Raw genomic sequence first — 144,179 nt, forward strand, 5'->3', positions numbered from 1 at the left:
CATGAGAAGAAGCCAACTAGATTCTTTTTCAGTGTAGTCAGGACTAGCTTTTGCATTTCCACACCATGATGAATTTATTATTCATCTGGTACCTTCCTACTAAACTTTGTCTTTAGCCTGTGAACCTGTCTTTCAGCTTCCAAGAAAGGATTTTATTTCTTTAGGAATTGAGGTGTGTCTAAGTTTTTACCTGGGAGCAAAAGTGATGCAAGCATTTCTGGTGAGACCAATCCTTGGTTTAGGGTGGGGAGGAACCACATAACAGGCCATGCCTAGACTCCTGAAGAACAGCGGCGCCGCTGCAGAAGGGCTTCTCTTAGACACCATATGCAGACGCTTGGAAGGACTGAAGCAGAAATTCCCTTAAATCTGTTCACCAGGGAAATCACAGACAATGACTTGGCTCCTTTTCAGAACCACAGGGGCTCTGGCCATTTTAATGGTAAGTCTTATTTTTTTCCTAATAATTGCCAACTTTCCCTGTTTCTTTTGTTATTAGAAAATAGTATATTTGATTGCCAAATCCCTATTACAAATACTAAAAAGTGCAGTGGAAATAAAAATTTTAAAATGAAATTGGAAAGAATACCAATTTCTTCCTTTTGTTGTTTTTTTAATGTTGTATTTCACATTAAAAAAATAAGCCAGAGAGAATTGAATTTGAAAGTCATCATTGAGCATTTCTTTAGTTAACGAATTAAATAATCCTATCTCAGATCTATCTTCCACAGTATCTTCACTTTTTTCAAAGTAATGCTTTTATTTACCTTTCTAATACACAAACTAAAACACATAAAAGGCAACCAGCTCTCTTTTCCAAGGTTACATATCTGTTAAGCACATGGCTAAGAACTATACACGCTGAATCTTGATACCTGACGTGTTTTTAAATAGTCAAAGACTGTTGAACTAAAATCAAAGCAATGTTCGACTCTGGAGAAGTTGGGAGGGTTATTAAGAAAACAGTGTTTATGTGTAACCATTATGTACAAAAAATATCTAGACTTTGGGGTGAAAAACAAGATGTACAACATTTTACGAGCCATTTTTTCAGGAGAGTAATACTTGTGTTGTCTGGGAAAGTTTTATATATTATCTGCAAAAGAAGTGGAATCTGGAGAGCACAGCACTAGCCTGGATGTTAGACTAGTTTGTTCCTTAACTGTGTTATTTTAGTGAAGAAAAAAATATGTCCCAATATTATCAGTTAACGTGAAGATATCAAAATAGTGACATATACCATAAAGGAACATCAAAAAAATTCCTAATACTAATTCCCCACTTTATCAATAATAAGCCCGGTTGGCCTTGGCATCAGTTTCCCTCACCTCCTCATATAAAAAATCAAGATAGTTGGACTTCAAGAAGTTACAGGGAGCTAGGTCTCAGGAAAGAATTTGTTAAAAATTAAAGATGTCAATGGGGCCAGCCCAGTGGCAGAGCACTTAAGTTAGTGCACTCTGCTTCGGTGGCCCAGGGTTTGTGGGTTTGGATCCCAGGTGCGGACCTACGCACTGCTCATCAAGCCATGCTGTGGCAGCATCCCACATACAAAATAGAGGAAGATGGGCACAGATGTTAGCTCAGGGACAATCTTCCTCAAGCAAAAAGAGGAAGATTGGCAACAGATGTTAGCTCAGGGCCAATCCTCCTCACCAAAAAAAAAATATATATATATATATATATTAAAGATGTCTAAAATTAGAATAGGCTGCCTTGTGAGACAAACTTTCCCAGCTTTCCCCCTCAGGACAATGTTCAAGCAGAAAATTTGTATCATCCCTTCTGTTAGAGCCTGTTTCTATTACGACAATGTAACCAATTGTTTTGGTTCTCTAATGAATGTATTTGACCCAAGGACATTGTAAAGAGAAATGTGACAGTTGTATGACTTTCCCACTTTTCCATATGGTTGTTTCTGGACTAACCTGCAGGTAGCCTGATAACCCATGTGTCCAAGCCAATAACCAGCTCAGGAGCTAGAAATGGGGCAGCGGATGTCAGAATAGAGTCTTCATAACGACATAGAATTTGGACCACCGCAAGCTCAGGGGAGCTCCTTTCCCTGCTTTGACTTAGAGACCACTCTCAATTACCGCTCTGGTTATACAGTGACTGTGTGTTCTTTATGCTGAGGGCTATTTTATTCATCTTCGTATCCCCAGTGCCTACCATAGTATCATTCTTACAGTGGACACACATTGTTTGAGGAATGGATAAATGCATGATTGAAGGAGGCCTCTCTAAACTATAGCCCCCACTGCCACCCACACACAGAGTGCCTCTATAATGCTAGTCACAGAGGAAACTGTGAAATACAAGACATTTTCCTCCCCTCAGGAAAATTTTATGAACACACACACACACGCACAAGCTATTTAAACAATATAACTTCACACGTAATTGTTAAACTGAGTGGTCTAGACCTGCTCTGTCCAATATGGTAGCCACTAGCCACATGTGGCTATTAACTACTTGAAATGTGGTTGCTCTGAATTGAGATGTGCTGTTAAGTGTAAAATATACAACATATTTTGAGGACTTTGTATGAAATAATGTAAAATATGTCACTAATAATTTTTATGTTGATTATATATTGAAATGATAGTATTTTGGATATATTGGATAAAAAATGTACAGTTAAAATTAATTTTACATTCTTAACCATTTTTAATATGAAGATTAGAAAATTTAAAATTATATATGTGGCTCATATTTGTGGTTCTCATTATATTTCTATTGGATAGTGCTGGCCTACTGTTATATTATTAGTGGAAGGCAGTGTCAGTCAGGAGTGAGGTAGGCAAACAAAGCTTCATGGACTAGGTGAGATTTGAGCTGCTTTTTGATAAGTATAGATGAGCCAAAGGGAGATATCTTTGATTTTCAGACCAGCATGAGCAAATGCAGGAGCCATTACAGCATTTACGTGGGGGCAGTGGACACACTGGTTTGTCTGGAATGACAGCTTGCGTTGGAAAATGTGGACATGAGTTGGACAGGCAGATGAGGGTCAGATTGAAAAGCGCATTCTGTGAAGACTAAGGGAATCCTTTTGGAAGTGGGGAGCCACCCAGAGTTTTGAAATAATGTGGTGATGGGAAAAAAAAGCAATGTTTTTAAAAGCATTGTCAAGTGAGAATGCACATCTTTTGTTGTTAAAGGTGGGGTCTGAAAGTTGGATGATGTGTTTGGTGGTTTGGAATTAATTCCATCATCCTATGACCACACACAGGTTGCCTATAGAGGTGAGATGTAATCGCAAGGTCATAGACTTCAATTTATGCCTGTGCCACTGACTCACCCCAAGCCTTGATTCCTCCACTGTCAAATAAGAATAATCATAGGCCCCCTGCCTAATTAGAATCGCCACAGTGAGAATAGAGCAGCAATGTGTGCAAAAAGTGCTTTGAAAAATATAAAGTGCTTTGTATTTTTAAAACACAAAGACTAATTCTCATCATTTGTAATATGTGAGTAACAGGGATGATTCTTAATAACTTCTTAATATTCTGCCTTACTATTTTAAATAATCACCAACACCAGTTTTAACAAGTCAAGAAAGGGACTACATTTTTCTTGAACAAAAGAGTATGTCAAAAACCATCATGAGAATCATTTTTTGAAAACTGACAGAAAGAACAAAAGCTATATTTTAAATGAATATAATAGTGGGTGTGGAAAAATATATTTTCAAACTTGGACCTTTACTCAAAATTTCAACTGTTCAGTCTTCTAGATTAAGGAGGGGAAGGCATGGGGAACACTTACCTATTGTTGAAGAAAAATGTAATATTTAGCAGTTTCCTGTGCTTGTTTGATCCATTTGGCACAATATAAAATAAACATTTTGGGGAAAGGATTTATGATTGAAAAATGCTTATTTTCAGAGATTTAACGTTTGAAAACAATGTTTGTCTTCAAAGGAGACCATTGTTCAGTATTTTACACTCCTGGACAATAAGCTATTTAATTTCATGTTACTACATTACCTAAAAATTTACTCATTACAAACCTAACAGAGACATTTGAAATCCACCGAGTTTTAAAGCACATTGTTATAAAGAAAGAAGTATTAGTAGTGCTGGAAAAAGAGAAAGAACTAGTTTAAATATCAAATTTTGAGTGAGAACATGTTCTAAATATAGCAGAACTATCTTCAACCACCTTCTTCCATAGAACAACCAAAAAGCAAATTTTTAGGAAAAGAATTATAGGCTAAATGGCCCAAATTTTTAAAAGGAAAATCTTTAAGGTATCTTTTCTTCTCCTGATGATGAAACAATCCAGTTTCCAGTGCTAATAAGTATATGAAAATAAATTTCCTTCTGATCCTCTCCAGGAGAATCCTCTGATTCCAAAATCAGAATAACCTTGTCAAGTAATTCTGGCCAGACCTGCCCGAGTTGGGCAGAAGTCAGGAAAGATGTAATTACTTCAACCAATGACCACTCCCACTTACTCAATACCTGAAACTGGTTTTCATTTGGAGCCAGAACATCAATGCCCATGAGGTTTCCCATAAACCTCTTAGTTTTTGTCTCTTCCTTTCCAGTTAAGAGTCAATCTGGATAGCCTAAGGTGAGGACTTGATTTGGGAAATTCATCACAAGAAAATTATACAGGAAATTAGTTACTACTCATAATTATACTATGCATAATTGAATCTGTCTAATATGCATATGTTTCTTGCATGGCCACTGTGCAGTTGGCCAGGCTGTATACTGCACAACTCCAGGAGGTTCATTCACATAGACTGCAATGTGAACAGCGCCCCCTGGAGTTGTGCAAGAAGCAACCTACACAATTGTACAGTGGAGGACTGGTTCTAATCTCTTTCTGATGCTCAAGAAAGAGAAAGCTCTTATGTGCATTGACATGAATAATAATAAGAGGTCACTTCATATCAAAGTGGCTTACACCTTTTTTTTAAGTTTGATGACAGAGTGATTAACATTTGTTAAGCACTTACTGTGGGCTAGGGCTCATCTATGTGCTTTAGACCTATTAATTCTTTAATTCTCACAACAAACCTATAAGGTAAGTAGAATTATTACTCCTATTTTTTTTTTTTTTTTGGTGAGGAGGTCAGCCCTGTGCTAACATCTGCCAATCCTCCTCTTTTTCTTTTTTTGCTGAGGAAGACCGGCCCTGGGCTAACATCCGTGCCCATCTTCCTCCACTTTATATGGGACACCGCCACAGCATGGCCCGCCAAGCAGTGCGTCGGTGCACACCCGGGATCCAAACCGGCGAACCCCGGGCTGCTGCAGCAGAGCACGCGCACCTAACCGCTTGTGCTGCCAGGCCAGCCCATGTTATCTCTATTTTATAGATGTGGAAACTGAAAGATTAAGTAACACTACCAAGTTATACAGCTGGCGCATGGGGGGACTGAGATTTAAATTCAGGATCCAGTGTCCAATTTTGTATTACTACACTTGACTGCATTCTACATAGCATTTAAAATGAGCATTTGAGAATACTCACAGGTATTTATTTTTCTTAGCATCTCTATCTATCATAATACAAGGCTTAATTTTCTAAATTAATTGAGTTCACTCCAAAAATCAGTTAGTGAAAATTGAATTGTCCCAAATTAAATAATAATTTCCATGTAATTAAACACATATCATTTTCGTTCAATTAAGGAATTTGCTTTGATGAATACAAAGTCTATTAGAATGTTTTGGGGTTTTTAAATTTAAATTTTAAAAAGTATATATACATAGAGAGAGAGAAAAAGCTATGAGATATCATAAAAGATAAATCACTCATTTCTTCTGAATTGTACATACATAAGTTACTCAAATATGTACTGAATGACTTCTATGATCTGACACATTAATAATCACCATATCTAACCAATTATAAAAATGATATTACCAACCTATACATATTTCAAGACTTCTTTTCCAAAAATAATTAATAAACATAAAATCATATTTGAAACTTTAACAATTTCTTTGAATTACCTAACTCATTCTACAAATTCCCCAGAGGGTAGTGGGTGCAATCCACTCTTCTCCCATTCTAGAGTTGAGAAAAGTGGCCACGCCCTAGGCCGGTGGGACCAGCTCCCTGGATCTAATGCATAGTCTGTCCCTCCCCACATTAAAGCTTGAGGTAACTCTAAACAAAATCTTGGCCAAACTAACTAAAATAGCAGCTGTTATCACAAGTGGTTTTTAAAAATCTAGTCACCCACATCCTCACAATTTGTTTATTGTGTATCTACCATATTCAATACAAATCTTAATGATATAACGATATATATTTTAATTAGCAAACAGGGCATATGGATATCAAATTAGTTTATTTTGCATGCTGTATTACTAATTTAATAATCTGATTTGCTTTCAATACAATATTTCTAATTCTTATCTATACCAAGGTATTTATGCCACATTAATGCTTTAAAAATCATATAATCAAAATAACCAGGAAACAGGAGAAAGAGAGAAAAGTATAGGAATTCTCAAGATAAGGAGTGCTTTGTTTGCCTTGGTATTTCTAACACAGGCCTACTAAAAGAGACAATTTAGTTGATTTATATTGTCAAGAAACTATTGGAATATTTACTAAATATTCAAAGTAATTAATTATATTAGCAAATTAACTAACCAAATTAAGTAGCCACATATAAGTATTAATTAACTAAAATAAGTTTTTAAAAAACACTATCCTAAATAATGTAAGGCTATGATTATATTTCTAAATATCTAAAGAGATTGCAACATGCAGAAGTGTTTCTTACTAACTATGCCATATTCCTAGAAGCACCAAAAAAATCACATTTTCACAATATTCCCTAAAATTAGGGAACATTCTTGGTCGTCCAACTTCAAAAGAGAGGATGGGAAAGAGTAAAGTTTTAGACTGAATAACTCCTTCAAGAGCTCTGATTCTACAAAAAGATTGAACAAACAAGAAAACAACTGTGTGCCATGTCCATTCTCCATAATTTAGGGTTTGTTCTCCCTTTGCTTCCCAGGAAAACAGAAATTGTGCCTCCACCTCTGCTAGAAGAATCATTCTCTGTGGGACTAGTACCAACATGATTCATATTTTCTGGATGACTCTCCCCAGTTTTCCTGTAAAGGGGAGCGTGCCTGGTCCATCCCTCCCTTCACGTGTGGCTGAGTCGTTCTTAAGAACTAAGAAGGGCGTAGCCCAATTGTTAGATTGCTCTGGTCTTCTCTTCCAAGTAACTCATGATATTGTTTAATAAAGAGCAGCAAAGCTGTAAAATCATTTTGAGACCTGTTAAAATCACACGTAATGGTTCTTTTTCATGACAATTTGAACACACACCCTTTGAAATAAGGATTCCAGTGAAATTTTTAGAATGGAGGAGTCCTGGCTTCCTACGTCTGATATAGTTACTGCTTGGTTCAGATTCGGATTTGCCCCTTTATTGTAACCTTCCAAAATAAACAGTGTAATAAATCTACAGTATTTCAGAAGTAACCTCAGCCTTCGGCCAGGTAGAAATCTAAATTGACTTTTATCATATAACTTTCTTGCTACCACTAGTTTTTCTCTATTTATTGATGCCAGCTTTGGTTGGAATCTAGTGTAGTGGTGATGCACACGCTTTGGAGTCAGGCTGACGAGGTTCAAACCCTTGGCTCTCCTAGGGCTGTTAGCTGGGGCATAGTATCCACTCTCTCATGTCTCCATTGCTTCATCCATAACATAGGGATTATAATAACAGAATCTCCTTCAGATGGCTGCTCTGAGTATTAAACGATATAATGAGTATAAAGTTGTGTAAATAGCAACTGACAAAAAAACCATAATGAACGTTAGCTACTGTTATTACTGTAATTTTTTTTTTTCTGATTTATTTTTCTCAATCTTTTCCCTACCAGATTCTCTTTAGATCAGATAATCAGTGGGTCAGCAAATAGATGTTAAACATCTGCTGGGGACAGGTATTGCAAGGGTTGCAAAAAAAATAACAATATAGAAGCACTGATTTGGAAAGTTTACAATTCTCTTGGCTTAACACCATAATGCACATAAAACAATAAGAAATAATAAATCATGGAAAACCATTATGGGCTAAATTGCATGGTACAGAATATGTGTTGTACAAACTCAGAAAAGGAGATATCAGTAAAGACAGTTTCATGGATATTGTTGGAACTTGAATTGATCTTAAAGGATGAGTAATACTTACCTGGGTGAAGGGGAAGGAAGAATGAATTCCAGGCAGAAAACAAGGTGGAAAATGACACAGATGAAGGTCCCGTATGCTCTTGAGAAAGCAAAGACTCTAACCTGCCTGACTTCACTCTATCCTCATTTAATTTCTTCAGATCAGTATGAAAATTAAGCTCAATATTTAAATTGAACTAATAGGGCAGAGATGAGCAGATCCATGTCCCAAAGCAAATAGTATTTATGAGTGGAATGGCATATCCACATCTTTTATGTTCCATTCTTTAAACCAGACTAGTTCCGTTCCATTCTCTCCACTCTTGTACAGCTAAGAAAATGCCTTACCCAGTAATTGCAGCAAGCTAATACAAGATTGCCTTTGTACAAGTCAGTTGAGTAGGTCATGGTTTTAAATAATCCTCTATGATCCTTTCTGAAGCTTATCACAATGATGCTCGCCTTTGTTTCCCAAAGCAATAGCTTCCACAGCTCCTGGGAACTGTTTATAGAACAGCTAGGTAAGAAAGATCTGGTTGCTTCAACCAGCTGTTAGGTAGAGTTTTGCAAAGTTCAATAGATTCTTCTGTATATCATTAAAATTCTGCGGTCAGATGAAAGAACTGGGAGAAGTTGTTTATATTCAGAGCATTTTCTTTTTCCTAAGGGGATTTTACCCTTTGAATACTGTTTCTCCAAATCTACTTCTTTTGAAATAGAAACAAACTACAATATGAACAGCAGAATGTAAAAATCAGAATTATTATTTTACGTAATTACTTATTTGAAGAATTCACGTATAATTTGACTTTATTTAAATGTCTACAGGTGGTCCTATTGGTTCATGGAGAATTGCGAATAGAGGTGAAGTATGAAAAGTTTTTTATAATTAAAATAATTGTTTAGTTAAAAAAATTAAAATTGTGTTCAGGAAAAATAAATATTTATTTAATGTTTTAAATTATTTAATAATTTAATTGTGGAAATAAAATTAAAATTCTAACAACTAACCCAATAATATTTAAATACCAGCAATGTATAAATGTCACTATTGTAATTTATCACATGCATTCCTTCTTCTTATCTTAAACAAATCAACAGATTTTCATTAAACAGGTCATACATGCCCAGAATAGTTAGATATTGTGGAATATATAAAAGAAATAAAAATATGATTAAGTGCTAATATTAAAAATCATATAGCTATGTAATTGTTTTACTTATTTAATGTTTCTTCTTTGCTTGACAAAGTGGGAGGGAGAGCAAATTAGACATCTAACAGTCTTAGATATCCTGAAACATAGGAGGCTCCTAAACCTACGTGTCTATAATCAATACTCAAAGCAAAATTTCCAACAGTACGCTTAATAAAATGGAATCCCCTTTTATATTAGACAAAAGGGCAACGCGAAGAAGATGAGACAGCAGTAAAAGCCAAAAGGAGATATAAACGAGAATGGGTGAAATTTGCAAGACCCTGCAGAGAAGGAGAAGACAACTCAAAAAGAAACCCAATTGCCAAAGTAAGTCATATGAGCAGGGGTAATGTGAGTTTTTAGAATAAATGTATTAGATGTAAATTTTAAAAAATAAGGCAATTCCAATTAACAAAATGCAGATTGAGGAGTCCACAGAACAAATAACCTGGTAACTTCAACAAAAAATACAATAATAATAATAATAACAATAATAATAATAATAATAGAGAGAGAGAAATGAAGGAACTATGGCCTCTAGAGTTATAAAAAATAACTAAAAGACATATGGACCAATTTCAATGGATAAGCCGTATTTAGATCCGGATTCTAGCAAACAAATAGAAAAAAACATATAGATAAGACAATTAGAAAAATGGTTGGGAGTCAACATGGGGTTGGCCTTGTATTGATAATTGTTGAAACTGCGTGATGAGATATATCAGGTTCATTATCCTATTCTAACTTTATATATATTAGAAATTTTCCATATTAAAAGCTTAAAAATTATAATAAAAAGCATATAATAAAAATAAAATTTCACTTTAATATATATTTTTAACACTTACTATACAATCTTTTGCACTTTTTTTCTCTCCAGCTCCTTATTTAAACTAAAATAAATGTCTTTTTTCTTTTTTAATGTTATCTGTTAAGAAAGGGAGCATCAGGAAGTAGCCTTGTCAATATCAAGTATCCCCGAGTTTCTCTCAACCTTTTAACGTCCACCATGGTGGCCACAATCTGAACAAATGTTCTAAAGCCAAAATGGTTAAGCATATTGGTTCATGCTGGTCAACAGAAGCAACAATTTGAATTTATTTTACATTCCTAGTATCTATCAAGGCCAAAAGTAAACAGCACAGTGTCAGAAAGAGTGAATAGAATGAACAGATGACTTAAGACTATAGAGGTGGAGGAGAGGAGGGGAAGGAAAAGGCCTGAGTGATGATCGTCTTCACATATTGGGTGTTTTTGGCTGCAGATTACTTCAGACTTCCAAGCAACCCAGAAAATTACCTACCGAATTTCTGGAATAGGAATTGATCAGCCCCCTTTTGGAATCTTTGTTGTTGACAGAAACACTGGAGAAATTAACATAACTGCCATAGTTGATCGTGAGGAAACCCCAAGCTTCCAGGTAAGTCTGTCCTCAACACTGGCCACCCTTCCCTTCGTGCACCGTGGCTTTAGAAGGTGATACTTCTACAGGTTCATTTAGAGGAGAGATCAGCGCATGAATCAATCCACCAACAAATAACAATGTTAGTCCCTCTATAAAGAGCCTCCAGTTATGGTTGTGCCCCGAAGGAATACACCAGCAGGGTACATGAGTGGACGCTGAACTCCAGCATGCAGCTTGCCAGGAGCTACGCCCTGACATAAGACAGTATCAGCCTGGAGGAAGGGCAACTTACCCAACTGGTCTGCCCAGAGTGGGCACTTTTTCCTACTTTGTCTACTCTTTGGGGAAATATTTTTCTTCTTTGCACAAAACTTCTGTACACGCCAGTAGAGGCCTTATTTCTACAAGTTTTCATCTTATGCAAACTAAGTTTATAGAGTGAAAATTAACATTTTCCCTCTTTTTCTAGATCACGTGTTATGCTCTAAATGCCCTAGGACAAGATGTAGAGAAACCACTTATACTAACGGTCAAAATTTTAGACATCAATGACAATCCTCCAATATTTTCACGAAGTGTATTCATGGGTGAAATTGAAGAAAATAGTGCTTCAAGTAAGTTTTTTACAGTCCTTGCCACCTCTTTTTATTTTTTTTTAATATAAGTATCACTATAGTACATCATTTTTATAAGCTAATTTATAGTCTTAGTTTCATCAGTAGTTTTGCAGAAAAACTCATCAAGATAACCTGGGTCTTCCTTTCTAATATTTGTAGTTGAGCTAATTATCCACTGACATGTATTTCTAGGTTGTGGTCCTGTTATCAAGTCAACAGTATCTTATTCTATATATACAATTCATATGAGTACCTGGCAGTCACAAAGCTGAAGAGGTGGCCTTAGGTAGCCTGGATGTAACAGGTGGGCTTTCTTAGGTTATGAGGGACAAAGACACACTCACATTACTTGGATAATTTGGGGAAAAAGAAGAGTTATAAGGCCATCCATCAAGGGAGGAAATAAAGAGAAAATAGTCTCTAGCCCCACACAGCCAAGGCTTAAGGAGAACTGGAGGATTTTTATGGAAGACATCACAGTTCTACCTGATTAAGAGAGACAGTAAGAGATATTGCAAGTGACGTGTAATTTTTTTTGAGCACATAGTTTTAAGATCTTAAAAAAACAAAGATCAATTTGAAATTGTGTTGAATATTTAATGTGAACATAATATCAGTCTTTACACATTCTTTAACAAACTTCTGTATTCCTAGACTCACTGGTGATGATACTAAATGCCACAGATGCAGATGAACCAAACCATTTGAACTCTAAAATTGCCTTCAAAATCGTCTCTCAGGAACCTGCAGGCACCCCCATGTTCCTCCTAAGCAGACACACTGGGGAAGTCCGTACTTTGACCAATTCTCTTGATCGAGAGGTAAAGCAAGGCACTTAGGAGTATTCAATGATAAAGGATTTGACTTTAAGAAAGCCAAGAGAAGTGACTCCATTTTACCTGAGAATGAAAGGACAAAGGAAAAGAGGTTCCCAGTACTCAGTTGGGCCAATCTAGGGAAATGGTTTGCATTCAAGTATAGCTGGGACCTGCACAATCAATTGTACCCTAAACAAACAAGAATCAGCGTGCCAGTGGTAGTTAAAGTGGGGGAGTAAAAGAAGACATTGGCATATATGGACAAATATTGAACTGTGACTAATTCCTCATCTGATAGAGGAAAAGGAAATTTCTTAGATGAAGGGAGAAATTTCTATCTGGAATAAAGCCTTCTCTGATGTCACACTTTTCCTCTGACTTCTTTTAATTTTACTCCCTGCTTCCAGAACACTAAAGAATCCTCTTCCTCTCTCTTCCCCATTGTCCTACCGCCACAACTACCATCACCACCACTACCATCTCCATCACCATTCGCAACCCCATCAGACTCCATATTACTTTTATACAAATGATTTTCCAGATAGACCAACAGGAAAGCTCTATAAGTGAGCTTCCCTCAGATAAGCAACCCACCATCCTCATTGCCCATTTTTGCTCTAAGTGTACTTTCTTGCCCTAAGAAGTTCACAAAAGAGAAAACCTGTTCTAGCCCCAGAAACCATCCAGAGCCCCACACACCTCCTCTATGATAGACAGTGAACAACGCACGTGATCCTTCTAGAGAATGAACCACTAACTTGAATATTTTCTCCTCCTTACCCATAGGAAGCAAGTAGTTGCCATTAGTATTCTCGGCACTGGAGATTAATTATTTTTCTTTATTCTTTTTTCCAAATTTAGCAAGTTAGCAGCTATCGTCTGGTTGTGAGTGGTGCAGACAAAGACGGAGATGGACTGTCAACTCAATGTGAATGCAGTATTAAAGTGAAAGACGTCAATGATAATTTCCCAACATTCCGAGAATCTCAGGTACACTTTCCACTCCTTGAAGAATAATTTTTATATATATTTTATTTTATACTTTGCCATCCTAATTCAGCATTTGCCTGTTTGCTGGCTTTTATTTAAGTTCTCTGCACTTTTCTTAAAAAATAAGCTTTTGTAAAATATAAGAATGCAGTAACTGGCAAGAAGGCAATACATAATTTGACAATTAATGATTAATACCACTCAGAATAAATATGGTCCCTTTAGATAAAACCTGACATTGAGTCTTACATTCTGCTTCTCTCCTTTTCAGTATTCAGCACGTATTGAGGAAAATACTTTAAGTTCTGAGTTGCTTCGATTTCAAGTAATAGATCTGGACGAAGAGTTCACAGATAATTGGCTTGCTGTGTATTTCTTTACCTCTGGAAATGAAGGGAATTGGTTTGAAATACAAACTGATACCAGAACTAACGAAGGCATCCTGAAGGTGATTAAGGTAAGGACTGATTTCCTTTCCTTGGGAAAAATATTCTATATTAACCAAAACTATCATTTCTACAAATAAACTTTATTCATTTATGACTAAAAATACCACTTATTTATAGAAAACACATAAAAGTAGATAGAATAAAAAATGCACACATCCATAGCCCTATTACATAAGGAGAACCTTTCTTAATATGTTGACTTATTTCCTTCCATGCTACCATACTTTCTATAGTACATACAAATACACTAATATACATATATTTACAGGTGTGCCTGCTTTAAGCACAAGAAAGTAAAACACATTTCTTGACTTAATCTCATTTACTCTGTACAACTGAAGTTAGGAAGAGATAAGAATACATGGAATTGTCGCTTGTGAATTTGTCAACTTGTTTTAAATGGATTAGCTACAGTCATCAGAAGGAAAAAATGCAACTTTATCTAGAAAATGGGAATGTATAACTGAATCTACAAGATAAAAAAACAAATAATTAAATAAAGCTTCTGTTTAACATGTTTGGCTACAGCAGACCCCCCAAGTGGAATAACGTGAAGATATTTCTGCCTGGATATTGTATAGACTAGAAAAAATAACCACTATTTGGGGACATTTCTTGGCTTGGGACATTGAACTATGTGGGAGCTGCTTTCTGTAATTCCTTGAGTCCAGTAGAGTCACAGGCCCATAATATTCCTTTAAAAAGGAGATTGCTAGAATCCTGGATTGCTGGAATCTGTGCAAGCAGTTCCTGTTACTCTGCTTTTCAGAGAGAGGGCTGTAGCTATCCTCACTTGCAAGGGTTTTGTTACAAACTCCCAGCAATGCCTGGGAATGAGATATTCCCTGTCTCCTGTATTGGTGTCATACAGTTTCCCAAACTAGAAACCTAGGCCTTATCCTTCCATCATGGCATTTCCTCACAACATACAGCCAATCATCAAATTCTGCCCTCAAAACCGTCCTTCAAGTCTGGCCCTGGTCTTCCTTCTTATGGTCTGTGTTCTCCCTCAGCCTTGCCTCCCCTCCTTGAGATGACAGGAGTCCCTCCTGATAGATGTCCCTACCTCATGTGTCTCTTCCTTTCACTCTCCTACTGCCACCAGTCCATCGCCATGTTTTTCTTAAAACCAATTTGGATCAGTTACTCTCCTCTTTAAAAGCTTTCCTTGGTGCCGGCCCCATGGCTTAGCGGTTAAGTGCACACGCTCCGCTACTGGTGGCCCGGGTTCGGATTCTGGGCGTGCACCAACACACCACTTCTCCACCATGCTGAGGCCGCGTCCCACATACAGCAACTAGAAGGATGTGCAACTATGACATACAACTATCTACTGGGGCTTTGGGGAAAAAAAGAGAAAAAAAGGAGGAGGATTGGCAATAGATGTTAGCTCAGGGCCAGTCTTCCTCAGCAAAAAGAGGAGGATTGGCATGGATGTTAGCTCAGGGCTGCTCTTCCTCACAAAAAAAAAAAAAAAAAAAGCTTTCCTTGTTCTCCATTGGCTATGAAAGTGACCCTCAACCCTGATCGCCCATTTGAATCACCTGCAACTTTTCCTAGCCAGTGGGAATGTAGGAACTATCAGATCAGGGGGTCTGTAGGGAAACCCAGGCAGCAGCAGGTCTTAAAGTCTCCTCAGGTGACTCTAATACGCAGCCAGGGTTGATGACCACCTGCTGGCCTTAGAGATGACTTTCAGCCTCCTTGGAATTGTATACAAAGCCTCTCACCATCCGCAGCCTGCCAACTCCCTGTCGTCTGTAACTCTGGGCATCTGCAAGTGCTTTCACCCCTGCCTGAATAACTCCTCCACATCCTTCAACACCCAGCTCACATGAGACCTCTCAGAAGCCTTTCCTAACTCTCCCAAGTAGAAGTATTCACTCGCTTTCACACAGACTCTATAACCTCTCTTGTTAGCCCTCGTATTACAATTACCTGTTTATACATGTTTCTCTTCCATTCCACTGAGAAATGCTTGAGCTCACAAAACCAGACTGAAAAGCTAAAACTCATCCAGATCTCCTACCTTAATTATTTTCAGTAATATACTAATGTAACCAAAATGAGCATTTCTTTATCTCATTATCCTCAGAAAATTTACTAGTGAATGGAAAAAGCTACCCTGGGATTCCTCAGGCCTTGATTTGGGCCACCTCAGGAAGAAAGTCAAACAAATAGTTATCATGCAAGACTTTCTAAGAAGGTTCTATGAAGAGTTGATAGGATACTCACTCACTGCTTTGCAGAGGCCTATTTGCCAACCAAGTTTATTAAGATAGTTTGCCTTTGCCATCTAAGAATTTTTAAAGTCACAGATTCATTGCATGTGAATCCAATGACTATCCTGTGAATGGCCATAGCTGCCATTTATAGGAATGCATTATGGGCTTTAATTTGTTCAGTCCTCACAACAATCTGACGAGGTAATGGTTTTTTTCCACAAGTGGAAAGTTGGGGATCAGAGATATTATATATTGTGCCCTAACTCACACAGTTATTAAATAGCAAAATCAGGATTCAGACGTGCCACCATAGCAAATTTGAGATTCTTTCCACTGCGCCACACAGCCTAAATAAACTCTAATGGGGCTGGCCATGTGGCATAGTTGTTAAGTTCAACATGCTCTGCTTCAGCTGCCCGGGTTCGCAGGTTCAGATCCCGGGAGCGGACCTATACCACTTGTCAGCCATGCTGACATACATCCCACATACAAACTAGAGGAAGACTGGCACACATGTTAGCTCAGGGCTAATCTTCCTCAAGCAAAAAAGAAAAAAGAAACTCTAATGATGTTTTGCTAATCTAAAAACAGGTATCCCACTTCATAAGTATAAGTTACCAAACTGAGGTCTTGAGTTAAGAATTCTAAAGGTTTCTTTATCTCAACGTTACAATGATCTCCGAAACTGTTTTGCTATATAGAAATAAAAGGATCTATTCACGGTATGCAACATAGAATTCCTTTGTCCTCTTCTGGGTTTACTGGATCATATTTTTGTGACACTTCTTCCCTTCTCATTTTATTTTGACTGTAGCCCCTAGATTATGAACAACTACAAAATGTGCAATTCAGTATTGCCGTCAAAAACAAAGCTGAATTTCACCAATCAATAATCTCTCAATATCAAGTCCAGTCAACCCCAGTCATAATTCAAGTAGTAAATGTGAGAGAAGGAATTTCATTCCGTCCTCCTTCCAAGACATTTACTGTCCAGAAAGGCATAAGTAGTAGAAAATTGATCAATTATGTCCTGGGAATGTACCAAGCCATTGATGAAGACACTGGCAAAGCTGCCTCAAATGTCAGGTAAGATTATTTTTACAACATTTTATTATTCCTTGACGTAGTTTTAACCTGTAAACTATTACCAAATAACACCTAAACTATTATACACGAAGAATACAAAGGTGGCCAACTCAATGAACTAGATAACTCAAGAAGAGACATGTAGCTAAATCATTAGAACATACTCTGCTATGAGCAAAGATAACATAAGCATAAGTTAAAGTGGAAACTAAGAGAAGGATGCCTTAGCCTGTCTAGAGAGATCAGGAAAAAGTTTCATAGAAACCTTCAGCTGAGTCATTAGAAAGAGTAAAATTTCACCAGAAGACCATGGTGCGATCAGATAGAACAGCACATACAAAGACATACGTGCCTAAAATATAAGCACACCGTGCAAAGTAGTTGCTGTAGTATAAAGAGCAAGGACATAGTTATTTTATTGCACAAAGCAGAAAATTGAAAACCCAGGCTAACACTTAAGGATTATGAAATACTGCTTGTCCACGCTAATATGTTAATCTTTTGCTGCTTTTTATAAAAGCATATTTCAATGTCTATATTAAGCATAAATACATTAAACATAAAATGAGTCACTTTCATTAAATAGGTAACATTCCATATTTGAAAGAAAACTATTATTTTTTTCCATTATATAACAGATATGTTATGGGACGTAACGATGGTGGTTTGCTAATTATTGATTCAAAAACTGCTCAAATCAAATTTGCCAAAAACATCGATCGGGATTCTACTTTCATAATTAACAAGACAATCACAGCTGAGGTTCTGGCCATAGATGGTAAGAAAAACATTTCAATCATTTTTAGAGAAATGTTACTCCAACTGGCATTTTTTTATGAATAGAGGATTATGGCTATTTAACATATTGCCTTTATCACTAGATAAAGTTAATTATCTTGGGGGCCTTGGGTCTCAAGTCTGAGGCAGCTGAGTCCAGGAGAAGATTGAGCATTCCAACTTCTCAGTGTAGTTTGCAGTACTAGTGAATTCTGTGTTCAGTCCCTGTGGTTTGCCGTGGTTGTGGCAGGAATTTTTAGATCCAGAGGAATTTCTGAGTTCAAGAGGGTGGATAAACATTGGTACAGAAAGCCTATTAGGGAAGCTCAACTCAAATATGAAGTGACTTTGTGAGTTACCTATAGAGTGAGTTACTTATAAAGACCTCATATGCTTACATCATTGAACAATAAAATCTTCTGGAATGTTTTAAAAATAATATTCATTGAGTGTGTGTCTTTCCCCAAGTATAAAATTAATTTATGCTCAAGGCAATAAGCAAACATAAAAATAAAACAAAAGAATAAACACCAAATACATATCACCAGAGAAAACAGCAAAAAACACTAAGGGAAACAATAAAAATGATTCATAATCCTTCCACTGAGAGATTTTTATTTTATTGTTTTTGATTGTCAACATTTTAAAATTTTTGTTCAATAAACTTTTATATCATGGGTAATAAAAATAAATAATTGTTTATTCTAAATACTTTGGCTCAAGTTTTAGAAGCAAAAATCTTTCACACGGTCCTGGGCTCATGCAGTAGGATACATTTAAGAAAACTATTATTTTTATGTTGATTTCATTTGTAATCAGTGAATTCACCACCTTACAGCTCTTGGTTCCAACTATATCAAATTAATAGCCAATGCTACAAATTAGAGACACAAGCCAAGTTGATAAATTTAAATTTGCTTTTTACAAGAGGTGGAAATTGGATGACATCTTTTTACTTGTAAGAAAAACATAATTTCTCTTGCGAAGACACACTAACTTGCCTGCATGCAAGAGAAATTTAAGAGGTTTATTTATTTTTTTTGTACAACTTTTTGTGTATATTTCTTTAACTCTAAAATTTTATTCCTACAGGAGACACAGGTAAAACTTCTACAGGCACCATATATGTTAAAGTACCTGATTTTAATGAAAATTGCCCAACAATTGTCCTTGAAAAGGAAACAATTTGTAGTTCATCACCTTCCGTGGTTGTCTCAGCTAGAATACTGGACAATGATAAATATACTGGCCCCTACACATTTTCACTGGAGGAGCAACCTGCAAAATTACCAACTGTGTGGAGTATCACAACACTCAACGGTGAGTAACAGTAAAGTTGCTTCCATAAATGAAAGCTGCTTCTTCTTTATATTTCCAGAAGGATAAGAGAATCATTTGGGAGCAGGTCCTTTCCAAGAGTAATTGAAAAAATTCTTTGCAGTGAAGATGTAGTCCTAGCCTTGTGAATTTCTTCCCTCTTCAGAAGAGAAGAAGAATATGATATAATGTTAGCACTATTTTATACTTTCTGTTTTTCATGTGGACTCCAACTGTTTTCTATTTTCCTATTTTTAATATTTATTTCTATCTCCACAGCACATCAAAATAAAGATTAGAATCAAGCACCTATTTTATTGCAGCACTGTTTAAATTTCTAAATACATAAACTTTTCCTAACTGGCCAGGCTGTGAAGAGACATGAAGCACTGGAGGGGTCCCTGCTCAAGGCTCACAGGAAGTACTACTTAGTCTGTCACTAGTCAGGAATCTTGAGAGTATGGTAGACTGAAATTCATAAACTCATTAGCCGATGAGAAAGAGCTAATCCATCCTTCCTTCTCTCCTACCATTATCATGCTAATTTTACATTTCTTGTGTTTTCCAGGAGTCTCATAGAAACTCCTAAGTTAAGTCTAAGACATTAGATTTAATAAGAAGCATGTCCTTTCTGGATTTTACAATGACCAGCAGGCCACTTCAAATCCTTTGGAAATGAACTCACTTTTCTCTAACTTTTCTGAACCAATCTTGCCTGCTTTCATGAATGTGTTCCATGGTATCAACCATTGCTAGAGTCACCAAAGGGATCTTGTTCTCCATGGCCTTCTTCCCTGGGGGCCCACTAATCCTGGTGTAAGGCTCTAGCTCCAAAATGTGCATGTAGCATTTGGCTCCAAATGGGTTTATCAGGCACATGGCCAACGAAGAGGCTGCAAAGGAAACAAGAGAGAGAGACAGGACCTGGCACTAGACATATCTGTTCTGGGGAGGCTGGGCAAGGCGACAGCGATTGGACTGGGTGGACTAACCACAATGTCAAAGGGCATGGTGGGGTCAAGAATGATTCAATCAACACAACTCTGCAGCTTATAAGAGCTGCCGCTAGAACCCACTTAGATAGGAACAACATAGCAATGGAGAATGGAGAACGATCAATGCTCAAGAGTCAGAGAGGCAACAGGCCTTCACCACAGGGAATTTCATACAACCAGCATTGGGCTCATAGGATGAGGACTGTCAGGACGAGTTGAGGTAGCAGCAGCCGAAGCAGAAACTCAGTCTTGATAAGTCAGGCACAAAAACACAGACTTAGGGGGAAGGCAAACATTCAGAGCGCCACACAAGAGTCCCGGGGTTGGTGCAGACACACAGGAGAGTGCTTAAGCCCCAGGAGAGGGGACCTGATATTTAAATGATGCCCACCTCCCATCTTCTTTGGGCGGAAAATCAGGGTAGGACTGAGTCGTCATGGAGGAGAATAATGGGCACATCTGGGGCAGAGAGAAGGGCAAGGAGGGAGTGCAGACAGACTTACCCAACTGAACGCCTTATAGCCCTCATAACTGCTCAAACCTCACCCTACCATCAGCCCGCTATTTGTGACAGTGATGTTTATGGCAACTCTGGCTCTGTTAACAAAGATAAGTAGTTTTAAGAGCAAAAGACACCTTGTCCTATTGTTGATTTGTATGATTGTTTCTCTGCAGCTACCTCTGCCCTCCTAAGAGTCCATCAGCAGATTTCTCCGGGAGAACACAGAGTCTCTCTCGTAGTTACGGACAGTCAGGACAGGCGGTGCGAGACACCAGAGAGCTTGATTCTAACAGTCTGTCAGTGTGACAGCAGGGACATCTGTGGAACTCCTGTGACCAGACATGGAACGTCATTGGGGAGGCTAGGGCCTGCCGCCATCGGCCTGATACTCCTCGGTCTTTTGCTGCTGCTGTGTGAGTATGCCAAAGCTTCTTTCTATTTTTGATGGGGTGTTAGCATTTGCAGAGGCCTTCACGCTGGACAGGCAATGCAGCTTTGCCGTACAGAATTATTCCCTAATTGTTTTATAGGCAAAGTTGGGAGGAAATGGCATTTTTAGTAAGAATCTGAAATGTTTAAACTTAACATGTCACTTGCCAACAATCTATTTCATGATACAGCAAAGCAAGTCATATTTGTTAGACATTTAGAAAAAGCACAAGAGAATCAAGAGGAAAAAGTAAAGCATGAACACTTCCTACACACTAACAGTAATGTTCATGGTCAAAATAGTGGCTTTATCTGTGAGTGTGGCACTTTCTAAAATGTCTTCTCCATATTCAAGTCTCGTGAGATTCTAAAATAAAAAGAGAATCCTGGCCAAATAAATTTAGGGAAAATATATATAAGATATCATAGGCTTTAAGCTTTACAACGAACATTAATATATCATAGACTCTGAGAAGTTATTGCTTAATCCAGCATTTCCTCAAAATAATTTACCACCTGAATATGCATACCCTTTTAAGGCTTTCACACTTAATATTATTAAGTTTATTGAACACATTTAGGGAAACTACATACATGTATTATTTTTCAATAAAAGTAAAATTCGTTTTATTCAATAGATAAGTTTTTGAAAAGTTGCATTTCAATCAAAATCTTGTGAATCAAATAGTACTTTGAATGTAATGGGTTTCTATTTAAAAGAACTTTATGAAAAATTCTTGTATATATAAGAGAAATCCTTGATAAATTCACAATCACTTCTCTTATTATAGAATCATATAGACTTTTAGAGTTAAAATGATTTTTCATGATAAAGTCCACTTCAACATATTCATGTAATTTTTTTAAATTTATGAAATATTTTTAAATCACAAAAAAGTACAGAAAATTACATGATGAGCACACATATAGCCATCACTCAGACTTAACAGTTACTAATATTTGCCACATTTGTTCAGATCTCTTTTTTAAAAAGAGAAAGCAATCACTATAGATACATCTAGTAGCCTGCCACACACGTCATATATTCCCCTTCCTCCTTCCCCAAAAGTGTTTACTATCTGAAGTTATCATGCATCATTTAGTTTAATAAATAAATGAAATTGATGCTCAGAGTTTCAGTTGTTCAATATCATATTAGTCAATTTCAAAAACAAAGATTTTTCAAATACCTCTGTGAGTCTTTATGCTAACTTCCAGCGTAAAGGAAACTTGATCCTGCTTTTCATGCACGTCGTAGATTTTTGCATGTCTAACTAAGTGGAAAAGAACTATACCATGATAAAACTATGATAGAAGTGAATACAAAGGAGTATTGCAGGGCCGGCCCCGTGGCTTAGCGGTTAAGTGCGCGTGCTCCGCTACTGGCGGCCCGGGGCTCAGATGCCGGGCGCGCACTGACGCACCGCTTGTCTGGCCATGCTGAGGCTGCGTCCCACATACAGCAACTAGAACGATGTGCAACAGCGACATACAACTATCTACTGGGGCTTTGGGGAGAAAAAGGAGGAGGATTGGCAGTAGATGTTAGCTTGGAGCCGGTCTTCCTCAGCAAAAAGAGGAAGATTAGCATGGATGTTAGCTCAGGGCTGATCTTCCTCACAAAAAAAAATAATAAAAAATAAATAAATAAATAAATAATAAAGTGGTGAAGTCTAATGTATCAATTAAAAAAAAAAAAGGAGTATTGCAGAGGCTTCACAGAATAGGAGAATCATCGATTTGAACCTTGGAAAATGAGTAGGATGCAGTAAGTATGAAAAGAGGGAAAAAGGTATTTCCAAAGGGTAACAGCATGAACCAAAGCCAGAAAATGCTTAGCATGTTTTAGGAATCACACAGTCTTGGGAGGCTAAAGCATGGGGAAATTGTGCAGAGGGAAAGAGGTGAAACCGGAGGATGCATTGGGACTAATTTGAAAGGGCTTACATACACATGTTATAGAGTTTGTACTTTAAGTTCTGAGAAATGAGACTTGTGGAAAGTACCTGAATAAAAGACTAACATGATCATATTTGTATTTAAGAAAGGTAACTCTGGAAGCAGTGTGTACAGTAAATTAGAAAGGAAAGAACAGTTAGGAGGTTATTGTAATAGTTCAGAAGAAACGATGGAGGACAGATATAGAGGCATAGCATGAGACTGGAAAGGATAGGTGTGCAAGGTATTATGGGAGTAAGTGGAGAGAACTTGGAGACTAATGGATAGGAAGATTGGATAAGAAGTCCAGATGAAACATGGAATTCAGTTGCTCCTGAAACCATTAAATGAAATTGAAAATATCAGAGGAAGCACAGATATGTAGGGTGGCAATGATGAATTTGATTGTGAAATGTTGAATTTTGAGCCGCGTAGGCCATTGTACATTTGAGATTGTGGCTCAAGATGGCAGTCAGAGGAAATATACTGTGTTATTCCCACAATCATATTTGTGGGATCTTACCATTTGCCAAATGCCATGTTTTGAATTTTGTGCAAGACAGAACATACGTTTTTCAGTATGTAGAAATATAGTCTACACTTTGAAAAACATTTTTCTGGATACGTATATAAAAGCCAAATACACACTGTGCATACAATGATAAATAAGATTTCTAAAAAACTGTTATATAAGCCCACCTAAAAATACTGACCATACAGGTGTACATTCATTACCCTTCAAAACTAATGTGTCAACTCACAATATTCAATTCTTCTTACACATTTGAAATTGAGGATGGCAATAAATAAAGCAAGCCTTTAGAAGTATCATTTATATGAACATTATATTAAATTTTGAGAAAGCATATTATGTCCAGCCTATTTGATTTTATACACTTGGCCTAATATTTTTCATACTATATCTAGGAATGAACTAATCTGCGTAATTGATGTAGCCCATCCTAACAATACTAGCAAATCCTCGCAGCATTCACTACTGTCCCTTACCTGTACTAACTCATTTAATCCTCATTACAATCTGTGATGTAGATACTATACATTCTTCCTTTTTATGGATGAGTTAACTGAGGCAAATAAAGATGGCATACATAACTTGCTAGCTGGTGAGTGGTGGAGCCAAAATTCAAACTCTAGAAGTCTGACTCCAGAGACTGCTCTTAAACCCCTCACTAAGCTCCTCTAAGTGGACAGAGTTCAAACGTCAGGCATCTTGGCAGGCCAGAGGTGGAGGTGGGGTCACTGATTACCTAGCGGGAAGCACTTTCTTTCAAGAAAGACTATTGCTCTCTTGGACCATTAGCATGAGAATGATGTTAATCTTTATTGCCAAGATGTGACTGGCAGGCAGGCCCCTCTAAGCTAGGGATTCTTAAGTCACAATTAAGAGTGTATTGATATTAGATCATCACTCCAGTTGCTGAGGGCGTTTGCTGGTTGATTGCTGTTTACTAAGAGATCATTACAAACCAGATTACTAAAACATTATCATGCCCACCTAAAATTTTGACCATCCAGGTGTTTATTCACCTGACATGGTATACATAGCCTCAACATGTACAAATAAATGCAATAACAATAAAAATATATTATGGAGAGCCAGCCCCAATGGCCTAGTCGTTAAAGTCTGGCAATCACCACTTTGGTGGCCTGAGTTCACTTCCCCGTCGAGGAACCACACCACCTGTCTGTCAGTTGCCATGCTGTGGCAGCGGCTCACATAGAAGAACTAGAAGGACTTACAACAAAGGTATACAACTATGTACTGGGGCTTTGGAGAGGATTAAAAACAAAGAGGAAGATTGGCAACAGATGTTAGCTCAGGGTGAATCTTGCCCTGCAAATAAATAAATAAATAAATAAAATAGAAAAAGAACTGAGGAACCGAATATCATTCAGCAAACAGTGCCTATTTTAAGACAACAATACACATAACTCAAGAATGATTAGAACTGTCTTCTTCAGTTTCATAATCATGAAATTTTAGTATGCTTAATTTACCAAATTTTATTGTATTTATTTTTTTGTGTGTGCAGAAGATCAGTGCTGAGCTAACATCCTATGCCAATCCTCCTCTTTTTTTTTTTTTTGCTAAGGAAGATTGGCCCTGAGCTAACATCTGTGCCCATCTTCCTCTACTTTATATGGGATGCTGCCGCAGCATGACTTGACAAGCAGTGCGTCGATGCACGCCCAGGATCTGAACCTGTGAACTCCAGGCCGCCGCAGTGCAGCGTGCACACTTAACCACTTGCACCACCGTGCCAGCCCCCTTATTTTGTAGAAACTAATTTTGCTTTCTATTAGGAATTTTCTATAAGTATTGAAAATATTGTATTTTCTTTCTAACATTTCTGACAATTGTCGCATCAAATCATTTCCAAGTGATTCAAATGTTCTGATATTTTGTTTTGCTTTTTACTAGTGGCCCCCCTTCTGCTGCTGACCTGTGACTGTGGGACAGGTCCTATTGGGGGAGTGACACGTGGATTCATTCCAGTTCCTGGTAGTTCAGAAGGAACAATGCATGAGTGGGGAATCGAAGGAGCCCAACCTGAAGACAAGGTGAGGATCCAGTTTGTAAAACATTTATTTCAATCATATGGAGCAAAATTCAATTTATATTGAGATAGGAAATGGGGTATAAAAATAAGAGACTCCTTGACCTTCAGTTTGAGAGTTAGTGCTGAAATGAATAAAGACTTCCAGGATTTTACCTCTTCAGATGTCAAATCATAAAAATGGCTACTCCTGCAAGAATTTAGGCTTCTCGTAATGTCACCACTTGCAAAGGACCACATTTTACCTATATTGCTATGAAATCTGATTTGTTTTTAAATGTATTTATTTTTTGAACACCATTTGCAGGAAATCTCAAATATTTGTGTGCCCCCTATAACAGCCCATGGAGCCGATTTCATGGAAAATTCTGGTAAGTGAACATTGAATTTACTTTGGAAAGCCAAAGTGGGTTAAATAAGAAACACAGAAAAATAAGAAGGGTTCAAAATTCTTTTCTTAATAATTTGCATATATGTGCACAAGCTGGGATATTTTACCACTGAAATAGGGAAAAGCTGGTTTACTATTAGTATATTAGTTAATTTCATGACTATTAATATATTAAGTCAATTCCATTAGTCAATTAGGTGTAGCTTCATTAAGTTAATTTGTCCACTGATATCACTGTTTTTAATATCTGAAGATTTGTCACACTTTTTCCAAACTTTAATAAACTGAAGTATAGCTCTCAGGCAGCCGATTACTAACTTTTTAATTAGGAAAGATTTCACACATATAGAAAAATGTAAAGGAAAATAAGACAAACACTATGTACCCACCACCCAACTTTGACTATTCTTAAATGGTCATATTTGCAGTTAAAGCTTCATGTGTGCACATCCTCAATCTTGTTGCCCTACTTCCCTCCCCAGAAGTAACAGTATCCTGATTTGAGTTCAGTTACAATTCTTATATTCAATCATAATGGGACAAGATCACTTATGTTGTCATATACATGAAACTGTTTATTTCTTTGGGTTACCAAATGACTATTTTACTGATATTATCTCAATGCCACAACTAGAGCATAAACTAGAGGAACAATAAGATCTGATGCCTAATATGAAAATTTTTCTTAATTCCATACTTAGCAATAGATTGTCTATAAATGTCCAGCCTGCAAAATTGCATGAAATCTCCCCCAAAATGTAACTGTCTGCCTTTACCAGCTACCCCAATCCTCACTTGCTTCTCTCATTATAATTACATAGCAAAAACTATATTCAGAATTCTCTAGAAAAAATAACATTCCATAAAAGCTGAATGTACAGATAACAGGCAGAATAGACATAATTCATTAAATTTTCATTAGGTACCAAGATACCAAATTAGCATCTGCAAATTTGCATGATTATATTATGTATACTTCCTCTTTGGTTTCCATATTGAGCCAATATGACTGCTTCATTGTAATTTATTTTTTTCATGAAAACAAACAAGCATTACATTAGAAGCTTTCTGTAGCTGTGTACTGAATATTCTGTTTTCACTTTTCCCATTTCTGGCTGCTGTCACTGAAAATCTATTTCTTTTGTAATTTTTTAATTAGTATGTTTTCAGAGCTCCTTCATCTGCTAATATCGCCTCCTCTGGTACTCTCACATAGCAGACTGTGGGATGTTCTTATCACCTCTAGTCATATAATTTTATTTTCGCCTACTTATTTGCTTTATTTGGTGACTGACTGTTCATAGATATCAAAGACCAGTAAAAAAAAAAAATGTTTTTTTAATCACAGCATGAGATATTACACAATTTTCTCCTGTTTTTAGAAGTGTGTGCAAATATAAATGCTGGAGGGACGGTGGTGGAAGGAGTTTCGGGGATGGAACTGATCACCAACCTTGGAGCAGGTACGGGGTCCGCAGCCGCAGCGGGATTTGGAGCAACCACTGGACTTGGCATCTGTTCTGCAGGACAGTCTGGAACAATGAGAACAAGGCATTCCACTGGAGGAACCAATAGGGACTATGGTGAGGGGGCAGTGAACATGAATTTCCTGGACTCCTACTTTTCTCAGGTAATTTGGTGGAAAACTTTGTTATCTTATTTACATTACAGACTTATTTACATTACAGGCATTACACAACTTGACTATATTTCAGTTTTGCAGTTTGTTTTTTTACAGCTTATTAAAATATGAGAAAAAAAATAGGGGTTCTTGGCCAAAATAATACAGATAACCTAAGGTGGCTGCCAAAATTGGGCTCCTGGTCAAAAGGAAGGATGGGTAGATTGACACAAAGTGAGAGAATATAGCAAGTGGCCCCTCATCCCTCCAACTGGAATAACAATGGAGATCAAAATCTTTTGCATTTCAGGATCAGCAGCATCCTCTTTAGGAATACAAAGCAGCTTATTTTGTATTTCTAATACCATAATGGACGTCGGAATATATGTGTATATATTTTTCTGAGAGAGGGTTATAGAATTCTTTATGTTTTTCAAAGGAGTCCATGTCCAAAAACGTTGAAGAATCATTGAATTAATGACCCAAAAATAAAAGGGGGAAAAAGAGATGTGATTGAAGACCAGATGAAGTGTCAGGAAGCATAGAACCGAAAAGGGACAACGGTGCCAGAACAGAGAGGACTTTGGGAGGCGGGTGGCTTGCCTCTTGGTTGCTGCATCGTTAGAATGGATCTCACATATAGTTTTGGTGTCAGAATTGGTAAGTGCCAGGATTTGGCCTAGTGTCCAAGCAGATGAAGGCAGACGCTGTTTCAGGAGAGACTGGCAGGGAGAGCTTGTTTGGGATGAGAATTCTTGGGATATTCTGAGGTGTGGTGTGGACCCTAGTTAGGGGTCAGGCTCCCACAAGGGTTTCGAAGTCTAGTCAAAAGTCCCAGTCTGGGGCTGGCCCGGGGGCGTAGCAGTTACGTTCACATGCTCCACTTCTGCAGCCTGGAGTTTGCAGGTTCAGATCCCAGGAGCGGACATACTCACCACTTATCAAGCCATGCTGTGGCAGAGTCCCACATATAAAGTAGAGGAAGATGGGCACGGATGTTAGCCCAGGGCCAATCTTCCTCAGCAAAAAAGAAAAGGATTGGCAACAGATGTCAGCTCAGGGCTAATCTTCCTCAAAAAAAAAAAAAGAAAACAAAGTCCCAGTCTGGGTGAGAGCTGCCTCAGAAAGTGCACAGGGATGCCCACTCCCCACCCAGAACACAAAGACGTGCATTAACAACAGACACACACAGAGACCCTCATCCTTGGCCCAGTGAATAACCTCCAGGTGTCATACACATTTGCTTGGTAGACCTAAATCCATGTAAGTGCCTTCAAAATCAAGAAATAAAACGTGAACCTAGGCCAGACTCAATTGAGGAAACGTCACCTACAGCATTCTCCAAACACCAGATAATTTCTGCCACAGGATTGCTGATATAAAGAATATGCCTTTACTTCTATGGATTACCTAAATTACGCATTCATCATCAAACTTTGAGTTCTATGAACAGTGTTATATTCTTCAGTTGAATCTCTTTTAAAATTCATTTTTTCCACTTTTCTCCACCTTTAGAAAGCATTCGCCTGTGCAGAGGAAGACGATGGCCAGGAAGCAAAAGACTGTTTGCTGATCTATGATAACGAAGGAGTGGGTGTCCCCGGTTCTCCCGTGGGCTCCCTGGGTTGTTGCAGTTTTATTGCTGATGAGCTCGATGACAGCTTCTTGGACTCACTGGGCCCCAAGTTTAAAAAACTTGCAGAGATAAGCCTCGGGGTTGATGATGAAGCCAAACAATCTCAGCCACCCACCAAAGACAGCGGTTCTGGGGTTGAATGCTCTGGCTGTTCCGTAGAAGTCCAGCAGTCCGAATCTGCTAGGTGCCAGACTTTGCTAGGCAGTCACGGAGCTTCCACTTTGTCTGCTTCTGGCTCTGTCCTCCAACCAGCCATTTCCATCCCTGACCCTCTGCAGCATGGTAGCTATGTGGTAACGGAGACTTACTCGGCTTCTGGTTCTCTCCTGCAATCTTCCACTGCAGTCGTTGATCCACTTCTCACGCAAAATGTAACGGTGACAGAAAGAGTGATTTGTCCCATTTCCAAGGTTCCTGGCAACCTACACGGTCCAATGGAACTACGAGGGTCACGTAACACGATCTGTACAGAAGATCCGTGTGCCCGTCTGATATGACCAGAATGAACTGGAATAACGTATTGGCTGAATATGGATATTTGGACCAAATTATTCAAAATAGCATAGCAAAGTTCACAGTATTGGTCTAATTTGGCACTTATTTGCTACTCTCATAAACTGATTATGATTACAGTTTAAATTTTCTAGTTCATACCCCAAAACTGGATATGTTGTGACTCTTACTTCTCAAATACTATTCAAGTGGTAGTGAATCTTAATGTTTTTCAAAAAAATCTTAAGATCATATTCAGCAGGAAAATTTCCTAAGAATTTTTAAACTTCTATTTCTGCAGTGCCAAAGAAGGGTGTTTATCACTTTAAAATGCCATGTGTTTTAGTGGATTAAGCACTTGGAGTGAAGAGCCCCAGTTCTCGTCTGTGTCACCTTTTCTTATATCATTAATAATGGAAGAGTCCTAAGGTCTTTGCTAAAGCATTTGAGCTGCTTGGAAAAAAGGAAGTAGTTGCAGTTGAGTTTTTCGCCATCTTCTCGGTGCTGGGAGACCCTACGTGCGTCTTTTGCTCAAACTAAGGGCTACTGGCTTATGCTTTATACTTGCTAACTCTATATTCCTCATATTCTCACAATAAGACAATTTTGAAACAGAAATATCATAGAACTTTTAGGAAAGTTTAGTATGGTGTAAATATTTTGTATTTTTTGTAAATCACTTTGAAAGGAGCTATCCAAAGAAAATATTTTCATTGAGGGCCGGCCCCGTGGCTTAGTGGTTAAGTGAGCGCGCTCCACTGCTAGCGACCCGGGTTTGGATCCCGGGCTCGCACCGACACGCTGCTTCTCTGGCCATGCTGAGGCCGCATCCCACATACAGCAACTAGAAGGATGTGCAGCTATGACACACAACTATTTACTGGGGCTTTGGAGGGAAAAAATAAATAAATAAAATCTTTAAAAAAAAAAAAGAAAAGAAAATATTTTCATTGAACTCCCTTCCTACACACTTCTCAGTAACAAATCCTGCCTTAACAGTCTTTGAAAATTACTATTTATTTTTTAAATGTCAGTAGGTAGATGCAACTTACATATGACATATAGTGATGTTTATTATGTTAACAGTATCTACAGACTTGTGGGAATACAAAACATGGCTTTTCTCATAAGTAAAAGAGGCCTCTGACTAGAATAACACATGGTGAAATTTGTGAATATGTATTATAAGCAGCATGTTGGGTCAAAAAGTGATACGGAAAGGGATTATTAGTAACCTCTATTTTATTAAAACTCATTCCTTTTAAATTAAACAGCTACAGCAATTTAATTCTTGAGCATACCAATGTTAGGTTAGTGAAGGTTTAGAATATATTATTTCATGCATGTTTCCATCATGGCAATGCAGTTCTTCAAATCATTTCTGGTCATTCAAGACCTTCAGCCTTGGGGCCGGCCTGGTGGCGCAAGCAGTTAAGTGCACGCATTCTGCTGCAGCAGCCCAGGGTTCGCCAGTTCGAATCCCGGGCGCTCACCGATGCACCACTTGGCAAGCCATGCTGTGGTGGCGTCCCATATAAAGTGGAGGAAGATGGGCACGGATGTTAGCCCAGGGCCAGTCTTCCTCAGCAAAAAAAGAGGAGAATTGGCAGATGTTAGCACAGGGCTGATCTTCCTCACAAAAAAAAAAAAAAAAGATCTTCAGCCTTTAGCCCATAGAGAGCACCCTACCTGCTTATCGACATAATTGTCTTAGCTGAGTCTTTACAAGGTCATTATCCAGCTTCATTATCTGTAATTGTATATAAAATACTCCTTTCTGGTTTATGCCATATTCAAAACCTATATTTGTTTTTCCAGATGGAATGCAAAGTAATAACGTGTGTGTGTTTTAACCCAGAAGGGTGCAGTCCTGAGGATACCAGGGGGAAAGAGAACCCCTAAATGTCCCTATGTTTAGCATTCTCCCGTCTCCCTAGTGCCAGGACTACCAGGAAGGCATGTGCTAGGATAGCCCAAGAAGCACAGGCAGCCTGTTCTTCCAAGACAAGGCTGCTGCTGCTGCAATAAGGTCTGCACTGTGCCCATCCTGAGGTGAAGGGAACTAGACTCTATTGAGCAGCCTGCTGAGTCCTCAGGAAGTCACCTGGCTATACCCATTCCATCCCCTGGGGTCTCTTCTCAACAGAAGCTCACTCTGGGCTCTAGAGCACACACAGTTGATTTGCACCTTTATTTATGCATGAGAATTAAATTAATAATTATAATAACCCTTATTCCAAGTTCAAAAGTGTTTTCAGGATCCTCATTCCAAGTTCAAAAGTGTTTTCAGGATCCTCAAAGTATTTTAAGGTTGCCTCTTAAAACCCAACTTATCATGAAATGGAAATTTTGCTGCCTTGTCAAACTACAGAGGAAATCATGCCATAGTAGTAAAGGCTGTCTAAGGGAAAAATTGAAATTAAATGTTTTAAAATAAAAATAGATTGATCCTGTCCAGGAGGACCTAAAATTGATTTGCCGTGTAAAATTAAATTCAAAGCAAAAATGTATCTGTATTTTTTCACCAAAAATAAAAATCGTTTTAAGCAGAAACATTTTCTAAAAATTGTCTTTTTACTCGATGTATTATAAATTTTAAACAGTATATATTAAAACTTTAACAGTGTAACATTGTTATAATAAAACTGTTTGGCAACAAATTTATGAGTCCTTCCTTAACCATTTAGTAAAAGCTGAACTGCTCTCTATAACTAATAGTTATTAAGAAATATGATGTAAGAAAGTGACTAACATATGTATTTTTATCAGTATTTTTCCTTTTTTCCTGGCTGATACCTTTTCTGCATTCTCCCAGACAGGAAGGAAGTACCAAGGGACTCAGGATCTCTTCTTCGGGTAGAAATTGTGCTGCATGAGGTGCTGGAGGAGGTCAGGGAAGACTTTTATTAACTAGATGATTTAACTCGTTTATTATTTGTTTGATAATTTGGAATGGTCTCTCAGGCAAAAGTTTTGACATTCTATGGTGACTCAGAGAGAAAAGCTGCAGTAAAGAGAAGGTAAGGTTTCCAGCCTAATATGATGAAAAAAGGTACTGTGACTCTAGTGACAGCATCAGCCCAGCGATGGGTTTGTCTCCCAGTAAATGCCTATTATTTTTATGTCTTCCTTTAAAGAGATGCCCCAAAATAAGTCCCTTTAGAACTTTGGATCTTTCTTTGGCTGACCTTCCTCATTCTTAAATGCAGACAATTCGACTTGGACCTGGGGTGTGGGGAGCAGAAACTGGATTGGAGTGGATGTTGAGTGAAGAAAAGGGGATGGTTTCACTCAGGTGTTCCAAATCAATCCCAGGAAAATGAAAGCCATGAAGGTAAGTTCCAAAAATATCACCAGTTCCTCCTATCCACAGAAAGTTTGAGGAATAAAAATGGCAAGATCAGTTTATCTTATCTTACCTTTCTAATATCAGATAAGAATGTAAAAGGAACACATTCAACTGACTAGCTTCAATGCAACTAACAATTAAGAAACAAGTCAATTCTTGTTATTGGCAATTTAGCATTTTGTCAACTCCTTTACTGGGTCTACAAAGAGTAATTCTGAATCTGAGATTGTATGATTTAACGCTTGTGCAACAACATAGTCTGAGGTCATTTTTACGTAAGGGGGATAATTGATAAGAAAAGAAGATAATCATTTAAGTTCCAGGTGCCAGAAACCGATGCGTTTTCCACAACGAATACTGAGATTCCTTCTGCTTTGCCTGACCCAGAGTGCACTTCGATTCCCTCCATGACAAGACAGGCCATTCTAGGTTGGTGTCTTTACTTTCTTTTTCTTTTATACATTGACTTTTTTTTTTTTTTTTTTTTTACAAATACAAAACAAATAAATCTAACCACAACGCAGATGTAGTTAAAACTCAAGAGAATGAAGGTCTAAGAGAACAAGTGCAAATGGAGGCAGGCACCAGAGCAGGAAGAAAAGAGACCCTGGTGAGGGCTACCAGGTGGCCAGGAGAGTTACATACTCTAATTTAATTCTTGCAGTAACCTTGAGATTACAATCATGAAAACAAAGACTCGGAAGCAAAGTAACTCCCTCAAGGTCATACGATCAAGTGACACAGATGTAAAAGTTTATCTATAGTTATTCAGCAATAATAATAATTATTACTCTCAGAATAATCTGTTTACTTTCAGTCTAAGACTTGAGTAGAACATGAAAAATTGGAAAGAAAACACAATGCAAATTATTAAAAGATTAGAGATCTAGGGGCCGGCCCCATGGCATAGTGGTTGGTTAAGTGCACGCGCTCCACTGCTGGCGGCCTGGGTTCAGATCCCGGCGCGCACCAACACACCGCTTGTCAGGCCATGCTGTGGCGGTGTTCCACATAAAGTGGAGGAAGATGGGCACGGGTGTTATCTCAGGGCCAGTCTTCCTCAGCAAAAAGAGGACGATTGGCACGGATGTTAGCTCAGGGCTGATCTTCCTCACACACACACACACTAAATAAATAAATTAAAAAAAAAAAAGATTAGAAATCTAGATATAATTCTAAAGATTAAAGAACCAGTACAATGTAGGCAAATAAATATAGAGAGAGAGTGAGAGAGATCTATATATCTCCATACATAGAAAAAGAGGTAGAGATAGAGAGATAGATAGAAAGAATACAAATACATAATTTTCTGTTATTTTGAAATATATATGACGTTATTTTTCAGGGCACAATGATCAGTTTTCCCCCACATTTAATAACAGAAACAAGCTACCTGGAAGTCATGGAATCTCTTCTTTGGTAAACCCCTTAAGAATTACTTTGATGGCACACTATTTAGAAGAGGTTATGTGACATGTCTAAGTATAAAAACAACTTTATATATTTTTTAATTTTTTGATTCAAAATTTGTATACATTGTGAAACGATCACCACAATAAGTCCAGTTAACATCCATCACCATACATAGTTACAAAAAAAATTTTTTTCTCGGGATGAGAACTTTTAAGATCTATTCTCTTAGCAATTTTCAAATAGGCAGTTCAGTATTATTAGCTATAGTCACCATGCTGTACATCACATCCTCATCACTTTTTTTTTTTTTGAGAAAGATCAGCCATGAGCTAACATCCATGCCAATCTTTCTCTTTTTGCTGAGGAAGAACGGCCCTGAGCTAACATCTATTGCCAATCCTCCTCCTTTTTTTCCCCTTTTCTCCCCAAAGCCCCAGTAGATAGTTGTACGTCAGTTGCACATCCATCTAGTTGCTGTATGTGGGACACCGCCTCAGCATGGCCAGACAAGCGGTGCGTTGGTGCACACCCGGGATCCGAACCGGGGCCGCCAGTATCGGAGTGCACGCACTTAACCGCTAAGCCACTGGACTGGCCCCTCATGACTTATTTATTTTATAACTGGAAGTTTGTACCTTTTGATTCCCTTCATCCATTTTGTCCACTCCCCATCCCCCATCTCTGGCTACCACCAACCTGTTCTCTGTATCTATGAGCTTGGTTTTTGTTTTGTTTTGTTTTGTTTTGTCTTTTAAAAATGATAACTTTAAATGGGTCCTTCCACCTCACAGTTTTCATGATTTGTGGAAAACAACACATTTTAACAACTACAACTATTTTACTCCTTAAAGCCATCTCCACTTCTACCTTTATTCCTATAAAGTACAGAGACCATTGTATTTTTAATTTTGTGCCTCGGAACATCTCTGATGTTTTCTGTGTCCTGAATTTGCCATTATAAAAGTAGCAAACAGTAAATTTTGTGTGACAACAACATCAAATCATGATAATATAAACAAAACATTGATATTGAAAGAATATGTACGTCCTCATTTCCTGAGAAGGCAGAGGAAGGACTTATATTCTTTCATAATCAAGAGGGGATTGCAAGGAACTTTCTTAATTATAAAGCAGTACAGAATCAGGTAATCTTGTGTTTATTTAAAGCGCATAATGACATGGTTTCCACTCCTGCAAGAAGGCATTGTTACTAAGCCAAAAATGAGTATTTCAATACAAAACATGAGATTAACTTCAGTCATGTCTTCCCATGTCCAACTGACTAGTATTGATAATAAGATTTATATGGTCCTAACTAGGAGGTAAACACACACACTCACACACACGTGCACACTCATGCACATATATTTGCCTCAGGTAACCACGTAGCCTGGGGTAGATGAAGCAGTCTCTTTCCATCATCAGTCTCATGGACCAGACACTAACACTTAGTGTCTGTTGCAGATACAAAGTTTCTGCATGCAAGGAGGCTGCTCTGTAGATTTACTATTAAAAAGAAAAAAATCACCTAGATTTTCTGCCTAACTTTTTTTAAGTAAGGCACATTGAAGAGGCCTTGTTTGACCAAACTTTTAGTCATTCTCATCCAAGGCTGACATCCACAACTTTTGATTAGTAAAAAAATGTGTAATAGGAAACGGAGGTATTAGTCAAGGGGTACAAAGTTTTGGTGATACAAGATGAATAAGTTACACTTAAAATTTTGCTAAGAGGGTAAATCTTATATTAAGTGTTCTTGTCACCAAAAAAACAATAAATAAGAGAGTGGGAGGAAACTTTTGGAGGTGATGGATAGGTTTATGGCACAGATTGTGGTGATGATTTCATGGGTGTATACTTATCTCTAAACCCATCAAGCTGTATATATTAATTACGTACAACTTCTATGTCAAAAAATATTTAATGTATAATAAACCCTTAGTCTAATAAGTTCTGACAATATTTTTTTTTTTGGCTTCTTTCTTCGATTCAGCTGTGATAAAGTGCTACAGATTTTTCCTCAGAAGATATTTTATGGCTGCTGAAATCTAAGTTGATTTTCTAACTCCACTCTTTCTCTACACACTTTCTTGGACCCTGGAACTGTCCTCTTTTGTGCCAGTCTTTGAATATTCTTTCAAAGATGCAAACCAATAACAAAGGCATATGCTGCCAAGATGACAGAAGACCTTCTACTCTTTGCAACAAAGACTTTCCCAGGGCCTCCAGAACAAGCCAATGCATGCTACTGCTACCTTTGCCAACTCTGGCTAGAAAAGGATGTCTTCACTGAAAGAACAAGTCAGGAGATGTTGCTGAATATTTTGATGGGAAACTCTGAGTTGTCGGGCAAAGAAAACCTGCGAAAGTTTGCAAAAAATCAAAACTACTACTGGAGGACCTAAGAGAAAATGTTGAAATCTCATTCCAACATAACTGTATGTTACATCTTCATTATTAACAAAAGATAAACCTGAAAGGTTTTTGTTTTGTTTTTTAATTTTGTGTTTTAAGTGAACGGTTAAGAGTTCAGGCTTTGGAGACAAACTACCTGAGTTCAAATCCCACCTTCACCACTTAACTAGCTCTGTGTCTTCGGGCAAGGTGCTGAACCTCTCCGCACCTCTGTGGACTATTGTTATGGAGTTAATAACAGACCTGGCCTCATGAGGTTTCTGTAAAGAAGTTACAAGAATGCACTTAAGACACAGTAAGTGATTATGAAGATTTGCTATTTCTGTTGTTTTTATTATTATAATTTAAATCTTAAAAATTAACTCAAATCAAGTTAAAAGTGCTGACATGCAAACTACTGGAACCATACAAACTCAAGACATCTATATTATCTGATCCAAAGTCTTGTTTGACAAATGCTCAAACAGGCTGAAAAATAACTTGATCAAAGGTGGAGTTAGGAATTGACTGGACAAATTCTCTTTCTGCGACTCCAAACTGCCACCGTAAAATTTCATTTTTTACTAATACTCTGCCTTAGCCACAAAGCTTGTCCTGTCTAGTCTACTCTGCATGGGAAATTCCTCTGAATACACAAGCAAATAGAAATTAGTTCATTCATATCAAATTGTTAGCTTGTATAGCCAAACTGATGAGAATCACTCGATGATTGCAATTTTTCAGTTGAGCTTCCTTGGAAAAGGGCAGAATGGGAGGCTTTTTTCCCTAAGAGTTCTAATTATGTCATTTCCACCAAGTAGAATAGGGCACAGCCAGGTGGCTTTGGGCAAAAAAAAATAGTCACTTGAAAATTAGCATGAAAGGAATGATGTTATTGACCCAACCTCCAGTAGGATGCATATGTTAGGCAATGCTAGTGGAATAGCAATTAGTGCATGAAAAAATGACCACATTTGACATTCAGTTTCTAAGTGATTTATGGTGCTAAGCTGCTGGCCAAGTGAAAAAGAGTTTCATTTGCAAAAGCTAGTTGACTCACTATAAGATGGAAGGGAGTGAAATTTGTCTTTACCTTTGCGTGGATTTTTACCTCATTTCTAGAACATGATATGCCTAATGTTTTCATAATCATCACTACCTCCTTCTTCCTTTAAAAATCTGACCATAACTAGCTGATGTTTTTTAATTGTTTCATAAATTAATTCACAGTAAAGTATAAATCACAGAGAGCACGTTGTTACTCCTCCTTGGAGTATATACCTTTAATACTTAGAATATCTGTTGACTCAGAAAACAAAGTGAAATTTCATTATTATTAGGTCATAGGGCAGGAGGTGTAGTGCTTTGTGTAGACACTTTCCAGTGTCCCTCAAATCACATGTTTGGCATCTGTCCATGCAGGCCACAGAGCACACCTGGGACTCAGGTTTCACATTATGACCAGTTGACCTAACGCATCTAGTTTCTAAGAAATAAAAGTAAACACAATGTTCTATAGAAGTCCCATCATCTTGTTATTCCTGAAAGCACAGAAGGCACAATCTTCTTCTGATTTTTTTTTTCGGTTTTAGATGACTTATTCATACTTCTAAAGTGAAAATCCAAGGTATAAATAACAATAAACCATGCTCTATGGACTTAAGATTCCAATTATTGAAAATTCTGAGGTATAGACTGATTCTTCCGCAGCCAAAAAGTGGAAACTCACAGTGGCACTTTTATGAACGGTAAAGCAACTTTTCATGCGGATTTTACTTCGCTCAGCTCTAAGTCTTTCCTGTAATACTTCTCTGCTTGACTTGCTGAGTTGTCATCAAATTTACTGACTACTGCAGATGAATGTTCTAATCCTAAAGTTAAGAAAGAAGTACAATGACACACTCTCTTCCTCTCTTATACCCATGGGGGAATTAGTCATAAGAAGTCTTTGTTGACTGACTTACCTTTATTGTAGCTGATTATGCGTAAAATGGGTGTGACTCTCTCCAAAGGTATAACATCATCTAGATATTGTTTCAGTAGAAGAGAGGTCCACCTGAAAAAAAAAAGTATAGTAAATTAACAGACAATTGCCTAGTAAAATAAGAAGTCTGCTTTCAAGGTGTATAGTAATGTTCATAATGAGCATTATGATTTAAAAAAAATCTTTAACCACAAATATCCTCAGACAAGCTGGTAAGGATCACTGTGATGGTTAAAACTAAATTATCAAGAGCAATTTTTTTTCCCATTTCCTTCTTTGTATCAAAGTTTTATTTAACTGCTTTGCTTAATGTTTGAACATGTTTCTGTCTAATAAAATCTCTACTTTAAGTGAAAACTAGAGGAGGTGATGAAATTCAAACTAGATCCAGTGCAAAAAAAAAAAAAAAAATTCACAGTTCAAACAAAACAGGTTTAAACACAAACATTTTCCTAAAATGCTCAGACACTAGAGACATTTTGATTCTCTTCTCTTATGATATCTGAAAGACTGCTTCAACTCTCAATTTCCTAGGTATGTATAGATGTAACTGAGTTCATTAAATTATTATTTATCATATTAAGAGATTTTCAATTACTTTTGTTACAGAAGTAAAGTTACTACATAGAAATAATTTGCCATTCGTAATATTTAATTTGGGATTCACGAATAATAATATAACTTTTTGGTCAGCATAGCTCATGCACGTGTGTCCTCCACAGTAGTGATTCCTAATATTTTTTCTGCATGACACATGTGACAAACGATATTCACAAGCTCACGCCCTCTGATCCATTCTCCTTCCTGGTTGGAATCAACCCTCTTTCTCCACCAGAGGGGGATGTCAAAATGCAGGAAAGTAACATCGTTATTGAATAACTTGAAATGTGCTCTAATCATTTTAACAAGTAAATCATTCACAAATTTTAGAACTTGATCATTAACAAATTACTACATCGACTGGTATGTACTGAAAAAACCATCACCGACAAGATTAATTTTGAAAATAAATTATAAGGAGTAATTTAATTTCTTTGAATCCTTGTTTTTTCTTTAAAATAGAAATTGCTTTTTTTTTTTGAGATTCTGCTTGTCTCTACTAAAGTATTTATAATCATCATTCTGGACCATTTTGAAAAGATCTTTAAAGCCAACATATTACTTCCACGTTTGCTCTCCAAAGCTATTGCATTGCCTCTATTTGATTTTCTCGTTATATGTAAGAATGTCACTTGTCTACGTGCAAATGAATGAAGTAACTGCCAAGAAACCAGTATTCTTTTCTGTCTTCTAAGGGCTTTTTTTGTGTACCTCCCTGGGCTCATTAGTCACGTTGGGTCAGCGTGATGGTTTCTGTCTGACACTCTCAGTAAACACTCCTGGGCATGCCCGTAAGCACTGCAGGTCCTGTCACGCAGGTGATGGATTCCAGCCCAAGGCTGCTGTTAGCAACCAAACACTGTCCTCCTCTCTCACAGCCACTACTGTTTCCCTTATCTTTCCCAAGAATTCCCATAAACAAATCCTAGGGTGAAACCAAAGCCAGAGATTTGTTCCAAATTTTTTTTTTTTTCCAGAAAATGCAGTTTGGTAGATAAAATCAACATTCCCAAGTGTCACACTCCTGTGATGAATGCTGTCTTGTTCATCTCCAGAGGGAAAAGCGATTCTCCATATTGTTTATGGTTTCGCACTTCATTCCCCCAGTAAGGAAGGGAGTCTTTAGGGAGAGGAAGAACACAGAAATGTTCCCCATTGGCCTCCGAACTGAATTTCTCCAACTTCACACTGCTCAGCCAGCCTTAGCAGGGCCCATCCTTGACAAAACTGTGAGGTAGGGGGATTTTGTCCACAGTGAGCCAGGCCTCCCAGCACATCCCCACCTCAGTTTGGTGACACTTACTCACATCCTTCCAGGAATATAACGGTCTCTTGCTCTTTTACCCTCATTTTACACACACACACACACACACACACAACCCATCCTCCAAAATAACCTTGAAAATATATTCACTTATTTACTCATTCACACATTCAACTCATATTTACTGAAGACCTACAATGGGTAGATACTGTTTTAGATGCTGGATACGTAGCGGTTCACAGAGAAAAAGCCCAGCCTTCATGAAGTCTACACTCTAATGAATATGGCAACAGACAATAAATTAACAGATGCCCAGTCTTTTAGATTATGATGTGCCAAGAAGAAAAACGAAACAGGGGAGGAGGATGGAAAGCTCTGGGGGGTGCGAGTAATTGTAATTTTTAAATGAGTGGTCAGAGAAGGCCTCACTGATAAGGTAACATCTGAGGGGAAAAAATAGTGAAGAGTGAGGGAGTAAACCTTGTACATGTCTGGAGCAGAATCATCCAGGGAAAAGGAACAGAGAGTGCAAAGGCTCTGAGGTGAAGCATGCCTGGTGTATTTGTGGTATCACGTAAACAACTGATAAGAGATAAACATGCCACCCTCCCAGTAACGTGCATGTAACATAAAGGGAGCCTTCAGCTCAAGGATTTCAGACGTTAGTCAGTAGGAGGGAGAGGCATTCTGATAGAACATCAAGGCCTTGCTGAGGTTTCCTAGACAACTGTTGCTTTGTACACACCTCAATCCAGCATTATTATAGTCTTATCACATTAAGATAACTTAAAACCAGTAGGGTTTATTTTGAAAAAAACCTCTTAAGACGTGTTCAGAACTCTACTTAGAACCAAGAATAGACTTTTCACTGCTGAGCCGAATCCTATTTTGCAACTGTAGCGTCTTCCCCTAATTCTCCTCTGCCCCATGAACAATGCAGACACTTTCCTTGGGCCGTTTTGGTTCAGGGACTTTGCTTCCTAGTAACCAGTCCTCATACACTGACTCACCAGGAGGAGCCTGTGGGGAACAGCTCAGTTAGATACCGTGACTCACTCGGCTGCGCTCTCTCACTCTCTCGGGGTGTTGGCATCTGCGGCTGTGTTCTCAGGGCTCACGGCTGCTGTCCCCAAAGTACACTGACCATTCATTAAGGATGTGCTGGCTTCTCTGTACTAGACCCTGTGGCTTGCAGTCTGCTAGGCTTTGACTATTACTCTGTAAATTCTAACTCAGAAAGGCACCTTTTCCCACCCTCTTATTAGAGGCCTTCCCCCACTCCCAAATTGGCCAAAGCTCCTCTCTCACTGCGTAAGGTGGAGGCAGCTCTTGGTCCCTCTAAGTAGAAAGGCCATGAGAACTTCAACATCTTGACACCTAGTGTCTGTGAGGTGACTCATGCCTTAGCTTCTGTGGAAAAGGACCATGGCTCCTTCTCCAGGATTAAGGAGAAGGACAATCTTCTCCCATTTCTCCACACCCAATGTAATACACTCTCTTCTCCACTGGCCCCTGAACTCCTCCAGCTTCACCTTGTCCATCCCCCTCCTGCCACCCTCAACTCCATGGATATGCCAGACACTCATACCTCTGAACGATCACCCAGGCCACTCTGTAACCCTGACTCACACGCACCATTTGCTATTCTTCTCTTGCTCCTGAGCTGCAGTGGTGTTGGGGAAAACACACATACACAAACCAACACATGTGTGTGTGTGTGTGCATGCACGTACTCACCGTCATGACACATACACATACAATCCCAGACCAACATTTTCTTACCAGATCCACTATTAACTCATCCACAGTAGATGTTTCAAACACCTTCCTCTACAATACTCCTTTGTCACTTGTAATTAGTTCCTTCCAGTATGTGGGCTTGATTCAACAACCCTTTATCGATCATCTAATATGTGCTGGATACAAGGGGCTACACCCGCTGCGAATATGATAGGGCCTCTGCTCTCAAAGAAGTAACAATCTTGAGAAAGAGGAGTGGGTGGAGTAGCAGACAAGGATGAAATAACCATAAACCACAATGTGAGTGCTGCTATGCAGGTTGTATGAATCATTTTGAACAGGGCCACAGAGAATGGAGGGAAAGGTAAATAATTGGATGTGGAGAGTATGGAAAAAGGAGAATTGAGGATGACTCTCAGGTCCCTGGCTTGGGTGGCCAAGTTGACAAAGCATATGAGGGAGTAGCAAGCTTGAGCTGGAGAGGTGTGGAGGGATGGGGAAATCTTTTTTGTCGGTATGCTGAGTTTGATATCCCTACAAAATTACTATGGTAGTTTGAGGTCCCTGTGAAACATCCAAATGGTAATGTCCCATGTTTGAAGCTTAGGAGAGAAAGCTGAAATGGATTTGCACATTGGGAGTGGCTACAGAATCATGCTTGGTACCAAGTAAGAAGGAAAGAACTCAAAAAACATAAGCATTTAACAGGTAGGCAGAGAGTAAGAAATGGATTGATAGAAAATTAGGTGACTGTTTCTGCCTCCTAAATCTACCTGCAATTGTGTTTTCCTTCTCATTTCAAACTATTTGCTAGACTTTTCTAATCGGATATTGCTCTAATATCTCAAATTCAATTTTCACACACACACAAAAAAGTTTTTGCTTCTGACTTCCCTGTTTGTGTCCATGTGGTGTAAAGAATGCTTTCTTCACAGATAAATCTGAAGCCCCTGACCCTTCACTGATGGCATCTATGCTTTGAGTTACTCTGTCCCGGCAGGTTCAACGTCTCCTCCACAATTATTCTTCCTTTAAGAATCAGCTCCCCACGCTCCCCACCCCCGCTCTCTCAAGAAGCCTTCTCTAATCTCATCGTCCAAAGTGTAAGTTAGAGCTGCTCCTCACTACTCACATTGTTATATCCTGCACGTAGTTCTACCCCTGAATTTATAATAGTTTATAAGTAGTTATATTATTTCATAAGTATCTATTTTTGTATCTTTGGATGAAGGAACACTTATTTATCTTTGCATCCCCAATAAAAAGCAAATTAAATGTTTGTTGAACAGGGACAAACTAAATGTTGAATAAATGAATGAGTGGAGCTGAACCAGAAAACAGATTCCTCCTTTTATTGCCCTTCTCACATTACCTAGAGGTATTTCATATTTTTTCCTGTATCCACATACTCTTTATAATCAATGTTCTATGAATAAGCCTCCCAATCACGACAACGATTTTTTATATTGTAACAGCCACACATTTCTGTAATTTGCCTCTAGGGCATTTCGTAGGATAGCAACCAGATGTAGCTCTCATCTCTTTGACATTAATTCTAATACATATACTCATTGAGATTTTCAGTGGAATTAAAGGGTCAGCCGTCTATCAAACCATTAGCCAAGAACTGTCGATTTATAAAATTATTTTTTTTTTTTGCTGAAGAAGATTCACCCTGAACTAACATCTGTGCCAATCCTCCTCTGTTTTGCATGTGGGTCGCCACCACAGCATGGCTGACAGTAGTGTAGGTCCGTGCCCAGGATCTGAACCCGAGCTGCCAAAGCAGAGCATGCTGAACTTAACCACTATGCCATGGGACCGGTCCCTATAAAATGATTTTTAATGCTGAAATGTGTTGGGAGTAATGAGGTGGTGACAGTAGAAAAGGGACACATTAATTTTTGTTGGTCTCTGTGAAACCTTTTTTTTTTACAAAATTGTTGTTTTAAATAATATTGAGATGATTCCAATAAGCTAATCACCTGAAGTATATTCTCACCTGCATCTATGTATGAAGCAAAGTATTCTGGGAAACATAACTCAGGTAGGTATTTTGAATATATCTAGATGTTAAAGCTAATTATTTACACAAAGTTATTTTAAACAGATACATTATAAGTACATGTCTTAAGAAAAGTACATTTACCATAATGTTCAACTAATTTAGGAGGAAAAAACCTGTACGTTAAATCTTTCACATCTTGTCAACACTTCAATTTATTTTGAAACAATCAGTGCTTCATTGGTAATGGCATTTGTTCTTGTGAACAGAGGGTTATGAAACAGATTTACTCTCATGCCAGTAGAGAGAAGTTAGGAGCTAGACAACTAGCTGTGTATCATTTGACTGTTAACAAGTCCCTTCAACTCACTGAGTCATAAATTTCAGAATTTTTAAAGAGGAACTAATTTAAGAATGACCTACTATGGCACTGCATAGTGCACGGTTTGACACCTTCTCTCACAGCCTTGGAATAAATGTCTTATAGAGGAATACTATCCTGAAACTGACTTTGACAGCTTCCAGGGGAGACTGAATAATCCAACGGAAATCAAATTTGCATCAGCTGTTTCTCATTCTGGAAGCTACAATTATCTTCACTACTAAACAGAAAACAAAATCTTGATAATGAGGCGTAAATACTTGCCTGTAGGACTCAGTTGCAAGAGCACTAATTTTAGGTAGGATTAATATATGGTTTCCAGGAATGATTTGGAAAGGGTTTTGGTAAATCCTGCCTTGTTTAACTAGTTTTCCCAGTGTGATGGGGAATGAGAATCATCACCAAAGTGTGCTACCATCCAAAGCTAGCTCAAGAGAAAGGAGTGGAACCTACAAGACGTATTTCCCTCCTGAGTCAACCACGCAACCAATGTTTATTGAGAGTCTCCCATGGTATTCAGTCCTGTTCTAGGCACTGGAAACAGAGTGGTAAACTCAGCAGACACTCTTCCTAGATACTTAGTTCTCAGCTAACTTAACCACCGACACTTAAATAATGCTATGAGAAAAGTCACTCAGCAGTTAAGCCATAAACAAATAGAGGAGAATGTGGTTCTCTCAGCTCAAAGAGCAGGTGGCCCTTGGTGGCTGGTGAACAAAGGGACTAAGGAGGAGATGGCAGTTGTACTGGATCTGGAAAAGTGGCAAGATCAGAACTGAGGAGAGAAGGGCAGGAGATACTGGGGCAGGGAGGGGAAGGCCCTTTTGACCACAGAAGGAACTCTGCTCTTTTGACCAAATGTAATGCCGAATTTCTCTTTCTTGGAGCAAATCAATCCTTTATATTTTTATAGGCTCTCCTAATACTTCAACATCAATAGTTACCCTTTCTTAGAAGCTTCCTAATCTGGTGCTGATTCTAGTGTTTCCATTTTTCAAGAAGAGTTCAACTGAACATTTACATTTGCAATAATAATTATACTAGTTATAACAAGTACCATTTATTGAACCCTTATGTGCTAGACACTACAGAAAGCTTCACATAGATTTTCTGAGTTAATCTTCACAACAGTCCTGTGTTGGGAGCTATTAATCCTATTTAACAGATCTGGAAACTGAGGCACAGAGAGGTTGTCCAGGTCACACAACTAGTAACTAAAGGAGCAAGGATTCTGATCTCTAGTCACGCTGTGTCTAAGATATTTTGTAAATCATATCAGAGTATATCTTTCCCTTAACACCCCTAGAGTTTTCTCCTAGTCGAGTCTAGTTAACAATGAGTCAAAGAATTGTCCGTTTGGATCATCTGTAATTCTTCTGTTTCTCCCTGAGCCAGATAAGCTGCAAACCTGTTGGAAGCAGTGAAGGGGCCGTAGGGAAGAGGCGAGAAGCCTTCGCGAGGACAGCCACCTGAGATCCTGATCCAGAACCTGCGCTCCCCGAGAGCCGGCCCCACTCCCTGAAAGGGAGGCCGCGGGTCCCCGGGTCACTCGTCGTTCTTCTCGGCGCCTCCCGAGCCCTGGGCCCCACGCACACTCACAAAGCGCTGGAGCTTTAGGTGGCCTCGGGCGGCCGGGCGCCGCCGCAGCCGCAGCCCGGCTGGCCGGCTGGCTGAACACCGCGGGGCTCGGCGGCAGAGAGCACGGTTTGCCCGTGGGCCGAGGTTCAGGGCCCGCGCTGTCCACGCCGGGCCCCGCCGGGGGGCCCAGAGGCTCCCGGCCCCTCTCCTGGGAGGAGGGGATCGGGAAGGGGAGGACGGCGGGGCGGGGCCTGCCACCCAAAGTCCCCAACCCGGGGACGTCACGGTCCCAGGTGCGCTTGGGACGGGGGGCGGGCGTCTAGCGTGCGCCTCCCTCCTCGGCGGAATCCCCCACCGCGGCGGCAGCGGCTCGGGCGGGCTCCGGGGTTGGTTTTCTGCGGCGGCCACACCTGGAACCGCGCCTCGGGGCAGGGCAGCGCGGCCGCCGCGGGGGAGGCGGCGCCGGGGGCGGGGCGGGGCGGGGGGCGCGGGGAGGAGCCGCGGGCGCGCTCGCTGGGACCCCGGGCAGCGGCGGCGCGGAGCTGTGCCAACCGCCGGGGGCGAGGCCAGGGCGCGATGGCGCGGAGCGCGGAGGCCGTCGTGCTGCTTCTCCTGGTAAGTGCCCGGGCGGGCCAGGGCACCGCCGGGCGCCGCATCGCCCCGACCTGCCCGCCTCCGCCTGAGAGGTGCCCGCCCGGCCGGCGCTCCCGCTTTGTGCCCCGAGGAGGGACGGGGCCGGGCAGGCTGCGGCGAGCTCCGAGCCTGGGGCTTCGGGAAAACGCGGCTGGCGCTGAGCGCGCTGGCTTGGAACCTGTGTGAAGCTCTGGTTTTCTTGCCGCCACACCTAAGCCCTTGCGCCTTTTTCTGTCTGGGATCTGTGGGTGTCGTGAGCCCTGGAGCGGGGAGCACCTTTCCTGGAGATCGGGGCTTTGTTTGGAGTCTCTCCGACGGGCAACATGGAGGCAGTAGAGGCAACAGCTAGCCGTGCCTTTTTCCAAGTTCTCCAAAGTTCTCTGCGGTTCCCCAGGTGCTCCAGCCGCCGGTACACGTCAGTGAACCGGGGAAACCAGGGAAATACCTGCATTCTTAGACTGCAAAAAAAGGGGTAAAAACGGTGTTTTAAAAAGATGTATTTTACAAAGCTTAATTTTCTTTTTTACTGTTAAAATCATCCCCCCACACATAAAGATAGTTTTAACTTAAAGCTCACAAAGTTGGTGTTTTAAAACAATTTCCTGGTATTAAAAATAATGAACATATGTGATAGTTTTAGGATTCTTTCATTTTAGAAGGTTACAGAAAATCGAAGAGTAGAGCCACAGTCAAATGGGGTTTTCAGAGGTTATTCTTAAGGAAAAGGGCTTCAGCCGCTGGAAAACAATGTTCAGTCTCTGGATCTACATTTCTTATGCTTGGGTTCTATGTTCCATTTGGAATTTAAACTATATTTGTTTTCTGTTTGTTAAAGGAAAAGGAATTGCACATAATTAAGAAATGTATCTGGCTTAGGTGGCTTTGCTAAATGGGTTTGATAAACTGATTATATATAAAACAGGAAACAACATGACTACTCTAGTCCAGGGATTTGAGTGAACTCGCACTTGAAATAGCATGATAATTAGGACCTCCAGACCTTTGGCACACCAGTTCATTCGCATGCTCTATTTATCCATTTCATTTTGCCCAAGTCATTGAGGTAATTTTCAATTCAAGTCCATTTTGTTAATTAACTTTTCTAAGATGTAATTTTTGGGTTTTGCTTTTGGCCTCCAGAATAACAGAGCAACTAATTCCCTCATCGTACTACTCGCTGGCTAAGGAGAATACCAAGCTAACATGGCACCTGGTTCCCTTTGAGAGTTAAATATTAAATTCCTTTCATATAAGAAAAGAAATTACCTTTACCCTCAAATGGTATAACAAGCAGGCCAATTCAAGTACATTTACAGAGAGAGAGGTGAATAATTTAGGCATATTCTTGATTTTGGCAATTCAATATTTTTACTGGGCAATAATTAATTGCTCCTTTAAAAAGTGATTATAACTAACTGAACTGAAACAGATTCTTGGAGAACTCTCTGTATTTTCTATTATACTTTTTGTGATAAAAATTTGAGTATGTTTATTTTTGGTCAGAGAACAGCAGGCAGTTCAACATTTTGCCCCCCGTGTGTTTGAATTGAAGTTGGAAGTATACTCTTTGGAAAAAAATAAAAAACAATCCGTCTGCCAGAAGTAGTTCTTGAGGAAACAGGTCTTTTATAGAAGGGCATATAAATTGTAGTTTGTGTGGGTCAGAGTTCAGTTGCAGATAACAGAATTCACTCTAGCTGGTTAAGCAAGAGCTTTATTTCGGGGCATTAAGGTAATTGCACGAGTATAGGGAGGACTGAGGAAACAGACTCTAGTGTGAGCTCTCAGTAATGGCTTCAAAGCCACACAGCAGAACCCACGCACTTAGGGAGCTGCTGCCTCTGCTGTGATCAGGAGGCGTACTGCCATTCCCACAGTGTGGAATCTGCCACGATCGGGATACTACTTTTGCTGCCAGCTCCAGAATCATGCCACATTTGCTGGGATGCATACCCACTAAATGTACAGTACCCTGCCTTTTGGCACTCACGAGTCTAGTGACGGACACTAGAGCCATAATAAGATCACTGGAAAAAACCAGCTATGTCCACACCTATGCTTGCCAGCAAGAACAGTAGACACAGCTTCTGCTGTACTTCCTTCTTTCAGATCTCATGTAAATGCTGATTGGTTGAACCTACCTCACATTCAGAACCTTAACTGCAAGGGAAACTGTGTGATATGTGGTCTTTAGTTTTCCTCTGCAGTTCAGGGAGAAGCATTAGAGGTGAGGTGTTGAGTGGCACCCACGTAGCTATCACACAGTCGTTTCAGCCAACTCTATCAAAATAGAAAATAGAGACAATTTTTTTGTGTGTGTGTGAGGAGGACCAGCCCTGAACTAACATCCAGTGCCAATCTTCCTCTTTTTTTTTTTTTTGCTGAGGAAGACTGGCCCTGAGCTAACATCCGTGCCCATCTTCCTCTACTTTATATGGAATGCTGCCACAGCGTGGCTTGACAAGCAGTGCGTCGGTGGGCGCCCAGGATCCGAAACGGTGAACCCCGGGCCGCTGCAGCGGAGTCCGTGCCCTTAAGCGCTTGTGCCACCGGGCTGGCCCCGAAAATAGAGACGATTTTGTGAATAAAGCCAGAGAATCTTTCCTCGTCAAGAGTTCTTTACCTGTTCTTTACCACTGACTCCCAAATGGTCCATAGATAGAATTCAGAGGGTTCTTAGACATGGCTGGGAATTGTTAGATTCTATTTTCAGTAATCTCTAACTGAAATTTGGCATTTCTTTAAACTACGAGTATAGAAAAGACACTGCAATAGCATTAGCAGTACCTGTGACTTTGTCACAATAGAAGTCACAAATATTTTCACATTATGCTATAGTTATCTCAAAATACCATTTATTCTCATCACTAATAGACTTTCTACTAGATCTTATTATTTAATGTGTTGATAACAAAGTGCATGATATTATTGTATCACAAATTGGTGGGTTTTTTTAATTCTGATAACTATTTCAATATAATTGGGTTCATTCATAATGCAATATTTTTTATTTTATAGATTTTAAACATTATTCTGAGAAGAGGTCCATAGGCTTCACCAGATTGCTAAAGAGGGCATTTGAGGGAAAGATTTTCTGGGGGTTGCCTCAATTTTACCTTTGACTAATTAAGCTTGTCCTTCAAAATAAGCTACATTTTAAGGATTCAGCAATAGCAAATTGTACTGTGAACAGTTATATCTACTAGTATATTAGTTTGCTAGGGCTTCTGTAACAAAGTACCAAACACTGGGTGGCTTAAAACAGCAGAAATTTATTGTCTCACGGTTCTAGATGCGAGATGTCCGAAGTCAAGGTGTCGGCAGGGCCATGCTCCCTCTGAAACCTGTAGGGGAATCCTTCCTTGTCTCTTCTTAGCATTCGGTGGTTTGCCAGCAATCTCTGGCATTCTTTGCCTCGTGAATGCATCACTCCAGTCCTCCGTCTTCACATGGCATTCTCCTATGTCTCTTCATATCATCTTTCCTCTGTGCATGTCTGTGTCTGCGTCCAAATTTCCCCTTTTTATAAAGACACTAGTCATATTGGATTAGAGCTCACACTAGGACCTGAATTTGGTTAAATTGGCAAAGACCTGTTTCCAAATAAGGTCACATTCTGAGGTACTGGAGGTTAGGACTTCAACATATCTTCTTTGGAGAGACAGTTCAACCCATAACAAGTACGTTCAACCATTTATAAATTGTCAATAACATTGGAGTTATGCTTAATGTTCTAATATGTAACTGGATAACAGATTTTAGAATACATTTAAGTATAAATTAGATGGTAAATATTGAAGCCTATAAGAATAACCAGTCATCATATTTAGGGATTTCAGAAATGTATGATTTCACATTTGTTTTTTGTTTTTTTTCTTATATAATTTTTTTTTTTTTTTTTGTGAGGAGGACTAGCCCTGAGCTAACATCTGATGCCAATCCTCCCCTTTTTTCTTGAGGAAGATTGGCCCTGAGCTAACATCCGTGGCCATCCACCTCTACTTTATATGGGATGCCACCACAGCATGGCTTAACAAGCGGTGCCGTCGGTGCGCGCCCGGGATCTGAACCTGCGAACCCCGGGCCGCCGCAGCGGAGCGCGCGCACTTAACCGCTTGCGCCACTGGGCCAGCCCCTGTTTTTGTTTCTAAAAATTAATAGGTAATGGGAAAATGGCAACTCTTAACGAAGTTTCTTTAATTATACACTTAGGGGAAAGTACTTTACAAAAAGATATGAGCATTCATTTGGTCTAAATTATCTCTAATCATTAGAAATACCTAATGAGCTAAATGAAAATCCCAAGGCTGAGGTCCAGATATATGTTTGATTTGTGAAAAACTTCTCAGTTAATCTAATTATCAGACAGGTGTAAGAGTGAGAATTACCAGTCTAAATTTTGCAAAATAGTTTATTCATGAATGAAGCATACAAATATTTATATGGAAAAAAATTACACATTGAATAGGGATTGGTATTTTTAAAACTGCCAAATTGTAGTAAAATTCAGAAACCTTAACTGAAATCATAAATGAGCTTTAGATCAATTTGAGCATTTCTTTTTTTTTTTTTTTAAAGATTTTATTTATTTATTTTTTCCCCCCAAAGCCCCAGTAGATAGTTGTATATCATAGCTGCACATCCTTCTAGTTGCTGTGTGTGGGACTCGGCCTCAGGATGGACGGAGAAGTGGTGCCTCGGTGCACGCCCAGGATCCGAACCCGGGCCACCAGCATCGGAGCGCGCGCACTTAACCACCAAGCCACGGGGCCGGCCCAATTTGAGCATTTCTTAATCACAGCTTTCTTTTTCTATCTTTCAATGTGCCACAGATTTTAACAGATGAAAACACTTTTCAAACATACAGTCCATATATGATGAAAGATTGTTTTCTCGGTTAAGTTTATTTGAAAGTATCAGATGTATACCACATATGACATCACACTATTTTTGTTTATTTCACATTATTAAAAAATTTTATTGAGGGGCGGGCCCGGTGGCGCAAGCGGTTAAGTGCGCGCGCTCCGCTGCGGCGGCCCGGGGTTCGCTGGTTCGGATCCCGGGCGCGCACCGATGCACTGCTTGGTAAGCCATGCTGTGGCGGCATCCCATATAAAGTGGAGGAAGATAGGCACAGATGTTAGCCCAGGGCCGTCTTCCTCAGCAAAAAAAGAGGAGGATTGGCGGATGTTAGCTCAGGGCTGATCTCCTCACCAAAAAAAAAAAAAATTTTTATTGAGATTTTTATCATATGCAAAGCTTGGTGATTAGGGTGAAGAAGGCTGGAACAACAGGATTTATACCGTAGTCTAATGGTAAGATGAGTAATGCCCACAAGATAAGCAACTGTAAAAACTAACCACCCAGGACCACTGTTTAGTGACTCCCTGCGCGATTCTAGGCAGTGTACTAGACATTGGGAGACTGTGAAAAAGCCAGACATGTTCTGTCCTCATGGTGCTTACAGTCTAGTAAACAAATAAATGGCTAATTTCCAAATGGGTGATGGTGAGAAGAGGACTGATAACAGAACACATAGTACTGTGGAGCCTACAGAAGGAGCTCTAGCGCTGAGCATCCCAGCCAACATCTGAGAATAATTATAAATTAGTGAGATGATATGAGAGAAAGAGGGAGAAGAATGTTCTAGGTAGAGAGAAGAGCGTATGCAAAGGCCTGAAGACAGGGTGTGTGGTTCCCTGGAAGAATTGAAAGAGTTCATTGTAGCTGGAACATAGACTGTATGGCAGAACAACATGCAGAAAGATGAATGTAGCCTTCCTGATACCAAAGGAAGCCACAAAATAATAGACAAAGGAGTGTTGTTAGGGAGGTGTTCAAATCATTAAGAAAATGAAAATGCATATTTTGGTTGAGTTGGTCAGGAAAGGGTAGAGAAGGAAGAGATGGTAGTTGACTGATTGGGTACAATTTTGCCTCATTATTTTAAAAAAGGGAGGCGTTCCAGAACTTGGGGTGTCGTGATCAAAGACAGGCAGAAAAGCACGGAGAGAACGTTGGAGGGAGGGTGCAGCCTGGCAGGAGGGTTGGTTTGGGAGCAAAGGTTCTTGAAGTGTCAGGAGGCAGAGTGTAGAGGGGCATTTTGGTTGTCAAAAGGCTTGGGATGCTACTGGTGTTTAGTACTCCAAATCCAGGGATGCTAAACCTCCAGCAATCTGCAGAACCTTCAAGAAGAATTAGCTATTCATGAAAATTTTTCCTATCAGAAATGCCAGTAGCATCCCCATTGAGAATGGTGATAGGTGAGAGGTTCTAATTAGGAATTCAACTTTCTCATCTCTGTCCTCTTTTTAAAATGCAAATATCTCTCCGGGTTGATTAAGCCTTGATACATTCATTCATTCAACGAATATTATTGAGCACCTACTCTGTACCAAATCGTTTTCTAGGTCTTACATCAAAATCACACCTTCATGGGAATTCGTTTCATCAGTCAAGCAGGTGCTGCCTGGCTGATTGGGAATGAGAGGGCAGATTTGGATGGAAATGAGAAATGAGAAGAGAGAGTTCAAATTGCCCCTGTTCTAAAATACCTCCATTCCACTAGTCTTTCAAGTTCTCGACAATTATAAACTAAAAGAAAATAAAATTAAAAATCGTGCATACCCACTGCATCATCTTAGAGAGACAATTTCCACAGACCCCAAAAGTGCTCATGGAGAAATCAGGCAAGGGGCCTAGCTCAGTCATCATCTTCTTAACACTATCAATCGTCTTTTCTTTCAAATATCTCCTTCCATTGCTTCCGCAGTACTCTGCTGGGGGTCCTTTCACCTCTTGGAAGCTGCAATTGTTCTCGCCTCCTTTTCCAACCCAGCACGGTAGAGGGATATGCTGTACACGCATCATCAGGAGACATAGATATGGGTGGGAGGCAGGGGAGGTGAGAGTGGGTGACACAGCAGTGTCTGAGTAGGTGCTGCCCTTAGGATGGTGTGTGTGTCACCCCTGCCTACCTTTGAGCTGCAGTGCCCTACTTGTTATTGTCTAGTATCTCTCATGCCTATTCAAAAGATTTCCCCAGGATGTAAGCTGAACATTTCTACAATCTGTGCTCTGAGAATCTCATCCTTCTATCCACTCAGACTTAAAATTTTGGCCCCCTCTGACCCCTTACCCTATCCTCCGCTCATGGGGCATTGCCAAGGACTAGTTGTGTCCCCATAAAGACTCTTGCCTCCACCCGTCCATCCCAATGCCATTACCCTATTGCCGGTCCTCATTACATCTTTAATCCTCAGACTGTCTCCTGTATTTCATCTTGCACAGTACTGCCAAAAATCTGAAGCTCTAGTGTCCTAGTCTCCCTAATCAGAAGCTGTCAATGGCTCCCACTTAAGAGTGGGAAAAGAGTTAAAGTATCTTTCTATGTTTGGAAAAAGCCAGGATAATAATCTGAATTTCATTTGTTTAGAAGAAATATTTAATGCCCAAGTAGGTTGAGTGGTAAATTCTTGTTTGACTTGAACACATTCAACAATCACTACTGTGCTTCTACTATATGCAAACAGTCTGCTAGATGCTTGTGAACTGTCCAGGATCATGGAGCTTGCAGTGAGGGAAATGGAGGTGTAGGGAAGAGAAGTTGACATTTTTTGAGCACCCACTGTGTACTAGTCACTGGATCTAGTGAATGTTACTAATGGGTGAAGCCAGATAGAACCCAAGTCCCCTGACACCATATGCTTCTTGTCACTCCAAGGGCATCACTGTCACCTCCTTTACAGCAGTTTTCTACAGTTAGTCATCAATGGGGCCTGAACTTCTGGACTAGATAATTGGTTTAGTTTCATTACAAGTTAGAATCATTCTAGAAAAGAAAAAAAGGGGAAGGAATGTAAATTAAGATTTGTCTAGTTTCACAGATAATAGTCCTGCAAAAGTATTCATACAACTTGCGAAAAGCTGTTGATTTTCACTGTTTTCAATTTAGCCAGTCCACGTATTTGAAGCCAATTGAAAATGCCTGTTTTCCTCTTTGGGCTTTGGAGTCAATTGTTGGTCAATTACTGGTAGTTCCTGAAGTTTGCCTTGCTGACATACCAGTGCCATCTAATGGTGAAAAAGGACAATCTCAAGCTCTTGGTTTTCCTAAACTTTGGGGGAGGAGGGGTGGGAATCTAGTTTTCTTTATTCTATTATTTAGTGTAATTTTCAGAAATATATTGCAGCAAAAAGGTGGAAACAGCCCATCATATTTGTCTATGAAATTATGTAAGATATATTATACAGATTTACTTATATTTTGCCTGATTCCAAAAGCAGGTCTAGAAACATATACCAATGTGTTTACCTATGTAACAGGTATAGAAAACACATACCAATAAAATGGTAAAATATTTCAAAAATAACAAATGCTCAAGATTAGTAAAACTTAAGCTAGAAGAAGAGGTGTAAACCAGGAGAAAACACTATTTAAAGTAATCCTATTGTAGTTGATTATTACTTGTAAAGTGGGAAATCTACTGAATTTCCTGACTTGGGATCTATCGTCTCACACATCTCTGTGAGTAAGGGCTCATTATCCAGTCTATGAGTTAACCAGGCTTTCTTCTCTTTTCCTTGCTATTCTGTGGTTTTTTCCAAAAGTATGATCCCCACATCAGCAACATCAGCATTACCAGGAAACTTGTTAGAAATACAGATTTGTATACTCCACCCCAGATGTACTGAATCAGAAACTCTTGGGTGGGGCCCAGAAATCTCTGTTTTAACAAGATGATTCTGATGCCACTCAAGTTTGAGATCCGCTGTTAATATCCCTATTACAAAATAATTGGGAGTAGAAAGAAGATTAAATATTAAAAAGCCTAATTTTAGCTATTTGTTAGCAACTCTGACTTTTAAAAAAATGTTTTTTGGGGCCAAGGAAATTGACACTAAATAAAACAACGTTGACTTCTCTGGATCTTAAGTTTATTTGCCTATAACGAGTTAAAAATAGGAGCTGGCCGAGATTACACGAAAGTTAACTTGAAATAACAGTTCACAATATGATGTAACAACTCAAGTGTAGCACAGCATTGCTAAATTCGTATTTTGAAATTCTTTGAGTCACTAAGTGTTTTTAAGGAAAATGTCTTCCTCTTTGAAGCTAACTTCAATATGACTCACCCGAAATCATATTCATCACACTAAGATTAGCCCAAATATCTGAAGAGCAGGCAAAAGGTTATCATAAATTGTATAATTTATTACAGTCAGACTTAAAGTATGTAATTTTACTATCTAAAATTCAAATTCAGAGTTGAAAAATTAAAGTTCAAAATATTGCTTTTCTTGTTTCTGTTGAGTTTTTTAGATTAGCAACTGTGAAAAGAAATATAATTGTATATTTAAATTGGCTGTTGAAGCATTATTCACAATAGCCAAGACTTGGAAGCAACCTAAGTGCCCATCAGCAGAAGAATAGATAAAGATGTGTGTATATATACAATGGAATACTACTCGGCCATAAAAAAAGATGAAATCTTGCCATTTGCAACAACATAGATGGACCTTGAGGGTATTAGGCTAAGCAAGATAAGTCACATGGAGATACTGTATGATTTCACTCATATGTGGAAGATAAACAAACAAGCATATAGATACAGAGAACAGATGGATGGTTATCAGAGGGGAAGGAGGATGGGGGGAAGGTGAAAGGGGTAAAGGGTCACGTGTATGGTGATGGATGGCAACTAGACTTTTAGTGGTGAACGCGATGCAGTCTATACAGGAGTCGAAATATGATGTACACCTGAAATTTATATAATGTTATAAACCAAAGTTAGCTCAATAAAAAAATAAATAAATAAATTAGCTATTGAATAAGGCTGCTATAGGAATTGTACTTATGTAAGAGTCATTTATAAGTTGGATTTTTTTTTTTTTGCCAAGGAAGATTCGCCCTGAGCTAATACCTGTTGCCGGTCTTCCTCTTTTTTTTGCTTGAGGAGGATTAGCCCTGAGCTAACATCTGTGCCAGTCCTTGTCTATTTTGTATGTGGGTCACCACCACAGCACGGCTGATGAGTGGAGTAGCTCTGCGCTCAGGATCTGAACCTGGGCTGCTGAAGCAGACTGAGTATGCGGAACTTTAACCACTGGGCCGTGGAGCCAGCTGCTAAGTTGGATTTTTAAGTTGGGATTTTCTAAGTTATAATGTTTAGCTATAAAATAAGAAGTTTTTTAAAGACTACCTCTCCTCCTCCCTCAAAAAACAGAAGATTAAGAGGAAAAGAGTATGGTAGGTGAAATTCTAACATAAATCTGAACTATGTCAGGTTTATCAGAGGTACTCACCAAAATCACTGGTCCACCCTTACTGCACTGGGTCGCTTGAACTCTTCTGAATGTGTAAGTTTCTGCCATTACAGAGGTCCTGCCAAGACCTTCTTGGAGCTACAAAGGCTACTAAGGACCAGACCTTCAGTTCTGTCTATACAAATAGAAAAATCAGGATGTGTGATCTGAGGAAATAAATAAGTAACATGCATGGCCCTTATCTCATTTTATTTCCTTTAGATCATTTCAGCCGAAGCTGAAAATATTTAAGAATGGATTGGTGGTGAGGCCAGGACCCTCAGGACGGTTTCTGATTTTACCTTCTGCACAGTAAAAGAGAGAAACAAAGAATTTTAAAACATTCTGCCTGGTTGGAAGGGTGGGTAAGAAAAGGAAATAACACAGGCATTTCTGTGATTGTCCAGGGGTGGGCATGAGTTTAAAGAACAAGAGGCACATGCTAGGTCATCTGTATCTGAGTCCCAAAGATCGTCCACTGACCGCATAATGACCTTCTCTATAAAGTTCTTTCTGGCTGAGTGGAAATGATAAGCCATTATAATGCCTCAAAGGTGAAACAATATTTTAAACTATCTTGTATCCCTCTACATCTCATCCTTAAAAGATATCTATGAGTCTGAGATATTAAAGTTTAAGGGGTCACCTCACTGTAGACTCATAGAAGCACAGAAGAAAACTTCAGGATCATCTACTGCAAATGGAGAACCTGTCAGCCTGGAGGAGCTGTCTTTCAGTGACTCATAGGCCTCCTGGATTCTGCTTATTACACTCATCAAGGTGACTTCAGAACAGAAAGTCTTTTCCAAAAGTGCCAACCTTGAGAACAAAGAGTACATTGATTATATTTTGCAGTGATGTTTGACCTTCTCTCATGCCTCTGCCAAAATGAATTATTTTCCTGCCAGTTACCAAGAAGGCCAGTTTCTACAAGATGCATAGAATCCAACAGCAGAAATTTAAAAAAAAATTTTTTTTAACTTTAGTAAATTGGGAAAACTTTTGAAAGATTTTTCTGATTCATCTAAAAACACTACTTCTTTGAATACAGGGACTAGAAGCTTTTTTTTTTTTTTTTTTTATTTTTCCTCTTCAGCCTTGAAGTCATGCCACACATGTACTTTTCTATCACCAAGTTCCTTGTGGGGAAAAAAAGAGCTCCAGATTTCATAGTTGGGAGAAACCGTTATGGTCATCTTTTCCAGCCATCCTTCCAGTCCGTGAAACCCTTTACAACATCCCCACAGGAGGTCATTCAGATTTACAGAGCTGGAAATGTTCACAGCATAGTGGGAAGGGCATGGGAATGGAGGACAGAAGACAGTGTCAGTTATTCCATTTATATTGCCTGCAATATCCTCCTGATTTGGAAATTTACATAAATCCATGGTTCTCTGGAACTTCTACAACCTTCTTTACCCTGGTTATTACAGTATCTTCCAATCAGAGAAATGTGATCTATATCAGGGTTTCTCAATGTTGGTACTTTGCCATTTGGAACCAGATAATGCTTTGGAGGGGTGGGGGGCTGTCCTGTGCATTGTAGGATGTTGAGCAGCATCTCTGGTCTCTACCCACTAGATGCCAGTAGCACTCACCTCCCCCCACCCCCACGCCTGGTTTGACAACCAAAAATGTCTCCAGACATTACCAAATATCCCAGGTGGCCCCAGAGAGGAGAGGGGGAGTGTGTGCAAAATGTCCCCCAGATGAGAACCACTATTCTAAATTAAGAATGCGTTCTGTGATATACAGAGTCCCAAGGAAACTCCAGATTATTTACTTTTTAGAGAGGGTTAGTTCGGATCATAATTATTTCCTTAATCAAGTAAAAAAATAGTTCCACAATTGACAAAATGTTGGTATAAATCTCTTGGGTTTTTTGTACAATGAGTGTGGAGCAAATATTTTCATCTATCACGCCTTACTGAGTGTCTGTGAAAACAGACTATTGCAATAGGTGTGATAAAAATGCAAATAGCAGAACTGTTACGAAGATCCCAAAACACCCTTAGCTTTAAGATGCACATTAATTTTTGTAACTTTTTAGTGTAACACATACAGAAAAGCACACATATCACAAGTGTACTGAATTTTCACAAACTGAACACACCATGTAACTAGCAACCAGATCAAGAAACAGATTACCAGCACCCCAAAAGCCCTGACATCATCCCTGCTTACTCACTCCCCTCTTGCAGGACCTTGATCATGCCGATATTGTTCCCACCCCATGGCCTGGCTGTTCCCTTCGCAGGGCTCTGCCCGACCTGCTCCCTCATTCCATTGTGGTCTCTATGCAGATAGAACCCTTTCTGAGAGCCTCCCCGCAGTCCTGAATCACTCTCTACCACCTTGTCTCTGCTTTAATTTTCTTTACAGCTCTTATCACAACCTATTTTTGTCTATCTCCTCAACATGTAAGAATCCAAGAGGGTAAGAGCATTCTATTACTTAGCGTATTGTAGGAACTTCAGAAATTGAAGGCATGAATAAATCCAAATTTAGAAATTTTAAGATGAGGAAAATGCAAGTCTTAGAATTGAGGAAATGACATCGTAATTCTATTTACTGAGTGCCTGCTATGTGCCAATCTTTGCAATAAGCACATTTATGTTTTATTTCTTTTAATTTGCATAATAACCCTGCAAAATGAGTGTATCAGTTAGGTTGCTCTCAGATGTAGGGAACAAAACCCAACTAAAGGCAGATTAAATGAAAAGAATATGTAATATCTCATAAGAAATGGTTCAGGGATGAGTGGCTCCAGAGTTGACTCAAAGATATTATGGTTTCAGTTTGGCTTCTCTGCCATTTTATTGGCTTTCTACTTATGGTCACCGATGGCTATTGCCATTCATTCCAAATATCATATCCTTGCTCAACAATCTCCAGAAGTAGGTGAAAAGAGAGATTGTACGTATGTTTCTCTTCTTATCAGCAAGGGTGATCTTTTCCAGACTCTCCTAATATCTCATTGGCCAAAATTCTCTTACACATTGTTATGGACTGAATATTTGTGTCCCCCCAGAATTCTTGTATGGAAGCCCTGAGTCCCAATGTGATAATTCTTGGAAGTAAGGCCTTTGGGAGGTAATTAGGTGTAGGTTGTGAGGGTGAAGCCTCCATGCTGGGATTAATGCCCCTATAAGGAGAGATGCCGGAAGACTTTCTCTCCACCCCCAACCCCATCCCATGTGAGGACATAGTGAAGGGAGCCCTCACTGGGGAACTGAATCAGCTGGCTCCTTGATCTTGGACTTTCCAGCCTCCAGAACTGTGAGTAATAAATTCTTGTTGTTTAAGGCACCCAGCCTCTGGTTATTTTGTTATGGCAGCCTGAGCTGACTAATACATTTATGCCTATACTAGTCACCATCAAAATGAATGAGGCTCTCACGCTTGAGCATTTTACTGATCATTATTCAGCTCCATGAGCTGAGCAGGGTCTATCTGATACCTGGACAAAATACAGCTCAGTGAACACTGCAGATGAGAGGAAATGGCAATTAGCTATAAAATCAAAAATGTCTGCCACAGAAGTATTATTAATTCTCATGTTACAAATAAGGAAACTCAGATTAAAGCAGTTTATTTGGCAGAATCAGGATTTTAATCTAGGTATGACTATTTCCAAAGTCATACACTTTCCACTGAATGATACTGCTACTCAAAAATAATTAAAACAGAGTCCCTGATAATAAAGTTAAGAAAAGCTCTATCTTGACGACCTCTCCTGAAAAAGTGGCTGAGGAGACTGGAAATAATTTTATAACGTATGTGCTATGCCCACACCCAGAGCTTGGCTAAATACTATTCTCCAATATGAGAAATCAGAACTCCTTGGAGAAATGGCTCTTTCTCAACTGAGACAGGGAAAATACAAGATGAGCCTGGAGTATCCTGTGATGCTAGGAAGAGCTTAAAAAACAAAAAGATGGGGACATGTGAAAAGGACACAGGATCTAACCTTAAAGATCTTCCAATGGCCAAATGGAACTGTTTGAACAACAAAATAAATAAAATAGTATTGGATTATAACCCACAGAATAAAATAAATATGCATGAGTCCATGCTGATATAAATGATTGAATAGATAAGGAAGGAAGAAGACACAAATCCTTCTCACCAAAGAATTACAAATAATATGTATAGATGCCCCACTCAAAGGAAGTGAAACTTAATTGCTCTCCTCCCCCTAGTCCTCACCCGAAAGGTGAGCTAGACTTAGTGACTCACTTCCAAGGAACAGAGTAGAGAAAGGGAAAAGTAGTAACTTTATAGTGGAGAAACCTACAAAGGCCGCCTTAACCAATAATGTCGTGTGGCTATGTACCCCTGATAGGATGTGATGAAAGGGACACTTCACCCCAACTCTGTGGTGTTCTTTCCAAAAACACATAACCTTGCACTAACCATGAGAAAAACGACAGATAAACCCAAATTGGAGGATATTCTGCAAGATACTTGGCCAGTACTCCTCAAAACTGTCAAGATCATAAACAAGGAAAGAATGAGAAACTATTACAAACCAGAGGAGGCTAAGGAGACATGAAGACTACATGCAATGTGGGATCCTAGATTGGATGACTGCCAGAACAGAAAAGGGACATTGATGGAGAAAATGGTAAAATCTGAATAAATTATGGAATTTAGTTAACTGTGCATTATCTAAATGTACAATGTTAATCTCTTAGTTTTGACAAATTACCATCGTTATTTAAGATCTTAACATTAGGGGAAAATGGGTAAAGGAACCTCTGCACCATTCGCAACATTGTGTAAATCTAAAATTATTACTAAATCAAAAATTTATTTAAAAAGAAGTATGTGCTAGATAATTGAAACTGAGTATTAGCTATGTTGACGCAAATAACCAATAACCATTGTATAGGTAAGAGAGATAGGTGAGTTTTGCTTGAGCCAAACTGAGGATTATAACCCAGGAAGGCCTTTTCCAGAAAGGAAGAAAGCATTCCAGAGAAGCATGGTTTTCAGTACAGTCTTATCTCTTTTTAGAACAAAGCACATAACGTTAAACATGCCCAGGATACGTATTCATCAAAGTTTCAAAGAGGTATTCAGTTGCAAATTAGCAGGTCAACTTGACCCTGATATCCAGAAAGACTAACCCCAGCATTACCAATAGGGCATAGGAGGGGAAGTATGCATTCTCATTTTAAGAGAGTGATTCTTTACTTTAATAGTTAAGCAGATGTTTAATGTATGTTTGATAGGCCATAGGTCAGGCTTTTTAGTTCAAGCTGAATCAGTTTTGAACCCAAATAGTTACCCACATACCTCAATATGTGAAAATCTCTTGTCAGTCTGTGGTTGTTCATCGTACTATTCACTTTTTTTGTATATATTTGCAATTAAAATTTTTTTGTGCTATTAAAAATAAGTAAATTCATGAAATAAAATATAAGATTCTCAGACAAACAGTGCATGATTTCACTCATGTGGAAGATAAACCAACACACGGACAGATAGAACTGTTTGGTGGTTACCAGGGGCTAGGGGGGTGGGAGGTGGGCACAAGGGGTGGAGGGATGCACTTATATGGTGACTGACAAACAATAATGTACAACAAAAATTTCACAATAAAAAAAAATATATATAAGGTTCTCTGCTTTCAAGATATTGCAATCAAGAGTAACAAAGTTTCTTGTGTTAACTACTGAGACAGTAATGAGTAAGTCAGACTGCACTGTCTTTATCCGTAAACGAACAATTGATATTCCATATCATGTTCTACAACCTTGCTCCTCAAGAACCTGTAACTTCAGCATCATTTAAGCTCTAGTTAGAAATGCAAAGTGTAAGGCTGAACTCCAGACCTACTGAATTGAAATCTTCATTTTAACAAGATCCCCAGTGAACAAAATACACATTTAAGTTTAAGAAGCACTGTTTGTAACCATGTGATTTTCTGTGTTTCTTAAATAACAGCTAGCAAGTACATTCCAATAAAAAAGTCAATACAAATACTCTTATGAAGGGTTTACCTTTGACTAAAGGACTATAAATTGCTCCCTTTTATTTACATCCTGGTAAAACACATTATATTTGGTCAGAATGATAACATTTACTTAAAATAACACATAATTATTATACTTTTGCTAGGCCTGATAAAATTCTAGGGAAGAATAAAAGTGGTAAATATTAGATCCAGCCAACCCCTTAATATGGCCTGTACAAAGAGGAGAGACAATGGTTAGGAGGCTGGGAATGTCTCCTGATGATGTGACACTGAGGAATCTTAGATCTAGTCCCTAGACTTGCCTTTCCAAAATTCCCACCAGAGAAACATGCAGAGAAGTGATCCATCTCAGCCTTGCTTTTATTTGTTTTTCATACCATGCCACCTCTGAAAATATATAAATTTAGGGAGGACAACTTTGGTTAGCGATATCTCTGGCCATTGCTAGCTGGGTAAACTAGTAATATAGAGGATGAAGGAGACATAATAATATCTGACCATAAAATAGAAAATTAGCCATGATGGTTCATCTGCTCCAGAGGGGCTCATACTACAGGCTGAACATCTACTGTCCTTGAGTTTGTCTGCGGAAGGATAGAGGCAAGAACATGTATTGACAAGATAGAGGAAAGAAAGGAAGCTGAAGGATCCACATGTAGTACAGATCCCACAAGAAGCCTTCAAAGGGAGGTGAATAAGTGAAAGAGACTTGGAAATTTTAGAGAAAGCCTTGTTTTCCATGTAGTTCTCTGTTTTCCTGTAGTTCCATTTACCAACTAGGCTTCATGAATCCATGTGACCTGAGATGCAGGTGGGAAAAGGCAAACAAGACTGAGAAAATCCAAATTAAGACAGATTATAATGAATTAATGCATACATGGCAGTTGGAGAAGTAAAGGCAATAAATATAGACAATTATTTCAGTTTGGAATTATAATAAAAGAAAGACATGGAGCAGTAGATTAAATGTTAGCAGAAACAAGGGCAGAGTTTTTTTTTTGAATTTTTTCAATTGATGTTTTAATAGTTTATAACATTGTGAAATTTTTGGTTGTACATTTTTGTTTGTCCGTCACCGTATATATGTCTCCCTTCACCCCTTGTGCCCATCCTCCCTACCCCCATTGCCCCTGGTAACCACAATACAGTTTTCTCTGTCCATGTGTTGGTTTATATTCCGCATGTGAGTGAGATCATACAGTGTTTGTCTTTCTCTTTCTGGCTTATTTCACTTAACATAATATCCTCCAGCCCCATCCATGTTGTTGCAAATGGGACAATTTTGTCTTTTTTTATGGCTGAGTAGTATTCCATTGTGTATATATATACCACATCTTCTTGATCCAATCATCAGTCAAGGGACAGTTGGGTTGCTTCCACTTCTTGGCTATGGTGAATAATGCTGCAATGAACACAGGGGTGCATAAGCCCATAAGCCTCTTTGGATTGTTGATTTCAGGTTCGTTGGATAGATTCCCAGTAGTGGGATGGCTGGATCATAGGGCATCTCTATTTTTAATTCTTTGAGGAATCTCCATACCGTTTTCCATAGAGGCTACACCAGTTTGCATTCCCACCAGCTGTGTATGAGGGTTCCTGTTTCTCCACATCCTCTCCAACACTTGTTGTTTTTTGTCTTGCTGATTATAGCCATTCTAACGGGTGTGAGGTGGTATCTTAGTGTTGTTTTGATTTGCATTTCCCTGATGATTAGTGATGTTGAACATCTTTTCATGTGCCTATTGGCCATCTGTGTATCTCCTTTGGAGAAGTGTCTGTTCATTTCCTCTGCCCATTTTTTGACCGGATTGTTTGTTTTTTTGTTGTTCAGTTGTGTGAGTTCTTTATATATTATGGAGATTAACCCCTTGTCAGATGTATGTTTTGCAAATATTTTCTCCCAGCTGGTGGGTTGTCTGTTCATCTTGATTCTGGTTTCGTTTGTCTTTTAGAAGCTCTTTAATCTGATAAAGTCCCACTTGCTTATTTTTTCTTTAGTTTCCCTAGGCTGGGTAGGCATGTCATCCGAAAAGATTCCTTTATGACCAATGTCAAATAGTGTGTTGCCTATATTTTCTTGTATGAGTTTTATAGTTTCAGGTCTCACCTTCAGGTCTTTGATCCATTTTGAGTTAATTTTTGTAAATGGTGGTAGCAAATGGTCCACTTTCATTCTTTTGCATGTGGCTGTCCAGTTTTCCCAACACCATTTATTGAAGAGATTTCCTTTCTCTATTATATGTTCTTAGCTCCTTTTTCGAAAATTAGCTGTCCGTATATGTGTGGTTTTATTTCTGGGCTTTCAATTCTGTTCCATTGATCTGTGTGTCTGTTTTTGTACCAGTACCATGTTTTGATTACTATTGATTTGTAGTATGTTTTGAAGTCAGGGATTGTGATGCCTCCAGCTTTGTTCTTTTTTCTTAGGATTGCTTTAGCTATTCGGGGTCTTTTGTTGCCCCATATGAATTTTAGTATTCTTTTTTCTATTTCCGTGAAGAATGTCATTGGGATTCTGATTGGGATTGCATTGAATCTGTAGATTGCTTTAGGTAATATAGACATTTTAGGTATGTTTATTCTTCCAATCCGTGTGCATGGGATGTCTTTCCATTTCTTTATGTCATCATCGATTTCTTTCAATAATGTCTTGTAGTTTTCATTGTATAGGTCTTTCACCTCTTTGGTAAGATTTATTCCTAGATATTTTATTCTTTTTGATGCAATTGTAAATGGTATTATCTTTTTGAGCTCTCTTTCTGTTAGTTTGTTATTAGCACACAGAAATGCAACTGATTTTTGCAAGTTGATTTTGTACCCTGCAACTTTGCTGTACTTGTTGGTTATTTCTAATAGTTTTCCAATGGATTCTTTAGGGTTTTCTAGATATAAAATCATGTCGTCTGCAAATAGTGAGAGTTTCAGTTCTTCGTTGCCTATTTGGATTCCTTTTATTCCTTTTTCTTGCCTAATTGCTCTGGCCAAAACCTCTAGTACTATGTTGGATAAGAGTGGTGAGAGTGGGCAGCCTTGTCTCGTTCCTGTTCTCAGAGGAATGGCTTTCAGCCTTTCCCTGTTGAGTATGATGTTGGCTGTGGGTTTGTCATAAATAGCCTTTATTATGTTGAGGTACCTTCCTTCTGTACCCATTTTGTTGAGAGTTTTTATCATAAATGGATGTTGTATCTTGTCAAATGCCTTCTCTGCGTCTATTGAGATGACCATGTGGTTTTTATTCTTTGTTTTGTTGATGTGGCGTATCACGTTGATTGATTTGCGGATGTTGAACCATCCCTGAGTCCCTGGTATAAATCCCACTTGATCATGGTGTATGATCCTTTTAATGTATTGTTGTATTTGGCTTGCCAATATTTTGTTGAGGATTTTTGCATCTATGTTCATCAGGGATATTGGCCTGTAATTTTCCTTCTTTGTGTTGTCTTTGTCTGGCTTTGGTATCAGGGTGATGTTGGCCTCGTAGAATGAGTTCGGAAGTGTTCCATCTTCCTCTATTTTTTGGAATTGTTTGAGAAGGATAGGTATTAAATCTTCTTTGAATGTTTGGTAAAGTTTACCAGAGAAGCCATCTGGTCCTTGACTTTTATTTTTTGGGAGGTTTTTGATTACTATTTCAATCTCTTTACTTGTGATTGGTCTATTCAGATTCTCCATTTCTTCTTGGTTCACTTTTGGGAGGTTGTATGAGTCTAAGAATTTATGCATTTCTTCTAGATTGTCCAGTTTGTTGGCATATAATTTCTCATAGTATTCTCTTATAATCCTTTGTATTTCTGTGGTATCCGTTGTAATTTCTCCTCTTTCATGTCTAATTTTATTTATTTGAGCCTTTTCTCTTTTTTTCTTAGTAAGTCTGGCTAAGGGTTTGTCAATTTTGTTTATCTTCTCAAAGAACCAACTCTTTGTTTCATTAATCCTTTCTACTGTTTTTTTGGTCTCAATTTCATTTATTTCTGCTCTGATTTTTATTATTTTTCTCCTTCTGCTGACTTTGGGCTTTGTTTGTTCTTCTTTTTCTAATTCTGTTAGGTGTAATTTAAGGTTGCTTATTTGGGCTTTTTCTTGTTTGCTAAGGTGGGCTTGTATCACTATGAGTTTCCCTCTCAGGACCGCTTTTGCTACATCCCATATGATTTGGTATGGCATATTTTCATTTTTGTTTGTTTCTAGATATTTTTTCATTTCTCCTTTAATTTCATCAATGATCCATTGGTTGTTCAGTAGCATGTTATTTAATCTCCCCATTTTTGTCACTTTCCCAGTTTTTTTCTCATGGTTGATTTCCAGTTTCATAGCTTTATGGTTGGAAAAAATGCTTGTTATGATTTCAATCTTCTTAAATTTATTGAGGCTTGCTTTGTTTCCCAACATATGGTTTATCCTTGAGAATGTTCCATGCACACTTGAGAAGAATGTGTAGTCAGCTGTTTTTGGATGGAGTGCTCTGTATATGTCCACTAGGTCCATCTCATCCACTTTTTCATTTAAGTCCACTGTTTCTTTATTGACTTTTTGTCTGGATGATCTATCCATTGGTGTAAGTGGGGTGTTAAGATCCCCTACTATTATTGCATTGTTGTTAATGTCTCCTTTTAGGTTTGTCAATAGTTGCTTTACGTACTTTGGTGCTCCTATGTTGGGTGCATATATATTTATAAATGATATGTCTTCTTGGTGGAGTGTCCCTTTTATCATTATATATTGCCCTTCTTTGTCTCTCTTAACCTGTCTTATCTTGAAATCTACTTTGTCTGATATGAGTATGGCAACCTGCTTTCTTTTGTTTGCCATTAGCTTGGAGTATTGTCTTCCATCCTTTCACTCTGTGCCTGTGCTTGTCTTTAGAGCTGAGATGTGTTTCCTGGAGGCAGCATATTTTTGGGTCTTGCTTTTTACTCCATCCTGCCACTCTGTATCTTTTGATTGGAGAGTTCAATCCATTTACGTTTAAGGTAATTATTGATATATGAGGGCTTAATGTTGCTGTTTTGTCACTTATTTTCCAGTTCTTTTGCATTTCCTTTGTTTCTTGTCCCATTTGTTTCGGACTGCCAATTCAGTTTGGTTGTTCTGTCTTATGACTCTTCTAGTTTTCTCTTTGTTTATCATATGTGATTTTGTTTTCATTATTTGTTTAATGGTTACCTTGAGGTATATATAAAAAATATTGTGTATGAGATAGTCCATTATCTGATGGCCTCTTATTTCCTTATGCTAAGTCAATTCAGTCTCTTTCCTCTTCCCCTTCTAAGTTGTTCTTGTTATACCTTATTCTTTTTTTTTTTTAAGATTTTATTTATTTATTTTTTTCCCCCAAAGCCCCAGTAGATAGTTGTATGTCATAGCTGCACATCCTTCTAGTTGCTGTATGTGGGATGCGGCCTCAGCATGGCCGGAGAAGCGGTGCGTCAGTGCGCGCCCGGGATCTGAACCCGGGCCACCAGCAGCGGAGTGCGCGCACTTAACCGCTAAGCCACGGGGCTGGCCCTGTTATACCTTATTCTATCTTGTGTTGTGGCTGTGTGTTTACAGTGATGAGGTTATATTTATTTTTGGTGATTTCCTTCCTTTGGTCTTTGATTTTGGTATTTAAGTGGTTGCTAACCTATTCTGGTAAAGATCTACTATTTTTGTGATTTTGTCTGCCTATTTTTCTCCTTGCTCCAAGCTTTGTATTCCCTTTCTCTTCTTTTTTTCGGGCCTGAGGACCTTCTTCAGTATTTCTTATAGTGGGGGTCTCGTGGCCATGACCTCCCTTAGCTTTTTTTTATCTGGGAAAGTTACTATTTCTCCATCATATTTGAAGGATATTTTTGCTGGATAGAGTGTTCTTGGCTGAAAGATTTTGTCTTTCAGTATTTTGAATATATCATTCCAGCCTCTCCTAGCCTGTAAAGTTTCTGTTGAGAAATCCGCTGAGCCTGATGGGAGTTCCTTTGTACGTTATTTTTTGTTTTTGTCTAGCTGCCCTTAATATTGTTTCTTTGTCATTGACTTTAGCCAGCCTTACCACTATATGTCGTGGAGTGGGCCTTTGCCTGTTGCCGTATTTAGGCGACCTATTGGCTTCTCTTACTGGTATTTCCTGCTCCTTCCCCAGATTTGGGAAGTTCTCAGCTATTATTTCCTTCAATAGGCTCTCTGTTCCTCTTTCCCTTTCTTCTCCCTCAGGAATACCTATAATTCTTATGTTACATTTCCTAATAGAGTCAGATATTTCTCGGAGACTTTCTTCATTTCTTTTTAGTCTTAGTTCTCTCTCCTCTTCCATCTGGAGCATATCTGTATTCCTATCCTTTATAATGCTACTTCTTTCCTCCATATTGTCAGCTCTGTTCTTTAAAGATTCCAGATTCTCCTTTATCTCCTCCATTGTATTCTTCATCTCCATGAGTACTGATTGGTTTTTCTTTGTGATTTCAATCTCTTTTGTGAAGAAACTCTTTATCTCATTGTGAATTGTTTGTCTGTGTTATCTTGTATTTCGCTGAGTTTTTTTATAATAGCTATTTTGAAATCTCTGTCGTTTAAGTTATGGATTTCTGTGCCTTCAGGGTTGGTTTCTTGGTGCTTGTCATTTTCCTTCTGGTCTGGTGATTTCATGTACTTTTGCATTGTGGTTCCTGTATTCGCCTTATTTTTCCTCATCCTGGAAATATCTGGTTGCAATTTCCACCCACCACCACTGTGTGGGTTCAGGGCTGTGTAATCTGAGCCCCCTGCACTCTGCCCCAGCTGCTCCCTGTGATCAGCCAGCCGCTCGGTCTGGTCTGGTTGGCTGAGCTTCAGTGTCAGGCATGTGGGGAGGGGGGCTCTCTCTTTTGCCCACTGGGTCCCTGGTGTGGGGGGTTTCTCGCTCGCCCCTCATTATCGACTCTCCTGGGGTGCTCAGATGTTGATGGCACCCCTGCAGCAGTTCTGAGTCCTCTGGGTGGGAGTTTCCCACTGGCTGAGAGAGCCCAAAGAGCTACGGTTTCCCCACAGAAGGCCGCCCCTCCCCACTCGCTGGGAGCCACTCGGACCCAGATCGCTGATGTGATGGGGAGGGAGAGGATTTCTCCTGACCTCTCCCCATTTCCTCCCCCCCCCAGCAAGTCCACTCTCAGATGTGCGGCAGTTTGGATCTTTCCGATCTTCCTTTTTGCTGTCTAGGAGTCCATTGTTATTCTGTGACTGTTCCTTTTGTTGTATCTTATAGGGGGAAGAGTTTACGGGAAAGCTCACTCCGCCATGATGCTGACGTCACTCACTGAGTTTATTTATTTTTAAGATAGGGAAGATCTAAATATGTTTGGTTGCCAATGGGAAGGAAATAAACCTGTTTGATTAGCCAGTGGTGAAAGAAGATAAAAGTTAGTGGAAGGAACAGGGTTCTTGGAAGATAAATGTGGGAGAACAAGCAGAAGAGTTGAAAATAAAGAACATAGAGGGTGGTTAACCTTGGAAAGGAATCAGGACACCTCTTCCTTGTAGAAACAAGGGAAGGAAAAGGTGATTAAAGATACAATCTCAGTCAAAGAAAACGTGGGGTCATCTCCTAAGAGTGAGTGGGTTCAGGGGTGTGGTCAGTGTAATTGGTGTATTCTCCCGAAGTTTGGAATGGTATGATAGGGCTACAATAAGAGAGAGACAAAGATAACGTAGGTTATGGTCTGAATGAGCACACTTTTGAGAACAAAAGGGTTGCTAACAGGTGGGATGCCTGCACAATAGGTGTCAGCTGGAGTCTCCTGGGCAAACAAATATATGGTCACCCTAGAAACGAGCACTACCCCTATGGAGGGAGCAGCTATTAGTGTGGATGTGTGACGGATCCATTCAGCCACTGCAGCTCTCTCTAGCAGCATTGCCAGTACAGGGTCAGAATCAAAGAGAGTAATAGGCTTACAGAGCTGGGAAAAAAGCAATGCAGGCATATTACAAGGTCAAAAGAATGAGGGATCCTTGACTTATTAACAACATCTTTGGAATGGCTGGCAGTAATCGACTAGCATTGTCCAATAGCGTTGTCTACAATGGTGGAAATTTCCTCTAGCCACTTGCCTTGCAGCTGTTGAGCAAATTAATTATTAATTTCAAATAATTTTAGTTTAAGTCTAAATAGCTACATGTGGCTACCATATTAGAAAGTGCTGGTTTAGATTAAGCCAGGAGAAAAGAGACGCCAAGAGGAGATTAATGGACTATAAAGAAAGTGCAGCAAAAGTCAAAAAGCAGAGTAGGAGTTTATTGTGCAGATTTTAGAGTAAATGTAACTGTGTTTAGTTCTGTTTAATGATGAAGTCTAAGTGTGACAGTGCTTGATAAGAACCAAAGAAAAGAGTTGGCGGGATCGAGAAAGTTGAGGAATGATGTCCAAATATGGACAGTCATGTGTGTGACCCTGGACCCAGGGGGGTAATGGGAGGTAGCGGGGTGGGGGTGCTGCATCTCACACGAAAGGCCTGAGGGAACGTCATTGGGTCCCAGAGAACGTGAGATGAAAACTGTAAAGTAAGGAGAAGAAAATCAGCAAATGGCTAAGATTTCAAGAGGACAAATTTTGCTTTTGTTTTTGTTTTTCAGATATTTGTTGAGTTCTGAGGGGTTTTCTGGAGGAGGCAGTGTGGATCAAAAAGAATGTAGATTCCTTCCTCTGGCCCTGGTTGTAGCAGAGAGACAAAGGGGAAAATTAAAATTGATTTCCTTTTGACAAAGGAGGATAGTAGTGGTGTTTAAACTTTTCTTTTGTAATATCTTTAGTATGCTAGGTGGTAGGTCATTCATTAACAATGTATTTTAAACTGAATTGAATGATAAATTGTATTAACAAATAATTTTATTTTACAGATCTGCTTTAACTTTGGAAATGGACTCCATTTAGAGGTAAAGCACCAGGGGGATTATTTCTGTCTTTTGGTCTCAGAGGCTTAATTTCATGGAACACAATTTGACTGTGCCTTCCCAGATTAACAATGCACACTTCCTTAGACCCAGCTGTTCCCATTCAAACAAGTGCACAGGAACATATATCCAGGGATGTTCAGTGCAGCATTTTTTGACAATCTAAAAGTCCATCAGTAGGAGAATGGTGAAACAATTTATGGTACATGGAAGAACGTGTATGATGAGATATTGAATGAAAAATCAGGGGGCAGAATGAGAAGTATAGTATACTTCCATTTTTATAGGAAGAAGACCTTTATACGTGTGCAACTGTATGGTCCTGAGAAAAGATCAGAAACAAATATTAACTAAGCTGCTAACAGTGAATACTCTGTGAAGTATGAGTGAAAAAGTAGAAAGAAATTTTTCATGTTTACATTAAAAACTCCAATATTATTTCAATTTTTTAATGTAATTTTTTAAAGTTATAGAATTTTTTTCAAATAAGAACAAAAAAATTCAATGACCTAGTGATAACCAGTGTAAATATTTTGAAATAAAATACACATTACGTAGAGCAACAAAACAAGTAAAACATAGAAAAACAATCATTTTTGATCTTAAGATACTAGGTCAGCTGTATTGAAATTTTCCTTTGATAGAATATATATTTTTATTAAAGCCAAACTAAAAATTTACAGAATAGTTTTCTACTTAAGATTCTGAAAACAAAAGATGGGCAATTTAATCCTTTACCCTATCCTTAAAAATAAATTCATTAACTGACAGTTTCACCAGTTTTAGCTAAATTGATAACAGGTTACTAAGATTTAGTCTTAAAGCATTTAATAATTCATTTTTAATGAGCCACCACAAGAAAATGAAACTTCATTTTCAGTTAGTAAAAAAAAAATTCTTGACATGGTATATTATTTTTAATTTGCCCAATTCTAAGGTCACTAAATTATTCTTTAGCCTTTTTAGCTCTTCAGTCTGAGAAATCTTTTTTTACTGATAAAAACTAAACCCCGCCACTGTATTGTTTGGAGACAATCTCTTGAATGCCTATAGAGTTCACTAGAATGTATACATTTCCTCTTTGAAAATGAATCCTGTTAAGAAATATGAAATTTATATCTTAAAACTTGCACAACTATTTTTAAAGTTGTAGTAAATTTAGTAAAGTCTAGTAAATTTAGTAAATACCATACTAATGTCTTAGGATATTTAATAATTTTTTGGCAATATTTTATTGTTCTAGGTCTTAAACACAAGAAATGAGAATAAGCTGCTTTCTAAACATACTCACCTAGTGCGGCAAAAGCGGGCCTGGATCACCGCCCCTGTGGCTCTTCGGGAGGGAGAGGATCTGTCCAGAAAGAATCCAATCGCCAAGGTATCTTCTAAAGAGGAACAGGAAATATATGCATATGTTTAAAATACGTTGTGAAAGACTTTTATGTTCACTTTAAAATTTAAGGAAAATTATATAATGTAAAATTACTGAGTCTTTTAATATTCCGTATGTATTTGAAAATTAGCAGAGCTTAATTTTTAGCAGAAAGTGCCAACCCGAAGATCCGCTTTCCCATTCTGGAAGATACGTCATTAGCGAAAATATATGTAGTTTGGGGCTTTGACTCAACTAAGAGTTAAGGGATCTGGCACTAGTTGAATCTTTGTTTAACACACGGTGTTAAACATACTCCAAATAAGACATTATATCTGTAGGGGAGGAAAAATTTTTTTCCTGCTACCCTCTTAGGTTCTCTGGCTGGGGCCCTGTAAATTGGACTGACAAAAGACAGATTAACAAGAGAAAAACAAACAGAAGTTTATTACCATATGTATCATGCATATAATACCTGGGAGTACCCGGAGATGAGAAACTCAAAAGTTTGGTTAGAACTTGGGCTTATATAGCATCGTAGCAAAGGAACGATAAATTTTTATAGAAGGGACAAGGAAAAGGACCTTGAATCTCTAAGGGGTAGTAAATGGCTAATGGTAGAAAAAGGCTAGTTAGTAAAGTTTGTTATGTGGATTTCTGGTGTCATCTCTAAGCCAGTAAGGGTCTAAAGTTGTCTCTGATGATTGACTTTTGTTCTTCCTGGGAGAAAGGGCAAGGAGGGCACCTTTACAGATTTTTGTCCTGCTTCTAGGCAAAAGGGGGAGGGCAGAGAACTTTTCTCTCATCTGCTTCTTCTCAATTGCCTTCAACCTCAAAATAACCCTATACCAAAGTGTCTTATTTTCAGGTGGCATATTCTGCCACACTACACATAAAAAGTAATTTTCAAAATTAAAAGAACCAATATCTAGTAAGTAGGATGACCATACATTCTACTTGAGACAGTCTTCATTTATGCCCATTGTCCTGGCTTAATAATTCACAACTCCCCTTTTGCCCTCAAACTGTCTTTTTTTTTTTTTTTTTTTTTTTGGTGAGGAAGATTAGCCCTGAGCTAACATCTGTTGCCAATCCTCTTTTTGTTGAAGAAGGTTGGCCCTGGGCTAACAACCATGCCCATCTTCCTCTACTTTTTTATATGTGGGACGCCTGCCATGGCATGGCTTGATAAGCAGTGCGTAGGTCTGCACCCGAGATCAGATCCCGTGAACCCTGGGTCACCAAAGTGGAGCGTTCAAACTTAACGACTGGCCCCACTATCCTATTGTTGGATTATGATAATCATACTAATATGTATCTCAGACTTAGTATGTGCAAACCTGAACCCTTGATTTTTCCCCTAAAGCTGTTTTCCATAGGTTCTACCCATTTCAGTAAATGGCACTATAATTCTATCCAGTTTTTAAAAATTGTGGCAAGTACTATCAGGTCTACCCCCAAAATATATCCGAAATCTGCCCGCCTCTCTACACTGCCACCCCCCTCGTCCAGGTTACTGTCATCTCTGACCTGCCTTACAAGAGAGCCCTTGACCTGTCTCACTGCTTTCACTCTTGCCACCACCCCCGTCCCCCCAACAGTCCATTCTCCAGACAGCAGCCAGGGTGAGCTTTTGAAAAGACAGGTCAACGCATGTTCACCCCCTTACCGGGACCCTTTCAATAGCTTCCCGCTGCAGTGGAAGGAATAAAGGCTCTACCCTGGCCTGCAAGAGCTCTTGGGGTTTGTTGGCCTTGACCTCCTCTCTGACCTCAGCTCCTCTCACCCCCCCATCCTGCACTCTGCTACGTCCCTAAACCCATATAAGCTCATTCCAAGCTCTCACCCTTCGCACTTGCTATTCCCTCTGCCTGGAATCCCCTCCTTACAGGTATTTGCAGCATCTCACAGGATCAAGCCTCTGCCCAAGTGTCACCGTTTCAGAGAGTCCCCTTCCCTGCCTCATCCCGTCTCTTTCTATCCCATTACTCCGTTTCAGCTTGATTTACTGCTCATTCCACTCCAGGATGTTATGCTGTATGTTGCTTGCTTGTTGTCTGGCTCCCTCAGTAGAGTGTAAGCTTCCTGAGGGCAGGGGCCTAGTCCTTAGGCTCACAGCTCATGCCCTGTGCCCCGAGCAGTGCCAGCATCCAGCAGGTACTCAGGAAATATTTGTGTGAATGAATAAATGTTCATACCCAAGTGTTACCTTCCTCTTTCCACTCTTATAAATGTCATACATGAAGAGCTCCTTAAAAAAAAAGAGCAGCTATGGAATAGAAGACAACAATTTCCTTTTTCCAGCAACATGTTTTCATAAAAGCCTTCTAAAATCTAAATTTTTGTGTGTGTGTGAGAAAGATCAGCCTTGTGCTAACATCTGCCAATCCTCCTCTTTTTTTTTTTTTTTTTCCTGCTGAGGAAGACTGGCCCTGGGCCAACATCCGTGCCCATCTTCCTCTGCGTTATATGGGATGCCGCCACAGCATGGCTTGACAAGCGGTGCGTCAGTGTGCACCTGGGATCCGAATCGGCGAACCCCGGGCTACCACAAGGGAGCATGCGCACTTAACCGCTTTTGCCACTGGGCCAGCCCCTAAAATCTAAATTTTTCATTACAGTTATATTACATAATAGTATATGTAGTATTGTATGGTATATATACAATCAATTAAGTTTTTTTGTTTTGGTTTGCTTTGGTTTTGTGAGATATCTGAGTCATTCACACATTCTTTCAATAGGTTTCCCTAAAATGCATTGATTCTTTGGGGTTCAATAAGTGTTAGCTGTTCTTACTAATTTTTTTTTTTTTTTTTTTTTTTTTTTTGTGAGGAGATCAGCCCTGTGCTAACATCTGCCAATCCTCCTCTTTTTTTTGCTGAGGAAGACGGCCCTGGGCTAACATCTGTGCCCATCTTCCTCCACTTTATATGGGACGCCGCCACAGCATGGCTTGCCAAGCAGTGCGTCGGTGCAGGCCCGGGATCCGAACCAGCGAACCCCGGGCCGCCGCAGCGGAGCGCACGCACTTAACTGCTTGCGCCACCGGGTCGGCCCCTGTTCTTACTAATTTTAGTTATACAAGTTGTTAAGAGTAAAATTTACATAAAAAGCAAAAGATCTTATTAAATTTCCCCAACTTTCCAAATTTTCTAGAGGTAATACTCTCAACAGTTTAATATCTTCCAGATCTTATGAAATGCATAAATATGTGTATACTTACATACTCTTGTGTGCATATGTATGTACATACAAACCAACAATTATGTTGACACACAGTTTTGTTTTATTTTTAACATAAATGGAATTATATAATACCTATAATCAGTACATAAAGATCTAGAATATTCTTTATAAATACTGTAATATATATCCACACATACATATACACATATGTGTGTGTATATATGCATATACACCGTACCGGGCAAAAAAAGAGACAGACAGAAGCACAGAAAAGGAGAAAGTCAAACAGAGACAGAAGCTCTCTGTGAAGAGTAATCATGGGACTGCTCCAGGTTCACCATTCCACTCTGGAACCAGACCTGGTGTCGCAGGAGGTTGGAAGCCCCATCTGCTGTGTGCTTAGTATTCTCAGCAGCAATCCCCTGGCCCCAGTGCATGTTGGGAAACTTATGGGAAGAAAATGTAACTAATCCTGAGGTTTCAGGACAAAGAACGGACCGGGCAGGTGGGGGGTGGTGTCTTCAATGATGTCTGAAGGAGGAAATTAAGGAACCAATGGGGGCCACAGAGACTCATCACATTTACTAATGAAGAATTAGAGATACAGATAAAATTCTTTATCGAGGATGAAGATGATAAGTACAGAAAACCCAGTGGGTTAGAAACATTAATTTGCTGGAGCATTTTAAGCAGAGATGGTGCTTGACTATTTTAATCCTTCTATGGAAAGATGCCTTATGCGTACTTCCCAGATGATTAAATGGATTTCTGAAGGTGATTTTGACCTTGCAAATTTTACCTCTGTGCTAAATTTGAAATCTGCACCCCCAACGTGTACCCCTAATGATATCTTAATTTCGTAACAACCCTGAGAGGTAGACAGTTATATCTCTCCACTTTATACATAGGAACACTGAGGCACAGAGAGGGTAAGTGACTGTCTTAGCATCACATAACTAGCGAGTGGCTGAGACGGGAGGGGAATCCAGGTTCTCTGACACCAGCACATCTGCTCTTGAGCCCCTGGGCTTCCCCACCTCTCTGCTATCAGCATCATGACAACTTCACAGGGAAATTTTCCATTAAAAATATTTACATGTAGGTTATGGAGAGTTTAACTTGAGGCTTCCTCTGTTATTTTTATGTTAGATACATTCTGATATTGCAGAAGAAAGAGAACTAAAAATTACATACAAATACACTGGAAAAGGGATTACAGAGCCACCTTTTGGTGTATTTGTCTTTAATAAAGACACCGGAGACTTGAACATCACCCGCATTCTTGATCGAGAAGAAACGCCATATTTTCTGGTAAGACCAATTTTACATTCATGAGTTTGGAGTTTTTCTTTGATAATAGTTATGCTGTGTTTTATTTATTTTTGATCCATGGTAGTTTAATTACCTTAGCTTAAATCTAATCTCTTCTCTTATTTATGTCATGATTTCAGCTAATGGGTTACGCTTTCGATGAAAGAGGAAATAACCTAGAGAAACCATTAGAACTGCGCATTAAAGTTCTTGATGTCAATGACAACGAGCCAGTGTTCACCCAGGACGTCTTTGTTGGGTCTGTTGAAGAGTTGAGTGCAGCACGTAAGAGTCTATTGTTTTTATAGATGAACACCCAAAGTCATTTTATCCACATTGTGTAACTGAACACTGAGTCTTCTATCTTAATGGCGGTGGAGTATAGCCCACAGGACAAATAATAATAAACCTCTTGCTCTAAGTTTGCGACTGCTTTTTTTGTGGTAGGTTTGAAAGACTTTACTTGGCATCTTTTTTCACCCTCAGAACAGATATAGTAGATTGACGTGACAGGTTAGGTCTCTGCAGCAACTGTTCTGCCCTGTAGTGGGCAATATGTAAACAAATGGGCGTGGCTGTGCTCCAGTAAAATTTTGTTTACAAAGGCAGGTGACGGGCTGGCTTTGACCCACTGGCAGTCATTTGCTGACCGTTGTTCTACATTATTTTTACTGTCAGGTTTCTTCACAGTGTTGTTCAGTGCGGTGCTCCATATGAAGACTTGTAGGAAAAAGTTCTCTGATCATAATATAAAGAATAACTGTGCTTCTCCTGAATTGTTTGTATTTTAATAAGCATGTATATGTATCTGTTCATCCTTTTTTCTGTGTTGGTTATTAGAACTATTATAAATAAATTTGCAGCCCTCCTGTAGCAAATGTTCAGGACCTTACCCTAAGAATTGTATGTGCTAACCTCAGCCTTGCCCTCATCTTATTTTTCCTACTCCTATATTCCATTCACACTTATCTCCTTATCCAGTTAAACTTTTTGATCTTGGTAAACTGATTTTGATAAATACCTGAAATCCTTTTTGGAACAAGCTGAAATTATAAATAAAGTAATAATGGATGTAAATGTGCTTAAAGTTGAGTTTCATCTTGGACACCTTGTTTCTAATGGCAGATACACTTGTGATGAAAATCATTGCAACAGATGCGGATGAGCCCAATACTCTGAATTCTAAAATTTCCTATAGAATCGTGTCTCAGGAGCCTGCTTATCCTCCAGTGTTCTACCTAAATAAAGACACAGGGGAGGTTTATACAACCAGTATTACCTTGGACAGAGAGGTAAATTAATATTTTATGTTACTCATCTTTTAAACTCTCTTTTATCCTTTTAGGTTCTCCTCTCTCATTATTTCTTCTTTTTTTTTTTTTTCTAATTTTCCTACTTTATTCTATATTCCTCATTCATAGAATAACTTCTGGAATTATCCTCTTCTAGGGATGTGCTGTCTAATATGGTAGCCATTAGCCACATGTGGCCATTGAGCACTTGAAATGTGGCTGGTCCAAATTGAGATGTGCTATAAGTGTAAAATATTCACCAGATTGGGAAGACTTAGTATGAAAAAAAAGAATGTAAAATATCACCTTAATAATTTTTTGTAGATTACATGTTGAAATGATAATATTTTGGATACTATGGGTATAATATATTTGTTTAAAATTAGTATCACCTATTCTTTTTACTTTTTTAAATTGGCTGCTAGAAAATTTTAAATTACGTAAGGACTGCACTGTTCTAAGGCCTTTCCAGTCAGGATTCTGTTTGCCAGAGAGTTCTAAAGCAATGTTCCTTAATTCGTGTTTCTATAATGAAATGTCAGGAGGGTCTCCTTTACTTCTAATATATATACAGAGGGAGGAAAATAATTAAAATATTACCTACTTATGGCAATAGGAATATTTGTAAAGGAAAGAATTATCGTAAATCCCAAATTGGAGGAAAATTTGAGTAGGTTTCCTAGAGAAGCTGTTCTCTCAAACATTTCACTTTTATATTTCTAACTCAAAGGGAAAATTTTAGATGAAAGAGGGAGATGTACAATTTTAAAAATGCTACATACATGAAGGTTTTAAGAGTGTGCATGAGTAAAATGTTGATGATCCTAACACTGAGTTGGCACCACATATAAATCATCCTCCAAGTGCCGTCAGTGTTATTTTGTATTACTTTGAAAAATTATTTGACTCTGCCCAGAGAGGGAGAGGATTGTACCCACAATTCCTTTTGGAATCTTTGTAAAATCAAAGAATATTATTACTCCTAAAATTCTATTCTGCACTTTTCACATAAAATTAAAGTGGAAAAGTATTATTTTGAATTAGTAGTGTGATTTTTTTTTTTTAACAAGATGCTGTCTTTGAAGTATGGAAAGTTTAGCCAGTAATAGTGGCTGACACTTATTGGGCATTTTCCATGTGCCAGGTGCTATTTCAAACCTTTGACATAGATTAACACATTTAATCCACCTAGAAACCCTGTGAGGCAGATCCAATTATTATCCCCATTTTATGCAGAAGGAAACCAAGGGTCAAAGGGATTAAATGTGTGTCCAACAGAGGTAGTAAGTGACAAAGCCAGAATTGGAACCCAGGCAGCTGGCTCCAGAGCCTTTGCTGTCCTGCCTTTCACTGAGCAGTTCTGCCCCACCCAGGACCCCCATGCACTGGTACTGGCTGCCCGGCTCCTCTTCAACTCCAGCCACACTGAATGGGGCCATCATAAGGGACCAGGTGGAAGAGAAGGGTTCACTTTGGAGTAACATCCAAAATGTCATTCCCTGGGACACATTCTCTAAGAATCATATCTCTCAGGATGTCTGGACCAAGTTCAACAGGTTTTGCCTTCACTGGCTTAGTTTTCTTGGGGACTAGATTTTCTTAGCTTAACTTTTAGCTGAGAATAGAATGTGGGGCCGTCACTTCCGGTGTAGAGCAAACTACATTTTGAACGTACTCTTTCGTGCACAGACTGTCTTCAGGAGAGACTTATCTCCTGATAATATCACCAATGGCATATTTAAGAATTTGACTATCAACTACCCCTCTAGGCTTTTCTGCCCTTCTAGAAAAGCTCTGATGGCAAATAAACAGCATCTTCACACAAATAACAGCAGATCATGAAACTTACTTATGAATAAAATATACTGTGATTCCTTCCCTTGATGATAAAGTGAACTAAAAACCAGATTTGGGAAGCAATTTATATTCACCCCAGCTGGATGTTTTTCATTGTCCTGCAGGAACACAGCAGCTATACTTTGACAGTAGAAGCAAGAGACGGCAATGGACAGATAACAGATAAACCAGTGAAACAAGCTCAAGTTCAGATTCATATTTTGGATGTCAATGACAATATACCTGAAGTAGAAAAGAACATGGTAACGATTATTTTTACAATAAATGTACCGACTTATTCATATTGTAGTCCCAACTAAGAATATATCACTTATGTTTGTGTTACATTAAAATAAAAATTGTATGTTCATGTTTTGCAGTATGAAGGGACGGTTGAAGAAAATCAAGCCAATGTAGAAGTTATACGCATAAAAGTGTTCGATGCAGATGAAATAGGCTCTGATAATTGGTTAGCAAATTTTACATTTGCATCAGGAAATGAAAATGGTTATTTCCGCATAGAAACTGATACTCAAACTAATGAAGGAATTGTGACCCTTATTAAGGTAAGTACTTAGTGTTCAAAACTGGAATGGGAGAAGTTGGTGCAGGGGAGGAAACTGATATATTTTGAGCCCCAAACACTTACAAGTGCTTTACATACTCAATTAACTGGCATCACAATTGTTTGATATGGGAGCCATCCCTATTTGCCCAAGTTCTATGGTTAGTTAAGTGGTCACACTGTAGTTCATATTCAGATCAGGGGACTCTAATTCTAACCTGACAGCATGATACCAGCATCATTATTGCTTAGTACACTTACAGTCTTGCTTGCCTCCTGTGCCTGACTATAGCATTCCCGCATCATGACCTCTTAACCCCTACTGAGTGTCCCCCAACTTACTATCTCTTATTGATCCACTTAACAGTAAAGCCAAACTTCATTAATAACATCTAAAAACAAAAGCTGTTATAACTGGATAAAGCTCTAATCCAGTTGTCCTCATGCTTAAGTATGCCTAAGAATCACTTAGTAAAGCTGTATGCCAAAAATGCAGATTCCTTGACCCCATCATCAATAATTCTGATTGGGTGGGCTCAGGAACTTACCTTTATAACAAAAATCCACTTGTGATTCTAATATAAGTAGTATCAGGATCACATTTTGAAACACAGGGTTTCTAACCTCTTGTGCTTAATTTAATCAACAAAGGAAAAATTAAATAGTCTTATTAAGCATATAGGTCTTATACATTTGAAACTCGTTACCCCCACAGAATTTTTTTAAGCAAAAATTACAGAATGGATTTTTAGCTAATGGAGTAAGTAAGGAAAAATATCAATGTATTTTTAAATGGTTTATGATAGTTGCCTTTTTCAGATTTTAAAATAAATTGTAAAGCTATAGCTTTCAAAATACTATTCCATTAAGACACACAGGCAAAAATTCATTCCAGAAGTTTCCAAATTTTTACAAAATCTTAATATATGACAGAGTAGGTAAAATCTAACAGTGAGAAGAGAAATAATGATAATATAAATGTATAACAGAATAGAGAAAAATTAACTTGAAGTTTCATGGTAATAATTCTGAGCACCATTTATCAATAGGCTACTATATGCATTTAGACTACCTTTTTTTAAAGCAAAGAAAACTAGAATACAGTTACCTCATGATTAAATGGAAGACGCATTTTATGATTATTGAAGAAAAGGATAATGGCATCAGAGACAAAATAGATTTATTTGCTTATACAGAAGTAAGCATACTTTTTAGTCATCGATTATAGGTGGAGCCATGCTAGATGCTTGAGATAAAAAGCCAATAACACACATCAGGAGAAGCAGTCACTTAGTGATGAATGATAGAAGTGCTAGAATAGAAGTATTCTCAGTGTACCATGGTAGCACAAAAAGGCATATAGTTATTTCTACCAAAAGGGGCATGGGCAAAAAATAGTAAAATTGGTGTTAAAATGACAGCAACAGATTGAGAAAATTACAAATTTACTGTCTCAGTTGTATAAAGAATTGCTTCCAAATTAGAAGGGCAATAATCAGATTCCACTGAAAGGAAGTTAGACAAAGAAGAGATACAAATAGCAAATACAGACATAAAAAGATATTCACCATCATTAATTATTAGAGAAGATGCAAATTAAAACTACGTGAGATACCACTATACACCTACTAGAATGGCTGTCATCAGAAAGACCGACAATGCCAAATAGCAGCAAGGATATAGAGAAACTGGAACCCCTGTATATTGCTGGTGGAAACATAAAATGGTGTAGCTAGTTTGGCAGTTTTTAGAACGTTAAACATAGAGTAGTACCCAATGACCCAAAAATTCAGTCCTAGGTATCTACCCAAGAAAAATAAAAACATGTATCTACACAAAAACTTGTATGCAGGTGTTCATAGCAGCTTTTATTCATAATAATCAAAAACTGGTAACAATCCAAATGTCCATCAATTGGTGAGCAAATAAACAAAATGTGGTCTCTCTATACAGTGGAATACTGTTGAGCAATAAAAAGGAATGAAGTACTGATACATGTTACTGGATGAACCTCAGAAACATTAAACTTTGTGTAAGAAGCCAGACAAAATACTACATATTGTGTGATTCCATTTATGTGAAATTTCTAGAAAAGGCAAAAGGATGGATCTAGAAAGCAGATCAGTGGTGCTTGGGGCTGGGGGATATGAGTAGGAATTGACTGAAAACAGGCAAAAAGGAATTTTTTGGGGTGATAAAAGTTCTAAAACGGAACAGTCGTGCTGTTTGCAAAATCATATAGGTTCACTAAAAATCATCATGCTGTACACTTAAAATGGGTGAATTTCATTGTAGGTAAATTATATCTCAGTAAAGCCATCAAAAATAAGATAAAGGAGAAGAGCAGATAAGTTTAGACTGTGGAAATAAAGATAATAAATCATTACATGAGAAAAAGCCTCAGCTTTGTTAACAAATAAGTTTAAAATCTTTAATCCTATTAAAACTAGCAAAAATGGAAATGATAAAATATGTTGACAATTATGAAAAATAAGCATATATGCCCTCATACATTGCTCTTGGTACTGAAAATTTTTCCATTCTCTTTGGGCCTTATGGCTATTTATAACAAACTGATTTTATGTCCTCAGTACCTAGCTCTTTTTTTTTTTTTTTTTTAACATTGCCTTGGCCTTCCACGGTCTTTGAATACTAATGACATTTGGCTGGAAGATTTTATTTCTCATCCAGCGTACATCATGCCTTCAAAACAAGCATGTGAAGTGCAAGGGCAACTTAAAAAGAAAACAAAGGGGCCGGCCCCGTGGCGCAGCGGCTAAGTGCAGGTGCTCTGCTGCAGCAGCCTGAGGGTTGCAGGTTCCGAGCGCACCGACGCACTGCTTGTCAAGCCGTGCTCTGGTGGCGTCCCATATAAAAAGTAGAAGAGGATGGGCATGGGTGTTAGCTCAGGGCCAATCTTCCTCAAGAAAAAAGGGGAGGATTGGCATCAGATGTTACCTCAGGGCTAGTCCTCCTCACCAAAAAAAAAGTATATTTTCTCTAGTCATTTCTGTTGTGTGGTTGTCCCGACATCGTAGTGACCCATATAAAAAAAGAGGCAGAAGCTGTCATCCATCTATCTGTATCCTGCAGAGAGGATAACAAATTTCATAATAAATCTTCCAAAAACAAAAGTGAACAGCTTTGCAGTAATTCACGTAAACACATGTAATATATTTAATATTACACTGAAGAGATAAGCAAAAATGGTGAGTGCATCTAAAGGGTCAGGGCCACTAGAAATAAAAAGCAACAACCTAAATAAACTTTGACCAGGTACTTTTTTTAGTAATAGGATATAGCTCAACAGAGGAAAAATGATTTGTATAAAAATGTTCAGAGCAGTATTAATTATATTTAAAAATTGCCAGTAGTCCAAATGCCTAATAATAGAAGGGCTAAGTAAACTAGGTATATCTAAATAGTAGAGTGAAATAGACATGTTTGTAAAAAGAATATGGACAAATTGGAACATAAAATATGCATACAGTGATAAACTGATTGTGTCAAGTGTACTTTATAAATACCGCAGTTCACAAAGACCAGCATGTTTGGAGGAAGGTTAATTTTTTATGGCATTAATAGCAAACCAAGTATTAATAGACATTATGTTAGAAAGGAGGAGCGATAGGTTCTTTATTTAAAAATAACAACAGAAAAATTAACAACGAAGTTAAACAGTTGTCTTCCTCCAGGAGGTCTCAGCTTTTTGCTCTGCTAATGTGCAGTGAACGTCTATGTTAGGGGGACAGAGCTGGCAGTGCTGCCATTATGTGGCCCTTTTCACCAGAACACACTCATAGGACACAGTTTAAGGAATACTCATTTATATTAAATGTCCATTAATTTTTTTCACTAAGGAAAAAAACCACTTCAAATTGTTAAAAACATGTACGTTTTAAAAATGATTTTGACCTTTAAAAAAATTAATTAGGGATGCTTCCTAAACTTTCTTAACATTTATGAATATCCAAGTTGACAGACTTTAATTGCATGGTATCACCATGAGAGTTGGAATACTCAGTGCTGCTGTATTTGCCACGTGTAAAATTATTATATCTAACCTTAAAACCACACGTGTGTGTATGTGTGTTCTATGTCGGTTCTAGTTGTTTTCTTTTTTAAAAGAATTTCCTTTGATTTTGCCTTTCTAGGAAGTAGATTATGAAGAAATGAAGAATCTTAACTTCAGCATTATTGTCACTAATAAAGCAGCTTTTCACAAATCAGTTCAGAGTAAATATAAGCCTATGTCCATTCCCATCACAGTAAAGGTGAAAAATGTGAAAGAAGGTATTTATTTTAAAAGCAGCACAATTTCAATTCGCGCTAGTGAGAGCATGGATAAAGCAAGCTTAAGCAAGATAATTGGAAACTTTCAAGCTTTTGATGAAGACACTGGACAACCAACCCGTGTAAGGTAAGCGATAGCTAAGAATGTATTTCCTCACTTTAAATTACTTTAAATGCCTGTTTTCAAAAAATCATCACAAAGTTTGAACACTTTCCTCCTTCCCCCAACATTCTAATTCCCCAAAGGTCTGTAGATTAAATTTCCCAGAGTTGTACCTGTAACTGAGAGGCAGGGAGAAATTTCCCCAGGCTCCCTTCCCGCCACCACCTGAGTGTGAGGCAGAGGCTGGGTCCCTCACCTCAGAACAATTCTGGGGGCCAGCCGGTGGTGCAAGCAGTTAAGTGCGCGCTCCAGTGCAGCGGCCCGGAGTTCGCTGGTTCGGATCCCGGGCGCACACCGACACACTGCTTGGCAAGCCATGCTGTGGTGGCGTCCCATATAAAGTGGAAGAAGATGGGCACGGATGTTAGCCCAGGGCCAGTCCTCCTCAGCAAAAAAAGAGGAGGATTGGCAGATGTTAGTACAGGGCTGATCTCACAAAAAAAAAAAAAAAATAACAATTCTGGCTAGGGAATGCTAAAAAGCAACAAAGAGAATGTTCAAAAAGAAACTTTCTAAAATCTGTCTTATTTCCTGAAAGGGTATTAGAGGTAAGAAAGGAGCAAATAAAATTTACTGCAAATTCCACTTGACACAAGTTTGGTTAAGAAAATAGTTGCATAATTTATTTTAATTTGGTGAAACCAGTTTTATTTGCACATAAATCTTGGAAGTTCATCTTCATTTCAATCATACTATTTAGTTCAGGGATTGATGAATCTTTTATCACGTGTGTCTTGATCGTGGTGACCTTTACTCAGGGTATATTTTTTGGGAACCTACTAGATGCCACCACTGTGCTGGAAGGGACTGGATTGTGCCCCCTCTGTAGTGACACCTTAGGTTTGCACGATAGGTTGAAATTTTCGAAGTGAATTTACGTCTTAGATTTCAGAACCGTGCCATGGAAAGACGACTCTGCAGAGCTGTTATTTCTGGAGCTCTCCAGTTACAGCGATTCTGGTGGAGTTGGAAGAAGCCCCCCCTTCCACCCGGATACACAACGTGTGTCCCTTCCTGCTGTCAGTGCTCGAGTTGTGTGGTTGTTTGACTGTCCTTAGGCACGTGTCCATGGGTGCCAACGCTTCATAAAACGTTGTATTTAGACGCATGGCTGACTGTAGCAAGAATGGGAACGTGAAGGAAGCTCTTCAACAGTCTCTTTCCTTTTCATGGAATTCATCAGCCAATAGTAGCAAATCATTTTTTCCCAAAATGGCGTTAACAAACAGCTTCCACTGTGTTTTCTGCAGTCTTGGTGACCCTTTTTGCCCACCCTACTTACAGGAACCAGCCCTGTTTCTCTTGAGTTTTGTAGTCTGGTTTTTGTTTTCACGGCTCTAAACTTAACAAGGCAGTCTCTAACTGAAGCCCCAGAATTGAGGATGAATGTTCCATATGATAATTTCTCCTGCTGTCCACTGAGAGGCTTATGTTCTAATGAAGTATCCTCCAATAATATTATGGCTATCTATTGAAACTTCTATTTCCCACGTAACTGTTAATTTTGGCTGCTTTTTTTTTTTTTGCTAAGGAAGATGCAGCCTGAGTTAGCATCTGCTGCCAATCCTCCTCTTATTTTTTTTTTTTTTTTTTTTTGCTTGAGGAAGATTAGCCCTGAGCTAACATCTGTGCCAGTCTTCCTCTGTTTTGTATGTGGGTCACTGCCACAGCATGGCTGATGAGTAGTGTAGGTCCACGCCCAGGATCTGAACCCGTGAACCTGGGCCACCAAAGCAGACTACGCCACAAGCCAGCCACTGGCTGCTATTTTTATTAAGAGCTATGAATATTTCAAAAGTTTATATGTTCTGCCAGGAAAAACAATGAACCATGTTTCTTTATTTCTCAAAAGTATTTTCTTTTATTCTTTAGCGTACAATTATAGAACAGTCAACTAAAACCTACTATTTTACAGATAAGGAATGAGAGACACAGCTAAGTTAAATTATTTTCCAACGTTCATCTGACTAATTAGTGGTTGCTATTTAGAAATGCTGATAAAGACAGCAGAAGAATTATTCCCTTAACTTTATCATAATTTACTGTTTTACTGATTATTCATATGCATCAATTGTTTATGGATATTTGACATAACATGTGAGCTGCCATCTTATTTTGAGTGGTGTCTAATTTTTACAATAGAGAAGAGCAGCTGGAAAATTCCATAAATGAGATCATACGAAACATTCCATTGTGAAATGTGATCATTATTACTATGACTCTGCCTTTATTATAAGTATGAATGTGGGAAACCATTGATGGCATCTAAGTCCAAGCTTTAAAATTCCAGACATGAAATTCAGAAATACTTGTGAAAACCCAAATGTATTATTTCCTGGTAGAAATATTAAAAGGCAGAAAATTTTAGTTCAAGTGTATGATTGGAATTTTTAAAAATATTATTTTTTATAATATTTTATAAATATTTTATAATTTTATAAAAATATTGTGTTTTATAAAAATATAAATAATTATTGCTGTAAATTAGCCACTCATTCCTGTGTGCCTAAACAGACACTTAATAGAAAATAAATTATCAATTTGACTGAACCAAGATACTCATATCTTTGGTCTATGTTTGTATTTTGTTGTATTTTAAACTCAATGGTATTAAATTACATACATTTCTGAAGACATAATATGAACATTCTCCTTGCCTTCCCAAAGCTGTCTCTTTTCACACTAATTCTCCTGGTTCACTTTATCAGCCTTATTTTCACTTTTAACCATTTCTACCTGAAAGAAGCCTATTGCTCCTAACAATCAACAATACCCTCAAATTTTAAAGTACTTCCATTTAAGGCAGTCACTGATTTTTAAAATAGATACTTTAAAATATTGATAATATACCAATAAACAGTAGGATGTAAGACTTCTTTTCTCCACCAGTTTTTGTTGGGTAACTAAGTTGTTCTCCAAAGGTTTACCCCAAATTTGAAGGAGACTAGATCAAAAGCTGTGAGACAGACTGCAGAGTAACTTGCAAATGTCCTGGGTAAGAGGGGGATGGTAGCCCTTGCATTTATGTCTTGAGTATGTTACAGAAATAAGGAAGGTTCCAAAGTAAGTGTAATATGCAGTAAAGGGAGAGGCTTTTAGGATAGTTTCAAGAAATTAAACACATTCCACACTAATGCCTGTAACAAGAACATTTATAATGAAGAAAAATTAAACTAGAAAGAGTTCTAGATATGAGAGATTCTCAATTTAGCCAGAATTCAAAATTAATTTTGTGGTTTTTTTAATAACAGATATGCCAAATTGGAAGATATAGACAATTGGATCTCTCTGGATTCTGTCACATCTGAACTTAGATTTGCAAAAATTCCTGATTTTGATTCCAGATATGTCCACGATGGTATATACACAGTAAAGATTTTGGCTATATCAGAAGGTAAGTTATTAAATAGATATTTTTCTTGGTTATATGTATTTAGATTTTCTTTTCCAACGCCAGATACCTTTGTTTTGATCCAAATCTCTCCAATGAATAAAACTGACCATTTCTCCTTAGTAGATTAAAAGACATTACTTGATCTGAATATGAAAACATATCTAGCATAGGGAGTGTCCTAATTTGTTAGTACCTTCTCTTTACCAAATTGGCAGGAGGATTCAAACTATTTCCTTTTTCAGCAATATAACCAGAATATACATATTTTTTCTTTCTTATTTTTAAGATTATCCCAGAAAAACGATCACTGGCACCGTTAGTATCATGGTTGAAGACGTCAATGACAATTGCCCCACGCTGATCAACCCAGTGCAGACTGTCTGTGACGATGTGCAGCATGTGAACGTGACTGCAGAGGACCTGGATGGATACCCATACAGTGGGCCTTTCAGTTTCTCCATCATTGACAAACCAGCTGGAATGGCAGAAAGATGGAAAATAGTACACCAAGAAAGTAAGCAAAATCATTGGACTATGTATTTAAATATTAAAAATGATAGGGGCCGGCCCCATGGTGTAGCAGTTAAGTGCGCACGCTCCACTACTGGCGGCCGGGGTTCGGATCCCAGGCACGCACTGACGCACCACTTGTCAGGCCATGCTTTGGGGGCATCCCATATAAAGTGGAGGAAGATGGGCACAGATGTTAGCTCAGGGCCAGTCTTCCTCAGCAAAAAGAGGAGGATTGGCGTGGATGTTAGCTCAGGGCGGATCTTCCTCACAAAAAAAATAAAATAAACATGATAGAAATGTAAAGTCTTCATAACATAGGCTGTGTTTTTCTTCATAAATTATACAATACAATTTTTTAAAGGAGTTTATAAAATGAGGTTCTGAACCTCAGGCATACTGTCTTTTATCTGCCTATAATAAATACCCCATTTGGAGTAACAAGAGGGAGAGAAGAATAATGACCTAATGTCTTGAAGATATGTAGGTATTCTCTAAATTGTCCTTAAAGTAGTTGTTTTGTCTCGTAAGCTGAGGGGTACCTTACTTGTCTAAGCATAGCAATCAGAGTAGGTGCCTTCAAAAATCTTGACTTATGGTAACAATTCCATTAAAAATAACATTTCTTGATCACTCACCATGTGCCAGGTACTCGGCTGGCCCTTCATATGCGTTATCTCATTTAATCCTTACCCCATAACATCTTCTCACTACAGCTGAGGAAATCTTGGCTTAACTGGAGTTAAGTAGCTTGTTCAAAGTCACAAAGCTAGTAAGTGATGGGCACAATATGAAGAAGGTTCTGTGATTCCCCCATGCCAGATGGCCTTGTACATATATCCATATCGTGGACATATCCCTCTTATTGACATGAGCTTTTGAGTGCCCTTTAGGGTGGTTTTGAATGCAGAAAAACCTATCCAGAAGACTGTTCTGTTCTAAACAATTAGTGTTCATTTCAGAAAAGTTACAAATATAATACCCAAGTTTTTCTTAATTTACAAGTTTATTGTTATTTTAAGTCTAACAAATTTTTGCAGAGGTTTTAACAAAACCTCTGTTTTATTCAGAGGTTTTTGATCAAAACCTCTCATTTTAGAGGTTTTGAATGATGTTTGGTCCAATTTACAAATTAAACACCTTCAACATTTCAATGATCTGAATTAACAAATAAAACCTTCCCATGATCCTTGTATGCTAAAATTCCAGTAAGTTTAACTTATAAATACACTGAACATGAAATTCTCCTCAGTGGTCCAATACTGAACAAACTAGTGACATTTCAACCTAAAACCACATATTTCACTTTACTGCGCTTTGCAAATAATTGCGTTTTTTACAAATGTAAGGTTTGTGGTAACCCTGCGTCGAGCAAGTCTATCAGTGCTATTTTTCCAAGAGCATTTGCTCACATCGTGTCTCTGTGTCACATTTTGGTAATTCTCACGATATTTCAAACTTTTTCATTATTACTATGTTTGTTATGGTGATCTGTGATCAGTGATCTTTGATGTTACTATTGTATTTGTTTTGGGGAGCCATGAACTGCGCCCGTAAAAGATGGTGAACTTAATCGGTAAATGTTGTATGTGTTCTGACTGCTCCACTGACTGGCCATTCCCCCGTCTCTCTCCCTCTCCTCGGGTCTCCCTATTCCCTGAGACACAACAATATTGAAATTAGGTCAATTAGTAATCTTACAGCAGACTCTAAGTGTTCAAGTAAAAAGAAGAGTCACGCTTCTCTCACTTTAAATGAAAAGCTAGAAATGATTCAACTGAGTGAGGATTAAGCATGTTGAAAGCTGAGACAGGCCGAAAGCTAGGCCTCTTGCACCAGTTAGCCAAGTTGTAAATGCAAAGGAAAAGTTCTTGATGGAAATTAAAAGTGCTACTCCAGTGAACACATGAGTGATAAGAAAGCAAAACAGCCTTATTGCTGATATGGAGGAAGTTTTAGTGGTCTGGATAGAAGATCAAACCAGCCACAACATTCCCTTAAGCCAAAACCTAATCCAGAGCAAGGCCCTAACTCTCTTCAATTCTCTGAGGGCTGAGAGAGGTGAGGAAGCTGCAGAAGAAAAGTTTGAAGTAGCAGAGGTTGGTTCGTGATGTTTAAGGAAAGAAGCTGTCTCTGTAACGTAAAAGTGCAAGGTGAAGCAGCAAGTGCTGATGTAGAAGCTGGAGCAAGTTATCCAGAAGATCTAAGATAATTACTGAAGGTGATGACACTAAACAATGAATTTTCAATGTAGAAGAAACAGCCTTACATTGAAAGAAGCCATCTAGAATTTTCCCGCTAGAGAAGTCAATGCCTGGCTTCAAAGCTTCAAACGACAGACTAACTCTCTTGTTAGGGGCTAATGCAGCTTGCGACTTTAAGTTGAAGCCAATCTAAATCTACTCTGCCTGTGCTCTATATGTGGAACAACAAAGCCTGGATGACAGCATATCTGTTTACAACATGGTTGACTGAATATTTTAAGCCCACTGTTGAGACCTACTGCTCAGAAAAAAAATTCCTTTCAAAATATGACTGCTCATGGACAATGCACCTGGTCACCCAAGAGCTCTGATGGAGATGTACAACGAGATTAATGTTGTTTTCATGCCTGTTAACCCAGCATCCATTCCGCAGCCCATGAATCAAGGAGTAATTTCAACTTTCAAGTCTTATTATTTAAGAAACACAATTCATAAGGATACAGCTGCCATAGATAGTGATTCCTCTGATGGATCTGGGCAAAGTCAATTGAAAATGTAGGAAGGATTCACCATTCTAGATGCCATTAAGAACATTTGTGATTCCTGGGAAGAGGTCAAAATATCAACATTAATAGGAGTTTCAAAGAAGTTGACTTCCAACCCTCATGGATGACTTTGAGGAGTTCAAGACTTCAGTGGAGGAAGTAACTGCAGGTGTAGTCGAAATAGCAAGGGAGCTGGAATTAGAAATGGAGCCTGAAGATGTGACTGAATTGCTGCAATCTCATGGTAAAACTTGAACAGGTGAGGAGTTGCTTCTTATGGATGAGCAAAGAAAGTGGTTTCTTGAGATGGAACCTGCTCCTGGTGAAGATGCTGGACAGAGTGTTGAAATGACAACAAAGGGTTTAGAGTATTACATAAACGTAGTTGATAAAGCAGCGGCAGGGTTTGAGAGGATTGGCTCCAATTTTGAAAGAAGCTCCACTGTGAGTAAAACGCCATTAGACAGCATTGCATGCTCCAGAGAAATCGTTCGTGAAAGGAGGAGTCAATCGATGCAGCAAACTTCATTGTTGTGTTATTTTAAGAAATTGTCACAGCACCCCAAACTTCAGCAACCACCACCCTGATCAGTCAGCAGCCATCAATATCGAGGCAAGACCTTCCACCAGCAAAAAGATTACAATGCACTGAAGGCTCAGATGATGATTAGCATTTTTTAGCAATAAAGTGTTTTTTAATTAAGATGTGTACATTGTTTTTTAGACATAATGCTGTTGCACACTTAATAGACTACAGTAGAGTGTAAACATAACTTTTATATGCACTGGGAAACCAAAAAATTTGTGTGGCTCACTTTATGGCAGTGTTCACTTTATTGTGGTGATCTGGAACCAAGCCTGCAATATCTCCGAGGCTTGCCTGTACACATTTTAAATTGGAGTTACAAAGCTGTCACATTAATAGGGCTAATTTTCCTAAAAATATTACAAATATATTAACACAATAACAAATACAAATAAATTCTTACAACCCAAAAATACTAAAACTATGTCTTTAATTTGCTTAAATATTTCTATACCTAATTCAGAATCTTCTTAGGGTTTATGTACTCACTTGAAGAAGACAGCTACGCCCTCGGTTAACTCAAGTTTTCTCTCCACTGGGGATGACACTCAGCATCCTCATTAATTGAGGTTACTCCAGATCAAGTTTTCAGCTAGCATGAGCCCTGGGTGGCAGACATCCAGATGCTTCTTCGTATGGCAGTTAAGTCATAGGCCTCAAAACTTGAAGTATTTGGTCTACTGGCTCACAGTATCTCACTCTGTGCTCACAGGAATCTGGGACTCCTGCCTCAGCTGAATGCTTGGTTGGAGTTTGCCTTTCTTTGACTAAGATATGTAAAGGTGTTCTGCATTGAACTTGTTGGAATTCCAAGACTTTTTTATTTTATCTGAGAAATACGTGAGTTTGGGAGATGCCAGGCACTGTTCTCCACACTTTACTAATATTAACAACCCTAGAAGTTTGGCACTACTGTGGTCAACATTTTATAGATGAGGAAACAGAGTTTTGCTAATATTCTCAATGTCGCAGCTGGTTAAGAGCTGGGGCTAGGATTTGGACTTGAGCAGTCTGGCCCTGGAGTCTCTACCCTACCTTGATGCTTTGCTGCCTCTCCAGATGCATAAATGGATTTCCTATCTAAAGATAAAGGTGTTTTAATATGATGGGTTCTTGAATTTTTTCATAGTCTTAGGAACATAAAACTCTTAAGGATATACAGTTTGGAGTGTTATAACAGGAAGTCCCTGAGATTATACTTCATTCATCTTGGTAATTGCAAGGGAAGCTTCTGTAAGCCAGGCTTTTTTCTCCTTGGTTGCATAATAAGGTGATTGGCCAGCTGTCATGATAATAAATAGTTCCTATCTGTTTTTATTTATTTGAGAAAATTTTAAAATACAGAAAATTCGAGAGACTAATAAAGCAGATATCCTTGCACCTACTACCTAGAATAAAAGAATATTAACAAAAGAATATTTGTTATATTTGAGTCAGCCTCTTTTTTTATGATAATTGATAAAATACAAATCCCATGTGTCCCTCCTCCCCTCCCCACTGACCCCCTCAGAGTCAATCATGAATTTAGTCATGTTCTTCCAGGCCAAGCTCATATTCCTTAAGCGAATGATTAGGTTCTTTCCTCACTTCTGCAAAGCTTTGGGGATGATTTAATAAGTGTATTTCTATGCAGATCAAATTCCATAAAATTTGGACCTTAAAATGAGAAGGGCCTGGCCCCATGGCCTAGTGATTGGGTTTGGCGTGCTCCACTTTGGCGGCCCAGGTTCGCAGATTCGAATCCTGGGCGTGGACCTACACTATTTGTTAGCCATGCTATGGTGGCGAACCACATACAAAATAGAGGAAGATTGGCACAGATGTTAGCTCAGGGCGAATCTTCCTCAGCAAAAAAAAAAAAAAAAAAGAAGAAGAAGAGGCTGTTTCTTACCTCCAAAAAAGTAAAAATAAAACCAAAAAATCCAAAACACTTCATTTTTATCTTTGTATTCATTCATCTTTACATGTCTTACAAGCACGTTATTTTTTAATAAATGTTATACATATATCAGAAAATGTTTTAACTATTCTAAGTGATTGTTTTTACTCATATGAAAACTGGTCATTATTTTTATTCATGTGAAAGAAAAATTTAAAAATAATCATCAGTCACATTTTAAAAAAATAAGATGAAAGGTCATTCACACAACACTTCCTGTGTAATATTCTTGCCAAAAATGTATAACCTGAATCCAGTCATGAGGAAACAATCAGACAAATTCAAACTGTGGAGCATTCTTTGAAATAAATGGCCTTCAAAAATGTCAAGTTCTTGAAAGGCCAAAAAGGAGAGTGAGACTGTTCTAGATTATTAATAGAAACTAGAGTGACAACTAAATGCAGTTGCCTAATCCTTGATTGGATCCAGGATCAGAAAAAGAAAACACACACAGAGAGAGAAAGATAGAGAACTATATAGGACATTATTACAACAATTGAAAAGTTTGAATATGGGTTATATATTAGATAGTATTATTATATCAATAATAAATTTCTAGAGAGGGCTAATGTCTTTTGGTCTTAGAAGGTATATGCTGAAGCATGTCATGATATCTGCAGCTTGGAAGAGTTCAGGGGAAAAAAGTATGTGTAGAGAGAGAGAGAGAGTATTGTAAAATGTAAACAATTTGTGAAGGGTATATCAGTATTCATTGTAATATTCTTTCAACTTCTCTGTAGATTTGAAATTTTTCAAAATTTTGAATATACAATGTTGAGAACAAAAAGGAGGGGACTAGATGAAACAAGATTGGCCCATTGTTGAAAATTATTAAAGCTGGAGATGGATACCATGGGGCTTACTTATGCTCTTCTCGCTGTTATTGTCTGTTTGAAAATTGCTTTAATAAAGTTTTTTTGAGAAATGGTAAAATAAAGACCATTTGATGGAAATATCATTTAACTCCCCACTTGTTTGTCTCTCTATTCCCAGTACATAGAACAGTTCCTAGCATTTGGTAGAGCACATATATTTGTTAAAATTAATCATCTTAAAAGTAAGCCATGTCCAAATCCTTTCTTTTGCTATTAACCTGCCTATTTGAAGTGTCTGGACTAATTTTATCAAGCACACAGTGTGAATTCCAGAGAGAAGTTAAGGAAGAGTAAAGCTTCTAACTGGAGCTAAATATTATTAGTAATTAAGAATTTTCTGTCATTTAATCTCAGCCCTTCCTTAGTAATCACTCATTTTTATTTCCTTTTGCGTCCTACCCTTATAGGTACCAGTGTGCTACTACAGCAAAGTGAACGAAAGCTTGGGAGAAGTGAAATTGAGTTCCTGATTGCAGATAATCAAGGCTTCAGCTGCCCTGAAAATCAGATCCTTCACCTCACAGTTTGCGACTGTGTGGATGGCAGTGGTTGTGTAGAAGCGCTGCGTGACTCCTATGTTGGCCTGGGACCCGCAGCAATAGCGCTAATAATTTTTGCCCTTCTGCTCTTGCTACGTAAGTATCTTAAAAGCCTCTCTTTAGCTCTTTTAATAACTTAAGTGCACTACTCATGCTATGTTACTATAGTGGTCATTGATTTCTTTACAGTTATTCTTTAAGCACACAAACACTTTTGAGAGTGGGTAGGGAAACAATCACTAATCATTGATAAATTCACCAAAAGTTATTGTATCACTCTTCAGAATTTTGTTTTATAAAAATGTATCATTTTCTGATTTAAATAACCAGGGTTATTTTGCACGCTCTTCAACAACCTTTTAACATAAACCTTATTGGTGTCCCCAATTTGATAGCTCTGTGAGGGAGGGATGTTGTCTGTTCTTCACTGCCCAATGCCTAGAACAGTGCCTTGCACATAGGAGGCTCCCAGAAAAGATGTGTTGCATGAATTTGGATTATGGATACAAGGTTATTTTACAAACTCAGCTTATTCCCATAGATCTTTGCTTTGCACATTCACCGGGTCAAGAGCTCTGCCTCCCAATACCCTCTGCTTGACTTGTCCCTTCACCAGCGCCAACAGTAGACAGACCTGAGCGCTTCTATGACAACTACCTGCCTTCTTTGCATGCCCTCCAAAGACCTGGGGCTTCCTTTCATGAAAGAACAAAGAATGCAGCCTGGGGTCATGTGGAATACCACTACACTTGACCATTGGACGTAGGCAGAGGACCACCCCCCAGGCAGCGTAGGCTATTTCAGTGACAAAGGAGGAGCTTGTCAAAGCCATTAGTAGATGCACCATTGAAGGCACAGCACTCAACAATTTACAGTGTACTTTTATGCCATCAACTCTGTTTTATGGGTAAAAATACAGACACATAATGGTAAATGACTTGTCTCAGCTTACCGTGTTTGTAGGTGGGTAGGTCCTGGAGCTGGGACTACATCTTTTACTCGGGGATTCCTTGCGCTGCCTTCTCATCTCAGATTCCCCGGGACCTAATATGGCTCCTGGCACATGCAGACATTTGATAACTATTTGTTGAATTTGTTGAAATTGTTGAATTGCCCTGGGTTTATTTGAATCTCTTTATTACTCACAGTAGCTACAGTTACTGTGCTGTCAACTATTTTACATAAAAAGAAATCTAGGGAGTAGTCAGTTCATCATTGGAAGCTGCCAAATGGGGGTGGCAATAAAAGCTAATTTGGCGTGGACGGCTACAGCTGTAGTTAATTCTTTACTACACTGACCAAGGGGCCAGCATTGGGCTTCCCTTCCTCCTAGAGGTAGAATAAAATTTAAGGAAGGAGTTCTGATATTTTATTGAATTCTACGTGAAATGTTATATATATATATTCTAAGGGCTTCTAATGTAGAATCGTTTTAGAAAATAGTACTTAGGTAATTCATAGGTTAATTGGAACCTTAGTGAGTTGCACCCTGTGCTAAATTCTACTCTAGGGTAAAGTGGTGAAGTATTATAGAAGTTCCAATGTGCTAGAATATTTGAATATATTAAAATTTTTCTACCCTTAGGAGCTTTTGATCTTTTCAACGCATATATGTATATTTTTAGAGAGTGAATTTTCTCATATTAAAAATTAAAGTGATTTAAAAAAAATTTAAGTCTTTAAGTTGGTTTTGATGATTTGGATACTATCGAATCCAGTCTTAGTTTTCCACTCAGTAACTAGAGACAGCCTCCGTGGTGAACTTGGCCTCTGGATCTGTAAGACTCCCTCATCCTGCCTTCAGGCTTTGGTAGAAGTCACCCAAAACAAGCTTTTTGAGGTTGGATCAGGAGAAGAAAAGAAAAACAGAAAAATAGGTCTGTAAATAAGTGAAGACCGAACTCCAGGAAGTAATATGTGCATTCCAAAATTATGCAATATAAATTTAGAAATATGTCACGACTAACCTTCTCTGCACCCAATTTGTCTCTGTCCAGTGGTACCGCTTTTACTGCTGATGTGCCATTGTGGAGAGGGCGCCAAAGGCTTTACCCCCATTCCTGGCACCATAGAGATGCTGCATCCTTGGAATAATGAAGGGGCACCACCTGAAGACAAGGTCAGATAATCAAATATCCATGGAACTTGTCTTCTTTTCTGGTTTAAAGGGGGCTTGGGAAGTGTTTCTAACATTTTACATCGTGAGAGAGCAAAGTGGTCATTACAGATTTCATTCACATGCCTTTATTAAACAAAGGGTTCGAATGACAACATATTTTGTGTTTGTTGTCAGGGCAGAGCTGAGGTGGTTTTGCTCTACTGTGACAGGTCTCGTGTTACAGATAATGTAGGAAAAAGGTCAGGTAGTGACGCAGAGAATGCACAATAGAAGTTAGAGAGAGCAAGAGTGTGTAGGGATTTAGGGTAGGAATTTTGGTCCCAATATTAAATGGGCAGTCTTTCTCAACCAGGTGCTCCTCCATTTCCATTCTCCTTGATACACGGGGTTGGCAGAGGTATGCCCACAACCCCTGTAACAGTTGTAAAATGTTGCAAAATCCCCTCTTACCTACTTAGTAGCCATCACACATTGTCTTTCTATTGCATCTCCCCCCTGGGTCTCTCATGGGCATCTGCAGTGAGCATCATGTCTAATAGGATATGATTCAGCATCAATGTCAGAGAACTGAGAATAACAGTGGCTTAAATATAAACCTGGGCCGACCAGGACCAACGTGAGGATGCCTCCACAACATGGCCCCAGGTTCCTCCCTTCTTGTTACTCCCCCATGGCTCAGTTCCATTCCCATGCTGTCCTCATGGTCCAGACACTAGCTACTATCCCCACCTTCCAGCTGGCAGAGAAGAGAAAAGTAGAGAACTGCTTTTGAAGAACACTTCTCAGAAGTTGCATACACCATTTCTGCTTGAAATTGCATTAACCAGAATTTAGTCAGGTGGCTATACCAGGTAGTAATGGAGGCTTGGAAATATAGTCTTTATTTGGCGCAGCCATGTGTCTAGCTATAAAAACAAAATAAAGATTTTAGAACTGCAGAAGATGCATCGAACTCTAGAGGAAAGTTGAAGCGCCATTGGTGCCAATAGAGCATATGAGCTGAGACCATAGTTAAATAATTTTTGTTTTCTCCTTGTGTTATAATCAGCTAACAAAACAAGAAGGTAGGATGGGGATCTTCAGAATACTCAAATAGAAGTTATTCAACCCAAAATATTTTTCCTAATTTGCCCCTGTGTAAATAGCTTATTCCCTTCATATGCCCACTTAGCTCACATCCTTCTACCAGCCATACTGACCCTCCATCCTTCTGACTCAGTTCTCAACTGCATTTGCTCTCGTAGGTGGTACCCTCGATTGTGACAGCAGATTGCGGAGAGCTTATAGGAGTAGGCAATGGAGTAGGAGGTGTAACAACCAAGGAGGCCACCACCAAAGGAAGTAGCTCTGCTTCCTTTACCAAAGGGCAGCATGAGATGCCTGAGATGGACGGAAGATGGGAAGAATACAGAAGCCTTATTTCTGGTGGGACTACCCAGGTTGTTAACCAGGCTGCAGGGACAACAGGAGCCATCACAGGTGCTCAAACCATAAGGACTGTAGGAGCCACGGGGGCTTCCAGAGACCTGACCGGAGCTCAGGCAACTGCTGTTGCAGTGAGCGATGAATTCTTAAGAAATTATTTCACCGAGGTAAGGATTGATGTTTATGTACAGGAGAAAAGAAGCGGGGCCGGCCCGGTGGCGTCACGGTTAAGTGCGCGCACTCCGCTTTGGCAGCCCAGGGCTGACCTATGCACTGCTCATCAAGCCATGCTGAGGCAGCATCTCATATAAAGTAGAGGAAGGTGGGCATGGATGTTAGCCCAGGGCCAATCTTCCTTGGCAAAAAAGAGGAGAATTGGCAACAGATGTTAGCTCAGGGCTAATCTTCCTCAAAAAAAAAAAAAAAGCATTTATATATGAATGTATTATTAGGGTAATCATTGCCTTGGATCTAAATGGGACTTTGTTATTTTTTTCAAGAGAATGCTTACAGGCAATGAGGAAAGAGAGACATGACCCCCGGAATCAGTCAGTTAGCTTTAATTATGCAGAAATAGCAAATGAGCCCCCCAATCTTACTTCTCGCATCGGCTTATTTCTCACTTCCATTCACGTTTTTGCCAGTTGATGCAGCCTGCTCTGCTCCATGTTGTCTTCATTCCAAGACACATGCTAAGAGAGCACATTGTGCCTGGAAAGCTGCCTCTTTGGGGCACAGGGAACAGAGCGATGCAGAACCAGGCAATGTCTCCCTCGAGTGCCTTTCTGCACTCACATTTCATTGGCCAGGGCGAGTCACATGACTAAGCCGGATGTCAGTGGGTCAGAAAGTGCAATCCCTCTGCAGGAGCAGACTTGATCAGGATGGGCCTGAGGAGGGGAGAGAATATGTGACCTGAAAAACACAGTCTATTAAGTCCATTGAAATTTTCTCTTCTGAATGAGAGTACAGGGCTTCACTATTGAGGTGGTTCACAAAAATTGTGAGGGAGCTTGCAGGAAAGGTGGTCAGATGCCGTCATGAAGTTCTTGCCTGGAATTAGGAATTAGAAGCAGACTGAGTGACTTTCTTGAGAACAAGGCCCCTGTGTCCCGCCTGGGGATGGGCAGAGTCGGAGTGTCGGGCACCTGCAGGACACTGGAGAGGAGTAGGGGGTGGGCTTCCATGGGAGGCCAATTTATTTCTGTCCTCTCTCTTCTAAATGGTTGCAGATAGCTGGAGTGCTCCCCCAGTTTCTGCTCCCAGCAACCCTCCCTTCCTGCATACCATCTCCCGCCCACCCACCCCAGGTATTAGCTTGACAGGAAGGTGGTGAGGTCAGTGTCAAGGAACACCACTTCTCATCTCTTTTCTCTCTCACTGCCAAGCTGCATTCTGGTGCCCTGTTTCTTTTATTTTGAAATATGTTTTCCCTCCAGTCAGTCTTGGTTACATATGTGTGCGTAGTTTAATTTGGAAATCATTTAAAACTTATCGGGAAATTTATAAGAATAATGGAATTTTTAAGCTTATGTATACTCTACCCAGATTACCCAATTATTATTATTATTTTGCCACATTTGCTATTTGCTTTCCCATTCTTTCCCTCATACATGCACACACACACACATTCTCTTGCATTACCACAGTTACAGTGAACAAATTTAGAGATTTAACAATGACACATACATTCCATACTTTTGTTTAGCCAATTATCACAATAATGTCTTTTATAGCCATTGTTTTTCCCGTCCAGGACCCACTTAAGGGTCCTGCTTTCCATTTAGTTGTCTTGGCACTGTAGTCTCCTTTAATCCAAAACAGTCTCCTCTGCCTTTCTTTGTTTTTTATGATATTAATATTTTTTAAGAATACAGGCCAGTTATGTTGTAGGATGGCCTTCAGTTTGTGTTCCTCTGATGTATCCTTGTAATTAGATGCAGGTTATGCATTTTGGGTAGGAATATAGAGTCTTGTTTTTAAGTGAAGTTGTGTCACTAATTACATGTCTGTTTTTATTTCCGTTTTAGAAAGCAGCCTCTTACACTGAGGAAGATGACGTTCACATGGCCAAAGATTGCCTTCTGGTTTATTCTCAGGAGGAAACTGAATCTCTACATGGTTCCATTGGCTGTTGCAGTTTTATTGAAGGAGAGCTGGATGACCGCTTCTTAGATGATTTAGGATTTAAATTCAAGACACTAGCTGAAGTTTGTGTGGGTCGAAAAATAAATATAGATATGGAAATTGAGCAGAAGCAAAAGCCTGTGAGAGAAACAGGTGTGAAGACAGCTTCACATTCACTCTACGAGCAAACTAAGGTTAATTCAGAGAATGCCTACTCCTCTGGTAGTAGCTTTCAAGTTCCAGAACCCTTGCATGAAGCAAATGCAGAGAAAGTAACTCAGGAAATAGTCACTCAGGAAAGGTCTGTATCTTCTCGGCAGGGTCAAAAGGTGGTTACACCGCTTCCTGACCCATTGGTTTCTGGTAATGTTATAGTGACAGAAACTTCCTATGCCACAGGCTCCACCATGCCACCAAGTACTGTGATCCTGGGTCCTAGCCAGCCACAGGGCCTGATTGTGACGGAGCGGGTATATGCACCAGCTTCTACCTTGGTAGATCAGCGTTATGCTAGTGAGGGTAATGTCATGGTTACTGAGAGAGTAATGCAGCAGAACAGGGGAGTCTCTGGTCCTCTGGAAGGCACTCAGCACCTGCCAAATGCACAGTATGTTATGGTGAGCGAAAGAGAGAGCTTCCTTGCCCCCAGCTCGGGTGTGCAGCCCACTCTGACCGTGCCCAGTGTAGCAGTAGGACAGAACGTGGCAGTGACAGAAAGGGTGCTAATGCCTGCTTCCACTCTGCAATCCAGTTACCAAATTCCTGCTGAAACCTCTGTGACGGCCAGAAAGACTGTGGTTTCCAGAGCTGGAGTCCCTGGCCCTCCGCCAAATTCCAGTTTAGAGGAGTCTGGTCGTTCTCATTCTACTGTAACCACCTCTTCCACCAGAGTCTCCCAGCATAGCACTGTCCGGCACTCGCACTCCTAAACAGCAGTCAGCCACAGTCTGACCCAGAGTTTAGCTAGCAGGGACTCATTTCATGTTTTCAATGGACCTGGCTTTTCATGAGCCTGACAGACATAAGAGGCACATACACACTGGGCTTAAAATTTTTCTTAGTCACTTCTACACAAAGGACCTTGCTGTCTCAGCTTCCGGGAGTGTACTTCAGCAATGCTCCAGGATTTACCGAGGGCATAATGATCATGCTGTGCCTTAAGTGCCTTTTAGTGACTAAAGGCCAAACAATATTCACAAAGCAAGTTAAACAGAGAGTAAATCTGGCTTCTAAGAATTTACCAAATTAACACAGAGTATCCAGTTCAGGAGCCATCCAGGAGAGCCCCCCGGGAAATTGAGTGGGCTTCTTTGCCCACCATGTTAACCTTTAACACTGCCGTTCTATACGCCGTGCTTTACTGCACCTAGCAGATTATCAACAACTCGTTTATCCAAAGATAATGTGGACAGTCTGGACGCCCAGTTTGTTTTTTTTCCTTAAGACTAGAGGCATTTGAGTCTGTGTTAGGTTGACTAATTTTGGAACACTGGCATGGTAAGCACACACGTTGTACGTTTCTGTGCATGTAACTGTGTGTGTGTATGTATGTGACTGTGTGTATGTGTGTGTGTGTTGTATGACCTTAAAAATAGCATTATGCCTTCCCTTTGTCTCTCAATAATCATGAAAATATTGAACACCTCAAATTCAGTTGAATAATCCAGGGCAAAATTTATAAATACAAAATCACTTTACTTTTTATAGTGATAATATACTATAAAAATACCCTCAGGATACATTATCTTCTAACTTAGTACAGCTGACTTAACTGCTAGACTATATACATTGTGGTAAGAACCCGGCCTATTTCACTGTTGTATCTCCTCAGGGCCTAACATGGGTGCCAAATCAATATTCGTGGAATTAAACTGAATTTTAGAAGCTACTCTCTTTTATCTATCATTGCAAAAAATATTGAAAGACCCTAGAATTTTTATAATTTTGAGTTTGAAATTATGATTTTATTCTGTGTCTCAAAGTAATTCACTAGCTAGTCATGACTTACTACTGGAGTATTAAATATTATATAATTGACCTGAATTTGTACAACATCCTTGCCCTATTTTGAAAAGTCATTTGGGTATTTTGGCCAAATAAATAGATTGTATTTTTATTGCTCCTTGAAAAAATAGTCCATTTCAAGTTTCAAAGTATATGTGCATATCTGTAAGAGTTTATATAAATATTCTCCACAACAAAATAATTTTCAACAATTTTAAAGACTATGTAATTTTGTGATTTTTCAAGATATTTTGCTAGTGAAATGAATCTTTAAAAATTCATTGTCTACATATTTTTTAAAATGTTGACTTGAATTGTGTGTGCAAAGGATTTATACTTTTTGCTCCTACTAACTCTGTATGGGTAAAAGGCAAATATTTTTAGACACCATAAGTGTGTGGCCGAAATGAAGGTCACTCTTGCGTGGCCTAAACCTTTTACTCTCTACTTAGTAATAGTTGTTGCATTTTTTTTCTTTATAGACTTAGTAGTTATATTTTACCAAGTATGTAACAGGAATATCACTACTGTGTGAAAATGTAAATATGACCTATGTACTCCAAACAAACAAAACTTGGTCTTAAACGTCCTGCTTGTGCAGGCTTGAAAAACCTAGCCTGTCTCTTGTATATCACATTTTCTAAATGGTTTTCTTTGTACTTGAAAGGGTGATTTGTATTAGTTTTTACATTTGTTCCTTGGGAGATTATATTCGTATGTGTATCATCAAAATATTTAAATAAAAAGATGACCTTTAGAGCAACCCTTTGCCCATATCTTTTGATTGCTCCATCATATTTTACAAGGAATTTAGCTGGTTGTTAGAGGAGGAGACAACACCCTGAAGGCAGGTATTTATTGGACTTTGGTATCTTAATTAGAACTGCTTACATCCGGTTCAGCCAGCCTCCTTGGAAGAGCATATTTCCCTTCCCAAGTAGGGTAGAACACAAGAAGGCCCAGTTAAATTTGAGTTTCAGATTAATAATGAGTAGATTTTTAGTGTATGTCCTATAATAGTAAAAAATTATCTGTTATCTGAAGTTCAAATTTAACTGGGCGCTCTATTTCTATTTGTCAAGTCTGGCAACCTTGTTCCTAAGAGACTGACATTTTCTCTCCGCTCAGAAAGTAACATTGGAGGAACCTGTTGGGTTTGGCTAAAGAAGGCTTGCACTTCTGACCCAAAGAGATGAAATCATTCAACCAACATTGAGAGGCTGTTTTAGTTGCTTGTTAGAGTTTACAAGGGAAAAGATCAGAGTTTCTGCCTATACTATAATGGCACATTAATAAATATTTCACAACACTGGCCCATAGAGACATCCCAAAGCATGAAGACTGTGTGATATTTCAGTATGCAGGGCTCCCACCCCAAGTGGCACCTGGGAGCAACTTTTGGTTGATTTCATGAATCTCTACAGACCATATTCCAATCATCACTACCTCAAAATTCATACAATAAGACATTGCTTATCAAGTACCACCTAGAAATGAGGTATTTCAGATAACAACTTTCAGATAATTAAGACTTCTTTAACATAGCAAAATTTCTTGATTTCACTATTTTAGTGAAGTTCAAATCTGCTATATCACTATTGATTTTTTTTTTGTCTACTTTTTCTGTTAATTGCTGAGAGAGATGTTAAAATCCCCAACTGATTGTGACTGCCTATTTCCTTTTTAATTGCTTCTACTTTTGCTTCCTTTATTTTGAAATTTGGTATTCCTGTATTATTAGGTACAAACACATTTAAGATTATTGTGTCTCCCTAAAGAATTGACCCTTTTATCATTATGAGATGTCTCTCTTTATCTCTGGTTATATTCTTTGTCTTGAAATCTGCTTTGCCTAACATTAATATCACCACACCAGCTTTCTTATGCTTGGTGTTTGCATGGGACATATTTTGACCCTTTTACTCTCAATCTGTCTATGCCTTTATAATGTGTTTCTCATAAATATATAGATAGGTCTTGCTTTCTTATCCGTTTTAACAATTTCTGACTTTTAATGGAATGTGTTCGTCTATTTACAGTAATTATTCATACAGATGGCTTTAAACCTACTATCTTGGTATTTGTTTTCAGGTATGGTTGGTTCCATCTGTTCCTTCATTTCTCTGCTCCTTCTTTCCTCGGTGTGTTGCGTTTTCTAGAATTCCACTGTCACTCCTCGACTGACCTTTTAACTATACCTTCATGTGTTTATTTTTTAACCAGTTGCTCTTGTTGCCAAAATCTAATTAAAAACAAAATCTCTTGTCAACCTGGAAAAACTCTCCACAAAGGTAGAAGAGAAAGAAAACAGTTTTATTATCAAATAAGCATTAAGCCAGAATGTGATGTGTGTCACAGGCAACTCTAAAGAAATTGCAAAGACAGAAAGAAATCTCACCTTTTTGTATAGGCAGGCAGATACAACCCATTACATACAGGTGCACAAGATAAACGATAACTCGTCCTGAAGCAAGACTTGCCAGCACCATTTGTCATATACAGCTCATCTTAAATTCACCTGGTAATTGAGGTGGCCATTGTGCTTGCTGATTGCCTTTATCCAAAGAAATAACAGAACTTGTTATATCTCTGTGACAGGTAGCTAGTTGCAATTTGGAGGCAGGCATCCATGGAGAAGGAGAGACAGGTGTGCTATCTTCCTTGATGTTCACATCTCTGATGTTCAAAGAGATGGCTCCCAGGTCCTCAAGAAAGACATTCCTGCTTATAAACCTAGCTAAAGGCTCATTTAGTTTTAAAAAGTTTTATATACCATCTGAAAGGGGCAGAGACAGAATGAACAATTACAAGTTTTCTAAAGTAAAAGCTCTAAGAAAGGGGAGAGAGAAGGAAAAGTCTCTCCCTTTTTGCACCAGGAAAATTTCTATTTTTTATTTTTTAGATTTGCACTTACCCTAATACTCTAGGGCTATACTCTATGTGGCAAGTGCCTACCAACTGGATAGCACAGATATAGAACATCTCTCTCATGGAAAGGTTTTTTGGCAGCATAGCCCTAGAAATTACAGTATACGTCTTTAATTTATCACAGTCTACCTTCAAATGTTCTAATTCACCGACAATGTACACAAATCTTGAGCTTCTGCTTTGTGGATCTTGCTATGTCACTACATCTCTGGCCTTCCTCACACCCGTACTCTAATCAAGAGGCCCTCAAACGTTGCCTCCTGTCCCCCACACCTTCCTTGATACCCCTGCCCCATTGGCTACAGCGCGTTATTGGCATGAATATTCTGAAACCTGTAACAAGTCCATTAGTGAGTGGAAATGAACTCATTGTTCCACAGATTACAGAATCTCCACCAACCCACAAGCCAAGTTGAAGAAAATGAGAGGAGGAATGTGTACTTCTATTAAAAATCCAAATATGCCCTGGGCTGCAGATTTTCCATTTGCCTCTTCATATCCACTCTCTACCCTTTTCACGCTGCTCTAAGACCCAGGAGCTCATCCTTTTTGGATGCTTCAACAGGTATCCTTGCCCTCTGGCTTCTAGCTGACCTTCGTCAGTGGGAGGCATTGACTAGAGATAGGGGAGAAGGAGAGAAATAAGATGATGGCATTTCTTCCCCTGTCTCCCTTTGCCAGGCATCTCTCTATATACAGCCACTCCCTTTCTGAGTTCTAGGGCCCACTCTCTCTCCTTGCGCCTTGAGGCCTGTTTGGTAGTGATTGCCTCTTCCTCAACTGTTGCCAGACTCAGGGTCCTGGAGTGTCCCTTGAGGTTTCCCTCACCTGCCTCACCTTTTGTATATGATCCATTAAACTCTCCTCATTTCTGTCTGCCTCTGCCTGGAACACTCACTGACTCAGGCATTTAGCTGCTAAATGATGACTCATTTTTAGTCATTAAAAAAAACCCTTTTAAAAATCCTGTTGTATCAGTCTGCTCGGGCTGCCATAACAAAGTACCACAGACTGGGGGGCTTACACAACAGACGTTTATTTTCTCACAATTCTAGAGGCTAGAAGTCCAAGATCAAGGTGTCAGCAGGGTTGTTTTCTTCTGAGGCCTCTTTCCTTGGCTTGCAGATGGCCATCTTCTCCCTTTGACTTCACATGGTCTCCCCTCTGTACGTGTCTGTGTCCAAATTTCCTCTTCTTATAAGGACACCGGTCATATTGAATTAGAGCCCATCCAGATGACCTCATTTTAACTTAATTACCTCTATAAAGACCTTATCCCCAAATATAGTCACATTCTGAGGTGCTAGGGGTTAGGACTTCAACATAGGAATGTTGGGGGAGCACAACTCAGCCCATAACCTCCAGTAAACAAACAAACAGACTTAGCTTGAAAAGCTGCACTAGTTCTTCCCATGAAAGTTACAAATTCCTTTATCTAACTCTTTGGTTAATTATTAATACAAATTGCTTGTCACAGTGATAAAATTTAAACCTGAGTTGAAAGCAGCCTGAGTGAAGAGATTGCAGAGTCTCTATTGAGCCTTTAGAGAAACCTCAAAAGTAATCAAAGCAAAAGCAGACCTGGTCGTACAGTCTCTCAGGCTGTGGACCTAAGCATTGTTGACAGCAGCTGACATTCCCGGCTCAGCGGCAACGACCACGTGCTTCACGTTGCTCTTCAGTTTCCTCGGAGGCTTTCACTGCACACGCACCACAAATGACTCCTCAACTAAGCGTGGGGAAGCATAATGAGCCTCTCCTTTAGAACTCATTCTAAAGATTAATTTTTTTTTTCTTACTTGCTTCTGAGGCTCCTATACATAGTACAGTGGCCTTTCCTGGTTTTCTTTTGTTTTCTAAATTTAAGTCAGTACAAATTATTCTTCCTCTGTCTTCCCTTCTAGTTAAAAAAAAGGTTGATACAAAGACCTTAAAATAAAATATATTGATCTGTTTCTTCATTATGACTTCTGTTGTAATGTCTGTGAGGTAATTCATTTCAAAATGACTTCAATATAAGGTGTGTGATAAACATGTGTTCAAGTTAGTTCTAATTTGTTCCCTAGCCCAGGAATGGTTAGTGTTTGAAGAATCTAATCAGTGTCAGAAATTGACACTCCAGGGATGGTTACTTAGCCCTTCAAATGTCATTATCAAAATCCACGTCAGAAGGTTTGCTAATTAGCATAAGGGCTAGAAGTAGTTTTTCCTTGGTGAAATGGTGGTTTTGAGACTGGTGATTGTGTGGGCATTGGGTGCAGCCCCCGCTGCACTACCGTGAATGAGGCCTGAGAATATGGCATGCCTGAGAGTCTAATGGCTCCAGTGAAGCACGTGAGGTCTAGTCTCAAGGCCTGTGTCCTTCCACTTCATGGAGAATCCTGCTACACGCTGGCTCGTCCCCTGTCATTTGGACATGATTCCGTCTATCTCAGAATGGACCTTTCATCAACTGCTAGTCAGAAGGGACTGGGGCAGAGAGCAGAAATGCACTAAGTTACAAAATCAGGTTGTATGACTGTTTTTATGCCTGTCCGCCAATAAATATTTGTACATTTTGTGGAATTGGTTTAATACTTACTTGTTTTGTGATAAACCATTGGTATAGCCCCCTATCTATCTCTACCTAGCAAAAATTATCAATATTAAAAAAATTTCAAAGTTGTCATTTGCTTAATGGTCAAATTGGCTTAGGAAATTTGGCAACAATGTCTATTTAATTATTTCTTTTTCTAGGAAGATGTACAGCCTGGGTTCAACCTTATCATTGTTTCACTCCAATTTCCTCAGTGTTATTTTACCAAAATATTTTCTTTTACTACATGTACTTTGTTGGGAAAAGGCAAAATATAGATTAAAGAAGAAAACGCAAACTATTTTGTATATTTCTCTAATTGCTTCATGTATATTATACTTGTATCGTATCCCCACCCTCACTAAGTATTGAGGTCAGTGGAGGCAGGAATGGGCTTTTTGATCTTTGTCTCCCATGCTTACTCCAGTATCTGTCACAAAGAAGTAAAGCAGTGAGGGGAATGTTGGTTGATCGAATGCATAAATAGCCAGGCATAGGAAAAATGATGACCTGAGGTGGGAGAATTCAGCCTGCACAGGAGGAGAAGGGCTTTTGATACACTCAAACAGGACGATTGTGAATTTTGAAAATCCAACAAGATTTTCAAAGTGTATTTCCTAAACCTGTGTGTAATCGATGATGGGACTGTCTCCCTGTCCATTCTTCATTTAATTTGCAACCTCTAATTTGCTGCATCCCAACACCAAGGTTGTTCACATTGTAGAGCCTGAGTCAATGGACTCTGAGAATGGTTTGAGGGGCTCCGCTACAAAGAGAACTATAGAGGTGTTAGTGAATAACGGGAATATTTGCACCGGCTCAAAGAATCTTCTGTTTATTTCAGAGTTTCTTTCTATATTCCAGCTGCTTGGATTGTTGGAGATTTTACGCACTGTGTTAAAGATTTGTTTTATTATTCTGTCTTCTCACCCAAAGCTATATGACAGGATGGAACCCAGATGCCCCGCTTCCCGTCATCGGCCACTTTCAGCTTCTGCTGGCAGAGAGTTTGGTTTTACAATCCTTTTGAGGTGCATCCTGCTGGAGTAATCTTGAGCTTTGTCATTCCCAACCCCTCCAAGGCCCACTCCTAATGTGGCCCCAGTTTTACATGGGCTCTTTCTCAGAGAAAAGAAACTGGGTTGAGGAGGAAAAAACAGCCCTTGGGGTACCACTAAGGAAAAAGTGGGGAAAGGCACAAAATACAAACATTGTAAATGCTTCTAAGTATACTCCTGCTAGATGAAGCTCAAGCTGAGCTGGACGTTCACCTGGTAATAATTCACATGTTTCTCCACTTGGAGAGCCTCTGGGCCGCAGAAATAGACGGAATAACAGAAGCACAATTATCTAAGCCATTGTCTCCGTAGCATTGGAGTAAATGTGTTATATGCCTATTGGCCACTAGATGGCACTATGCATGCAGCAAAAGAGGCAAAGAACATCAGTATCAAAGCTAGGAGGAAAAAAATTAAGCAATTTAACTTCATAAGCAATGCAAACTCACAAAGGCCAATACCTGCCTTTGCTATCTGTGCTCCTCTCGATAAAGTGTGATATGCTTCAGGGTTGCCTGGGAAACGAGGCTCAGATTATGGAAGTTTATTAAAACCTGTACCACTCCTTTGGTGATGAAATACCAAATGTCTTTCTGAAGATCAGTCATGAGCCTTTGGATCTATTAAACATGCTGCACTTTGGAGGAAATGATGCTGGACAATGGATTTACAAATAACACTCTCAGCCTGGTGTGGGTTAGTTTTAAGAATAGATGTTGAGATTCAATGAAACAAACATTTGCTGAGTTCTCACTATGCACAGAGCACTGTTCAGTGGCTTTGAGTTTATTCAAAGATGACTGAGACCCAGCCCTTGCCCTCCAGGAGCCCACGCTGTAGTGGAGGTGGTAGTTACAAACACCTCATTCTGAAAACCAAGACAGCCTGTAATCAACAAGTCGCCAAAGACAGAAAGAAAATGCCAAGGCTGCTTGGAGAGTAATTCCTCTGTGAGGCTGGGGATGGGAATACCTAAGAAGCCTTCTTAGAAAGGTGAGATTTTCATGAAAAGCGAAGATTAAGTAAACAGGGATCAGCTTGATCAGAGGCTCACTCACACAGGTGAGGTTGGCTAGTATTTGGGAAATGACACGCAGTGGACGCAGCAGAAGGGGTGGGTGAAGAGGTAGGTACAGACCACAGGCTAAGGCCACTTAGCATAAGACTATGCAATAGAGAGCCACAGAACATTTCTGAGCCTACAATCTTGTGATCAGGTCTTAGAAAGAGCCCTCAGGCTGTAGTCGGGAGTGGGCTGCAAGGGGCATACAGGAGGAAGAGAGCAGGGGAAAGTTGAAAATAACTCTAACCCATGTGAGTGTTAAATATTAACCTCTTTTTTTTCACTTTCATTGATTTTTTCCATGTGTTCTCAGTGCCTTTTTCCTTGCTGTAAAGTAAGTTTTAGATGTTATGTCAACAAGGTCACAGAACCAACAGAGAGGCAAGATATAATTATAGCAAAAATGTTTCCCTAAACATTGGAATACAGCAATTGACAGAAGATTTTTTTCCCTGACTTGTGAATTTACTTATAAAAAAAGTCTCACAAAGTTAAGCAATCAAAATAACATTGGTCATTTACTTAATGAGTTCCTTCCATTTAAAAATAATAAAAGTACTTGAAATTAGACTATTCCAGAAAACTGTTGACATATGTTTGTTTCCATGACAGTTTGGTTACGTTTTGTTCTCCCTTACAAAATTATAAGCTTTCCGAGCCAAGAACTTTCTTTATTTGTTCTTGTATCCTCAGTACATAACACAGTGCTTTGTATATGGCCAGTGTTCAGGCAATTTTTGTTGTTGTTGAATTGCCCTTAAATTAAACAGTACTATTAAAATTGGTTGAATGGCATACCTTGTGTCAATAAACATTTTCTCCAACATTCTATTGGGAAACTTCATACGCACAGCAAATCTGAAAGAATTTCAGTGAACACGGTATTCCCACTGCCTAGATTCCACCATGAATATTCTACTATTCTTGCTTTATCACATACTATCTACCCACCCGTTTCTTTCTTTCTTTCTTTTTTTTTTTGTGAGGAGATTAGCCCTGTGCTAACATCTGCCAATCCTCCTCTTTTTTTACTGAGGAAGACTGGCCCTGGGCTAACATCCGTGCCCATCTTCCTCTACTTTATATGGGACGCCATCACAGCGTGGCCTGCCAGGCAGTGCGTTTGTGCGCACTCGAGATCCAAACCACAAACCCCGGGCCGCCGCAGGGGAGTGTGTGCACTTAACCACTTGCACCACCGGGCCAGCCCCCCCACCCATTTCTTTATCCATTCATCGATCCATGTTATTTTTTTATGAATTTAAGATTAAATTACAGCCATAAGTACTTCCCCCTAAATATGTCAGTGGGCATATCTTTAACTAGAGTTCAAGATTTGTTTACATTTTTTTCCGAGATAAAATTACATACAATGAAATGCACCAATTTTAAGTGTACATTTGCCAAGATTTGACAAATGCATACACCTCTGTAACTCAGACCCCTTTCAAATGTAGAAATTACTATCACACTGGAAAATATTAATGCCTCTTCCTGCTCAGGCCCCACCCCCACCCCCCAGAGGCAACACTCTTATTTATTTATTTTTTGTTTTGCCTCTTTTAGAACTTCATATAAATGGAATCATGCAATGGGTGCTCTTTGGAATAAGGCTTCTTTCACTCAGCATAATGTTTTTGAGATTCGCCTATGTTGTATGTTTCAGTAATACGTTTCTTTTTCTTGGCAATAGTATTCTATTGTATCATTATGTCAAAGTTGCTCATCCATTCTCATTTTTTTTTTCTTTTTGTGAGGAAGATTAGTCCTGAGCTAACATCTGTTGCCAATCCTTCTCTTTTTTCTGAGGAAGATTGGCGCTGGGCTAACGTCCATGCCCATCTTCCTCTACTTTATATGTAGGATGCCTGCCACAGCATGGTTTGATGTGTAGGTACGTAGGTCCGCACCCGGGATCCGAACCTGCAAACCCCAGGCCACCAAAGCAGAGCATGCGAACTTAACCACTACGCCACAGGGCCGGCCCCATTATCCATTCTCATTTCGATGGACACATGGGCTGTTTTTCAGTTTTGTGTTATCAAGAATAAAGCTACTGTCAACATTCCTGTTCAAGTCTTTGTGGCCATATGTTTTCATTTCTCTCAGGACATAACTAGGATTGAAAATGCTGGGTCACGGGGTAGATATATGTTGAGACATTTTCAAGAGCTCCTTTTTACAAAATGCTGGGCAATTCGTGCCATGCGTTATCTCCTCAGTTTGATTATCTAAGAGCAATCCCTGAGTAAGAGCACCCACAGGGGTCCATTGAATGCTGTACACCTCACTCAAAATTCCAGAGCACCAGAGGGGTCTGTCAGTTCCATATGATACTCACCTACTGTAGACTGAATGTTTGTGTCCCCATATTCTTATGTTCTATGTTGAAAACTAACCCCCAATGTGATGATATTTGGAGGTGGGGCCTTTGGGAGGTGATTAGGTCATGAGGGTGAAACCCTCATGAATGGGATTAGCAACCTTTAAAAGAGACTCCAAAGAGCTCCCTTGCCCCTTCCACCACTTGAGGACAGTGAGAAGACAACTGTCTATGAACCAGGAAGCGTGCTGCCACCAGACACCAAATCTGCAGGTGCCTTGATCTTGGACTTCCCAGCCTCCAGAACCATGAGGAATAAATTTTGTTGTGTATAAGCCACCCAGTCTATGATATTCTGTTACAGCAGCCAAACAGACTAAGACAACACCCACCCGTGGCCCAACTGATGGCTGATTAGATGAGAGAGAGATGCTTAACCCAAGAGTAGCCATCTATAGGCTGTCCAGAAGCCCAAGAGATAGACTGGGTCCAAAATCTGCCTACTAAGCCATGATGGTGAATAACTAGTCCAGTTAATTCCTTCTCTGAGAATTTGGAATGGATACACTGGAAAGAGGCATTCAGTTAGAAGAGAACACAAAAGGAAAAAGACATACAAACAAAGCATTTTTCTGATTTCTTTGAGAGCAGCTAAATCTGTGGTTAAGAGAGAGATGGGAATTCACACTTTTCTAGGAGATGAGCTTTTTCATTCAGGAGTTTCCTTGCAAATTCCCACATAATCTGGAGCACTGTCAGAAAGGGTAGTCTAATCCACTCTGTTGTTGCTAGTGCAGGATTTAAAGTTTTTAAAAATTAGAACAATTGGTTTAGGGATCCAGCTACCCAATCCACACCCAAAAGCTGGGCTGAAATAGAAATCAAGACAGTAATTGAAAGGAATTTTCTCTCTCTCTTTCTTGCTCCCTCTCACACACATGTGTCAGTAATATTTGGCCATAAGTACAAATCAGCAGGTTAGAAAAAGAAGCATGGTAAACCAAGAAAAACTATAAAAGAAGTAGAAGAAACACAGAAGGAAACAAATTCTCCAGGTCCTTTCCCCCCAACTCTGACTCAGCCCTGCTAACGGGGGATGAAGAACAGCTGCTACCAGATGCATCCTATCATCATCCTAATGACTCATCAAGTGATAATCAGACTCTGCAGCTCAGCTTCTAAGGTTTTACCTTGGGAGATAATCTTACAATTATGACAAGATGTATGTCTAAGGATGTTCATCACAGTGCTGTTTATCGTGTAAAAATTGTGAACAGGTTACTGGTGGAGTTCATTAAGAATCAGCTCTGCGCAGAGCTACATCTGGCTTAATGAGGTGATTTAAAGTTACAGGACAGTGATAACTTTTAGTAATTGCAAGGATACAAGGGAACATGGACTAGATCTTTCCACCACTCCATCTGACCTTTCTACCCATGTGTGTCAGCTACAGCAGGCTTATTGACCCACTTTTCAGATGAGCAAACCAAGGATGGAGCTCTTGGGTGTGTGTGGCACACGTGCACACACTGCTGGGTAAAGCTCTCAGATCCAGCGGTTCTTACTCTGGTCAAAAATTGTTGCAACCGCAGTCAGTCTTTAAGAGAGGAAAATAAATATGCATTTCGCTGTGGAATAATAATACTCTAAAGCCATCAAGAGACACTGACATATGATAATGGTGGTGATAATAATAATAAGAGTATGCAATATTGACTGGTACTTTCTATGGGCAAGCACCATGCTAACTAGGCATTTCTTGTACTATTATCTGATTTTGTCTTCACAACAATCCTAGAGATACATCCAATTATTTCCTCCCATTTTGTGGATGAGTAAGCTGAGGGTTAGAGCAGTTATGCGATATGTAAAGCTGGGTGATCTGTCTCGTGACTTCTACACCATCAGACATCTAGCCCTGGCTAAAGTCTTGATGACAAGAAGAAGAAAAAGCCAACAGTTGAGGGTACTTGAGGACGGCAGAAAACCATTTATTGCCTCTTCCAACCTCTGGGTTTGTTGGGACAGAGACGGGCTCTTTAAAAACAATTCAAGAACCAGACATAGAAGAGAAGTTTTTTTCCTCAAATACCCTAAACTATTTTTCATCACTACAAACAAAAGCACAAGGCAGAAATTTCCATTCACCTGTGATCTATGATGGCTAATCATCTTTAGCTATCACTTAGCAACCGGATAACAAATGGAGGTTGGCAAAGCTGGGCTGATTAGCATTCTTTTTTAGTCAAAAGATCAGAGTTTTTACAAGGTCCAGCCAACAGCCCTGAGGCTTACAGGGGTTTTAAAGGTCAGGCAAAGATGCTGTTAGTTTGGTTTTTTCCTTTAGTGCAAAACAAGTTTTCTTTGTTTGGTTTGGTTTATAAAACTCACATGGTCTTTGAAAGGGACCAGATTCTGGACTGTGGGGAGAAGGGTCCCTGGCTCGCTTAGTCTCTGAACCCCTGGGAGACCCTGAGCCCATCACCAGGCCTCTGCCGCTTCTCAGCTTTCTACATATACAGAAATCCACACCAGCCTAGGATAATGAAGGTCAGCTGTGAAATGCTTTGACGTCTACAAAAAAATTGTCAAGGCTAACTCCTCTCACCAGTGGAGAAAACAGCAGTGATTTGCAACAAGTGAGGAAAACACATCCACAGTTTCAAAGAGAGCTGAAACCAGCCTGGTAGCTCAGCTAGACATATCCTCCCATTCAAGCCACCTCCTGACCAATGAACGTAGGGAAAGAGGACACTATGGTCCTTTGTTATACACACCCATTCACAGCTTCTGTGTCAGGAAGTTCTTCCTTAAATCTCACTGGAATCCGTCATACTACTGTTTCAAGCTCATCTCTTCTGTACTCTTCATTATGGAGGCATCTGTCTTTCTTAAGATTTTTTTAGTCTTTTATTTACTTGACGTGTGTCATGAACTCACATGGACCTTTCTCTTCTCCAGTTTCAATTTTTAAATCACTCATTAGAAAGATATTTACTGAGCCAGCTCTGGGATAGGTCCTGGACATAGAAAGATCACTACGACATGGTCTTTGCCTGCAAGGAGCTTACGGTCTCAAGGGATGAAACAGATATTCAAAGAAATAATGGCGGCAGAGTGTGTTATGTGAAGTTCAGGAGTTCTCTGATTTTGAAATTTTGCATTTTGATGATCATTCAAAACTGTCTGAATTTTTCCATTTCACTGTTTCAGCTATATTTTTATTACTAAAATTCAATTCTTTCTTAATTTCTACTGCTGGAGGGGAAGGAGCCAGGTGAGGGGGGACAGCAATAACAGAATGGGCATGCCATCTGGTATGCACCCAGTACCTGTTGTGTGCTATTTCACAATGGTCCTACAGAAGGGACGTCATTGTCCCCATTTAGCACCTGGGGAAAGCGAGGCTCAAAGAGCGGATCTACCTTCAACCTTAGCCCCAGGATTTGAACACGGGAGGTTGACTCACAAAGTTCTCAATTGTTCCACTCTCCTAAGCTTTCTCCTGTGCTTCCCCCAAACCCAAGGGCTTCCCAGCTGCTCTCCTTGAACTGACTCCCAAGCGCCCTCGACAAGGGAAGATCCCTCTGGTTATTAAACTTTCCCCTATACTCCATTTCCACTCCCCACTCCCAAGCACATCCTTGAGCCTGTAGGCTCCTGGAATTGCTCCACCTCAGAAACCTCTACTGTATCTCATGTCCCGGCTTTCCCAGGGCACCATTCCCACTACATCAACTCTTCAACCTTCCGGAGACTTCTAGAAACCTTTTCCTCCCTGCTTGTGGACTCCCCCCTACACGTGTAGAGCCCCCAAAATGGTTATGAGATTGTGCCCTGATTCCCCCACAGCCTTGGCGTGGAATTCAGGAAACCAGGAGTGCCCTGCTTGGGGGACGTGGAGATGCTGAGATGACAGGTGGGCCAGAGGAGATCTGGGGTGAGAAGATGAGACCAGAGAAGGTGGCCGTCTCATCAGTGGAGGCGAATGTCAGGGGCCTTGGAATTCAGCAGCAGGTTCCAGCACATTGGCCCAAAGCACACGTGGAATTAGCCATATCTCAAGGGAGAGCAGCGCAGGGCATCCAGGGATAGCCTGGCCACACCACGGCAGAGATGAACATGCCGGGAGAGGGCTGTCCACCAGGAATATGGGTACATTTCCCCGTGCACCCAAGCACATTGCACCCAGAAAAAAAGAGAGAGGGATGCAAAACAGTTTAAGTAAACTCAGAAACGACTGCTATACACTATAAGAGAGAGAATTTCCTTTCTTTGGCAAGTCTAAGTGGCATCCCACCCCCCTCTTGTCATTGGTAGAAATAGGGGTTTCTAGCATGGGTTATAGAAAATAAATGAAGACCAACTTTCTGTACATTTGAGTAGCAGTGTGGCTCAGTCAGGTTGTGTTTAGGAAAGTAAAGCTGCCGAGAGTATTATGGATTAAGATTTGGTACAGGAATTAGACCTGACACAATTGTGGGAGGAGCTCGGAAAGCAAAATCTGGGAGAGAAGTGAGAGAATCAGAGAAAACTCACGGTCCAGGCCTCCTGAAGCACTGGCCGTGTGGACTGGTCAGAGCTGGCCAGGAAATAGGAAAGCCAAAAGCTGCTTGGTCACTGAAGTAGAAGGCAAGAGGGTTGCTTCTGGAGGGCGGCGGGGGGGAGGGCAGGTGGCAGGAGGTAGTGGGTGTTGGCCACTGCAGATCCGCGGCGACATGGCTGTGGAGGACTGTCAGTGAGCCGGGCCGACAATCAGAAAGGAGAGCCAGACACTGGAGGAGTGCAGCAAGGACAGGCTGGAACCCTCTGGGCACCGCCCATCCAGCTACCTCCATATTAGCCTGCAAAATGCTTCAGAGAAAAATGGCCACTCCCTCCCTTCTGCTTCTCAAATCTCATGCTAGTGTCTCTTTTGGCCAACTCTAACTCGGAACCATAGAGAGATGGGGATTCTGGAACACATAATTCCTCACGTAATAAAGCTGGCTGTAGACAATCCGGCACACTGTATGTAAATTTCGACCTTGCTACAGAATAGCTTTAAAGTTATGAACACACGCACACATAGCAGTGGCAAACAAAGTTGGTGGAATTCAGAGAAAGCTATGGGAAAAGTTGACTCTGAAAGTGGACCTGATATTAAAATTCATTTTATAGACTATTCGTCACGTGGAGCGAGAGTTCTCGACCAGGTCCCGCCATCTCCAACTACTTCACAAAGCGCAGCAGGATATGGGAAACAGCAGGTTAGCAAATACCAGCTTCCTGTTTGTCTTGCACTTAGGTTTTCAAGCAAGTTCTGGTGCGTCAATAGCTGTTCTTTCGACCAGGAGAGAGAGCAATGGAAAAGGCCTGCTGAGACGTGAACTATATTTTCTGAACAAGACCTTGAGGACCGCAGGGCGTTAAACGCCGTGGCTGGCATTGTCACCCGCCCTCACATTTGCCATTGCCTTGGACCTTTCTTTTTTTCAGGCTGAAAAGCCAAAAATGCCAGACGTCAGCTTTCCTACCCTGGGCTTGTGGCCCAATCCTGGCTACTAGGCTCAGAGGGAAAGCTGTGCGAAGGCTTTTCTCCCTGATAAACATAAGTGCCCTTCTTCTTCTCAGGCTGCTGCTGTGAGAAGACACAATGAGGACAGCTGAGCTGGCTGCCTTGAGAGCCTGTGGGGAAAGCCAAGAGAATCGCAGAGGAGCTGAACCCAGAGCTGTGACCCCGTGAGGGACGGAGGCAACCTGCAACCACCTACGTCTTGACCCCTCTTAGGTGAGCTGAGAAGCACCTATTGTTAAAGCCACTCTTGCTCGGATGGTCCATGACGTGCAGGCTTACACCTGAGCTTGATACCATTTTCACATTCCCAATTTTGCAAAGAATTCACTGCCCCCTCACAGCCCTTTTTAACTTAATTGAGTAGGATATCTGAGCAAGTCTACCCAGGCCTACCAATGCCCAGAGAAGGAACAATATCAAATTCATTGGAGTCCTAGATATTCTTCTGTATCAACTCTAGGCGTGTATTTGTTTGTGTGGAGGTCTTCTGCAGTGATTAATGCAGCAGTGCTGATAGCTGTCAGTGGATAGTGCATTCAACAAAGAATTTTTTTCCTACTACTTGCTAGAGGCTGTCATTATCAATATAGAGAATGTAATTGAATTTCCACTATAGGCACAGGTGAGAATTTCACTGCCACCGACTTCAAGCTAAACCCTAATCTCAGTCTTATTTATAAGTGATAATTAAGGCATCCAATTGTCCTTGAGTTTGTAAATAAATATACCTCACAAAACGTAAGCAGGATCTTGGTGCATGAATTTTATTAACCGCCTTTCTTGGTTGAGAACCTCACTGTTGGCTTCAGCTCTGGCATTAAATACACTTGGACACAGATTATTCTGACAGCCTTATCTAGGCAGAGAAGGACAGAGCCTGGCCATCAGGCATTTCTCCATCATCTGCACCGCACCTGAAACTGCTATAGAGCAGCAGCCTCGGCAGTAGGTCTGCCAAAGTCGACAGTTCCACGTCTCTGCCCCAGGAATTGATATCAAGGGGCTTTGAGTGCTGCCCCTTCACCTGGGCCCACCCCCTGCCCACCACAACCCCGGGACCTGCCTACTACCCTATCTCTGATTGGGCCCTTTTATGTAGTTGTTTCCAAGTGTTAAACCGTACCTGGACGCCCAGGCTTATAAATGTAGACAGGTATATGAGTGCATTTTCACACATGGCATGTTAGAATACGTGTGTCACCAGTGCTCTTTCATCCATAACACTAGGAAAAAAGTGTCTGCATCATTTTGTTTTTGCTTTCTCTCACCTCAATTCCTTTCCTTATTTCCAATATTAGCAACTAAAGAAAGGGGTATTTTGTTTCAATCACCCGAGAAAATGATTCCCAAATGGCCACAGGGGTATTTTTTTATTTTCATTTAAAGTTGACTAAGATTATCAAAAATAATGGAAAGTAGTAATAAAATGAAAAGCCTAATGCCTGAAGCAAAATGTATTGCCATCACTAATATGGTTGTCCAGGGAAGTTCTTTCTAGCAGGGTGCTTTTTTTATGGAGGCAAATAAAAGCTAAATCTTAGGCGAGAGGAGAAGGAATGGCTGTGTGAAAATAGGTGCAAGTAGAACGTGAGAATCTTGCAATTCTTGGCCCTCAAGTGAAAGAGAAAGAACTGCATCAGCAGGGTGATAGTGACAGGACAACATTAAAATTCGGGTATTTCCCACTTGATCTACATGTGGAATGTGTCCTCTGTGCCTCCCTACCACTAACCCCACCTCCCCACCACATGCGCGTGTGCGCATGTGCACACACACACACACACACACATACAGTCTTTCCTACCAGTTCTCACATTTGCTCTCCTAGACTTGAATTGTGCTCTGCAGAGCATTAGCTATTGAGAAATTGTTCTTTCCTGAGCCAACTTTAGCAGAAGGAACAGTGGGATTGAAAGTCACTAAGAATCTTGCCTATGCCCTAAGCGCCATGAATGGCCTGCAATGTTCCGGAATCCTCCATGTGAGACCTTTCTTTGGGTTAAGGTTCCAAGGCTGCTGATTGTTTCTGAGAGTGATGTGTTCCCCTAAGTCTAATCAAGTCTGAGGGTCCAGTGGGACATTGTGTGAACTTCGGCCCTGAGAGGTTCCCAAGCCCCAGAATTCTGCCAGTTAAATGATATGGATTGTGCCTCTTTAAATAAGGGAGTGTGTGCTTGGAGAACTGAGGGGTCCCTGTGTGTGGTAGGTGAAGCACACCAGACTAAAATAAATAAGTGTAATTGGAGAAGTTAAAATTATTCTTAAAGCTGGGCCAATTTTTCTAGTTGCCAATCAAAAACCATTTCTTTTTTATAATTTTATTTATTTATTTATTTTCCCCCCCAAAGCCCCAGTAGATAGTTGTATGTCATAGCTGCACATCTTTCTAGTTGCTGTATGTGGGACGCGGCCTCAGCATGGCCAGAGAAGCGGTGCGTCAGTGCCCACCTGGGATCCGAACCCGGGCCGCCAGCAGCGGAGCGTGCGCACTTAACCGCTAAGCCACAAGGCCGGCCCTCAAAAACCATTTCTACCACACAAAAACTTACACACAAATGTTTATAACAGTTTAATTCATAACTGCCAAAACTTGAAGATGTCCTTCAGTAAGTGAATGGATAAATAAACTGTGATACATCCAGACAATGGAATATCATTTGGCCATAAAGAGAAATGAGCTGTCAAGCCACGAAAAGACGTGGAGGAACTTTAAATACGTATTGCTAAGTGACAGAAGCCAATCTGAAAAGGCTGTATACTGTATGATTCTGACTCTATGACATTCTGGAAAAGGCAAAACTATGGAGACAATAAAAGAATCAATGTTTTCCAGAGGTTATGTGGGCAGCAAGGATGAATAGGCAGAGCACAGAGGATTTTTAGGGCAGCAAATCTCCCCTGTGATATAGTGGATACATGTCATTACACATTTGTCAAAACCATAGAATGTACAAGGCAAAGAGTGAACCCTAATGTAAACTGTGGACTTTAGTTAATAATAATGTATCAATGGTGGCTCATCAGTTGTAACAAATGTACCATACTAATGCAAGATGTTAATAATAGGGGAAATTGTGGGGTGGTAAGTTTGAGGGGGTGTATGGGAATTCGCTGTACTTTCCACTCATTTTTCTATAAACCTAAAACTGCTCTACAAAATAGTCTATTGATTTTTTAAAAAACATTTTGAAAAACATTCCTAGATGTTTCTCTGTAAATGATGCTTTCGTGGATTTAGTTAAGAACCATTCTTGATCTCAAGGAATGCATAATAACCTTGAAGTAGACTGTCCATTCAGAGTGTTCGAGAGACATCCTTGAACGAAAAAAAAGGTCAAACTTGGAGAGTCTATTCTAGTCACAGCTCTAGTTTCCTCACCGAAGATTTGTGCAGCCTTGAGTGGTATAGTGTAGCTTAATGGACCAAATCTTCCTCCACTTCTCATCTATAAAAGGTCCATAAATAGAGTAACTGTCTCACAAGGCTGTTGTTAGCATTCAGTGTGCAATGCCTAGCACACAGCAAGCCCTCAATAGATGCCTGCTGGATATTCCTCCATGCAAGCTGCTGCACCACTCTGAACTTCAGTTTTTTAATCTGTAAAGTGGGAAAGTTGTACTTGGGGACTGCCTAGGGGCCCTCCAGACCAGGCATTCTAGGTCTCTATAATTCTGCAGCTGGAGAACAAGGCCTGGCTGAAAAAAAGGCAACATGTTTATTTATTTTATTTATTTTTTCCCCCCCAAAGCCCCAGTAGATAGTTGTATGTCATAGCTGCACATCCTTCTAGTTGCTGCATGTGGGACGTGGCCTCAGCATGGCCGGAGAAGCAGTGCGTCGGTGCACGCCCGGGATCCGAACCCGGGCTGCCAGTAGCGGAGCGGGCACACTTAACCGCTAAGCCACGGGGCCGGCCCCAAGGCAACATGTTTAAACTAGGTGTTATGAGAAGCCATTCAAGGGGAAAAAAGGAAAGGTTAGACACTTACTGAGAACTGGTTCTTGATCAAGCCAGTGCTTTCCATACCTTGTTTCCTCCAATCCTCACCAGTCTCCGCAATGCAGACACTATCATCTCCTTTCACCCCAGAGGAACTAGAAACTCCACCACTCACCAGGAGGGCCATAAAGGCAGGATTTGAACGCAGGTCTGTCTGACCCACAGCCCATGTTCTTTCCTCTACTCCATGCCACCCTTATCCACTTCCAGAAGACCACATCTTGTCTTCCACTTGGGACTAGGGAGGTGTCAAATACTGGGAACTACTTAACAATATGATGTGACTGCCTAAGGAGATTTTCTCCACAAGAACAGAGCATAATGAATCCTGCTAATGAATGAGAGAAATCCCAGAGGTAAACACAGATACAAACATCCAAAAAGGTTCCCAGCCACAATGACTCCCCAGCAGGACAGCATGAATGAGACTCTGTTCTTTCTGTCTTCTCTGAGAAGAGGAGTGTTTTCTAAGAGCCTCTCACCCCCGATTCCCTGCTGATCAAGCAGCCCCAGCCCTAGAGCTAAGAGGAGCCATGATGAGAAGACCAATTTTCCTGAGCTCTATGGCGAGACCCGTCTCCTTTTGTGTATACATCACTTTCCTTGTATTCACTGGCTTTCACTCTCCCAGTTTGGCCCCCTGCAGCCTGTGTAAGACTTGCAATTGCAACCCTTATACATTCAAGTCCAGATTATCCTTCTTAAAGGGAATCAACCACTGTTGAAATCCCCAGATAATCCCCCAACCTCATTTGCACCATTTTTTTTTCACTGCTTTCCCAGAAAGTCCAAGCTCTACATTGAAAGAACAAGCAAAGTAAAGTTGATGGCTTCGAATGCCAAATCTCAGCCTAGAATCCAATCAAACACGGTACCAGGGCCCCAAGGATGCCCCTGTTCCCCAGTAGCTCCCAACTCCCAAACCCATTCCTCTTCAGACAGTCACGGGCTTGTGCGTACAGCAACAGAGGAAGCAAGGAGGCCACTTCCTGACTGGAGGAAGTCTGGGCAAGTGCAGTAGGCACAGTGCAGCCCCTTCCCATGAGCCCAGGCCAGAGCACAGGCTGGCTGCCTCAGAGGTTTGGATCTTAATCTCAGATTTCCCTCTAAAAGCTGCTCAGATAAAAGCATCCAGTGCAATAACTGCAGGGCAAAACCAGGAAGAAACTAGCAGGAAAGAGCTAGAGGGGGTTTCCAGAGCAATTGTTCTGAGGGTCCTAAACACTGAGCAGTGAGCCTGGGGACTTTAGTCCCTAGATGGTCCCCAGGGCCCCTCTTCCCAGCATCCCACCTTAATCTGGTCTCCCAGCTAAGGCTGAAGCACATTGTGTCTGACTCAACATACCCTTTTATGGAAGAGTTCCCTGCTCTCTGCTTCTCCTCATTCTCTGCTAGAGATACTAGCAAGCTGCGAAACAGAGACCCCAAGCTAGCGGGGTGGACAAGAGGGGAGTGTGAGAGAGGAGGGGAGGGGGGGAGGGGAAAGTTGAGAAAGTGAAGATGGGGTCTAGATAGGCAAAGATTCATGGAAATTGCAGGATTCAACACCCATCTTACTTCTCTCTCCTCCTTCTTTTCTGGATCTTCAAATCTCATATTTTACTCTAGCCTCTACTCAAAAACTCTCCTCCACAGTCTTCTTCATTGCCACCACCCAACACTGGCACCTCTCCTTTTCCCAAGCATGTTGGGCAATTTCAGTCTGAACTACCAGCCAAGCTCCATATTATACGTCTCTGGTTTCAAGTGTATAAACTTGGTTCTTAACACTCTCCCAGCAAGAGTTTTAGTTGCTTGAGGACAGGGATATGCTTGAAGCTTCCCTTGCAGCTAAGACCTAGTACTGCACTTCACTGAAAGATATGCATTGACCCACGGACTGAACTCCTTTCTGCCAGTGTGCTGTCATAGATGTAGCCGTTGGCAGAAGAACCCTCAAGAGCTCCCCCTTCAGGACCACCATCTCTGGGCCTCAGGAGCCTCGTAGATATGGCAAAGAGCCTGCCAATCCTCGGCCACACCATTGAGGGTGATCGAAGTTGATATTTCATCCAGAAACAAGTTACCATTTTTCCAACATGCACACACACATTTAATTTATAAAATACAATGTCATTTCAAGGCACTTCTGACTTTTTATTAACTTTTTGTCATAGACATTTTTTTCTAAATAGGTAAATATTAGAAGTTCAGGTCCAAGATATTTTTTTACATTACAAAAAGAATTTCTACGTCATATTAGAAAAGGTTGGAACCACTGAGCGATACAACAAATGCTGAAGTCTCCCTGCATTTGGTCAGGCAACATGCTGCTAACTGGAACCCAGAGTCCAGATTTCCCATTGTGAACTCAACCTGTTGAATGGGTATTGTTTGAGCCTGCAAAGACAAGCCTCTGAATTCACAGAAACTCAAAGCCCAGGGCAAAGTTTAAATGCTGCTGATGCAGCTGTCACCCTTGACCTATTTGTTGGGAGCTGCAATCATATACAACAATCATATAAACATTTCTATTTTAGCTTACAATAAACAAGGCCCAGTTCCTATCCTTTCCCCTCCTCAAAGCAGATTCAGAATCCCATCCTTGCATGGCTAAGAGGAGAAGACCACCAAGCTTCATCATATTTCCCAGCATTAATAAAAACAATAGGACTCCTCTCCCTCCTTGACCTAACTCACTACCTTTATTTCCACAAACTATCTAGTGTGATAGCCATTCGGCATAGTGAGTCTCACTGAAATAAACGGACATCACTGGAATGCCCTGATAATTACTCACATTTCTACATGCTTCATAATCCAAGAGGAAACTACCAAGTTAACTAATAGACACCCAAATTCTGACAGGACTTCCATATTTTATGATGACAATGTTTACATTCAGGGTAAAAATGGGGTCTTAAATTGAGTTATGATATAATGATTGCTATCCAAAAGCTGAGACCTGGAAACAGAGAGTCATGGACTTGCAACTTTCTCTGTAGGGTATCTACAACAAATAGAGCCAAAGATTAAATTGCTTAAGCAGAAATTAAGGCGGGCCTGCCAACCTCCCCATCCCCCTCTACTGACTAGACCAACATTTATGAATTACTATGTGCCAGTAACTGTGCTGTGCTTCTTATCCATATTGAAGTCAATCCTCCCTAACAGATAGATGCTATTCTTATTGCTATTTAGTAGATAAGGTCATTAAGCTTCATAAATTGTGTGAGAAAACCCACGTAAAACAGCTAGTACGTGGCAAAGTTGGACTGAGATTTTCTGACTCCAAACTCCATGCGTTTTTCACTACGCTATGTTGCCTCTCAAGAGAGATATTATTTCTTTGCCCAGCAGTGCTCACAGCCAGGTAATGTGTGCACAGATTTCGGTATGGCCCTAGAATAAGAGAGTGCTTGGAAGGCTTAAAAAAGTGGTGGCACCAAAAATGCAATCTGCCTCCTTTGCACAAGAGCCCTGGCCAAGTTTTCAATCAATATTCCCTCAACTGGCTCTGCTAACAAAGAGATTTCAAAAACCAAATGTGAGCAGACATGTTCCACTTATTCATATTTGTAAACTTCTTAAAAAAATGGGCAGTGAGTCACCAATATGGAGCTCCAAGTACAGATGGTGCGTTGATAGCCCTTGAGGTCTCTGGATGGAGGCTAAGTCTGTGAAGAACTCTTCAGGATGGGCATGATGGAAGAGGGAGCAGCTCACCTGTTTCAGGAGCTGGCTTCAGCCCCACAGCACCCACAAGAATTGGGATGAGAGATTGTAAATACTGTGGGCTGACTGCAAATATGCTGTTAGGAAAACTGCTCATTGAAATCCGACAGCAGCAGCACTTATCTTCACGATGACTTTGGAGCAGTTCTCAGAACTAAGCAGTGGGGAGAAGGCGAAGGGTTATACATGACTCAAATAAAGCTATGGATAAATTTATTTTGTTTTTTATGCAAACATTTGTCCCAACTAAAGTATTACAGTGTTGGCGTGAATATGCATTGAAAGAATAGAAGCTGAGTTGTGTTCCAAGGGAATTGTATTGACTATACAGACAGCTAATGACATGGTTTACTTTGCTCAAAGAATCAGCACTCATTTTCAGAGTGACCTTGCTGTTTAAACTCTTTAAATTGAGAACACAATGAACAAACTCCTCCGCTGAATTCATAAGTAACTAAAACACAGCAGCACTAAGCCATTATCTGGGTAATTCTTTTGCCTGTTGAAATCTGGGTTGATCATTATTCATGCATAAATCTTCCTAAGCTACTAATATCGGCAAATAGTTCTTTCTATACTTGTTAAAGAGACCCTGATTCAATAATACCCACATGTCATAGATTATTTCCTTTGCTTCTCTTAACACAGAACTTTGGCAAGGAGTCAAAGAGGTTCTTATTTGCCTCATAGACACATGGCCAAATGGATTTGTTTCTGAGCAAGGCTGGAGGAAACTAAAGTAGCCATGCACCTGGTCACCAGTCAGCCTAGCCCTTTTAACGTGCCTAGCCATCCCTGAAGCTCTGCCCTGTTAACCAACACCATGAGAATTTGTATTGTTGTCTTTGCGGGTGTTCACAGAGCCATAGAATACTATGACTCTAATTTGTGATCAACTGACACAAAATTTTTATCTTAGAGGGGAAAAAACTAAGATCCAGAGAGGTTAAGTAACTCGGCCACGATTACCCAGTTAGGAGGTAGCATAGCTGTTAAAGAAACCAGACTCTGGAACCCATGGCCCAACCTCACTGCTGAGCATGAGTTCCGTCTAAGACAATGGTTTTCAAACTTTAGAGCACATCAGAATCACCTGGAGAGCTTGTTAAAATGCAGATTGTTGGGCCCCACCCCCTGAGTTTGAAATTCAGTATGTCTGAGGTAGAACTCTAGAATTCTCATTTCTTTTTTTTTCCACAATCAATAATATTTTAATGCAATATTGTTTTAAAAACCAAAACTGATGCACAAACCTATGATGAACAAAATATAAAAACTTTCAATACAGACAGGACCCGAGTCACTGATTTTTTCCCAGACGCCAACACAGCAATGGAGGCAAGCCCCTGTCCCCCTCCCAGTTCACAAGGGCCCATTCCCACGTCACCATGAGGCCACAGCCTCCCCACTGTGCCTGCTCATCCTTAGCCAGGTCAGGGAGGAATGGGAGAAGCACTTCAAGTGCTGAAGTAGCTCCCTGCCCACCGATTCCGGGACAGAGTGACATCACAGGGGAGTAAGGGGCAGCCCTGGTCAGCCTGGGATGGCTTCAGAATGCCCGCATTCCAATCCCTGCTCCACCCTTCCTAGCTCAGTTACCTTGCACCGGTTTATACCTAAACTCTTGAAGCTTGATATTCTCATCTGTAAAATTGGGATGATAAGGGTGTTTGCCTCCCAGGCTTAAACGATGCCGTGAGCACTCAGCAGAGCTCCTGGAACCATTATGACTGTGGACGGGCCCAGGAGCCCGTCGCGTCTTCCTCCCCTTTGGAGCACAGGCTGTTGGAGCAACAGTGCCTCTGTCAGAGGGAACAATCCCATTCCATTCAGCTGCGCGGAAACCAGCCTGGCCCCTCCTAAGGAATGCGGGATGGAGGCCTACATGTGCCTGGAGTTGTGTGTCTTTAAGTAACCTCTACAAATAGAAATGATAATAGTAAGAGTAGTAACCATAGTGGTCAGCTCTGTTACTGAGCATTTTATCAGGAATGTTATTTAGTGCCAGGCCTGTGCTAAGGGCCTGGGGTTGATGAAAGAGTGCAGAGGAGGGAATCCAGCCCGACAAGAGGGAGGGCCAGTCATGGGGCTGGAGTGGGCTGTGCCCTGTGGTCGGCCCTGCTGAGCAGAAATTCCAGCGTCAGTGTCTAAAGCCCTGAGGGACGAAGGGACTCCCTCTGCCAGGCCCAGGTCTTCTTCTTCTTTTTTTTTTTTTGATATTACATTTCATCTTTATTTAACAGCTTGGAGTGATATTTTGGGGCCTGTCATTATTCTCTTTTATTGTTTTATTGTTTTTTTTTTAATTTTTTGTTTATTGCAGTAACATTGGTTTATAACATTGTATAAATTTCAGGTGTACATCATTGTACTTCTATTTCTGCATAGATTACATCATGTTCACCACCCAAATACTAATTACAACCCATCACCACACACATGTGCCGAATTATCCCTTTCACCCTCCTCCCTCCCCCCTTCCCCTCTGGTGACCACCAATCCAATCTCTGTCCCTATGTGTTTGTTTATTGTTGTTATCATCTACTACTTAATGAAGGAAATCATACGGTATTTGACCTCCCTCTGACTTATTTCACTTTGCATGATACCCTCAATGTCCATCCATGTTGTCACAAATGGCTGGATTTCATCGTTTCTTATGGCTGAGTAGTATTCCATTGTGTATATATACCACATCTTCTTTATCCATTTGTCCCATGATGGGCACTTAGGCTGCTTCCAAGTCTTGGCTATTGTGAATAACGCTGCAATGAACACAGGGGTGCATGTACCTTTACAAATTGGTGTTTTCAAGTTCTTTGGATAAATACCCAGCAGTGGAATAGCTGGATCATATGGTAGTTCTATCCTTGATTTTTTGAGGAATCTCCATACTGTTTTCCATAGTGGCTGCACCAGTTTGCACTCCCACCAGCAGTGTATGAGAGTTCCCTTCTCTCCACATCCTCTCCAACACATGTTGTTTCCTGTCTTGTTAATTATAGCCCTTCTGACGGGCGTGAGGTGATATCTCATTGTAGTTTTGGTTTGCATTTCCCTGATAGTTAATGATTTTGAACATCTTTTCATGTGTCTGTTGGCCATCTGTATATCTTCTTTGGAGAAATGTCTGTTCAGGTCTTTTGCCCATTTTTTTAATTGGGTTGTTAGTTTTTTTGTTGTTGAGATGCATGAGTTCTTTATATATTTTGGAGATTAAGCCCTTATCCAGATGTATGGTTTGCAAATATCTTCTCCCAATTGTTAGGTTGTCTTTTCGTTTTGTTGATGTTTTCCTTTGTTGTGCAGAAGATTTTTAGTTTGATGTAGTCCCATTTGTTTATTTTTTCTATTGTTTCTCTTGCCCGGTCAGACATGGTGCTTGAAAATATGTTGCTAAGACCGATGTCGAAGATCGTGCTGCCTATGTTTTCTTCTAGAAGTTTCATAGCTTCAGGTCTTACATTCAAGTCTTTAATCCATTTGGAGTTAATTTTTGTGTATGGTGTAAGGTAAGGGTCTACTTTCATTTTTTTGCATGTGGCTATCCAGTTTTCCCAACACCGTTTGTTGAAGAGACTTCCTTTTCTCCATTGTATGTTCTTGGCTCCTTTGTCAAAGATTAGCTGTCCATAGATGTGTGGGTTTATTTCTGGGCTTTCGATTCTATTCCATTGATCTGTGTGTCTGTTTTTGTGCCAGTACCATGCTGTTTTGGTTACTATAGCTTTGTAGTATATTTTGAAATCAGGAAGTGTGATACCTCCAGCTTTGTTCTTTTTACTCAGGATTCCTTTACCTATTCTGGGTCTTTTGTTGTTCCATATAAATTTTAGAATTCTTTGTTCTATTTCTGTGAAAAATGTTGTTGCAACTTTGATAGAGATTGCACTGAATCTACAGATGGCTTTAGGAAGTATGGGCATCTTAACTATGTTAATTCTTCCAATCCAAGAGCACGGAATGTCTTTCCACTTCTTTGTGTCGTCTTCAATTTCTTTCAGCAATGTTTTATAGTTTTCCGTGTACAGCTCTTTCACCTCTTTGGTTAAGTTTATTCCTAGGTATTTTATTCTTTTTGTTGCAACTGTAAATGGGATTGTATTCTTAATTTCTCTTTCTGCTACTTCGTTGTTAGTGTATAGAAATGCAACTGATTAACGTATGTTGATTTTGGATCCTGCAACTTTACCGTATTCATTTATTACTTCTAAAGGTTTTCTGGTGGATTCTTTAGGGTTTTCTATATATAAAATCACGTCATCTGCAAATAGTGACAGTTTCACTTCTTCCTTTCCAATTTGGATCCCTTTTATTTCTTTCTCTTGCCTGATTGCTCTGGCTAGGACTTCCAGTACTATGTTAAATAGGAGTGGTGACAGTGGGCATCCTTGTCTGGTTCCTGTTCTTAGAGGTATAGCTTTCAGCTTTTCACCATTGAGAATGATATTAGCTGTGGGTTTGTCATATATGGTCTTTATTATGTTGAGGTACTTTTCTTCTAAACCCATTTTATTCAAAGTTTTTATCATAAATGGATGCTGTATCTTGTCAAATGCTTTCTCTGCATCTATTGAGATGATCATGTGATTTTTATTCTTCATTTTATTAATGTGGTGTATCACGTTGATTGATTTGCAAATGTTAAACCATCCCTGCATACCGGGAATAAATCCCACTTGATCATGGTGTATAATCTTTTTAACGTATTGTTGTATGCGATTTGCTAGTATTTTGTTGAGGATTTTTGCATCGATGTTCATCAGTGATATTGGCCTGTAATTTTCTTTTTTTTGTGTTGTCCTTGTCTGGTTTTGGTATCAGGGTAATGTCGGCTTTGTAGAATGCGTTAGGGAGCTTCCCCCTCTCCTCAATTTTTTGGAAGAGTTTGAGAAGAATAGGTATTAAGTCTTCTTTGAACGTTTGGTAGAATTCACCAGGGAAGCCATCTGGTCCTGGACTTTTATTTTTGGGGAGGTTTTTCATTACTGTTTCGACCTCCTTACTGGTGATTGGTCTATTCAAATTCTCTACTTCTTCTTGATCCAGTTTTGGAAGGTTGTATGATTCTAAGAATTTATCCATTTCTTCCAGATTGTCGAATTGGTTGGCATAAAGCTTTTCATAGTATTCTCTTATAATCTTTTGTATTTCTGAAGTGTCTGTTGTAATTTATCCTCTTTCATTTCTGATTTTACTTAATTGTGCCTTCTCTCTTCTTTTCTTGGTGAGTCTAGCTAAAGGTTTGTCAATTTTGTTTAACTTTTCAAAGAACCAGCTCTTGGTTTTATTAATTTTTTCTATTTTTTTTTTTTTTGGTCTCTATTTCATTTATTTCTGCTCTGATTTTTATTATTTGTTGTCTACTGATTTTGGGCTTGGTTTGTTCTTCTTTTTCCAGTTCCTTTAGGTGCATTGTTAGATTGTTTATTTGAGATTTTTCTTGTTTGTTGAGATAGGCCTGTATCGCTATAAACTTCCCTCTTAGAACCGCTTTTGCTGTATCTCATAAATTCTGGTATGTCATATTTGCATTTTCATTTGTCTCCAGGTATTTTTTGATTTCTTCTTTGATTTCTTCGTTGACCCAGTCGTTGTTCCGTAACATTTTGTTTAATCTCCACGTATTTGTGGCTTTTCTGATTTTCTTCCTATAGTTGATTTCTAGTTTCATACTGTTGTGGTCAGAAAAGATGCTTGGTATTATTTCAATCTTCTTAAATTTATGTAGACTTGTTTTGTGGCCTAATATGTAATCAATCCTGGAGAATATTCCATGTGCATTTGAAAAGAACGTGTATTCTTTGGTTTTTGGATGGAATGCGCCTTATATATCTACTAGGTCCATCTGTTCTAGTGTGTCATTTAAGGCCAATGTTTCCTTATTGATCTTCTGTTTGGATGATCTATCCGTTGGTGTAAGTGGAGTGTTAAAGTCCCCTACTATTATTGTGTTACTGTCTATTTCTGTTTTTATATCTGTTAACAATTGCTTTATATATTTAGGTGCACCTACATTGGGTGCGTAGATATTTACAAGTGTTATATCCTCTTGTTGGATTGTTCCCTTGATCATTATGTAATGCCCTTCTTTGTCTCTTTTTACAGTTTTGTTTTAAAGTCTATTTTGTCTGATATGAGTACTGCTACCCCAGCTTTCTTTTCATTGTCATTTGCATGGAGTATCTTTTTCCATCCCTTCACTTTCAGTTTGTGAGTGTCTTTAGGGCTGAAGTGTGTCTCTTGTATGCAGCATATATATGGGTCTTGTTTTTTTATCCAATCAGCCACCGTATGCCTTTTAATTGGAGCATTTAGTCCATTGACATTTAAAGTAGCTATTGATAAGTATGGACTTACTGCCATTTTTTAACTTTTTTTTTTCTCAGTGTTTTAGTAGTCCTTCTCTGTTCCTTTCTCCTTCTATACAGAATTGATGGTCTCTTTAGTTTGACCTCTGTCTGAAAGCTCTACTCTTTAACTCCCCTCATCCCTCCTTTTATGTTTTTGATATCATATCTAACCTCTTTTTTGTGCATTTGTATCCATTACCCTCTTATCATGGAAATAGATAATTTTTCCTATTTGTGGTCTTCTCTTTTCCCCTTAAATCAGTCCCTTTAACATTTCTTGTAGCACTGGTTTCTTGGTGACAAACTCCTTTAATTTTTGCTTGTCTGGGAAATTTTTGATCTCTCCTTCCATTTTGAATGATAACCTTGCAGGGTAGAGTATTCTTGGCTGTAAGTTTTTTCCTTTTAGCACTTTAAATATATCATGCCATTCTCTTCTAGCCTGTAAGGTTTCTGCTGAGAAGTCAGCTGATAGCCTTATGGGGTTTCCTTTGTATGTAACTTGACTTTCTTTTGCAGCTTTTAGGATTCTCTCTTTATCTTTAATTCTGGACATTTTGATTATGATGTGTCTTGGTGTGGGCCTCTTTGCGTTTATCTTGTTTGGGGCTCTCTGTGATTCCTTACTTGGATGTCTGTTTCCTCCCTTAGGTTAGGGAAGTTTTCATCTATTATTTCTTGAAATAGATTCTCTGCCCCTTTGTCTCGCTCTTCTCCTTCCGGGACACCTATAACACGGATGTTAGTGCACTTGATGTTGTCCCAGAGGTCCCTTAGACTGTCCTCACTCTTTTTAATTCTTTTCTCTTTTACCTGTTCGGCTTGGGTAATTTCTTCTAGTCTTTCATCCAGCTCACAGATCCGTTCTTCTGTATCCTCTACTCTGCTTTTGAGTCCCTCTAGTGAATTTTTCATTTCCAGTATTGTATTCATCATTTCTGATTGGTTCTTTTTTATATCTTCCATTTCTTTGTTGACATTCTCACTGAGTTCATCTATTCTTCTCCCCAGATCAGTGAGCATCCTTAACACTCTTAGTTTGAACTCTCTGTCGGGTAGGTTGCTCATTTCTGTTTCACTTAGTTCCTTCTCTGGGGTTTTGTCTTGTTCCCTTACTTGGAATGTATTCCTTTGCCTCCTCATTTTGCCTCTTTCCCTGTGCTTGTGTCTGTGTATTAGGTAGGTCAGCTACATCTCCTGCCCTTGGATAGGTGACCTTATGTAAGCAATGGCTTAGGAGGCCTGCAGTGTGCTTCCCTCAGTTCTCAATGTTCCAGGGGTGACCCCTATGTGGGCTACGTGTGTCCTTCTGTTGTGGCCTGTTTGCTGTCCCTGTAGGTGCCCAGGGAGGCCGAGTTATGCTCCTGGCCAGCTGTTGTAATGCTCAGCTGCTTGTAATTGTTGTGGGCCCTTCAGTCACTTTATCTGGTGTTGGGATCCCCAGCACAGTTGGCTGCAAGTTCTAATACCACATTTGTGTTTCAGTATTTCTTTTAAGTGAGTAGGCCCCCAGTGTGACAGGTTATTAGGCTCAGGGCCTAAGCCTCCAGCCTTTAGGTCTCTTGTCAGCTCTCTGAGGATTGCAGCTGGGTGGGGCTGGCCTCAGGCACAGGAGCACCCAATTGTTTCAGGCTTTGGAAGGTGGGGCAAACCCCCATGTGGGTCTTTGAGAAGCACAAGTCTTCTGCATCTGACAAGCCCTGCCGCCCACAGGTCCACACACACAGTCAACACAGTCCTGTCCCGTGTGCGCGCCCCAACCTCCCGAAGCAGACCCAGTCTCTCCACGGCGGGACCCCCACACACTCCACCACCGCTCCACACTCTCCACCCGCTCCTTGTGCACACCCTGCCCCACTGAAGTCAGCTCTGTTGCCAGGCTGCAGAGAATCCAGTCACCAATCTATGCAGGCCCACAAGTTGCCTGAGGGCTTGTTGTTGGGTGGGGCCAGTCTCTAGGGTGGGCTGCCTGCCCTGGCTGAGCTGGATTAAATCGGTGCTCTAGTGGGTGGGGCAGACCCTGGGCTAGCAGGCCTCAGGGAGATCTCCAATGGCGTCTGGGTCAGCACACCCACACCAGGCCACAATAATGGCTGCCACCAACGTCCCAGTCCCTGGAGAGGTCTCACCTCTCACCGAGATGCACTCAGGGCCTATCAGGTGTGTCTCTTTTCACCAAAGCAGCGTGCACCTTTCTTTCTGCTGATTTTAGGTTGCTTTCTGAAACTGGTGAGTTTGTGCGTGGGCCCTTTAAGAGTCTGTTTTAATTTCTTTGTGAACAAGCTTTTCTGGGGGTACTCCCCAGTGTTTTAGTAGCAGGCAAAGTCAGATATTATGCCACTCTTCTCGATTGTGTTGGGTCCACAAAATGCCCACAGCGGGCGCGCTCCCAGCTCACGGCCCCACGTCTCCAGGGAGGCTGCGGACCTGTGGGCTGCTCCCGGCGGCCGTCAAGTTGGCGGCTTGTGAAGGCGGCGTTTTTCCTCTCCAGAAGGGAGTTTCTGCCTCTTCCACCTCAGTTAGGATTGTCCGTTGTTGCAGGAGTTCCTCTTATCCAGTTTTCAGTTCTGTCTCAGGGTAATTTTTCCACGAGTAGTGGTAAATTGGCTGTGTCTGCGGGAGGAGGTGAGTTCAGAGTCTGCCTACGCCGCCATCTTGACTTCCTCTCCTAGAATTCACATTTCTAACAAGTTCCCAGGGAACCCTGATACTCTTGGTCTGTGGACAATTCTTTGAGAACCAACGATCTCTGGTGTGTAGTGAGGAAGAAGAAGTTACTCCTCAGACTGCAAAGATACAAAAGACCCATTTAAAAATTCAGAATAAATCAGTTTGTTCCAGTTTCCAAATTTTTTCTGGGCAAAGTAAGTTAGGTGACACTGTCTTCTAGAATGAGCATTTTGGAGGCAATTAAATGTCAGGGGAAAGGCTTCTGCCCATCCTGCTGAACCATAGTAAAGAAGTTTTGGATTTGAGTCTGGAACCAAAGATGAAGAAATGAATCCTCAGGCAAATACAGAAGCCGGGTAGAGGCCCATGGAAAGTAACCTGAGTGAAGATGGAAGGTGAGGGCAGGTGAGTAGGCAGAAAAACAAGGGTACTGGTCAGGAGAAGAAATAAGGAGCACTGGAGCTCAGACTCAATCTGGCTCGGTCTGACACATGCAACCAAGAACATAAGAAAATGGCAGTTAGATTGTTGAGCTGCCATCGGAAATGCCAAAAGTTGGGTGTAGAGGGCAGCGCAAATGTTGGTTCACCAAGAGAGAAAGCGAAACTTAGACGCAACTGGAGGTGACTCTTCATTCATTTATTGAAACATTCAGCAAGCACTTATTGGGCATTTCCTGTGTGCCAGGCCCTGCACTAGGGACTGAGGATACAAAAAGTAAGAAGGCATTGCCTCAGCTCTCAAGACACCAATGCTCCAGGAAAGAGAAATTGTGAATACAAACAACTCTGATGAATGCATAAATGTTAAGAGAGGTACACAGCACTTCACCAGAAAGAGGTAACTTCTGCCTAGGAAAAACCTGCCTCAGTTTCAGGCTTCTCTTGCATTTATCACCAACTAAATGTTAGTTTACCCCAGAGTTCTAGCCTCGGACTTCTTATTGTTAATATCTGTTGGTGACCTCCAAATACTGGAATCCAACCTGCATGCTCATGACCCTGAATCTCCATCTCCAACTCGATTTCTCCCAAGCTGCATCTCCCAGGCTAGCATTTCCAACTGCCATCTGGACATGGATGCCTGGATATTAAACCCTCAACCTCAACATATCCGAAACTAAATTCATATTTTTTGCATATTTCTAACTGTATAAGTGAATGATTTTATCATCTAATCAGCCTCCCAATCTAAAATACTCGAGTCCTCCTTGGCTTTTCCCTCTCACTCAATTCCTATTCCTAATGTAACCAGAATCTCTTAATTCTATCTCCTTAACTATCTCTCATCTGGCATTTTCTCTTGTGACCACTGCCTTCATCATCATCTCCCTGGGTTACTGAAACCTCCTCTCTGAAACCTCTACCTCAAGTCTCACTCCTCCATAGGGGGTTGTCTTTCACACCCTAAAAAGCCTCTGGAAATCTTTGCTTGCTCCTTCAGGCAGTTAGAGGGAGAATGGATGAGGAGGGGTAAGGGCATAGGGGTAGCATGTCACAGGATCTGTCCAACGTGATTGAAAGACCATAGCAATAAATGAAGATGGAGTAGAACCAAGTCTCGGCCATCTCTGAATGTCAGGCAAAGGACATTCGACTTTGTTTGGCTGGGCATGGCCAGTGAGAGAAAGCTTTTGAAGAGAGATGTGATGTAATCAAAGGTATGCATTAAGAAGATTAATTTGGCAGTAGCTTATAGAAAACATTATATGGAAAATAGATTAGCAGTAAGGAAACCAGCTGGGACATAATTGCAAAGGTTATATGATTAGCAATGAAAGTTTGATATCAGTTGGCAGCTATGGAAACAAAGTAAGAAACGGGGAATATTTTGGAAATAGAATTGATATTACTTTTATAAGTCTGGTACTAAAGAGGGGGAGAATTCAAGCATAACTCCTGAGGTTCTTACACTGACCAACCAGGAGAAAAATGATGCCAACTGGGGAAAGAATGATGGGGTAAGAGGAGAAGGTTTGAGGTAATGGGGAAATGCAGAGTTCAGATTTAGGCACATTGAGCACAAGGCACTATTGGGATGCCAAGAGAGTCAGGAGATTAGGGGGCAAGTCAGGCCAGAAAGAACAGAGATGGATTTCTCAACACAGGGGTGATAGAGCAGCTGTGGGAGGAAATGACCAGATGGAAGACTGCCAGAATACTTCTGGATTTGATGATGATAAGAATACCAGTATCCTTGGAGTAAAAAAAAACGTCCTGTAAGAGGGAAGTGGCAAGGAAACTAGACTGTCATCACTACCATGAGTGATGAGAAAGAAGTGGCAAGGTTGGCTACCCTTTAGCAGTGATAGAAACGAGAGTGGTGGAATCGTTGTCAAAGGATTGGAGGGAGGTGCCACCTTGGGTGACAGGAATTAATTTTCAGGCATAAAGGAAGGAAAAAGGTGGAGAGAAAATGGGTAAAAGTACAATAAAGAGTAGAGAATGGATAATCTTAGAAGAAGACAAATAAATTAAGATCAAGGTCAAAGTAGGAACATTAGTCCAGAAAGATGAAAAATAGGAGAGTAACCCAGAAGAAATAATGAACTTTCTTCTACATGGGGGAATGAAAGCAGAAGGAGGGTTAAAGAACAGTTCACAAAAGAAATGAAGGTTAAATATCTAATCCAAGTCTTTAAGAATAAGTAGAAAATAAAACAAGGAATCAATAAGGTATGGACACGGAAATAAGGATAATCAAGCTGTGATGAGGGTTATACAACAATTAAATGAATGTTTTGAGGGCACGATCAAGATAACTTTATCCTTTTCCCCTCAGCAAGCTTAGCACATTGCTACCTTGCACAGGTGCTCTCCAATCAGATGGTGGGGGGACACCCAGGATGGGAAAATGGCAGAAGATTAAGGATCTAGGGCATCTAGGGTACCTGGTGAGAGAAACACTGAAACCACTGACCCCGGGACACAGGCTGGGAGGGAAGTCATGTGAATCCTGAATAGGAGTGATGAGGACTCCAGGGTCTCTTCTTGGTCAGATGAGGGAACTGGTACCACTGAAGAAAGCTCAAGAGAAGTGCAGTTATGGGAAAAAACCAGGTTTCAGTTAAGATGAAGAAGTAGAGAGAGCTCTTGGGGCACCGGTTAAGGATCAAGGGGAATCTGGCCACGATCAGATTGAAGTCTTCCGGGACTCAGGGGAAGGAATGGGCAGAGGAGTGATCTAAGCGGTAGGGAGCACAAGTGAACAGAAAGGCTAGAAAGTGAGAGAAGAGGGAGGAGTTTGCATCTGTGGGGATAAAGGAGAGCAAGCTGACTTGCAGGTAACCACTTTTGTTCACGTAGTTGGTCTCAGGGTCCTGTCAACTGGAAAAATCCATCATCCTTCTCCATCTCTAAGTGATGAAGCCAACCAACCTAAGAATTTCCCCATTGTTACAGTCTCATGGTCCACTCGTCCAGGACGGCCTCTTCCAGGACACTAAGGACTTTCTTTTAGGAAAATGTGATTGCTGCAGGGACATCTGACTAGGGTTAAACTTGTATTGTCTGCTCGGCCTCTGCCTTTATTCAAACACTGCCCTTTCCATAAATGAGATCTTCAGTTTACTCAGCTGTTATTTTGATTCATTGCCTTACGTCTTTCTGTCAGAAAGACCCTCTCTAATCTTCTTTGGTTCTAAACTGGAGAATCATTTTGACCCATCCATCTTCCTCAACACCCTGTCCCTCCAGCATCCTCCTGCTTAACACTGTCTGTTGAATCCATCCCTTTCTTCTAAACCAGCGACACCGTACAGGCCCAATTACTACTGTTGACATAGTAGGAAAGGCTTTTGCTGAGGTCAGTGCCTCCAGGTGGAGCCCACATGGCCCTTTCCCTAGCGGGTGTTACCTGGTGAAGTTGCCTATTCATGTGGGTCAACCAATGTCCAAAGTCAACTGTGGAGGCTCAGAACCACTGTTTCATCTGAAATCTCAGAGATGGACTCTCTCTAACCAAGCTCACAAACACTAAAGTGTAAATAAAGAATTTCAGTGTAGTAAAGAAATCCAGCAGTCACACAGGTCAGAATGACTAATATGTTCTCTATCTTCATAGGAAGGCTTTTTCTCTCTTTGCAGCACTCTTTCATACTCCAGAGAAATTCCTGCCCGTAAGACTATAAATCTTCAATCCAAACAGCCAACACTACAACTTCTTTGTTATTTTCTTCCACTGTTAACCAACCTCAGAGGTGACTGCCATTTTCTTTCTTTATGTATGCTCATCAATTCCTTTAGATTCAGTCAAGCCATGATGGCCTAGGGTCCATTTTCTTTCTTTGCCGGGTTCTTAACCACATTGTGCATAAAATTAAATTCAGAGCATTACAAAGGAAACCAATGACATTGAAATGGCACTAATAAAATATTTTTCAAATCATAGTATGTTTGCATCTTTATTAATTACAAAATCTAGCATCAGGCCTAATAACTACCATAATTTCAATGTAGTGATGAGCATAAAGGATAATTAAAAATGTATCCATCAACTAAATGTATGTGAAAATATCTGTGATTTCTACTGGTGACAAAGTCAGAGCTACTGATAATAATTACTCTGGTTTGCTGTCCACATTCAGAATTTAAGGAAATGCTGAATTTCAGTCAGAGATTTGTATAAACAGGTAATTTTTTTCCATCCAATATCACAGGTTTCCTGAATTTTACCCACAGACACCAACAGTTTGTGGACCCCGGGTTAAGAACCCCTACTAACTTGGCATAGTTCCGCTTTTTTCCATTACATGCTGATTTTATATCTGCTGCTATTACGTGTTTCTCACATCACAATTTCTAAGTTCTTGGGCAACTCATTCCAGTCCATATTTACTACCTACTGTTATCAGATATGTTCTCCATCTTTTCAAGAACACTGTTTCTTAGATTAAAAAGTATGAGATAATTACCAAAAAACTGAAAACAACTGAAGTATCCACCAAGTGCAGAATGGGTAAACAAATTGTGGTATATCCATTCAAAAGAATACTACTCATAAATTAGAAAGGAAAAATTAATGAAACATGCAACAACATGGATGAATACGAAAAGAATTATATTAACTGAAAGAAACCAGAATCAAAAGGCTACATACTATGTGATTCCATTTATATGAAATAATGAAACAGGCAAAACTATAGGGACAGAAAACAGATCAGTGGTTGCCAGGGGCTGGGGTGAGGGGAAGAAATTCCCTACAAAAGAGTGTGAGGGAACTTTCCGGATGGAAATATTCTAACTCTTGATTCAGATGGTAGTTACACAACTGCATATTTTTGTCAAAATTCATATAATGTACACTTACAAAAGGAGAATTTTTCAGCCTGTAAATTATAGTGCAATATATCCTTTAAACTATGAGAAAATATATGTGGACCTTCACATAATAGAAATTGTACTTTCAATATCCATTCATGGAGAAATACATGTGTGCATATGGACTCAAGGATCTACAATAACTCCAGAAAAACAGAGGTGCAGGTAACTTTAACCCACAGGCTGGAACCTAGTGACCAGACAACTACATCATTAGCTTCCTAAGTGGTCTCTCAGCCTGCAGATTTTCCTCCTCCAGCCTATATCTCTCTCCTGGCTCGATCTTCCTAGTTTTCGTCCTGACACTCTATCACTCAGAACTCTCAACAATCCCCTTATATAGACTTGTTAGTGGAAGGGACTTTGAAGGTCATGAATTCCCATCTCCAACCCACTGCAGAGTCTCCTCCCCAATACTCCTGACCGAACCAATGGCCAGTGAGCTTTCATACAGACACTCTAGGGGCAATGGGCTCGCCCTGGTACTCTTCACTTCTGCACCTTTGCTCACTCTGGATTCCACATTGCCCTGTCCCAACAGCTCAATGCTCAGGGCAGCTCCCTTATCCTTCACTGAAGAGGCTCCAAGAGCCCAGTAAATTCAACATTAGCAACAACAAATATCATAACCAGACACTTTTAACTAGGCCTCAGTGTGATATGGCTGAAATTCCCAATCCATGTGTAACAAATGGGATATATAGGATATATAGTGATGGCCCCCTCTGTCCTTAGAGTTGCCAAATGGGGCTGATTTCCCGGGCTCATCACCTCCAAAAGGAGCAGCCTCTTCCATTTACTCCAAGTGCTGTTATATATCTCATGGTTGTTATGTGTGTGGAAAATTTGGGGAATCACGGTATCCAGAACTCTCTAGAGTCTAGACTCTACCAGACTTCAGGCTCTAGAATTCATCCTACCCCTCCTAACCTGCTTGCTCTGTTGTTTCCATTACCATCCCATTGCCTCATGTCCGGTCTTAACCACTCTTACTGGCCCTTTAAAACTCTTGCTTCTGTAAGATGCTTGTTTCCTAATCCTGGATTTTAGATTTTCCTCTGTTCCATGTAGCACAGTATGCATGCCACTAACTTCTCCTTCCACTCCATCCAATTGAGGCTCTCAAATGTTTCCCCACTGGTATAAGAAAAAACCCCCTCACACTGTTTCTTTTCTCCTATCTAGATTATATTTATCTTTGGTGATCAAGCTTAAATCTCAACTCTGTACAGAAGATTTCCATGAGCCCAAAAGTAACTTCCTCCTTCTTTGAACTATTATCTACCTTATCAACGGTTTCCCATTGAATGGGAAAATGTATTTTCTTACTAATTAAATTATAAGACACTTTAATGCATATGCTTCTTGATCTCGTCCATGGTGGTAGGATACATTGGTTCATATTCAGAAGATACTCAGTAGTTGCTTGTTTTTTATTCAGTTGATAAACTTAAAATATCCCTATATTATTCATATTTCCAAGGTTAAAGATGTATAGAAGTGGCCAAAATATGGATCCTGAATTATGAATCCTGAATGATGGTTCTAAGCTGATTAGGGACATAGGAGTATAGAGATAAATCAAATCCTCTTTAATTCTAGCTGGTACTATTGAACCAAACTCCAGTGCAGTCTCTGGTAAACTGAGCTAAGCTGTTAAGTAATCACAAGGATGTGTTTGGAGAGGAAAGTAGTCTGTTCCACACTACCTTTCCATTAGGCCATACCCTGGTTCCTACTTATCCTTCGCAGGGCATGGCCACATAGGCCCATTCAAGTGGCACACAACCTCAGGCCTGTTTTGCCACACCAGTTGCTTGAGAGCTGCAGGGAAAAACAGAGAGAAGTCCAAATAAAACCTGCCAATGAGATAAAAGAGCCTTGAATCTCCTCTTCTCTCTGCAGCTCTCCCCTGATAGATGGGGGTGGGTGAGCTTTGAGTGACTCTAGATGCCAAAACTCTAATCTCATCTAATGATTATTTATGGATAAAATCCTTAACACAGATGCGTTCGCTGAGATAGATACAAACTTGGACCAAGGCATGGGTGTCTTGACTTTGAATCATCTGAGCTATTGACATAAGGCAAATTAAAGCCCCCCAGATAGAGACGGGGTGGGTTCTCGAGACTGGGGTGGGCTGAGGTTGCTGATTTTGATTATAAAGTCACCAAATA

General features: G+C 39.8%; 2 protein-coding genes across 2 annotated transcripts; both read left to right on the plus strand.

The window, feature by feature from the left end:
* The first annotated feature begins 8,614 nt into the window (after positions 1-8,614).
* On the plus strand, positions 8,615-29,782 carry DSG3 (desmoglein 3). Its single transcript, XM_058556546.1, has 16 exons — positions 8,615-8,684; positions 8,992-9,032; positions 9,558-9,686; positions 10,624-10,779; positions 11,234-11,378; positions 12,036-12,202; positions 13,061-13,189; positions 13,461-13,646; positions 16,678-16,949; positions 17,588-17,727; positions 18,819-19,046; positions 20,714-20,953; positions 25,351-25,490; positions 25,794-25,857; positions 27,260-27,507; positions 29,014-29,782. Exons 1-16 carry the CDS (start codon positions 8,615-8,617, stop codon positions 29,629-29,631), a joined length of 2,973 nt encoding a protein of 990 aa, XP_058412529.1. The 3' UTR covers positions 29,632-29,782.
* Positions 29,783-42,991: 13,209 nt separating this feature from the next.
* Positions 42,992-105,205, plus strand: DSG2 (desmoglein 2). Its single transcript, XM_058556547.1, has 17 exons — positions 42,992-43,038; positions 43,371-43,473; positions 46,486-46,950; positions 72,104-72,139; positions 73,401-73,535; positions 77,865-78,026; positions 78,167-78,311; positions 79,152-79,318; positions 81,280-81,417; positions 81,535-81,720; positions 85,874-86,139; positions 89,427-89,569; positions 89,856-90,083; positions 96,636-96,863; positions 98,765-98,886; positions 100,131-100,478; positions 102,342-105,205. Exons 1-17 carry the CDS (start codon positions 42,992-42,994, stop codon positions 103,365-103,367), a joined length of 3,945 nt encoding a protein of 1,314 aa, XP_058412530.1. The 3' UTR covers positions 103,368-105,205.
* Positions 105,206-144,179: the final 38,974 nt, after the last annotated feature.

This window comes from Diceros bicornis, chromosome 16, assembly GCF_020826845.1.
Source record: "Diceros bicornis minor isolate mBicDic1 chromosome 16, mDicBic1.mat.cur, whole genome shotgun sequence".
NCBI classification, from domain to species: domain Eukaryota; kingdom Metazoa; phylum Chordata; class Mammalia; order Perissodactyla; family Rhinocerotidae; genus Diceros; species Diceros bicornis.

Excerpts from the sequence above, each read along its gene's own strand:
- DSG3 (XM_058556546.1), top strand. The coding sequence starts at position 8,615 with ATGATGCTCGCCTTTGTTTCCCAAAGCAATAGCTTCCACAGCTCCTGG. Across the intron at positions 9,687-10,623 it reads AAAGAAACCCAATTGCCAAA|ATTACTTCAGACTTCCAAGC; the intron begins GTAAGTCATATG and ends TTTTGGCTGCAG. Across the intron at positions 10,780-11,233 it reads AGGAAACCCCAAGCTTCCAG|ATCACGTGTTATGCTCTAAA; the intron begins GTAAGTCTGTCC and ends CTCTTTTTCTAG.
- DSG2 (XM_058556547.1), top strand. The coding sequence starts at position 42,992 with ATGGATTTGCACATTGGGAGTGGCTACAGAATCATGCTTGGTACCAA. Across the intron at positions 96,864-98,764 it reads TGCCCTTCTGCTCTTGCTAC|TGGTACCGCTTTTACTGCTG; the intron begins GTAAGTATCTTA and ends GTCTCTGTCCAG. Across the intron at positions 98,887-100,130 it reads GGGCACCACCTGAAGACAAG|GTGGTACCCTCGATTGTGAC; the intron begins GTCAGATAATCA and ends TTGCTCTCGTAG.